Source organism: Eulemur rufifrons, chromosome 16, assembly GCF_041146395.1.
Source record: "Eulemur rufifrons isolate Redbay chromosome 16, OSU_ERuf_1, whole genome shotgun sequence".
In the NCBI taxonomy this organism is placed as follows: domain Eukaryota; kingdom Metazoa; phylum Chordata; class Mammalia; order Primates; family Lemuridae; genus Eulemur; species Eulemur rufifrons.
In genome coordinates this window covers 78,330,227-78,454,803 of record NC_090998.1, presented here as the reverse complement: position 1 = coordinate 78,454,803, position 124,577 = coordinate 78,330,227, and the positions used below count along the sequence as shown (strand labels likewise).

Sequence of the window (124,577 nt, the reverse complement as noted above, 5' to 3'; positions counted from 1 at the left end):
GCCTGGGCAACAGAGTGAGACTCTGTCTCAAAAAAAAAAAAAAAAAAAAAAAGTGCTACTTGGTGTCATGCACTGAAGATAGAGGGCCAAGTTGCTTTGAGGGCCTCTAACTGAGAGATGAGGCTACTACTCACTCACTGGGTGATCTGGGTAACTTAGCTTAGTAGCCTTGGTTTATTTCTCTGTAAAATGAGTACAGAGATGATGGCTGAGATGATCCCAGAGTTCCCCTCTAGCTTTAATATTCTGTTTCTTTGTGAAGTATTTTTTTTCTTTATTTGTGTAAGCACTTTTTTAATGGGGAAAAAGCCCTAATTTTGCAGAAACATTGGCTAGCAGATGAGGCAATGTGACTTCTTTTCATACTGCTAATTTAAAGCCAATAGTCTTAGGCAGCCTCCTTCAATGTTTTTGCTGAAACTTCGAAATATTGCTTACTAATCATCTTCAGAGGAACTTTGTGAGCCATGAGTAAGCAAGTTTCATTGAATAAGAAAGGCAGGCATGTTACATTTATTTAGCAAAGATGGCCCTCTCTGGGGTGGCATTTGAATGTACCTGCAGAAAGCCAGGAGTGGGGAAATGTCTCCCCCTCCAGCTACCCGAAATCCCATATTATTCATAACTCTTCAGAAAACTATTGAATACCAATGAAGGTGTTTACTTGGGAACAACACCACTTTTTTTTCTTTTCCTGTCTAGTACTTGCGTGTGAATGTCTTATGTTAGCTGGAGGGCACTGAGGGAAGCAAAGGAAAGAGCCCGGAAAGATCTGGAGCTTGAAGGACCAGGCCAGAGAACACAGAGTTAGGTTGGGGTCGAGACGCAGGCATGCCCTAGGCTGAGGAGACTACCCGCAATAAAGGACCAAGCAAAAATAACTTTATTCCACAATGTTGCCGAGGGCCAACAGTGAGTACCTGACATGTTCATTATCAAATAAGTTCACTACCTAATACCAATGGTGGTCTTGGGTCTTGTAGAGTCTAAAGAAAGAAGCATAAAGTATGCTTAGAGAAGAAAGGGGTGCAAGTTTTGGACAATGGCTGGAGGTCTTTGCTACCAGTTTCATAATATCCATATGACCTCGATAGGTGTCAAAGAGAAAAAGGACAGGAAAAAAATTAGCACAAACTTGAATTCATGTGACTTTGATTCCCACGTTGATGCCAGTGAAAAAGCCAATACATAACTGCAAAATAACTTAAAAAAATGACATGACTAAGCAAAACTGGTATTAATAAGTCAGTTCTTCTTTTTGTAAAGGACTTGAAACTTGCTAACATAATAGGAGGAGTTTTCTCATGCCCATAGCATCATTTTCACATCCCACATTTTGCCAGTTTGGTGTTTCCTTCCTTATTGCTTAAAAGATTGTCAGTATTTTGAAAGGAGAAAAGAAGTCAATTGAAGTGCCTGTAGACTATTCTTTTACAATTTTCATAGAACAAGGAGAATTTAAAATATCAGAAATAATTCAATATGGGGCTTTTTTTTTGAGAGAGAGCAAAGGAACTTTGGTTAATGTTTTGTATCCTTGGAGGAAAGTGTTTTATTTGTATGAGAAGTAAATATGTTTTCTGCACTCATTGAAGTGAAGTAATTTCTTTATTTTATATTATTCTTGAGTTGTCTCAAATATGATGTACACATATAGCCATAAGAAATTCTAAGACAAAAGAAAAAAATTATTCAATATAATACCTGTTATCTTGAATTGCAGAAGGGTATTTGGGGATCCAGTTGTTTTCAAATTTTTTTCTTGGCTGGGTGCAGTGGTCGCACCTGAAATCCCAGCATTTTGGGGGGCTGAGGTGGAGAGATCACTTGAGGTTAGGAGTTTGAGAACCTATCTCTAAAAAAAACTAAAAAAAAAAAAAAAAAGAAAAGAAATAGCTGGGTGTATTGGCATGCACCTGTAGTCCTAGCTACTCAGGAGGCTGAGGCAGGAGGATTGCTTGAGCCCAGAAATTTGAGGCTGCAGTGAGCTATGATCATGCCATTGAACTCTAGCCTGGGAGACCAGAGCAAGACCATCTCAAAAAAAAAAAAAAAAAAAAAAAAAAAGTCTTTTTCTTTTTTAACTAGTAGAATTTGTTTTTATAACAGACTCTCACATTCTCACATGGAATGTCAACATATATAACACATGAAAGCTGCCTTGGTGAGAGAGGGAACTGAGGATCCCAGCCCCACCTGCCCCTCTATGGGCACCAAAAATCACCCATCTATCCCAAGCTGTTAATATTGCTCAAATGAGAAAACTCAGCTGCAGAAAGCTTAACTGGCTGGCCTCAAAACACAAAGCTGGTTACAAAGAGAACTCGGGACTAGAATCATGGTTTTTGATTCTCAATCCAGTATTCATTTCAAATAAGCTTTCTTTGCTTCACTATTTTATCACCAGAGTTCAGCACAAGATCTGGCACATAGTAGGGACTTGATAAATACTCGTTGACAGAATATCTTATGCTCACTCGGTCAAGATCAAATAGAGACCATCGCTTATAATGCATATTAGAAAATTTACAAAGTAAGTCTATGGCCATACTGTCCTGAATGTGCCTGATCTCATCTGATCTCGGAAGCTAAGCAGGGTCAGGCCTGGTTAGCACTTGGATGGGAGAAAACTTAAAAAATAAACAATATAAGCTATTTTAAATATAATTCTAACTTAAATAAAATTTTAAGGTAGTATTTGGCTTTCAAATACATTTTAGCACTTAGCAAAGCATTGTGAATTTGTTTTTATTTGAGAAGTATAGTTTGAGTTCGATCTTGTGCTATGTTGAAATGAAAGGATCAAGGAGCTGCTGTCCCCTCTGCCTAGACACTCTTTCCCAGTCTTCGTATGACTGTCTCCTTCTTGTCTTGCACCTTTCAGGCTTTAGCTAAATGTCACCTTTTTTGAGACATTTCCTGGCCCTTCTATCTAAAATAGTTCCTTCTCCCCAGTCAGCTACAATTTATCACATAACCCCAACCCATTTCGTCTAAAGCATTTATTGCAATTGGTATCTTGTTTATTTACTTGTTTATATGTTGAAAATTACAGGTTCTGCCTCCTTTGGGGGCACGGGCTCAGGACCAAGCACAGTGCCAAGCCTATCACCAGGGCTCGATGAGTATTTCTGACTGAATGAATGAACAATCAAACATGCCTCGTGCCTAAGACACACAGCTGCCCATGATGAGCTTAGAATTAAATAGGAGTTTGAATACAGGCTGCGATTGGAATGGCAGACAGAGGGCTTCTCTAGCCCTGGGGAGGCAGCCTGGAGGAACAGAAGACTTTCCTATCAGTTCCCTGTGTGAATGCTCCAGCCCACTTCTTGCCAAAGGTGGTACCTAACCTCACTTTACTCAGCTGTAAATGAGAACAATAGCATTAACTTTGATGTCCATTAATAAAAGTCCCTTTTCTCCATGCATGCCATAAGGCTCACAGGTGGAGAGCTGACCCTATGGGAGAGCCTCATTTTGTGTGTGTTTGGAGCATGGGAGGTAGGAGCTGTGATGACTCCTCTTGAGCTAATGAGTATAGTTTCATTAAATGGATTGAGAACCAACTGGGAGTGTTGGGAGGTTGGTTGAAGAGGGTCCACCAGAGGCCTATCTGCATCAAAGACCCAAGAGACTCCTAGGAAAACTGTTATTCTAAGCAATTACTAAGTTACTGAAGGAGAAAGCCAATTTTGAGTGCTGCATGTTGTTTATCACCCAGCTTTAAAGAATTGATGCATCATGTCAAAACCAAGAACTGAACAAGTTGTTTCGACATAAAAGTTTTCATGAGACATGGTGGGGAAAGGATTGCCCAGCTCTCCTGTGTAGTGTGGTGATAGCATAGCTGGAAGCTCCCTGTGTGATGGCACATTGGGGGGTGCACCTGAATATCTCCCCATTACTTGGAGGCTGAGAGGACATATGTGTGGGCTTTGCAGGGGGTCTAGGAGTCTTACAGTTGCATGGAGAAGACAGAGCCTGGGAAATGCTGCTTATTATTGTTAATGAATTTCTCTATCTTTTCAGTTCACTTTTCCCCCTGTGTCTCCCCACTAGACTATTTTGCAGCTGTTGAAAAGAATGAGGTGAATCTACCTATATTGATACAAAATACTTGTCAAGATATATTATTGTTAAGTTTAAAAAGATACAGAACAATGTAAATATTGTGCTACCATTTATAGTAAAGGAAATATACATATATGTGTATATGTATAGAATACATTTGGAAGGAAACACAAGACCATTAATAGTGATTAAGTCTGAGATGACTCTGGGTGTGCAAGTCAGGGTAGAAGAGAGACTTCATTCTTTATCCTTTTGTACTGTTTGAATTTCTTTTTTAAACTATGAATTGCCAAAATAAAGTTTAAATTGACAATGACAGGTAAATTAGTCTGAAGTTTCTTACAGTATTGACTACGTACTTACCCATTCCAAATAAAAGGAAAAGAACACAGCATTTAGAAAATAATTTGTACATATTTTCAGCATTCATACATATGTGTGTGTTATTATTTTATATGGAAATTTTCTTATTTTGGTAGGCCAGTTTCTTTCCTGGAAGCAGAGCACAGCAATAGTGCTTAGGAGGCTTAGGAGGTCCAATTCTAATGTCAAACAGCTTGGAATCCAATTTTAGCTCTGTGGCTTCCTAGCTATCCACCTTGGGCAAAATGCTTAACTTATCTAAGCTTCAATTTCATTGTCTTCAAAATATGGGAGAATAATATTATTTACTTTATAGGGCTGTTTGTAGAGATTTAATGAAGTGCAGTAATTCTCCCTTATCTGTGGTTTTGCTTTCCTTGGTTTCAGTTACCCAAGGTCAACCGCGGTCGGAAAATAGGTAAACACAGTACGGTAAGATACTCTGAGAGAGAGAGAGAGAGAGAGATTACATACACTTAACTTTCATTATAGTATATTGTTATGGTCACTCTATTTGATTATTAGTCATTGTGGTTAATCTCTTACAGTGCCTAATTTATAAATTAAACTTTATCGTAAATATGTATGTATAGGAAAAAACATTATATATAGGGTTCAGGGTACAATTTGCAGTTTCAGGCATCCATTGGGGGTCTTGGAACGTATTCTCTGGGATAAGAGGAGATTACTATAATGCAGTTGAAGCAATCAGCACACTGACTGAGCCAAAGTAAGCGACTGATAAATGTTAGAAGGAGGTACACGTGATGGACATGCGGTGCACACACGGTGAGGATTTGTGGGATAAAGTAAACATTTGTTCTCCTTTCTGAAAGACGTGGCCATCCGGTGACTGATCCACATAATAAAACACATTTAGAGATGTTCTATTGGTGTGATCAACAGTCTTGTAGTTTCCAGTCACTGGTTGAAGCTCCAGTGTCTCGGGGGTGGCCGGCCCTGAGAGGAGCAAGGTGTGGGGAGGTGAGCATCAGATGGCCGGGCTTCCCACAGCTCTGGAAGAGACTTTGTCGCCTCCTTCGTCTGTAGTGCTTGTGTTTCTCGATGCTCTTACTAGTCTTAGTTTTCCTATGTCCTACTTCACAAGATGGGAAGAACCACGGACTGATGAAGATTTCAAGCATGATTCTGTATCTAATGATCAGGGTGACCGCAAGGCCACGGTATCCCCAACTGTACAACAAGAAGACTGGAACAGATGACCTCCAAGGTTATTCTGGCTCGAAGAACTCTACAAAAATGCCACGCCTGCTTCAGCCCTTCTGGGTTCTACCAATTCTATATTCTGTGTCACTCCACTCCCATGAACTCAGATTAGGAGGTGACAGAGAGCTTTGCAAAACAAGAACTAAAGATAACCTCTTCCCATAAATATTTTATCAGAAGCTAGAGAACTATATAACGTACAGATAATGAAAACTCAGTATGAATGTCTCAGTCTTCTGGGAATTTTCACTTTACTTAGTTTGTGAAGAGAAGTACCAGAGGTGTATATACTAAATTAAGAACAGAAATTCTTTAGAGTTTAAAGAAAACAAACTGTTTTAAATGACTAAAATGTACTAAGAATAAGATTCATCATGCTTTATAGCTCCTATTTAAGTGATACATTACTTTTACTAGGTGTACTCATTTAGCATATATTTTCCAGTATTTTACAGAAATGTTATATCTTTATTTATTTATTTTTTCATTTTTATCCACCACTAAGAGTCGTCAGAAATGTTATACCTTATGCACAATAATGATTAAAATGTTTTACATTTGTGGAGCTAGTGCTTTACAGTTTACCAAGAGTTTTTCCAGTAAATTTCAATTTTAATAACTTACAACTAAAACATCTAGCTCATCAAGAATTTGATAATATACAATATAGTTCTTTTCTCTTGTCAAAAATGATAAATTGATATTTGACTTAAAGTTTATTTTGTAAAACAAATGTTGCAAGTTGGTTAAAAAAATAACTGTTCAATAGAAATGCAAAGTAGGGTGGTATGGTCTGAAATCCTTCTAACTTTTTTCCCACAATAGTGAGTTAGGCAATATTCAAAAAACTTCCTTATTTTAACTTTAAAATTTAAAATGACTTCTCTATATAGATAATAAAGATTCTTTGTTTTTCATCAGGCAGGGAGTTCCCTTCATTATTTGATATGCAACATGGTATTTCGTGTAAAGCAGGTTGTTTGTCCAGGCTATTGAAATCATGATATAATATGAAATCAAACTCTATAGACCAATCTTTTATTCAGTATAATGCCAAGTTTTCATGCCTAATATATTATGCGTATTTGATTTTGAAAAGTGGGACAAAAACAGCAGTAGCAAATTTCATTGTTTCAGAAACTGAAGAGAGAAATTTGAATGTTAATATGGACGCATTTTAGATATTTTTAATGTCATTCACTTTTGAATAGATCAAATTGTTGTTTAGATTGGACTGCCTTGTTTAAGTAGACTAGGGAAATTCCACATTGGCTTTCTCCTCCATGTTCTGAAAAACAGCTTATATAGAACACTGAAACATTTGTCATCTCTCGGGAGCACTAATGCTGTAGTGAGTCATTCATTCATTCATTCATTCAACAGTGATTCGTTGAGTACTTAAAATATGTCAGGCGTTGTGCTAAGCCTCACAGGAAAGAAAAAAGCACATAAGTGGGCACTTGTATACACACAATGATAAGCGATAATGGTTGTAGATGATGAGTATAAAATTCCAGGTGCCAACAATACTATAATAGAATAAAGAAAGATGTGTGTCGGCGGGGGTTGTTTGGGGAACTAGAGTAGTCGGGGAAGTCTTTGCCCAGGAGAAAGCTTGAAAAGATGAGTTGGATTCATATAAAGGCAAATAAAGGGAGAAAGCTCCTCAGAGAAGAGAAGCAGTATACTGAACTTCATAGTGTCAGTCATGAAGAAGACAATAAATACATCATAGAGCATAGAATTTCATAATTACTCAAAGGGTTGTCTTAGTCTGTTTTCTGTTGCTTAAAGCAGAATACATGAAACTGGATAATTTATAAAGAAAAAGGAATTTCTTTCTTACAGTTAAGGAGGCTGAGAAGTCCAAGGTTGAGGGGGCACATCTGGTGAAGGCCTTCTTGCTTGCAGGGACTCTGCAGAGTCCTGGGTCAATGCAGGACTGGGGAGAAATGGAGATGGATCAGTTAAATGGTTACCGTTCAAGAGTAAAAGGTAAAGGATGCATGAATAGGTTTGGTCACTATGAGGCCAAAGAAAAGCCCTCTGCAGTAACCCAGAGATGGTAAGGAGAGGTAGAATTTAGATCATTTAGCAGAGAAACAAGGAACTTAGAAGGCCAAACCAGATTTTTGGAATTTTCTTTGTTTTACTTTTTATCAAAAAGATATGTTTGGTTTTAGACATATGGAGTTTGAGCGAATATCCATAAAGAACTGTCTAGTAAATAGTTGGAAAGTCAGAACAGGAACTTGAGAGAAAAGCAGGCTGAAGAAATGATTGATCAGGTGTTTTTTTCATAACAATCCATTTTTAATCACTGGGAAGTCAATAGGACTGATTGTGCAGCTCCAAGTTGTTGGTTGGTTACTTACTTTTTTTTTTTTTTTTTTTTTTTTCTCTTTTGCTTTTAAATAAAGCTCCAATGTCTTTGCTTTCTCAGCTACAAGTAATACAAGCTGGCTTAGTTATCTGAATCATAGCCATTATGTTCATTGTTGGGATTCAGAAAATAATATCCCAAAAAGAAGTCCTCAGAAGCAAAAGTTTTTCTCTGACTTTCTCCTGCCCCCCTGTCTGAATCTCATTCTTGTCTGAGACTAGCCACAGAAACTAGACTATCTTGTCCCCAAGGCAGGTCATAGAAATCAGAACCCCTTTTTACCATAAAACCTAAAAATATTACTCTAGCTTTCCGTCTACCTTTCTGTGTAAAACTGGCCATAAAAAATTATCTGATATACTTTGACTGTAGGTCATAAGACCCTCCTATTCCAGAGAGGGTCCTGCCTCATATCCAGAAAAAAAAAAACAAAACAAAACACAAACAAACAAACAAACAAAAAAAAACACTTAGAGAGGTCAAGAAGAATCTAGACAGACAGGCCTTGCTGGGTTTCCCCACTCAGTCTATTAGTATTAGATCATACTCCTTTTGTCCATTCATATTTATACATGGCTCTCCACACTGTTAAACCTAAGCATAAAAATGGACAATTTACTCTGTATCTTTGGGTTTTCATATTAAAGGCTCCTGTGCACACACATAAAATTAATTTGTATGCCTTTTCTCTAATGAATCTGCCTTTTGCCAGTTGATTTTTCAAGAACTTTCAGATGCCTCTACATCACAAATGTTACCTAATTTTTTTTTTTTTTTTTTTTTTTTTTTGAGACAGAGTCTCACTGTGTTGCCCGGGCTAGAGTGAGTGCCGTGGCTTCAGCCTAGCTCACAGCAACCTCAAACTCCTGGGCTCAAGCGATCCTCCTGCCTCAGCCTCCCGAGTAGCTGGGACTACAGGCATGCGCCACCATGCCCGGCTAATTTTTTGTATATATATATTTTAGTTGTCCATATAATTTCTTTCTATTTTTAGTAGAGACGGGGTCTCACTCTTGCTCAGGCTGGTCTCGAACTCCTGACCTCGAGCGATCCACCCGCCTCGGCCTCCCAGAGTGCTAGGATTACAGGCGTGAGCCACCGCGCCCGGCCAATTTCTTTTTCCTATTAGTGCAACAGTTACAGCAAATATTCCAATAACGAAGTCGGTTTTTTTTTAACTCCATTTTCAAAATCCTATTATAGTATATTTTATCACGTGAGTATTCACTTTTTAAAATGTATTAGCTAACTTCCAAAACCACAGCTGTCAGATATCTTACAAAATTTGATTAACCATATAAATGGTCATTATAGTTAATGTATAGCTGGGTAGTTAAAATTCCTCTAAAAATTACATAGCAAATAATTTAATTTTAACATCCAGATTTGGGAACTGCTATATATACCCATAATGTTCTTTCTCTTTTTCCCCCTCAATGTTGACAATGCAAACTGCCAGCTTCTGTAGTCTTCTTTACCTGGCACATACACCTGCAGCATTAGCCTATCAGCTGGTAGGAGCTGAATAAATCTTGTTGTGGTAGATCTGGTGGGAGGAGTGTCTGGGATTGATTCCTGGGCATTGATGCCATTACTAAGTGGTAGGTCTCTCCTGCATATCTGCCATGTTGGCTCAGTTCATATAACAAAACTTCCATGTTGGTGTCCAAAGAGACCCTTGTGATCTAAACGAATACCTTCAATTCACAGATGAAAAAAACAGCACAACATAAAAGAAAATTTAAGAGATATGGTTGATGGTATGGACTTCAGAGTTAGATAGACTAAGGCTCAAATCTAAGTTCTGTCACTTCTTGGGCAAGTAACTTCTAAAAAAAAAATAGACAGGACAGCAAAGGATTTTATCATGCTACTCAGAACATCATATGATTTAAAACATATGAATTATTTATTTCTGAGATTTTTTTTCTCTCTCTCTCTTTCTCTCTTTTTTTTTTTACAGATACGTTCTCACTCTGTTACCCAAGCTGGAGGGCAGTGGCATGATAATAGTTCACTGCAGCCTCAAAATCCTGGGCTTAAGTGATCTTCCTGCCTCAGCCTCCTGAGTAGCTGGGACTACAGGCATGTGCTACCATATCTGGCTAATTAAATTTGTTTTTTTAGAGACGAGGTCTTGGTATGTTGCCTAAGCTGGTCTTGAACTCCTGCCTCAAGTGATACTTACACGTCAGGCTCCTGAGTCACTGTGATTACAGGCGTGAGCCACTGCATCCAGCTGGAATTTTCCATTTAGTATTTTTGGACCACAGTTGAACTTGGGTAACTGAAACCCCGGATAGGGGAGGACTACCATACTCAATATGGTAATATTTAGAAGTGGGGCCTTTTGGGAAGGGATTAGGATATGAGGGCTCTTCCCTCATGAATTGATTAATGCTCTTATAAAAGAGATTAAGGGAGTGTTCTAGTGCCTTTTCCCCTTCCATCCTTTCCCCTTCCACCATATAAAGATGGACCAAGAGGTGCCATCTTGGAAGCAGAGATCAGTCCTAACCAGACACTGAATCTGCGGGCACCTTGATTTTGGACTTCCCAGCCTCCAGGACTGTGAGAAATAAATTTCTATTGTCTATAAATTACTCAGCCTACAGTATTTTCCTATATGTTGGCACAAAAGTAATTGCGGTTTTAGACCGTCAGTTTTAAATCATTATAACTAGGCTTGAAACACATCTTTATTAATCAAAATAGGAACCATTACAATCAACACATTTTTGCCAACGAGAAATGTTTGTTTATTCCTGTAGCGTAAAAATCCATGCTTTGAGATTCAGTGAACTCTTGGAAAGCATTTTCTGCATCCTGCTGGTTGTGGAATCATTTGCCCTGCAAAAAGTTGTCGAGATGCTTGAAGAAGTGGTAGGCAGTTGGTGAGAGGTCAGGTGAATATGGAGGTTGAGGCAAAACTTCATAGCCCAATTTGTTCAACTTTTGAAGCATTGGCTGTGTGACGTGCCATTGGGCATTGTCGTGGAGAATTGGGCCCTTTCTGTTGACTAATGCCAGCTGCAGGCATTGCAGTTTTTGGTACATCTCATCGATTTGCTGAGCATACTTCTCAGACGTTTTGCAGAGATTCAGAAAGCTGCAGTGGATCAGACCTGCAGCAGACCACCAAACAGTGACCATGACCTTTTTTTGGTGCAAATTTGGCTTTGGGAAGTGCTTTGGAGCTTCTTCTTGGTCCAATCACTGAGACAGTCATCGCCAGTTGTATAAAATCCACTTTTCATTGCATGTCACAGTCCGATGGAGAAATGGTTTGTTGTGGTTGTGTACAAGAAGAGAAGACAATACGTCAAAACATCAATTTTTTTGATTTTTGCTCAGCTCATGAGGCACCCGCTTATTGAGCTTTTTCACCTTTCTGATTTGCTTCGAATTACGAATGACTATAGAATGGTTGATGATGAGTTCTTCGTCAACTTCTTGTGTAGTTGTAAGAGGACCAGCTTCAATAATTGCTCTCAATTGGTCGTTGTCAACTTCCAATGGCTGGCCACTGTGCTCCTCATCTTCAAGGCCTTGTCACCTTTGCAAAACTTCTTGAACCACCACTGACTGCACTGTATGTTCGTTAGCAGTTCCTGGACTAAATGCATTGTTGATATTGCGAGTTGTCTCTGCTGCTTCAACTCATTTTGAATTCGGATAAGAAAATCGCTCAAATTTGCTTTTTGTCTAACATCATTTCCATAGTCTAAAGTATAAAATAAACAGTAAGTAATAAGTCGCCAGCAGAAAAACATAAAGAAATGCACATTAAAATGATGTATAACATAACCACATTTATTTAAGAATGTATTTAAATATCAAATGGCAGAGTTCAACAAAGCTAAAACCACAATTACTTTGCACCAACCTAATATGTTGACAAATTGACCTGATTCTAATAAGAATTACTCTGAAACAACACTACCGCCTAGTGGTTTCTCTTCATATATAACAACTTGAAGATGAGAGTTTCCTTTCTATCAAATTAGGACAGGTGGTTAAGTTATGACTATTTAATAATATTGCAGAATCTATGTTTAAGTTAAGAATTTATGGTATTTATGGTATTGGCCTCAAAAGCTTATTTTGTAACTTAAATATTTATTTCGTGCGCATGTGCAAAAACAAAATAGTGAACAAAACAGACAAAAATACTTGCATTCATAGATCTTACATTTTAGTGAATGTAAGACAATAAATAACCATAATAAGTAAGCAAGTTATAATATGTTTGGTGAGAAGCTGTATTAAAACGTCAGGATATATCAAGCAGAGTCCTATGGATGAAAACAAAAAAAAAGAAAAAAGAAAAAAATCAGGACAAGAGGGATGTAGGCAGGGTAGGTTGCAATTTTAAATAGAATGATGTTTGAGCAGACTTTTAACAGGTGAGATCATTTCTACATCGTTGCCTGAAGGATAATATTCCAAAGATTTACAATCTAAATATTTAGTTTTAATTCTAGCATAACTATTATTTTACTTCCTCAAACCTTTTTTTTTTTTTTGAGACAGAGTCTCACTCTGTTGCTTGGGATAGAGTGCCATGGCGTCAGCCTAGCTCACAGCAAGCTCAAACTCCTGGGCTCAAGTGATCCTCCCACCTCAGCCTCTTGGGTAGCTGGGACCACAGGCATGCACCACCATGCCCAACTAAATTTTTCTATTTTCAGTAGAGACAGGGTCTCACTGTTGCTCAGGCTGGTCTTGAACTCCTGACCTCAAACAATCCTCCTGCCTCAGCCTCCCGGAGTGCTAGGATTACAGATGTGAGCCACCTCGCCCAGTCCAAAGTTTTGAAAAATAATAAATTTTGAAGGCTGAGTGCAGTGGCTCATGCTTGTAATCCCGATACTTTGGGAGGACAAGGGGGGAGGATCGCTTGAGGCCATGAGTTTGAGACCAACCTAGGCAATAAACGGAGACCCTGATTCTACAAAAAATTAAAAAATTAGCTGGCCACGGTGGTGGAATAAATGGAATATTATTTCACCTTTAAAAAAGAAGAATCTTCTTGGGGAGATCTGGGCTGTTAAAAGAAAAAGAAGAAAATCTTGTCATTTGCAACAACATGGATGAATTTATGCTAAATGAAATTATTAGCTAGATAGCAAGGGATTCTGGGTCTCCTAGGGACAAAAGTGGGTGCTACTGCCCCCATCTTGGTCCTGTCCCACCCTAATTCTCCATACCTGGGGGAGGAAGGAATACCCTATGAATCTACTAATGAGAACTTGGCACGCCAGTTGCAAAAGAATGAAGAGGACTCTTTAGCCCACAGGCCAAGCAGCATGGGTACCATAAAGTCCGGAAAGTGACCTAGAACCCACATGCATAGTTAATGCTCAGATCATGTGACTCCCAACTGTTCAATCAAAGTGGTTCTGTGGTGACGTTTCAACCACGGGGAAGTCCGTATCTGGACACCATAAAACAAGATGCAGATCATAGCCAACCTCTCTCTTTTCCCTTCCTTTTGCTTGCCCTGCTGTGATGATGGGTCTGGTCGTCAGCTGTGGCGTATGTACCATGCTCTGTAAACCTGTATCTTGCTCTTGACCTATAATCCTATCTTTCTTTCCTCAATAAACCTCATTTTCGTGCTTGCCTGATTTTGGCGTGTCTGATCATTCTTCGGCCATGAGTGTGCCAAGAACTGACAGTTTCAGACTAAAACCTGACAAAATAAGCCAGGAACAGAAACACAAATACTTCATGATCTCACTTTTTATCTTTTTGTATTTAAAAAAATTTCTTTCTCGACCATGTCCTGCATGATATATTTAATTTTTTTTTTTTTTTAAATGATGGGGATCTCACCCCTTCAAAGCTCACTGCAGCCTCAAAGTACTGGGCTCAAGCGATCCTTTCACCTTGTCCTCCCAAAGTGTTGGGATTACAGGTGCAAGCCACCACACCAGGACCTCACTTACATGTAGAATTGAAAAAAAGTGGAACTCACAGAAGTAGATAGTAGAAGGGTGATTGTCAGGGGCTGGCGCTGTGGATGAGGGATGGGGAAATGTTGGTAAAAGGGTCCAAAGTTCCAGTTAGGCTGAATAAGTTCTGGAGATCTGTACAGCATGGTGACTGTAGTTAATATATTGTATATACTTGAAAACTGCTGAAAGTAGATTTTAAATGTTTTTACCACAAATATATATATAATATATATGACTATGTGAAGTGATGGATATGTTAATTAGCTTGAGTGTGATAATTATTTCACAACGTATACATATATCAAAACATCACGTTTTACAATGTAAAATACAAAATTTTTGTCAATTATACCTCAATCAAGTTGGAAAAATTCTCAAACACAATCAAAAACAAACCCAAAAAGGCAGTTCATAAACTTCTGTTCAATGGATGAAAATCTCCACCATAAATAATAACAAAATATACAAAGATAATATCTGGAAGGAAACCTAAGAAAGTGTCAACAGTGGTTACATCTGGGGAGCTCCAGGGCACTGGGAGATAGGGACAGAAGGTTTACTTTTCCGTACACCTTTAGGAAGTTTTAAGACACACGCTCAACCTTTAAAAAATAAAATAAAAGGTTTCCAGGGGAAACTCTTCTCGACATACTCCAGGTGTGCTTCCTTCCTCCTCTCAACACGCTTCCCTGTCAAAACCTACGTTACTTCTAACCGACGCTCCCGGAAAGAACAAGTCCCTGGTCTCCGTGATCGGGACCAGCCAGTCCACAATGACAATCCCAGAAAGGTGGTCAAGTGCTCAGTCAGCTGGAAGAAAGCGGGGAGTGCTCTAACGCTGGCCCTGCAGACCACCGCGACGGCAAAAACCTCCGGCTAGTGGCCTCAGGTGTAAGGCTGCTCCGCATTGGTGGCGCGGGGATCTTCCTATTATTATTACGCAGTCCTTTTCCTTCTGGTAGAAAGCACCTGGGGAGAGGTGGGTCGCCCCCGCAGGCGCTCGGGGACAAGAATACATCCCCAGCACTGCGGCAGCCCGAGCCAGCGTCCCGCCGGGCCGTCTCATCGACACTCGACTCGCATTCCTGGTTAGCGGATTCACCACTTTTTGGTGGCAGAATTTAAAATGAAAACCCAAATTTACCTATTTTAGAATCCCTTCCTGTCCAGGAAAACAGCATCAGGGGAGATTTCAGGTTCTTGAATTTTTTTTCTCTGCTTGTGTCCACAGTATTTACACCCAGCGCGCGAGGACCTTGGGTCGAAAGCGGCGACGCAGACGCTCAGGCCGCTGTTCCGGCGCGCAGTCGCGGCTGCCCCCTCGGGCCCGCCCCCGCCCCCGCCGGGAGTCCGACGTGGAAGTTGCTGGCGGACCAAGCTTGCGAGGAAGCAACCTCGGGGCCGCAGCCGGAGGCCAAGGAGAACGGAGGTGGCAGCGCCGGGGCTAGAACAGGAATCGCTGCTGAGGCCGGGGCCTGTCTCTGAGGATCGACGAGGGCGGAGAGGCGGTTCATCATGGGTGAGGGGTCCAAAAGGCTGCCCGGGCGCGCTTGAAGGGGCCGCGGCCGAGGGCTGGGGTGGGGAGGAGGAGAGGGTCCGTCCTGGAAAGCCCAGAGTAGCCAGGTTGTCAGGGGGCGGGTCGCTGAATACTTGACGCATCTTAGATTTTTACCTGTGGGGGTGGATCCGGCCTCACGCATTCTCTTCCGCCCTCGCTCGGTTCCTCTTCATCCCCGCGGGGTTAGGGGACCAGAACAGCGCGGGTCCACAGAGCCCGGCCCCACGTCCTTTCCCCTGATTATGAACTTCCCCCTTATCCTCAGCTCCATTTGCCGTACACAGTTGGTCTTGGGAAGCCTGGCAACGTGTCAGTCGCAGGTTCGCTGAGGTTTCTCGAGTGAAAGATGAGCTCTGGCCCCATGGTGGAAGCTTGATTCTCTCTCTCCTAGAGCGCTGGGACTGCGTCAGTGGGAAAAATCCGAGGGATGATGTTGCTTATAATGTTTTATAGCCAACTTGGCATTTGTCTGCTTATCTGCTGTAGCTTTTCATGTAGATAACAGAATAGGATGAAGAAGGAAGTGGGGAGGATATTTCTAGTCAGTGAATGACATATTATCCTCAGTTTTTGTACCGCTGATTGTAATGTCCCCACCCGGTTAGAGCCCAGATGAAGGTGCAAATTCATTAACTTGTTTACCATCCTACAAATGAAGATGCACGTTCTTCGGCTTATTTAAATTCCTCCACGGTTTTCTGGGGAATATAGTTCCTGCTCCCTATCTCAAGGGCTGTTCAGCCTTCCATAAGGCCCTTCAGTTCTGTTTTCCGCCGCCTCTTTCTACCTGTATATGGTAGAAAGGACTTTGTCAAGTCACACCCATTCTATTTAACTTACCCAGGGTTCTCTAGCCCGTGGAGTATTCATTTTTCCAGACTCGCGGTTCTTAATTGTGCCATCTCTTGCCATCTCTGTTAAATAACAGAGTGTGGCATCACTTCTTTTGTCAACTGTTTTTATATTGTTAATGCAACTTTCTTTTAATCTTTCCTAATGGCTTTTGATAGGTAAGGGACTGTGCCACAAGTGCTTTTATATTACTTTGCATACAAGAAACTTTCTGGAATATTTTGTGATATATCCGATGTAGTTTTTTTAATTTTTTTAAAATTTTCCATCAAAAATAGTTTTTGTTATTTTTGGCTTCTGTGTTTTAGTTTCTTGTGCTAGTTATATTGCTTAGTGGAGACCTCTCTGATTGAAGATAGTTGTGGTACTGGTGCTGCTGTAAAACAATTGCTTTTGATGTTTGAGGACATCATTGTCCCACTGTCCTTCTGACTGGTCCTTTGGTTTTTAGGAGTAGTGAGGAGATCATGCTAAGGTATCCTATTATTTTGATTAGAAAATGAGCTCTCCTAGGGCATGTGGCCATATTTGTCTTATTATTTAGCATATCTTATGAACCTGCATGACAGTATTTCGGACGTAGCATCACTAATGACTTGTTTGATGTTGAATAATATATTTCATTGGGAGCAAAAAATACGTACCTATGCATACAGGAAAATATAATATTATTTAATAATTTGGTATATAGCTTTCAAAGGGCAAGATTAAATGTTTTATGGACCTAGTTCACAAAATAATGTTGAATATGTTTTTCGTCTTATTTTTAGGTGGCTTTTTCTCAAGTATTTTTTCCAGTCTGTTTGGAACTCGGGAAATGAGGATTTTAATTTTGGGATTAGATGGAGCAGGAAAAACCACAATTTTGTACAGATTACAGGTTGGAGAAGTCGTTACTACTATCCCTAGTAAGTGTTGGTTTGATAAACTAATTGTTGATTATACTGGTTTCCATCTAGTATAACTATTTTTGAATAAATAATTCATATAATAAAGTGATAAGGTTTGTAAACTTCTAGTATGAACATTATATGAGTAACACTTTTTTCAAAAACTGAGAGGCAATTTGGTGTAATTTAAGGATCCCTGTCCTGGTATATGGCTGGATTCTGCTGTTTACAGCTGTTTAAAAGTTGGCTTAAGTTACTAAACCTTATTGAGAGCCAGTATATTTACTAATAAAATGAAGATAATCAGTATCCACTGGCTTTGATGGGGAAATAAATGAATTATATCAAAGTACTATGTGAATTTGTGTTGTAAAGAATTATATAGATGTTAAGTGATATCACATGTGAAGTATCTTTTTTCTGTATTTACTATTTTAATTAAGATTAGTTTCTCTTAGCTAATTATTTTTTTTTTTTTTTTTTTTTTTTTTTTTTTTTTTTTGAGACAGAGTCTCACTCTGTTGCCCAGGCTAGAGTGAGTGCCGTGGCGTCAGCCTAGCTCACAGCAACCTCAAACTCCTGAGCTCAAGCGATCCTCCTATCTCAGCCTCCCGAGTAGCTGGGACTACAGGCATGCGCCACCATGCCCGGCTAATTTTTTCTATATATATTTTTAGCTGTCCATATGATTTCTTTCTATTTTTAGTAGAGGTGGGGTCTCGCTCTTGCTCAGGCTGGTCTCGAACTCCTGAGCTCAAACGATCCGCCCACCTCGGCCTCCCAGAGTGCTAGGATTACAGGCGTGAGCCACCGTGCCCGGCCTTAGCTAATTATTGATTACTTTTAAATATCCTAGTTGTAGAGACTAAGTGTTTAAGTTACCTGTACCTCAAAAATATTAAGAGAAGAAACACCTCAACTTTAAGTCAATTGTTGCTATCTTAGAAAAATATTCTTAAATAGTCCTGTCTGATTATATAAGCATATTGTTGTTATTTATACTTTTTCATTTTTTGACCTGAATCTACTTAGAGAAGATTAATACATTTGAACTAAATTGAAGAGTTGATACAGTTTTCTCAAGATTACTTAAATTATGCTTCTAAATAATTTTGGAGGCACTTTGTCACTCAAGGTATTTCTATATTGTTACTATTTAAACTCTCAGATTAAGAAAGAACTTTTTCTGGGAGGCCGAGGTGGGTGGATCGCTCGAGCTCAGGAGTTCGAGACCAGCCTGAGCAAGAGCGAGACCCCGTCTCTACTAAAAATAGAAAGAAATGATGTGGACAGCTAAAAATCTATATAGAAAAAATTAGCCGGGCATGGTGGCTCATGCCTGTAGTCCCAGCTACTCGGGAGGCTGAGGCAGTAGGATCGCTTAAGCCCAGGAGTTTGAGGTTGCTGTGAGCTAGGCTAACGCCACGGCACTCACTCTAGCCCGGGCAATGTAGCAAGACTCTGTCTCAAAAAAAAAAAAAAAAGGAAGAAAGAACTTTTTGAACCCTACAGCATCTGTTATTTCTTTTTGCTGCAATTCTCTTGGTTTTTACTACTCAAAATTGCCCATCTCTGCTGCAGTATCTCTTGGTGGCCCCTGTAATGTGCAGGGCAGCACAGTGGATTGTGTGTCAGTGAGTGTTGCTTTACACCACACTGTTGTCCTGCGTATACAAATGATGTTCTTACTAGTGGTGAACATGGTGATTACACTCCCACCTAATTCTTTTTTTTTTTTTTGAGACAGAGTCTCACTCTGTTGCCTGGGCTAGAGTGCATGGTGTCAGCCTAACTCACAGCAACCTCAAACTCCTGGGCTAAAGCAATCCTCGTGCCTCAGCCTACTAAGCTGGGACTACAGGCATGTGCCACCATGCCTGGCTAATTTTTTTTATATATATTTTTAGTTGTCCATATAATTTCTTTCTATTTTTAGTAGAGATGGGGTCTTGCTCTTACTCAGGCTGGTCTCGAATTCCTGAGCTCAGATGATCCACCCGCCTCGGCCTCCCAGAGTGCTAGGATTATAGGCATGAGCCACCGCGCCCGGCCACTCCCACCTAATTCTAAGGGAGACTCATGAACTTGCTTTAGTTTTTCATTAAGGTTTTCCATAGTATAGTTATTTTTTAGTTGTAATAGATATCCTTGCCAAATACACATAAGCATCATTTACTAATACAAATAAATATAAAACAGAAATTAATTTTCCAGTTATAGCTGTCATTTTTTTTTTTTGAGTCAGAGTCTTGCTCTTTTGCCATGGCTAGAGTGCCATGGCGTCAGCCTAGCTCACAGCAACCTCAAACTCCTGGGTTTAAGCAATTCTTGTGCCTCAGCCTCCCGAGTAGCTGGGACTACAGGCATGTGCCACCATGCTCGGCTAATTTTTTTCTATATATATTTTTAGCTGTCCAAATCATTTCTTTCTGTATTTAGTAGAGACGGGGTCTCGCTCTTGCTCAGGCTGGTCTCAAACTTCTGACCTCAAGTGATCCTCCCACCTCGGCCTCCCAGAGTGCTAGGATTACAGGCGTGAGCCACCATGCCTGGCCTATAGCTGTCATTTTTTACTTTTTTTTTTTTAAAGTTTGTAAAATGTTAGTAATCTTCTTATATATCACTCCAAAGTTTTTTCAGCATCCATTTCACCCTCAGATTCCTTTCAGTGAAAACAGTATTTAGTCTCAGTCATGTGATACTAGAGCACCACCTAAGGATAGCAGAGAAAGGGGATAGGACACCCCCCCTTTGACCCTCCAGCTATGACCTTATTACAAGTGAGTGAGCTCTTAAGGATGTCTGCAGACAGTCTGTGATATTTCCAGCCCTAAGGCAATCTATTTTGAAGAACCCAACTTTCATAAAGCTGTGTACAGCCTTGCTGTGTCTTTACTGAAGTTGAGAATTTAGCCTTTCTTGTTTTTGATCCCTGTTTATTTGCTACCTACCAAAATCCCAGTTTTTATTTTATTTTATGTTTTTATGGAAAAAATGCTCTGTTACCCAGGATAGAGTGCAGTGGCATCATGATAGCTTACTGCAACCTCAAACTCCTAGGCTCTAGCAATCTTCCTACCTCAGCCTTCTAAGTAGCTGGGACTATAAGTAATTTTTCTATTTTTTGTAGAGACGGGGTCTTGCTCTTGCTTAGGCTGGTCTTGTTTAAACTCCTGACCTCAAATGATCCTCCTGCCCCAGCCTCCTAAAGTGCCAGGATTACAGGCGTGAGCCACCATGCCTGGCCCCCAAATCTCAGTTTTTATAATACCTCTGCTGCTGTAGAGGTATTATATTTCTAAATATAACTTTCTGACTATCTTTATATGCCAGTCCTGTATTGTGAGAATTTAATGTAATAGGATTTCCATTGAGATAAGAATTATACACTATATTTGTAGAGCTTTTGTGGGATTCTTATATAACCTAAGGTGGTACTGATTTTGCTAATTGATTGTGTGTGTGTGTGTGTGTGTGTGTGTAGTATTTAAGCATACTATCTTGGTTTAAATGGAGTAAAATCACAACCAATGTGATTCAATGATTACCATTAACTGCTAGAACTCAATTAGATTGGATACTTTGAAGGTAGAATTTATTAGTCTAAACATACTACTGATTTGATTTCTCTTCCAGCCATCGGATTTAATGTAGAGACGGTGACATACAAAAACCTTAAATTCCAAGTGTGGGACTTAGGAGGACAGACAAGTATCAGGTATGGTGCAATGACTAGGTTATTTTGTGGTAGTTAACATTTATGGGTTCTTTTAAGGGTTAACAGCAGTAAACCAAAATGTATGTTCTATTGTAATTTAAATGGAACCATCTAGTTTAAATTGAGGTTAAAAAATGTTTTTATCTTATTTTTAATATTTTTTAAATTTATTTTTTATATTTTTTATCCCACTCTACATTTGAATGGAGAAAATGAGGCAAAATTTAAAATTAGGCTGGGTGTGATGGCTCACACCTGTATTCCTAAAGCACTTTGGGAGACTGAAGTGGAAGGACTGCTTGAGGCCATGAGTTTGAGACCAGTCTGGGCAACATAGCAAGACCCCATTTCTATAGAAAATAAGAAAACTAGCCGGGCATGGTGGCACATGCCTATAGTCCCAGCTACTCAGGAGGCTGAGGCAGGAGGACTGCTTGAGTCCAGGACTTCGAGGCTATAGTAAGCTATGATCAGGCCATTGTCTTCCAGCCTGGGTGACAGAGGCAGATCCTATTTTAAAAAAAAAAAAAAAGTTGAAATTGTTTCTTCAGAGCACCCATTGAATTAAAATCTAAGGAAGCCAGTTTTTTTCACGTATCACTTACATGAAAATCTTCATGAAAATCTGAAGACCTTATTATTTCGTTAGTTCTCAACTAAAAAGGGCCCTCCATTTAGTTTTTGTCAGCTCCTCCTCTGTGAGGCAGATTGTTTTGGAATTGATTCAAATACCTTGCAGGTCCACCAGTTAGGGCCAATAATAAACATAGATGCTTTCTGCGGTTCAGGTCTCCTGCCAAGCATTTTGTGCTTGACATGGTAGCTGTGAATGTTTGGTGACTATCAGTAGTTGTTCACTATGGTACTATCATAAAAGATTAGTAGTGCATTCCTCAAACATTCTGCCTTCTTTTAATTCTTTTCATTTCCTCAATCACTTTTGAGTTTATTTGTAATTTTAGCTATTTCTGTTTCTTGATGACTTCAGTGATTAATTTAATGGCTGTTATATAAAATCACATTAAAAATTTTAGTCCATTCTCTTAAGGGGTTCCTAGTTAAAGATTTATAAGATGTAACAATGAGGTCTGTATGTAACTTTTCTATTAGTACATTAGTGATTTTATAGATTATAAACATATTTTCTCAGCCTAAAGTCTGAACTCATTTTGAAACTCCATGGTCCTGTGATTTAATGTTTACCTTTCTTTTGACTCCATCACATCTGAGGGATATGATGTATATATCCACCAGAAACAATGAATCATTAAGGCATTGATTCTAACATGAGAAGGGCAGGATTGGCATGTAATCTCTCCACCTGTACTTCAAATCATTGCCCTGAGTCCTACAATGTAAATTGACATGTCTGTTTCTTCTTCTCTCAAATAATAATAATATATTCTCCCCTTTGAATTTTCTCTAGGCCATACTGGAGATGTTATTATTCAAACACAGATGCAGTTATTTATGTAGTAGACAGTTGTGACCGAGACCGAATTGGCATTTCCAAATCAGAGTTAGTTGCCATGTTGGAGGTAAGAAAACGTTACCACTTTAAAATGTGGGGAAATCATTTACAATTGCTGGCTGTCTCCAGTACATATTTTTTTTCCCCCTCATCCCTTTAGTATCATTTTTTTTTAAATGCAGATTACATCTTATTCCAAAAGTACAGTTGGTGGGGAGAGGTTAGAGGCAAAAAATCCAACCTTGTAACTACTTTAAGCTAGATTTTTTGATATCCAAGAGGTTCAGAGCTCTCTTAAACTAAAGCAACTATTCTAAGTCATTCCTATGACATGGCTTTTTAAAAATGCCTTTTTATTTTTAGCTATTTTAGAAGCGCTAAAGTTCAGAGGAATGTGTATTTCTGGGTTGCTGGTACAATTCTGGCCCCAGCTTTATCATTCTGTACCCTTCCCCGTGTTTACAGCCCTTGAGCCATATAGACCTTCTTTCTGTTCTACAAACACAAGCTTGCACACCTGGCTTAGGGCCTTTTACACCTGCTAATCCTTCTGCTTGGAATGCTCTCCCCCAGCATCTTTGCATGGCTACCTTCTTGACATGTTTCCTCTCACATGTCTCTTGCCCAGAGATGAGGCTCAGTTATTTTCTAACCTCTTGCCCTACTTTATACCTTATACCACTTATCATGTCTTTACATTGTTTTTGAATATATTTGTTTACTTAGGTATGCCTCTCTCCTTAAAATGTAAGTTCTTTGAGTTTACCCTGATATCTCTGATACGAGGAACAGTGTATAGCACTTAATTAAGAACTCAATACATTTTATTCACTGATGTTAATAAGATCATTTATTAACTGACAATTCAGAGGATGCATTAAATAATCAGTTTCTAAAAGACTAAAAAATAATCAAATGTACTGTGATTAATAATGAATTTGCCTTTGTGCTAGAATATTAGATGGATAAGTTTCCTTTTCACACCAAAACTATGATTCTGAATTATCCAATCATTGAATATTTAAATATAAGTTCTAGGTCACTTGATAACCTAGGTAAAAGCATTCCCAGAATAGAGGACTCTGGACTTCTGATTTCTTGGACTACCAACTTCTTAATAGCATCCAAGTTATAAATTGCAGACTTAATAGTTTTAAACTTTTGCTTAATTTTTTTTCACATCATAGCATCATATTTATTATAAAAGCTTCTTAGACCAAATTCAAACAAAAGGATAAGGTTTAATTGCCTTGGGTATAATGGATTTTTAAAATAACAGCTTTATTTAGGTATAATTCATATGATACAGTACATTTTTATCATATAAAATATTGTTTAAAAGAAATGAGGGCCGGGCGCGGTGGCTCACGCCTGTAATCCTAGCACTCTGGGAGGCCGAGGTGGGTGGATCGTTTGAGCTCAGGAGTTCGAGACCAGCCTGAGCAAGAGTGAGACCCCATCTCTACTAAAAATAGAAAGAAATTATACAGACAGCTAAATATATATATAGAAAAAATTAGCCGGGCATGGTGGCTCATGCCTGTAGTCCCAGCTACTTGGGAGGCTGAGGCAGGAGGATTGCTTGAGCCCAGGAGTTTGAGGTTGCTGTGAGCTAGGCTGACGCCATGGCACTCACGCTAGCTTGGGCAACAGAGTGAGACTCTGTCTCAAAAAAAAAAAAAAAAAAAAGAAATGAGTTATTAACTTCAGTTTACAGTGCTTGAGTTTTGCAGTATTGTTGTTAGGTTAAAATTTGTAGTATTAGGATTTGACTTACAAAATCTTACGGAGAACGAACTAAAAGTTAGATTCTTTTCTTCAACTTTTTAACTGATTCAACCAATAAATATTACGTAAAGTACAGGTCAAGTACAAGTCAGGACTATTAAAACCTATAGACACAAATGCAATTTAGGTTTTGCTTTCTTTGTACACAAAAATGAATTCTAAATGGAGTAAAAAATCAAAATCATTAGCTTTAAGAATATATAAGTGAATGTGTTTAAAATTTCTGGGTAGGGAATGCCTTTCTAAATCAAAGAATTAGAAGGAATTACAAAAGAAAAGATAGATTTAATTATATTAACATAGAAAACCCCAAAAGCTCAGATAGAAATAAGAGTAAAGCAGGAAATCAGGACTAACCGAAACCATTGACTTAATCACATTGAGACCCTTTGCAAATCAATAGAAAAATGAGCAAAACATAATTTGTAGGAGAAAAACATATTTCTAATATTTGCATTTCTAGTACCCTAACATATAATGAGATATGCTGTGTTTGGAAAAATATATAATTTCCAATTCTACTAAGGCTACAAGGAAGATGGGAACTTTTTTACACTGTTGGTGGGGTAAAAATTGTTACAACCTTTCTGGAAAGCCGTTTATAATATGTATTCAGTTTAGAGCCCAAAAAACTGTTCAGACTTTGACTCCATTTTTAGAGAATTGTGTTAAGGGAAGAGAGTCAAAGATTTCTGTATAAAGACTCTGTCACTTGGGTTTCTGGTAATAGTCAAGTGAAAACAATCAAATAAGAGTCTAATACTAGAAAATAGTTAAATAGTTTATGGTGCATCCATTCATAGTGTAGAGTATATTTAGCCATTAATTTTTTTTAGAAAAAATTTTAATGGAGAAACATTTATGATTTAATGCTTATATTTTAAAGCAGGGAATAGAACTATATAGAAATGTAATCTTAAATGTGTAAATGTATTTACTAAATAAGTATCTGCAGAACAAAGTACTAGTAAAAAGTACCCCAAAAAGGCTGGGCGTGGTAGCTCACACCTGTAATCCTAGCACTTTGGGAGGCGGAAGTGGGAGGATCACTCGAGGCCAGGAGTTTGAGACCAGCCTGAGTAACATAACAAGACCCTGTCTCTGCAAAAAATAAAAAAATTAGCCAGACGTGGTGGTGCGCACCTGTAGTTCCAGCTACTCGGGAGGCTGAGGCAGGAGGATCACTTGAGCCCAGGAGTTTGAGTTTGCTGTGAGTTGTGATGATGCCACTGCGCTCTAGCCTGGACAACAGAGTGAGACTCTGTCTCAAAAAAGAAAATAATCAAAATGTTGACAGTGATCATATTTGGGAGGTAGGATTATGGGTGAAGCTTCTTTTCTTCATACTTACCTGTAATTTCATAATTTATAATGAACGTCATATGTTGTTAATAATTAGAAAATATGCTTTTAAAATAATATATTTTTTTGACATTTCTTAAACTCAAGCAAATTGATTAGAAGAAATTAAATATATTCAATTTTATTTAGGAAGAAGAGCTGAGAAAAGCCATTTTAGTGGTGTTTGCAAATAAGCAGGACATGGAACAGGCCATGACCCCCTCAGAGATGGCAAATTCACTTGGGTTACCTGCCTTGAAGGACCGAAAATGGCAAATATTCAAAACATCAGCAACCAAAGGCACTGGCCTTGATGAGGCAATGGAATGGCAAGTATCACGTTTCCAGAAGCCATCTGTGCGTTTGTGTTCATGACTGTGCACACCCACATGTCATTTTCCTGTAGCCTTAAGGATGAAATTTAGATTTACTTAAGCTTACCACATAAGTTTCTCCAGCCTTTTCTCCCACCAGTCTTCATGTTCATCTGCCTTTATTTCAGCCACACCTACCTGATTACAGTTATTTAGATAAGCCAGCTCTTTGCCAGTTTTTAGCCTTTTCCCTGCTCACCTTACCCTTGCAATTCCTTATCCTTCAGGACTTAGGTTAAGGCTCTCTTCTTCTCAAGAACCTTCCCTGATGTCTCTCCATTCCCACTGCCTTACCATACAGTTAGATGCCTTGTAATGGATCAGTGGCATAGTACTTGTTACACTGTCTTGTAATTGATTTGTGCATCTACTCATATTATCAGCTCCTTGAGGACTGAGACTAGTTTTCACCCGAGTCATCCACATGTAGCCCAGCAGGAGTAGCAGTCTATTCAAAGCACAGGCAAATTCACAGCTTAAAAGACCCTCACAGAAATTGAGTCCATAACCTCATTCTTCTATGTTAGCCTTGATCATGTTAAGTATTTTGGAATCCACCTCCAGTATATAATCTGTATTATAAATGATCATGCTTTATACCTAAAAGTTAATCTTAAGAAACTGTTCGTTTTCTTACAGGTTGGTTGAAACATTAAAAAGCAGACAATAATTCAATCCCTTCAGCTCCTCTGAAACTAAGGGTACGTCACCTATCACTTTGGAAACAGTCAAGTGTTCTGTACACTACTAAATGTTAAAACTATATGATTGTTGGCATATACTGAACTGACTGCAATGTTTGTAATAAATACGAAAAATAAGCATTTGGTTGGAGAGGTAACTCAATTGAATCACCTGAATGTTCTGTGCAATGTAAAATATTCCTTCCTTGCTTTCTTGTGTTAAGGTATATATTCTATTTGTATGGAATTCTTATTCAGATATAGTCCTATTAAAGAATGCGCTCTTGTTGGGGAAAAAACCCTTGCTATTTTTGAATTAGTAGTTACAGCTTGTTTGTATAAACACTAACAAATATCTTAACTCAGATTTTTTTCTCTTAAAATGATGAACTAAGTCTTTCCAAAGATTAGACTCAATAGAGTAGGCTAGGAACATAGTGTGCATAATATAGTCTTAATCTGCTTAACCGACCACTTCTTATTAAACTGTTTCATTTAAAAGCTTTTGGTTATAGGCATGACTATTATTTTGGTGGTTGAACTTTACTGACTTATCTGTAATTGTCATTTTATAGTACTTTATAGTTGTCAAAAAACTTTTACGTATATTGACCTTGTGTCCTGGTTGATCTATACGGGCACCCTGTGAGGTAGGTAGGACAGGTTACAGTTCTTCACTTTATGGACATGGACCCAGGGTTCTGATAGGTTGGCCTGCCCAAGGTCACCTGCTAGTGAAGTGGGAATAGGGCTCAAAGTAAGACTTTTGGGTCGGAAGCTTGACTGATAAACTACACTGTATATTCCTGAAAATACCAACATCAGCAACACAGATAACCTAACTCTCAAATGAAATTATGCTAATAAAAGTAGTCACAGTACATTCAAAATAATGTCTATAAACTTATTTATCTATACTAGAAGTGATCAAGACATAGTGAAAACAACCCTAAATGGTTATGTTTGATGGAATTTACAACACATTAGAGAGAAAAATTGACGTTAAAGGAAATAAAAAAAGATCTATTTTAAGAAGCATTATAAAAGATGTCTTTACTGTCTTTCATTCCTTTTATCTACCTGTAATTGGACATGTAAAATTAATTGGTTAAAAGTTAAAACCTTATTGATTTTACAGAGAGAAATTAAGCATTCTTTTAAAAATTAGGCTTACTTCTAGGCAGTAAGTTTAAAAAACAATTCATGTTCAGAGGAACTTTTCAAACTACCAGTCACCACAGGATCAGCTATAATGTGAGAAGTAAATATAGTCCTTAGTAATTACTAAAATTAGGGGGAATTGTTTTCATTTAAGTAAGTTGGGACAGCCAGCATTTTAAAAATTGGGTGCTGGTAAAGAGAGTGTAATACCATTGTTCCCCTCAGGCCTCAGGAACACTAGGGTTCATTTCCTGGCCCTTACCGTCCTAGATGTTGGCCTCTAGCCTCTTCCAGACAATGAATTATGTTCATTGTCTTGGCTCCAGTGAATGCAGCTTTCTCTTCACCTGTGGGACTCTTACTCTTCTTATTCATCCCTAGTACTCATTCCTAATTCTCTAATTTGGTCTTTCCTTCAGCCACAAGTGTTCCAGTGCAACTAATATTACTCCTGAGGGGCAGAGACTGTCATTTTCATATTTATGTCCCCAGTATCCAGTATAGTGCCTGGCACATTACACTTCAGAATATGTTCATAGTTGAAATAGTAGGATATATGTTTGTCAGCTAGGGAAATAGTACTTCTGCAATTTACACTTGGGTTCCCTTCTGGTCAGTGGCACACTGTTGGGAAATGCTAGATCAAGGATGCAGAAAACAAATTCACTTAAACCCTGAGATGTAAGGCTTGTACAGGTGGCTCCCAGCAGTTCAGGAGAACTGCAAAAAATAGAAGTATGGGGAAGTAAGGTCGTGGCAGGCGGACCTGGGCATATAGTCCTTGCCATCTTGAACCCTGATGGTGTGAAGCTGTCCCAAAGGTCTGCACTTGGATAATTCTGATCCCTCTGGTTCATCACAAAGAACAGGATGGGATAAAGTGGGCAGATACTTAATAGAGTATAAATTATAAGGTCGTCTCTAGCAGGAAACAGTTGTACAGGTATGCTACCAGGATTTGAATGTTGACATTTACAAAGTAAATCTGACTGAGCATTGTTTTGTGAGAAGCCTGATAATGGGAAAGCACCAAACCTGAAATCAAAACACGAGTTCTCGGTGCAAATGCCACTCCTTCAGTTTCTTTTCTGTAAAATGAGACCTGGACAAATGATACCAAAGGTTTCTTTCAGCTGTAACATTCTGTTTTATAATTGGTTGGTAGTCATGCTGTGTCTTACCACACTGAAAAAAAAAGGAGAAAGTGAGAGTGTTTGAATTACTGCTGTTATCTAAATACCTGAGATGCACTTTAAACTGCTGAAATGTAAGCTCTTTGAGGGCAGGGACCATGTCTTATTTACTGTTAGTATCCCTTGCATCTAGTGTGGTGCACTTGACACATAGTAGGCACTCAATAAATATTTATTCATTAAAAACAAAAGACGTGCTCAATATCCCTGATATATTTGTTCTTTCTGATCTTTACCTTAGTATTTTGTTTTTTGATTTTAAAATTTTTATGAAAGTAATACATTCACTTTAAATCACTTAGAATTAAAATCAGCCTACCAAGATGCCCCATGTTTATCCTTTTGACACATTACAAAACCCTTAGAAGGGTGAGAACTCCTGTTTGAGATACAAACTATATCAAAGCACAGATGCTGAAGTGAATGTTTGAACATTTGATTCCTGTGTCACATGCTGTCATATTCTAAGCCCATAATTACAAATTATAAAGCACAGACTTTAAATCCTGGGTTTGAATTATGACTCTGCCACCGACATTCTATGTCACCTTTATCATGTTACTCTGAGTCTGTTTCCTCACCTGTAAAATATGAACCAATTTTAGGAATCTCTCAGGACTGCTATGAACATTAAGCAAAATGTATGCAAAATGCTTGGCACGTAAGATGGATTCTTTCTCCCCACCCCCTTCCATATATATTGGGCACTAAAGAATGTTGCTTCCACATCAAGTGTAGAATGAGGTAAAAGATGCCATATGGGTGAACATTTACTACCATTTTGGTAATAAATATTAAACATTAAAAGTAATTACTGGCCGGGCGCGGTGGCTCACGCCTATAATCCTAGCACTCTGGGAGGCCGATGTGGGAGGATCGCTCGAGGTCAGGAGTTTGAGACCAGCCTGAGCAAGAGCAAGACCCCATCTCTATAATTAAAAAAAAAAAAAAAAAGTAATTACTAAAGTTCCAAAAAACCACTTGTTTTCTTTGTATTAATACTTTAATTTTTAATAACTTTATTAATGTGTTTTGGCCACACATTAGAAAAATATATTTTTATTATGAAATATTTGATATACACAAAGTAATGTAGCTGGAAGTAATAAAGCATAATAATATGAAAACTTGGGAGCCCAACACCAAGTCTAAAACATGTAACATTATTAGAACTGTTCAGGCCCCGCCATATGCTGTCTCAATCCTATTCCTTCTCAGAAGTACCTCTATCCTGAAAATTCTGAAATCATTCCCTTATTTTTTCTATAGGTCATGTATGTATACATATCCAGATCCCCAAGTTTTCCCAAGTTTATTACAGTGATATTCCACTCTATTTCCCTATGACTTTCTTTTTCTCCTATTCAATAGTGTTTCTAGGATTCATCTATATTGATGTATGTAACTAGCTGATTTTCAATACTGTATTTTAGAGTATTTTAGAGTATTTTAGAGTATGAACACAACACTTTACCTATCCAGTCTCTTGTGGAAGGTCATTTGGATTGCTTCTAGTTCTTGAATTTTATTGATGGTTCATGAACGTTCTTGCACCTGTCTTCTTTGGATCCATGGTTCTAAGTTTCTCTCTGAGTGGAACTGCTGGATCAGGGAGTGTACCCACCTTCAGGTTTACAAGATGATGCCAAATTGCTTTCCAAAGTGGATTATAAGAGTTTCTGTCACGCCATCATGCTTGCCAACACCTGGTATTGTCACCCTTATCAATTGATGGGTTTGAAATGGAATTCCATTCTGATGTTAATTTGCATTTTCCTAACTACTAATGAGGTTGAATAAGGGAATGATTCAAAATATTTTTAACAACTAGACATAGCTGGTGTAGGAGAACCCCTACTAGTCCAGATCTTAATCTTTTAACTTTTGGAGTGGGAAGGTACGGAGTCTAGGGACTCAGGTAGCCAGCGTAGCACTTAGGGGTCTCCAGGCAGTGCCTGCTTACCAACTGGTCCATAGTACTTTATTATTTAAGGACTGGTACAGCCATATCAGCTAAAAGTTAATGTTTACGGGCCATTTGTTTCTTCTCTTGTGCAATGCCTATTTTTGTTTTCTTAATTTTAATGAAGTAGAATTTATCACATGTTCCTTCTCTAGATAGTACTTTTTGTGTTTGTCTTTTGATATCTGACATGGCAAGCCTTTTATTCTGTTCTCCTTTTGCAAACAGTTCACACTATTCTTGGCTTGTTAACTTCCATATAAACTTTAGAATCAGCTTGTTCCGCTAACATGAAGAACTCTTTTGGGATTTTGCTCAGATACACATTTAACCAAAGGGATCAATTTGGGAATAACTAGCATCTTATGATACTGAATTTTCCTATCAATGAGTATGGTTACATTTCTTCATTTGTGCAGATCTTTCTTAATGCCTTTTGACAAAGTTTTAGAATGTTCTCCATAAAGGTATTGTAAATCTTTTGTTTGATTTATTCCTAACTTCTACATTTTTGCTTGCTATTTTAAACTGTATCTTTTTGTTAAAAAATTATGCTTTAAACTCTATCGCTAGTGTCACATGCTTTTTAGACAAGTGAGGATAAAGCAGTAGTATGAAACGTTTTAATTTTAAAAATATAGCATGATTACATTAAACTATATATATTATACAATCTATGCCAAAGTTTAATTTAAATAATAAAACCTGCTATAATTTCAGACTAGCAGAATACACCAGAAAGCTCATACTTTGGGGCAAGTTGAGAGAGTATAAACTATACTTGGGTATTAGCACAGGGAGACATTACTCCACCATTGCTAAATCTTTTAGGCTGTGGCTTTTTTGTCTCTTGGCCTTATAGCCTGGACGCAGGAACTCTATCTTCCTCTTCTTTGCTTCACTTTTATTTTTGTGTCTCTTCAGCTTTTTCTTGGCGGCAATATCAGGATTAGTTACAAACTTAAAAAACAGAATAGAAATTTTATATTACTTATACAGTAAATGTTAAACCAATAAAAATCAAATGCAGAAAATGTACCACCATTTTGTTTACCTTTAAACATCACAAATGTAATACATGCCACTGAAGAAAATCTGGATCCCCAGCTATAAAGTCCCCGCCTCTCAAACCTTTAGTCCTCCCTGGGTATAAGTGTGACACACGCATGTACACCCCTGGTTAAAAAATAGTTATTGGCCGGGCGCGGTGGCTGATGCCTGTAATCCTAGCACTCTGGGAGGCCGAGGCGGGCGGATTGTTTGAGCTCAGGAGTTTGAGACCACCCTGAGCAAGAGTAAGACCCCGTCTCTGCTAAAAATAGAAAGAAATGATATGGACAGCTAAAAATATATATATGAAAATGAGCCAGGCATTGGTGGTGCATGCCTGTAGTCCCAGCTACTTGGGAGGCTGAGGCAGAAGGATCGCTTGAGCCCAGGAGTTTGAGGTTGCTGTGAGCTAGGCTGATGCCACGGCACTCTAGCCTGGGCAACAGAGTAATACTCTGTCTCAAAAAAAAAAAAAAATATATAGTTATTAAGCCCAGTGAACATGCTGTGTTTTCAAACAGCAAACTTACCTCCATAGCCTTCCTCTTTTTCCGGAGTGCCCTTTTCTCACTAGCCTGTTTCTGTACAGAGGCAAAGGCTAATGAGAAGCTCTCAAGCCCAACCAGCTTTTTGAGTAATTCTATGATTTCCTGGGATAGATTCTTCAGTACAGGATCTAGTCACATACAAAGAGTAATGATCAGAGACATGAGGTGAGAAAGGACACATTTGAACAACAAAATTGACAATATATAACATTTAAACTCCTGCAGCATTGTCACTGTTACTTCAACACTAAATACTGATCCCAAACTGGCCCCTGTGTTTCTGAAATGGGAAAACCAGCAGAAATGCTGGACACAGCACTCCCAGCCACCACCTCATCCAGGCTGCAACAAGAGACTGGAGACCACGAGGCCTACTTCCCACTGGAAACCTGGCTCTGAAGACATTAAAGTAATTTGAGACCTCGGCAGAAACGTTTTGGGTTACCTTTACCTGCACAGTTCTGTGCAGATGGGAGGAAAGGTAAGAGAGCATCTCAAGCCCCTCTGTAATTCAGGGGGCACGGAAGCTTAGCTCTGCTCACAGTCACCTTTTTGGCTTTTTTTTTTTTTTTTTTTATTTATAAAAGACTCCTTTGAGAAGCTGACAAAAAGCCATGAACTCCCACCCTTCCCTGCCCCTTCACCCCACAAATGGAAATAACTCCAGATTATTGCATTCAATTTCAGGGGAGCTCAAGACATCTCTATAAGATCGCAAGCTTCTTGAAAAACGGGCCTTTTTCACTTTTGAACCCCCAGTGCCTGGCAAATACTAGGTGCTCATTAAATGTTGGCTGACCCAAACTGAATCAGACTTGAACCTGACTGTCAGCAGCCCCAACCTTGCGAAATTTTCCGCTAAGAGCAAGGAAACTTCTCTCAAGTTGTCTGAAAAAGCTCCTGCTTTGATATTCACTTCATTACTTTACCTCCTCTCTTTCCAACTCCTAATTCCCTCTTTTCCTATTACCAACAATTAATATCCATGAGGGAAATGTATCAAATGTACCAGGCAAGGCAAGAAAAGAAAAAGATGAAACATTAAAATGATATTTTAAAACTATTTCATATAAAAATGATAAGGTATATATTTTTGCCTTAGAAGAGAATGTAATGATATTTTATTATTCATTATTGTTCATAGCACCATGAGGTTTAGAACCACCCCAAACCATGGTTTTCTTTGAATATTTAATCTATGCTTAGGAGTAAAACATATCTTTTAGGAGAGAAACATATAGGAGAAAGCAAATAGAAGAGGATAATCAAATATAATATAAATATGCCTATTTGTTGGTTAGTAATTATCTTGATACCTCACAAGTTTTCTTTTTTAAAACAAACCCTGGTGGGGAGGGAGGAGAGAAAGGGAGAAGGAAATATTCAAGAGAGAAGTTACGAACCCTCATGTGCAAATATTCAGGAGAACAGAGGCAGCAGGGTTACCTTGCTCTGAATAGGTGCTGTTCAGTTCTCGAAACAAAGGAGCGATGATCACTGGGAGATACGGCTTTACCTTGTCTATCCCCAGGTCCATCGCTACAGCACCGAGAAACTTAAAGATGCATGTTCTCTGAAAGCACAGATCAATTTTCATTTGAAATGTTTCTGTTAGCACTGACTCATAGATTTCATACAAACACAGCATTAATTTAGAAAACGAGGCTCAGTCTATTTTGGGACAGATGTTATTACTGCAGTTTGGGGTTCAAAAGGTAAAATTTCTGGGAACTTGGGAGGATCACTAATACCATTAAAATAATTTTTTAAAAATGTAAATACTTTCAGTCATTCTGTACATTCATCATACCTTTAAGGGGTTTCTAGGTGAATAAGCAGCCTCTAGTTTTGCTATCCGGGACAACTTTTGGATCAACCACAGCAGTGTGGCTGGTTTGCTGTGTTCTTCCCTCTCCTCTTCCTTCTCTTCTCTGTCAAACTCCAACTTTTCATCTGCACAGGCTTCAGATTCTTCTATTGCTTCTCTGGCCATACCATCTCCTTGTTTTATTATGCCTTCTTTTATCTCACCTTGCTTATCCTCGGAATCAGGTTCCAGTAAATACAAGACTTTGGCCACAAACAACAAATTCTTAACAATCTTTTATAAAAAAAAAGGGCAAGGGAGAGAAATTGAACTTTGATTTTGAAACAAATAAGGCTTGTTAGAGCATAAGCTAAAATAGGTATTCCACCACTAGAAAATAAAAACAAACAACTGGGTGTTAGACTATTAATTGATGGCTCCGTTTTTTTGATAGTAAGTTCCTTCTTACAGTGTGTCCAAACCCATTTCCATGTAACTTTGATCCCTTTAAAGTCACGCAAAATAAGTAAACGATTTCGTTCTGGACCCTCCATTTACATTTTAAAAAATTTATTACTATTTTTTTTAGGGACAAGGTCTCATTCTGTTGCCCAGGCTGGAGTGCAGTGGTGCGGCCATAGCTCACTGTAACCTTGAATTCCTGGGCTCAAATGATCCTCCTGCCCTGGCCTCTAAGAGTGCTAGGATTATAGGTGTGAGTCACTGTGACTGGTCACCATTTATATTTTATTTTTTTTTAAGAGACAGGGTCTCTTGCCCAGGATGGAGTGTTGTGGTGTGATCATAGCTCACTGCTGCCTTGAACTGTGGGTCTTACGTGATCCCCCTGCCTCAGCCTCCTAAATAGCTGGGACTATAGGCGTGCGCCACCACCCCAGCTAATTAAAAAAACATTTTTTTTTTTTTTGTAGAGCTGGGGTCTCACTGTGTTGCCCAGGCTGGTCTCAAACTCTTGGGCTTGAGGGATCCTCCCACTTCAGCCTCCCAAAGTGCTGGGATTACAGATGTGAGCCACTGTGTCCTGCCTTTATTCAGAATTCTAAATGGAGCAAAGAGTAATCCAAACATAAACCTGAGAGTTGACCAGACATATGTATATAATTGTACATGTATTTAAATAGTATGTCTACATTTCATCAAATTCCCCAACCACTAAAATAGGTTCAAAACAACAAATGTATGCCTATTCCTAGACTATTGGTTGACTATCAGTCCCTTCTATTAAACTGAGAGAACTACAATTTTTACCTGTTCTCCTAGAGACTGATCCAAGAATTTGGAATGCAATTGATGCCAAGAGGCTAGAGAGATACTTTTCATCTGTGAAAAGAAAACGGACAGTGGCAGACACAACACAGGACATTTCTGGTTGTTTTAAAAACTAAACCTAATAACTGGCCATAATACAGCTGATACACAAGATTTTGCTCTGAATGACTATCTGTATAGATCTACAGAGAAAAGGTTCATAGCCAGAAATGGGATACTTTCACACACTGGGGAGATACAAGTAATAATCCCCTAGAATATTAGTAGAGCACTTTGCAACATTCTAATATTTTTTTTCTTCCTCTTCCATCCTTCACTCATTCAGTATTTATGAAGTTCCCACTATGAGCCAGGCATTGTGCTAGGCCCTAGGAAATCAGAGACAGATATATCATGGTCTCTACCCAACACGTTCATGAACATGATCTCATTTAGTCATCAACAAGGTTATGAAGGAGGCAGGACAGACAGTATTAATCACATATGCCAGTGTTGACAAAGAGCTTATACATATAATGGAAGGTGGGCATGATGAATAAGCAAATTAAAAGTCTGACTAGACTCGTGGTCTAAAAATTATCTTTGAAAAATCTTGGCCTCGAGGGTGACCCCTCTCTGGTTACTAACATTCCTATTGATTCATATGGGAAACAACTTGTAGGAAGAGCGTCTCCCAAGGGTCAGGCCCAAGATAGTTACATGAATCAGAATAAACATCTCATACAGGTCACGAAGGAAGGAAAAAGTTTTAGAGAAAACTTACCTTTTGGTCAAGATCAGTTGTTAGGAACCTGACTGCTACAGGTTCTGAGAGTTTCTTTTTAGTCCTTTTGGTATTCCATTTTTGAATAAGCTCCTCTGGCTGGCAAGAGGCAAAGAGCAATCCGAAAATCTGGGCTGCTGTGAGCCACACCCAGTTGTGCGGGTGTCTCAGGTGAGAGTGCACATGACCTAGGGGAACCAAAAGGAATTCTCAGATGTCTCAGAGCTTCGCTGACTCTTTGGTGACAAATATGACTAATTTACACATTTACTGAGTATCTATTATATTCTTGGAATAGGGAACCGAAGTTGAACAAAATATACCAGAGGCTGGGAAGAGGGGTGGGGAAATAAAGACAGGTTGATTAATGGGTATAAAAACACAGTTAGATAGAAGGAATAAGTTCTAGTGTTTGGAAGCACAGTAGGCTGAATATAGTTAACAATAGTGTATTGTATATTTCAAAATAGCTAGAAGATTTGAAATGTTCCCAACACAGATGATAAATGTTTGAGGTGATGGATATCCTAATTACCCTGATTTGGTCATTACATATTGCACGCATGTATGAAAATATCACATGTACCCCATAAATACGTAGAATTGTATGTATCAGTTTTTAAAGAAAAGATGAACAAAATAGTCCCTGCTTCCCAGAAGCTCACAAGGAGCTAGAGAGAAGTGGGGTGGAGACACTGAACAACTAGAAAACCAACTCCTACCTTGGGAAATGACACTAAAGGGGTATGAACAAGCCTAAAAACAGACTTATTCCCTAAGAACTAGTTTCAGATTCAAGGGAGATAAGGTGGCATTAACATTTACATTTTCTAAAGTGATTAATGTAAATATGTAAATAGATATACATTTGTTTCCAACGATCAGTGAAATTTGTGGTTCCAAGTAGCTGCCTGGAAAGCTATCATTTATTGAAGGCTTTTTATGTGCCAGGGACAGGCTAAGTATGTTATATATATTGTCTCATTTAGACCTCACAACAATTCTGTGAGGTTGGAATTGCCATTTTCATCTTACAGATGAGGAAACGGATGTTTCAGAGAGGCTGAGTGACGTGCCAAGTAATAACAGGCAGAGCCAGGCCTGGGCCCCAGCTTGATCTGACCCCAAAACTCCCAATTCTTCAGTGTTAGGCTATATGCTATTCTCCATAAACCACACTTGGAAAGTACAGTTAAAAGGTCTTAGAATGTGGGTATCAGGGAGCAGGAGAGATTAACTGTGTCATACCTCAGTTTTAGTCTCTGCTGCTATATTTCATGAACATGTTTTTACTTTTGTTCGCTATGAACCTTTGTAACCATCTGCCCATGTCTTGGTGGAACCAAACCAGAGTAGGTCATACAGTAACCTTACTTCTCACAAAATCCTGAGTTCTAGCTCCTAAACCAGGTGGGCACTTTAAACGCTCATTCCAATGTCTATTTTCCACTGACTAGGCAAAATTGAGCATGTTAAATTAAAAATTCTGGGGTCTTATTTTTTATTTAGAGAGTGATATACAGTTATGCATTAAATGACATTTCAGTCAACGACAGACTACGTATACGACAGTGGTCCCCCTAAGATTATAACACAGTTTAACACTACTCATAAAAAAGGATTACAGCATGTACCATATTTTTACTACACTTTTTCTATGTTTAGATACACAAATACTTAAAATTGTCTCCAGTATTCAGTACACTAACATGCTATATAGGTTTGTGGCCTGGCAGCAATAGGCTATATACCACATTGCCTGGGTGTACAGTAGTAGGCTATACCATCTAGGTTTCTAAGTACATTCTATGATGTTCATACATGACGAAATCACTTCATGTCTCAGAACATAACTGCATTGCTAAGCAATGCATGACTGTACAATAACTGTCCCACAGAAATGAAATAGTTTAATAAATTATGATATATTTACACAATAGACTATCATACAGCTATTTAAAAGGATATTTACTTAGTGTGCTATAGTACAGTGATATGCTTACTTAGGTACAAACAGAATATAAAAGTTTATATGGAACTAAGCAACATCTCAAAAAATCCTTTAATAAAAAGAAAGACTGGGTGGAAATATAGATCATGTGTATGTGTGTGCGTGTGTATACACACACACCCACCCCAAAACAACATGTTGTACACTGAAAATATAGACAATTTTTACTCGTCAAGTATGCCTTAATAAAGCTGAAGGGAAAATTAAAAAAGGGAACAAAAGAGAAATACACACCAAATTACGATTAAGTAGCAAGCAGGACTTTGGGAATTTTTCCCTTTCTTTTATTGCCCCAAAGTTAATACTTTTTACTTACGAAGTCATAAATATATTTTTTCCAGAAAGAAAATTTTCACTGTAATCAATCTGACAGGGCCTTTAAAATTTTTTTTTCATGGACTTTTCCCCTGACATGAATTATATACTCTCTGAAGTATTCACATTCTAAATTCCCAAAACTATTTTCAGTAATTCCATCACAACAAATGTGTTTCTTTTTAGATTTAAATAAAAAGGAAATACTTACTCCAGATTTTACTCAAAGTCTCAGAGGGCCTGGTAAACTGAATAATATTACATTCCTTGATGAGTTTCGTTATCAGTGTAAGAAAATTAAACAGAAGCCGATCTGCAGCTTTTTCTTCAGTCTCTTCCATGATCTAAAAATGGATGTAAGTTAATTAAAACAACAATTTGAAATTATCCGAAGGACATTTTTACTCCAGCATATAAATCTGCACCAGAGTTTCTCAACTTCAGCGCTACTGACATCCTATGCTGTGGGGCTGCCACGTGCACTGCAGGACATTCAGCAGCATCCCTGGCCTCTCGACCCACCAGATCCCAGTAGCACCCCCTCCCCCCCAACCCTCCAGCTGTACAATGGACAATGTCTCCAGAGTTTGCCAAATGTTCCATGGGGGGCAAAATTGCCCCAGCTGAGAAACTTCAATCTTTATATGCTATGGAAGGTAACTTATTTTAACCTTCATTTTTAAAAGAAGTTCTAACTGCATTGAATGTTTGCTCTTATTTTTTTTTTTTTTTTTATTTCATCTTGTTATGTGGGATACAGAATTTCAGGTTACATACGTTGCTCCTGTTCCGCCTTTCCCCCCAAGCCAGAGCTCCAGACGTGTCTGTTCCCCAGGTCGTGCGCATTGCACCCATCATGTAGGTATATATCCCTCCCTTCCCCACCCCCCCCCTTCCCGAGTCAGCACCTTCAAGTGTTACCACTCCCCAAACGGTGCACATCTGAATGTTTGCTCTTATTGATAAAGTTTTTCGAACACAAATAATATTTAATCTATTAGCTATACCACAGCAAGTAAAACTATAAAAGTTAGCAAAAGCTTTATTCCCTAGCAAATTACTTACATCTTTGAAGTTTTCTGGATCAATTTCCTTTTCGATCACAGGAAGGACAGTTTCAAGTCTTCTCCCAAAATCAACTCCTTCACTTTCCACAAACAAGCCACAGATCAAGGCAGCGAGTTGTCTATTTATGCGCTACCAAAAATAAACCACCAAAAGACAATGTCAACAGGGGTTGGCAGGCCACTTTCAAAATTATAAAATGAAGGTGGGCCTTATTTTGTCTTCAACATTCAGAAACAATAAAAAATACTTCTTTCTGATGCCAGAAATCAATAAAATATGGAGTTTTGATAGCTAATATACAAAGTGGAAAGAAGTCTTATCCTCATCCCCAAATCAGGTGGGTATGAAACAAGTTAGTCATTAACATCGGACACATGTTGTTTATATTTCACAAAGATGGGCCAGTGATGTTGGTCACAGAATCAGCAAGTGGATAGAATGATAAAAATTACATTCCAGAAACTGAATAAGCAAAATTGGAAACAAAGGTATTCATTAATAGAGGCTGCTTAAGTAAATTATAATATGTTCACATTATGGAGTACTTTGCTAACATTACTAAAGTAGTAGGAATACAGGTGGGTTTTATGTTACTTTTTATTAACTTCTTATGCTTTCCAAAACTTTAAAAATATATTATTTTTCTACCTTAATGGGTATGTAGAAAAAACAACGAATACATTATTTGCATAATCAGATAAAAATAAAGCTATTTGGGAAAAACCAATTTAACAATGTGTAATATACATTCTTATTTGAAGTATGAACACCAAAAGCTAAGGCTTGTCACTGAACTATGGCTAAAAGCAATGCTAACCTTTTTTGCTCCAAACCAGGTGGTAACCATATCAAACAGCCAGTCTTTTTTCTCGAGGTTGATTTTACAGAGTAAGGATTTGACTGTCATGGAGGCCATCTTTTTGCACGTGGCAGAGTCATCATTCACCATCATTAGACAAAGAGGAATAAAGAACATTCCGCAATTCTCATGGAGTAGTCCCTAAAAGAAAGGAGGCATCTGTGAGCACACTCAGGATGGAATTCCTACAGATGCTCTCGCAGCCGAGGCCCGAGGGCTCCCAGGGCTCATGGGGAACCACGGCTGAAGAGCCTGTCTTTGGGATCACAGTACCTGAGGGAATGTGTCAAAGAGATAGGCGATCATTTCCAAGGTGGATTCTCTCCCAGTCTCGTGTTCATAACTACGGCAAGGACATTAGGTAGATTTGTTAGTATCTTTTAAATTTACCAGTAATTACTTAAAAAGTTTAAAATATTGTATCAAGGTATTAGTCTGTTTCTTAAGAAATGGAAAACACTCCATTTCCCCAATTCTAATGTTTGTATATATATCCATGAGGCAACTGTGCAGTTTTAAATGTAATTTTGTTAGATTTTTCAACATTCTCCTAAGTGTGGACTCTTAAGACAATACAATCAATGGTCAGACTACATTGAAAAGCAACTTATGGAACTGCTATATGAAGCCATGAACAATGTTTGATAATCAAGTCAAGTCATACAATAGCATCCTCAATGAATGTGCTACCATGTTTAGGCTTTGCCCTTTTCAAGTCAGCTGCCATATTAAAGAGAAAGAAGAAACTACTCCCCTGCACCTGTATAGTTAATGGTTTAAACTTACTTCAGTTGAGCAAGCAGGAATTCCAAGTTTGGTCTCAATTTGTCACCCAGGGGATAGTCAAGAATATATTTCAGAAAAACCTAGGAACAAAAGTCACACAGATGATTATTTGGATGCTGTCTATAGGTTTCCTAAGCTGCTTTCTGGGACACACTGGTAGGTTATAAAAACCTTTCAGAAGGGCAATCAAACACGCCTTCCAATGGACTCCAGCTAAGTCTGCCTACTAAGTCAACAACGACCATGACCTTTCCTTTCTCCCACTCATTTATCCAGGTCCTGCCCTTTGTGTCTGACTGCGTCAAATCCTGGCCCACCCCTGGCCTGGTTGTTTAAGACTCCAAATCTAGGCTGCACGTTGCTGATCTTGCTGATAAGTGTGTGGTTTGGTGGACTGACTGTGGACAGTGGTTCAACCCTGTATCTCCCCTTCAACAGGAGTAACACTATGGTGATAATATTAGCACTGCTAATAACTAATGCATTAAAAACCTTCTATGTGCCAAGCACTGTGTTAAGTGTTTCTCAGTTAAATCTCATCACTCCCTTAGGAAGTAGGTGATAGTATCCCATTTTATAGCTGAAGAGAATGAAGTTGGCCCAGAGAGAATAAGAACACTGCTCATGTGACAATACCAGAATTCCATGCCTAGTCTGTGTCCAAAGGCTGCATTTTCAAAACACTATAGTGTTCAGCCTCCTTTATTAATAAACTGACAACTAAGAGACATCATTAAACTTCCAAGGTCTGCTTCTTCCTTGGCCATAAAATGGGGACGCTGTTTCTTTTGAAGGGCAGTTCTAAATACACGTGCTGTATGTAAATGCTAGGCACACAGCTAGTGCTTAACAGCAGCTGGTCATCCTTCTTCCTAACAGTAGTCAAGCATATTTTTTCAAAGGACAAGGACATGCTTCCTCCCTTCTACTCTGGCCTCCTCAGCAGCCCAAACCCACCTGCAACCCCAAGTCCGTATTTCCAATTGATAACTTGCCACCTCTTGAGCACAATATGTGCTCATATTCGGGATGGGCAAATGTATAAACACAAATCTGATCATATCACTCCTCTGCCTAAGGATATGTAAGGATATATAACTCCTCACTATTCCTACAACAAGCCCCAAATCTCTAACAAGACCACAAGGTCCCGCCTGACCTGGCTCCCCACCCCCAGCCCACTCACCTGCATTTTGCTTCCAACCAAACTAAGTTCTTACCCACCTCAAGGCTTCCCTTCCTCAAGTCTTTAGTGTCTCTTCATCTGGAATGCTAATTCTCATTCTTCCTTCAAATTTTGGCTTACCTGTCCACACTCAGGAAAGCCTTCCTTGACCTCCTACACTAGGATGCCTGAATCTCAGAATAAAGTAACAATATGACACGAAGTAGTCTTTGGAATTCAGCCAACATTGACATCTCTCTACAGATGTGGCAGGGCCCAGCCTTTGCTACGAGAATAAGCTCTTTCTACAAACCTGTCGGCACTGGACTCTGGCAGGCTCACTTTGAGCAGAAATTGCCAACTTGGATACTTTCCGCATGACATCATCAATTTCCGGGACCAACAACTTTCTTGATAAAATAGCCTGAAATACAGAAGGAACAGACATACTCATTTCGTGTGTTTTAGTGCAGATGGACGTAAGTAGACTTGATGCTAAAGTAGTTGCTGGCAGTTTTGAAATACAGTGAAAGTATCTTCAAGAGAAAAAGAACATAATCTTAAAAATGGGTAAAACAGTGAATTTTATATTATGTACATTTTACCATAAGAAAAAAAACCAATTTCCAATAAAATTTTCAATATGATAAGTAAAAACAGAGTACCTGTATTTGTACAGAATTCTCTGGAAGTGGTAATTCAGAGCTCATGTACAAATACTTTCAAAAGTAGATAAGTTAGCTTGTAACTGACCCACCAAAATCATTAACAATTTTTATAAATTACTTAATTTTAGGAGTCTACAGCTAGTCAAAACATTATGTTCCACATTATTCTAAATTTCTGATGTGAGGCTCATAAACTGTAAAAGCCAACATTCTGGTGACACTCTACCTTCAGAAGACCAAATGCCGTGGCTTGTCTTGAAGTATCATAAATGTCCTCCTCAGCATATGCCAGTAGAACTTGGAGCTGTTTTTCAGTTATCTGGTAGGACCTGACTTTCTTGACAAGTATGGTCACACACTGCAAGGTACAATAGTGAAGTCAGCAGCCAGTACATCCCACAAGTCGGGATCCCGTGAAACGATAAGGACTTAATATAACACCCAGGTGTCCTTTTCTACACAGGATGCCAACCCTCTAGCCTCAGCAAATTAGTCTAAAAAAATGTGGACCAAGACCACAAAGGGTAATGGGGAAGCTATCTTTGATGTTAACCCTGGTTCTGGCTTTCTCTAAGTGCAAGTGAAGACATCTCACCTTGAAACAATTTACCACCAGGTGGAAGTTCTGGCCCCTGGCAGCCCCGAGTTTGGCATACTCCTTCAGCAAAAGGAAAAGGTGTTTCGTCAGCTTTACCGCTTGTGCTTCTATGGAAGGCAGAGGGAACCTTAAGACCCAGATCAGGCATTGTAAAGCACCTGTGATCACCTGAAAAAACAAAACAAAACACAACTGTGAAGTGACCAAACCTAACAATACAGCACCTCAGGCTGTGCAGACTCTATAAATAACTGAGCTGAATAAATAAGATGCTGTGCCCAGCTCACTCTGGAAGAACTGTGCCCAAAGTGTAAGCACATAAGAATGTTTCCTATGCCCAGTTGTAGAACGTACTGCTTATCCACAGCAAATGAAGGTAGATCATAAGGAAATAAGAAAAGCTGCTTACTGACCATATTCCTACCCTATATGCACATTAATGATTTGGATGGGTTGGCCAATTTTAGGATTTCTTTTCTTTTTCGAAAAATACATCTTAAATGACTTTTCTGTTTTCTAGAATGGTATGTCAATGTGATCCATTCTTACTATGCTTATATTAGGTATACAAGGCACTCTACTGGGTATTATAAATACAAAGAAAAAAGGACACCATCTCTGCATTTGAGCAGGTAAGTGGCTCAGAAATTAAGCATGCAAACAATTAACTATTGCCTACTATAGTTAAGTGCTATGCAAAGGATATGGAAAAAGCGTGCTGGGATTAAGTGATCATACAGAGAATCCCTGAACCTCTGAGGCCAAACCTTAGTGAGCACCTGCATCAGCTAGTCAAGCTCTGTCTATTATAACCCATACTGCTCTGGCTGCTATGAGGGCCTCACTGGGCTGGATTAGATGAAGATGGATAAGAAAGAGCCTGGGAGTCAGAAAACCTGGGCTTACATCCCAGCTCTGCAACTGACTATGTGTTTGACTCTAGATATGTTTCTTTCTTTTTTTTTTTTTTTTGAGACAGAGTCTCACTCTGTTGCCCAGGCTAGAGTGAGTGCCGTGGCGTCAGCCTAGCTCACAGCAACCTCAAACTCCTGAGCTCAAGCGATCCTCCTGTCTCAGCCTCCCGAGTAGCTGGGACTACAGGCATGCGCCACCATGCCCGGCTAATTTTTTCTATATATATTTTTAGCTGTCCATATAATTTCTTTCTATTTTTAGTAGAGGTGGGGTCTCGCTCTTGCTCAGGCTGGTCTCGAACTCCTGAGCTCAAATGATCCGCCCACCTCAGCCTCCCAGAGTGCTAGGATTACAGGCGTGAGCCACCGCGCCCGGCCTAGATATGTTTCTTAACCTCTCAACACCTTCATCTGTAAAGCAGGCGATATGAGAAAGTGGGAGAGTGTAGGCTTTGGAGTCCGACAGCCTAGATTTGTGACTAGGCCCTAGCTCTAGTTTTCTCATCTATAAAACAGAATCATTAGGAATATATGCCTCAGGGATTGTTATGAGAATGAGAGATATCTTTAGGATTGATAACATGGAGTAGCAGTAGTGACAATGGTGACGATGATGATGGTGATGATAGGCATGAGGACACCACCATTCAATCTCATGAAGTTGTCGTGAGAATCAGATGAAATAATTAATGTACCTAGGAAAGCTTTTAAAACTATTAAGGGCTATCTAAACATATGGATTATTAAATTGGGAAGCAATTTAACATAGGGAATAGTGGTGGTTCATGTCATAAATCCCTTTAAAAACTCAATCATGTCATGAAGCATGAGCCTAGGCATAAGTTCTAGGTATTCTGCACACACAGCTCTTGTGCAGGCACGGATGCTCCAATACAGACTGCAAACCAACACTCACCTTCACGTCCCTAGAACCCAGGCAGTCTATGAGGAGAGACACAAAAGGATCCAACATTTCCAGCACACGGTCACTTGAAGACTTAATCTTGGAAGTCTTCAGGCTCAGATGCAGCAGCTAAAAGATTTAAAACATGAGTTGCCTATAAGACCAGATGAGTTGGGTAAATGCAAAATGATTTTGAGACAAAAAAGAAATATTTAGATACTTCTATTTAAAATGATAAAAATTTTTAAGAAATGAGAAACTGGGAGAATCTCAGTAAGTCAAGAAGGTGCGAGCTCACTCAGCAGCTGAGATGCTAAGTCCATTTACCAAATGGTTACTCAGTGTCCACTGTGATCCCAGGCACTGGCTCAGTACGCAGGACACAGCAATGACCAAGACAGACATGATCCCTGTCCTGATCGATCTTAGCTATGAAGACAGACTCTAAGGAAAAGATTAAGCACAAATGCAGGTTGCTTTCAGAATTTTGCAGGGAAGAGTGCGTGGTGAGGTCCCAGGATAGGAAAGGGTGTGGTGACTTTATAGACCTGAAAGGACACCAGCGTGGCTGGAATGAGTGTTGGAGTGATATGTCATGAGGCTAGGACCTTGGTGCCCAGACGAAGACTAGACTATCTCCTAGGAAAAATCGGAGTCAATGAAGGGTTTTAAAAAGGAAAATAAACTGATCAGATTTGTGTTTTTAAAAGTTCGCCATCTTTTAAAAAAATTCAAAGTAGTTTAGAGGTGCTCATTGGCAAAGCAATAGTAAAACCCTAATAAATATTAGGTCACAATCATTAATTCTGGGACAGTTATATCATCACTGTATAGGAAGTATACAGTAAGTATAGGAAGAGATATATAGTAAGTGGACCCATGCACCTTTAAAAATATCTAGAGAGTTTATTTCTAGTAAGGCACTTCCAGTGGAAGTGAGCAGCACTGGAAATTCAGCAGAGGATTAAAAGGTACGGACTCCCTGAAGGTAGTAAGTGTCATTTTAAGGTTTACTCTTACCCGAAGCCCAGACTCAATAAATATGTGCATATTGGTTTTCCTGCTCACAACAGCTTTCGGCCCTCCTCGGACTGGAGTTGGGGGGAGCAGAAGGCAGCTCTGGGGTGGCAGACGTGGATCTGGGGCAGGGGCTACTGGATTTCTGTCAATCACATGGAATGAAAACACGGGAAAGAGCAGTCAGCTGCATTCCAAAAAGTTTCTGTGGCCCTCTAAGGTTGATGAGGGCCCACCCTAAATAACGTGCCGTTTGCTCAGGTTTTTCTCCCCCTTAACCCTAAGACACAGAAGAGATTATTAGGTTGTTGATCACGGTTACTAGTACAACCCTCAGAAATAGAGGTCAGATTGATAAATATACATTTAAATTAAAATGAACAGCAGCAAGAGGACATACCCTTTGTTTGATTTCTGAAAACAAATGCCAAGGAGTCTCTCTTAGAACACAGATACAAAATCCAAAAAAAGTTTACTAATATGTAACGTATTTTAAAATCTTTGAAGGTCTAAATCTGTTTAATCAGAATAAGAGGTATATATTTAAATTCTATCCTGGCCTTGATTCAATAAATGTTTAAAACAAAATGGTAGCAGAGAATGCCAAAATAATTGGCTGCTTTCACAGCTACCTCATTCACAAGAAAAACAATCTCATGTTGAAATGTATCATATCACAATGTAGTACTATCTTATAAATCAGATGAACATATTAATAATTTTTTTCAACTGAAGCAAATTATGAAAACAACCCACTGAATTGCTTATCAGAAATAAGTACCTAAAGGATGGTTTATTTATTGTTTTCAAACTTACTTTTCTTTCTCTGTTAATAGGGGAAGATTTTCACTGACCAAACCATAACTGAGCAAGAGAATGGATTCTGCCGTCATTTCCTGATTTACAATTAATCCTGCTATGATTCGGCGTAAGGTTTCATGCACTTTCCGGGCCAGTTTTAAACTGGTGGTATTCTGTAAGATCTAAAGGCAAACATAAATGTCATGTTGAGATAACGCAGAACTGCATTTTGATACAGTTTTCAAACATAATGGTAGTTTTCTTTTATATAGTATTTGCTTTCTAATTTTTTTTGTAATTAAAAAAATTCCTAACATTTTAAACAGGCATAACATATAAAGTAAAAGTTACAGGTGACTTCAACCCCAGAGACAACCACTGGGCAGTCTGTTTGTGGATTTCTTTCACTCCCTCCCAGCTCTCTGTAGGCGAGGGCTCAGGGCACGCCGTCAGAGACAGGACGGGAGAAGTCCAAGTTAACGCCAACCCTCCAGATGCAGTTAAAGGGGGCAATTTATAGGCATGCACACACACACACACACACACACACACAATCAATAAAATGAACAGTCACTACGCATAGGAAATCACGTGAATGAAGTCTGCCATGGCCAAGCCTCAGGGTTTGATACTAGTTAACTTATTGGGAACTCAGGATCATCCACTTTGGCAAAGCACTCAGCATGTCATAGCTATTATCTCGCATAAGACATAGTATTCATAACTTCCATTTCTTTGGGGACTTTATAATACACATCACAGATACATGTGCTTTGCTGACACTTTTTCATCATCAAAACATATCTCACATTCTTAGATCAGGCTCAGATAAAACTAAATGCAGTCTAGGAACACTTATCAAGTTCATCTAGCACCAAAACATTTGGAATTAGAGTGATTCATGTCATTAGACAGTGCTTTTTGCTCTAGTTTCATAAATAAAATGAACTAATATTTATTCAATGTTCATCCCTGCAATAGGCACAGAAAAACAATAGGAAGGTGGGTAAATTATAGTCCCTGCTCTCCAGGAGGCAGACTGGCACCGTGGAAAGAATGTGAGCTTTGGATCAGAAAGATCTGGAACTAAATCCTGACTTCTCTCCTTTACCACGTCCCTTTCTACCTTCCCAAGGCTGCATTTTCTTATCTGTAAAATATAAGTACCATCAATCTCATAGGCTGGTTGTAAAGATTAGAAGAGATAACATAGCAGTGGTTACAACATAATATATGTTCAATAAATGCCAGTTCTCTTCCGCTTGGCAATATGGGAGTGGCAATCTGATTCCAAAGTCTTGCTAATGTATGTTTGTTTTTTCTAATTAAAAAATCTTAATAAAATTTCAAATATAAATATAACATATAAAGTAAAAGTTTCCCATAATTTCAACCCCAGAGGTCACCAATCACTGTGCCTCTGGATTTCTTTACATTCTTAGCTGCTGACCAGACCTAGCTGTAAAATTCACCTGCGTTCGTTCATTCTAGCTGCCTTTCCTTTTTCATCTCAGAGTTTACAGCAGGGACTATGACTCTTGGATTACAGCACTCAGGGCTACCCTTTAGTGGCCCTGTGGTACTGGTGCCCTTGGCACCAAAAGAAATGTTGGGTGATCACGTACAGTGTTATGGTTTGCCCTGCAATGCTCCTTTTAGGAACTCATGATATTGCAACATTAGGAGTTCCTGTATGATAGCCAAACCCTTACCTCTTTTAAAGGAAGGATAAGTTTTACAACCTGATCTTTTCCTACAAATTTGCCCAGGATTTCATAAGAATCGTAACTCTTGCTTCTTCGTGCCTCCATGACTTTGGAGAGAATCTGCTTTACTTCCTTCTCTTCAGCAACAGCACCAAACAACTCACGGTTAAAAACCTTTGAAAGAAAAAGAACAAATGGCAATCATGTGAACTCAGTAAGATATGCCAACATAAGAGTCTTTGGAAAAAGGCACTGGTGAGTCCAAATCAAAGGAAAGCAAATTGGACTGGACTGAAAGTAGACGGTGGGAATTTTTTTTAGAATTCACTTGTTTTCAATGCAATTTAGGGACCAATCACTAGAAAACACACACATACAGAAACACTTGAAGGCTGATACTAATGGGAAAGAAAGAAAAAACATTCACAGATGTGCGTATAAAATTGTATAACTATACAGACAGGTATGTCTTTTTTGATATTACCGAAGAGTAGCTTAATTTCCCTTTAAGAAATTCTCATGCTATTTGCAACTCAATTATTGAAATTAATGTAAATATTTAAATTGAGATAAAAAATGTTAGTGTCAATATTTTTAAATAAATGAACAAAAGGTTGTGTGGCAAATTTATTCTCTTCCTAACCATAGCTCCCAAATTAGCACATTATCCAATTTTAAAAGTTATTACTTATTTTTCACTATTATAAATAAAGCTCTGGTGAATACACTTTTATTCATTTAAAATAGATTCTTGGAAATGATTGAAAATTTTTCCTCATTTCAAAAGCTTTTGGTACACAAAGTCAACTTTCTTTCCAGAAAGATTAGACCAATTTATGACCCACTGGCAATGACAGAGTGCCCATCTCACTTGGGTCTTAGCTAATCTAAAAGATGAGACAATACATTATTTTCATTTTTTTGTAGGCTATTATTCTTTCTTATTTTGTGAACTGATTTTTTTGTATCCTTTGCCCATTTAAAAAAAATTTGAAATTCCTCTCTATAAAGCTTACCTCAATCATTATACCTAAACAAGAGTCCAAATCCCCGACTTGCAGCTTGTTGATGAGGCCTTGCAGCAACATGTAAACAGTGAAAGTCAGCACGTGGACCTAAAATGAGATGCACGGTAAGAATACGAATGGTTAGGAACACCACACTAGAAAAATGTAAGATCTAGGAAGTACTGCAAAGAGAGCACTCAGTTCACATGTCTGGTATTGCCAGGAGAAGCTTTGATAAATGACACATTTATCACTACCTAAATCCTTTGACTAAATGATCACTCTGTACAAAAGATGTTCAGCAACACATTGTCATGCTTAGGATTTACTGTGACTAAACCAGGCCAGTGATTTATGAAGAAAGGCACTAGAGTCTTGAACTTTTAAAAAAACAACCAGTGATTTAAGGAGCTTGCCAATGCTGAATATAATCAGAGCTAGTACATAAAGTGTTATGAAGGAAACAAGTAAGTTTTTGCCCCCAACAGCAACCCAGCTCACATTTACTGAGAGCTTACTGTATTAATACCTTATATGAATTAGATCAGCGACGCCTCATCCACCCAATGTATGGTGTTGGTGCTGTATCATCAGCATTTTTCAGGGGAGGACACTGAGGCACAGAGAAGTGACGGGCAGGAAGTGGTAGAGTCAGGAGTATAAACCAGAGCCCAGTTCTGCATCGCTATGCTACGCTGCCTCTCAAGCTTTTTGCATTCTTTATGCTGCTTCTAGTGCCATAAAATTATTGTGGTAAATATCAGCCAATAATCATAGGCTAATGAAACATACATTTGTCAATCCACAGCTGGATCGTAAAGGCAGAGTTTCTTATGTACCTACTTATGATCTTTATTTTTATATACAGATGGTCCTGACTGACAGTGGTTCAGTTCATGATTTTCTAACTTTATGATAGGTTTGTCAGGACATAACCCCATCGTAAGTGGAGAAGCATCTGTATTTAAAATGTTTGCTGTGAGCTTTATATAATTTTTAAAAATACTTTTTTTTTTTGGTGAGGCTCTTGAAGTGACTTATAGTATTTAAGCTGCAAATATTTGAACTCCAACCCAACTTGAATATAAAGCACATAAGGCAATTTACCTGGTATCCACGGACAAGGGTAGTCTGTAATTCTTTTAAAACATATTGTAGGAAGTGCACACCCAAATCCTCTATTATTTTTGCAAGAGTGCTGCGTGCAATGTCTCTAATTTCCTGTGCTCTGTTCTTGAGGAGAGCACACACTTTCAGCAAAATACTAGAAAATGAGAAGTTGAAAAATGACTAATCAAATAAACAAGCAAATAAACATGTTTATCCTTTTGTATCTTAATTACTCGTAACTCAAATTTCCAGTTGGGATTCTGAACTGCAGCAAATTGTGACAGTACTTCTCTTCCTGACATATTTAAAAGCCAGGAAGAAAAGAATAAACTTTTGAGTTTCACTGAACTTTTCTAATTTGCCACACAACATACCTTGGCAGATTAGCTTCCATAACTTCTGGTGGAAGGGACTGCATTAGTTTAACCATAGCAAAAGCTAAAGGAACTCGAACCACTTCCTCATAATTCACAACCTTTGACTTGACCAGCTTGTGTTCTTCTTCCCTTTTAGTCTGTAAGAAAACTTTGGGTTAAACTTAAAACCAAAATGAAAATGAATGGATCAAGGACCTACCAGCACTCCAAACTTGCATTTGAAAGACAAGCTCTTTTTATAGATTTTAAGCCCATTTCTGAGTTTGGTGTCTTTAAAAACAAACTAACCTGTGTAATTTGAGAATAAATCTCTAAAAATTATGAAAATAATGGAGATAAGAATGTCCTATTTTTCAAAGGACTCACCAGAAAAACATAAAGCCAACTTTTCACTGATGTGGGTTAAGACTGCTATGAAGTACAGAAAACTCACATAAAATATGTGTCAATTGGGACTTTCAAATGTGTAACACTGTTGGTATACAATAAATCAAGTACCTCAAATAAAGAAGGTTTATTTACAAATACACAAAATGACCAAATCAATATTTTTATACCAGGGGTTGACAAACTTTTCCCTAAAGGGTCAGATAGTATTTTTGGCTTTACGGTCTCTGTTGAAGTCACTCAACTCTACTGTCGTAATGAAAAAGCAGAATTAGACACCATGTAAATGAATGGGTATGAATGTGTTCTGATAAAACTTTACTTACAAAAATAGGCTACAGGCTAATCTAGCCCACGGGCCATAGCCTGCTGGCCCATGTTTTACACTGAGAAGGAAAGGAAAGGCTCTGGCTGCCATGAGAATGCACTGCTAAACGTTATCCTGTTACCAGGAAAAGACGAATTGTGAATAGTAAAGAAGTGGCCAAGAAGCAGAAAAGAGAAACATACTCTAATTTTTAATAAACTTTTTTGGACATAGCAGTCTCTTACCATCTACTCTGGAGACAGACGAGTACATATCTACCACATCAAAACGATATATAGAAGGAGAATTACTGCCTAGCTGCAGTAGGAGATGAGCCTAAAGTTGACGAGGTAAGAGAAGGGAGGTGAACTGTGATAAAAGGAAGTCCAAACGCTGAAGACAAATCGTTAAGAGCCTCAGTCTGACAGGTCCCTGCCAACACCTGAGTTCACACAGATCTGCTGGGCCCCAGACAGAATTCTTACCGTGGATGCAAGGCATTTGTGTAGCCTCGGCAGAATATCCCCAGTTATGGTCCCTTGGATATTTTTAATTGTCCTCTCCAATTCTTCCTTATTCCGAGGCAGGAAAGAGACAGACTTTGTGGCACACTCGGATTCCTTAGCTGATGTCCCTTCAGAATCGGCTAGATCAGGGTTTCCCAGTTCTTCATTGTCTGACAAACTCTTACATGTATTTTCCTTCTCTTCCTCACCCGTGTGCTCTAATTCCATGGCTTCATTCTCTGGTAACTCAGCCACTTCAATTGTGTCTGTGTTTAATAAACAACAAAAGTCACATCAAATAAGGAAACAATACAGTTGTGGTAATAGTCTTTCCCGCTGAAATCCAACTTTCATAAAAAATAGCTAATCACCAACTGTGGGCAGGCAAGGTAAAGGCTGAGGAAACAGTGGTAAATGAGAGGGCTATGGTTTCTGCTTTCTCACAGTTTAGGGCCTAATGAGAGACAAAGACAAACTGCCAATTATTTAATATAAAAGAATGTGGAACAGCAAGTGCAGGGTAAGGTGGGAACGCACAGGGAGGCTGGGGGTAGGAAGGTCTTAACCAAAGAAAGCTTCCAAAGTACTGTGGCTGGAGAAGGTTTCCAAAAGCAAAAACCTGCATTCATGGGCATGAAAATCATCATGGCAGCCAACAGTTCTTATGCAGAAATGTCCCTTATTGTAAGATTCGGCTTGTTAAAGAAAATTAGGCAGCACAGTATTGTGGGGCAAGTCCAGACGAGACTCAGCTAACAAACCATGTAATCATGGTCAACTCACTTAACCCTAGTGGGCTCTGGCTTCTTCATAGGTAAAATGGAGATGCATCTACCTTGCAAGGCTATTGTGAGGCCTAAATGAGATAAAGTTTATAATTGCCTAAAATATGTGCCTGACACTTCACTGACTTTCAAAAAATGGCAGCTACTAGTCTTTATTTCACTTACTGGCTTTGGGAAAGTTACTTTGAACCTGAGTTTCTCATTATCAAAAATATGAGGTAACCAACACTAAGGTCCATGTAACATTCCTTCATGAGGACAAATGAGATAAGGTCTATAAAAGCTCAGCGTATAGTAGGTGCTCAATAAATGTTCCAAACTTCATTGTTCTCCTTGTCAATGAATTTATTTTCCCTTTCCTTAAAAAGACCACTATCCTCTGTGACTCACCATTTCATTTTTGTTGACCAATTTTTACTAACATGCAGAATCAAGAACTAGAAAATGACAACTCTTAATTCAACATCATATAGAACTGCAGTTCAGTGATGTTCCCTTATCCTCATCCTAAGGGACAATGCTGCACCCTGGGTTGGTCCAGCTCTGACTCAGGTTAATTTAGGGGACTGCTGGGAACTAGCAGTAACTAGTAGGTCGGGCTCTTGTTGCATCATAATGTGATGGATGCTCTTTCATGCTGCTTTGCCAATCAATGAGTGGTACAGAAGAGGTTAACTATGGAGGAAAATGAAGGGAGAAGAGATGTTTAAGGGGCAGGAGCCATACAGTGGTAAGTTGATGATAAGTTTTGAGGTAGAAGATTTTTTTTTTTTCATCCAGCACCTCCCTGGTAGCTACCACTATTCCTCACAGCTACCTGAAACCCAAGATCAGCAATGCCTGGAGTACGTAATTTCATAGATGATATGAATCTAATGCACGGGAGGGAAGTATTCCCATTGAGTTCCCTAGTGCTTCAGACACTAAGAATCAGCCTTTGCTGGTAAGACTGCTTATCTGACACCCTGACTGGGCAGAAGATTAGACTTAATCACAACTATGCCTCATGTAAGATTTTTTTAAAAAGTAGTCTCTAAAACAACAAAAATATGTAATCCCCTTGTACCATTAATAAAATATCCCGGTGCAATCTTTCTCAGGGACAAAATAATTTGGTAGAAGTAAAAATAAAATCTAAATATTGTGAAATATCACAAGGAGTTGGCAATTGTTTTCATAAGTGACTTTAGACAGCTATTAAATGGAGATATCAAAGGCACAGGATCAATCAAACAGCCATGTAAGAGAGCAACACTCAGGTGGAACACATACATTATTTGGGACAGACAGCATACACAGATTTCAGTTACCTTTTTGAATATATCATATCATATGAATTTGGACACCACTAAACTTTGATAATTTGAGCTAGTTTAGAATAAGTAATATAACTATACTACCTTAGAAGAAATAGTTAAGGAAATTAAGTATTTTAAAACATTTATGTTCATGCAAAGTTGCAAAATATAAATTCAACTGACTAAAGAAAATAGTGCAAACTGAAGGCCAGAATATTTCTTTACCTTTAGCCAAAATAAATAGGATAAATTGGCCTATTGAGTGTTCAATATTTCCTTATTTTTCTGTGCTGACTAGAACCTCTAGTTCAATGTTCTCTATTAAGTAGCAGTACGGCTTTTAATCCTTTACCACTGACTATGATGTTGTATTAGGTTTTTTAAAGACATCTTTTAACAGGTTAAGAGAATTTGTCTACTCTTTGGTTAGATATTCATTCTTTATCATCAGTAGGCACTAAATTTAATCAGATAGTTTCCCTGCATCTACCTAGATGATCATATGTTTTTTACATGCTAATGTATGAAATGCCATTAACTAATTATCCAATGTTGAACCAACCTTACATTCCTGGAATAAACCAAAACATGGGCATGTTTTTAAATGCTTTTATTGATTGTGGGATTTGATTAGTAAATATTTGGCTTAAGATTTTTTATATCTATATTAATGAATGAGACTGGTTAGAAGAATATTTCACTCATAGTGTCTGTCAACTTTTGGTATGCAGTTATACCAATTTTATGAGGTAGTGGGAGCTTCCTCTTTTCCAATCATCTGAAATAGCTGGTAAAAAGTTGAAATCACCCATTCTTTAAATTTGGTAAAATTTGCCTATAAAATATTGTATGCCTGGTATTTTCATGAGGAGATTTTTAACTGCAGATTCAATTTCTTTAATGGTTAGAGATTCATTAGGATTTTTTATTATCTTCTAAAGTCAATTTTTATATTATATTTTCTAAGAATTTGCACATCTCACATATTCAAATTTATAAATGTAAAGATCATATTATTTTACCTTTGTCATTTAATTGTGACCCTTTTTAATTCCTAGTCTTATTTATTATGCCTTCTATTAATATTTTTATGGATCAATCTTGTCAGGCATTTGCCAGTTTGTAATCTTTTCAAAAATCTATTTTTAGCTCTGTTGATCCTTTCTATTACATCTAGTTTATATTTCATTAATTGCTGCTCTAATTTTTATTATTTCTTTTATTAAATTTTCTTTCCATTCATTGCTTAATGCTCTTTCCATACAAGACAATAAAATTGGATCTCTAGGTAAATAATCTACAGCTCAGATTTTTTTCACTAATACAATTTAGAATGGCCTTCTCTATAGTTAAATAGGTTTCACAAGAATACTTAAATCATTCATTTTAGCTTCCTTCTGACTCACTAATTAGTCACTGCTATAAGAGCAGAAAAGAGGAATAAGTTCAATTTTGCCATCATTAATTCACTATCATAAATTATCCCAGAATAAAAAGAAAATCTACTTTGAGAAACTTTTAAAAACTTACTTTCTTCATTCTGCATTTTTCCCATTTGTTCTTCGAGAGTTTTGTGGTCAAAGTGGAAGGCTTCTAACACTATCACTAGCAAACTGTTTAAAAAAAAAAAAGGTACACAGAAATGTTCATTTGGTTATCAATATCCTTTGATCATTTGACTATTACAAGGAGAGGAAATTTTCCAAGTTCATTCTTGGTTGGTATAAAAAAAGAAATAAAAAAAGGAGAGGAAATTTAAAGTCTAATAAACACTAAAATTATTTTTATCAGTATTTTTGACTTGAACACATTAATTGCCATATGAGTTGCATTTAACTCATGCTAGTTTTGAGTCCAGGGCCTCGTGAAGCATATGTAACTCATACGTCTCTTTATCTTGAGCCACGTGAACTATTTTTTAAGTTGCATATAACTCACACACAGAAAACATTTTTAAAAACCACATTTTTCGTTAAATTAGAAAGGATCGTTTGTTTTTGAAGCTTTTCTCTATTTTCATAATAAAGCACTATGGCCCCAGGGAAAAATTTTTTTTTCTAGTGTGGCAGTGTGTTAACAAGCATTAGCATAACCTCATTAGTAAAAGATAAAAGTAAATAAAATTATAGAAAGGCTCATTCAGTAAACATTTTAAAAATTACATTTTAAACACAAAATAAGGCCGGGCGCGGTGGCTCACGCCTGTAATCCTAGCCCTCTGGGAGGCCGAGGCGGGTGAATTGCTTGAGGTCAGGAGTTCGAGACCAGCCTGAGCAAGAGCGAGACCCGTCTCTACTAAAAATAGAAAGAAATGATCTGGCCAACTAAAAATATATATAGAAAAAATTAGCCGGGCATGGTGGCTCATGCCTGTAGTCCCAGCTACTCGGGAGGCTGAGGCAGGAGGGTTGCTTGAGCCCAGGAGTTTGAGGTTGCTGTGAGCTAGGCTGATGCTACGGCACTCACTCTAGCCCGGGCAACAGAGCGAGACTCTGTCTCAAAAAAAAAAAAACAAAAACAAAAACACAAAATAAGAAACACTTGAAAATTTTTTAAAAATAAAACAAAACAAAGAGAATCACAAAATTCACCATACCTGACACCCAACTTTTGATTGATCTGTCCTGTCTGTAAGACATGAATGAAGTGTTTCAAGTAATATATATATGCTGACCAAGAAAGATGTTTGCAAATGGCTCCAATAACCTCTGTGGCAGCAATGGTTATATTTTCATGCTGTAAAATAAATCAAGAGCATCAATGCCAGAACAAGTATTTGCTAATAAAATACGTGGCTAACTTGGTATATTAACATATTCTGGACTCTTTTCCACTCAGACCTCCTTGATGGGTTTAGGATTACACACAAAAGTTGACAAATGTCAAAAACTAATATATTGCACTACTTAGCAAACAAAAGTACACCGCCTCAGAGACATCTCTTTTAGGCCATGACAGAGAACAGGGACTGGATTTACCTCTATACCTTAAACTAGAAAAGCAGAGAAAATGTATGAAGTAATAGTTTTCAGACTTTGGAAATCAAACAGTGCAGGACAGTGATCTTTGAGAGAAAGGGAACAAATGAAGTGAGCCTTATAATTACCCCAATTTACTGTGTGGAGAGAATTGTTAGGTTGCAGCACAGGAAAGGAAACCCAAAGAGAGCCCAGTGGTCTCCTTGAGTTAAGGGGACAGAGTTGAGGTTATGGCTGCTGGAGTGCACAGGGCACAGCATCAGAGAGAAGAGCTACATCGGAGGAAGCTGCACAGAGAGCAGGCCCCTTGAGTCTTCAGCTGAGCACTGATCAGTATACTTGAGAAAGAAAGAGACGGGGAAAGAACCACCAAAAAGGAATTGATGAAACAATCATCAAAGACCATATAAGGATGAGACTAGTTCATGTTCCTATCAGCCGGAGTGAAAAACCTCATGGTATGTGGGGCATCAGGTACTCAGGAACTCAGAAAGGTAATGCCGCAGTCATAGGGCCATATTAGCCCTAGACTAAGAAAGCTTAAAAGTAAACCTCAAAAGGACCAGACTATTCACAAGTCACCTAACTGCATCCGAGAATAATTCTCAATACGTAAAGATATACATATATACCCAGCACCCAATAAGGTAAAATTCATAATGTCTGGCATCTAACAAAAAATTATCAGGCACACAAAGAAACAGAAAAATATCTCTAATGAGAAAAAAAAAAAATCAACCAATAAAACAGACCCAGAAATGACACAGATCATAGAGTTAGTAGACAAAGACATTAAACAATTGATATAACCATATCAAGAAGGGAGAGGACATTTATAATCTGATGACTTACTTTTGATCAAAAAATCCCCTTAAGAATGGACACGCTTGAAGCTCAAACTCGGGGGGATGGGGGGACATGGGCAATATATATAACCTGAACTTTTGTACCCCCATAATAAGCTAAAATAAAAAAAAAAAAATCCCCTTAAACTCAATATTTGTTATTTATGGTTGTACTCCATTTGGTTAAAAAATTACTAAAAAACGAAACAAAACTAACCAATACAAAAGCCTCAGTGAGTTATGGAACAACTCTGAGTGGCCTACTAAAATACACTGGAGTCTCCAAAGGCAAAAAGGGGATCCAAAAATATATTTAAAGAAATAATGGCTGAAAATTTCCAAGTTTAATAAAAACTACACCTCTATAGGTCCAAGATGCTCAATGAACCCCAAGCACAAGAATCATAAAGGAAACTACACTGAGGCACATCATAAGCAAATGGCTTAAAAAACAGTGATAAAGAGAAATTTTTAAAAGCAGTAAAAAAATATATATACATATATTATATCCAGGGGAACAAAGTTAAGAATAACTTCTCACTGGAAACAATGTGAGCCAAAAGACAGCTGAGCAACATCTTTAAAGTACTGAAAGGAAAAAAACCAAAAACCAACCTGTCAATCTAGAATCTATACCCAGTATAGATTTGTGCCAGGCACAGTTCCAGGGGCTTTAGAACTATTCTAAGTTTCTAATTATGGTGAAAACATCAATATGGATGTCACCAACTCCATCTACATTTTGGCAAAGTGTGCCATGGTATGGGTAGAAGTTTATTGGTTTCTAGATCTAATGCCTTACCTTGAGCATTTTCTCATCAAAAATTGGAGTCATGGCGTACGGCATGATGTAATTCTGAAGAGACTTAGAAGACAGAACAACTTTGCCTTCCATTAGTTGTTTTGACAGTTTCTTCAAGGCTCTTGCTCTTCTGTGGATCTATGAGTTAGATAAGATACGAATTAGTTAATGAATAATCTCACCTACAATGAGCTCCATTTCAGTATTATATTTTTTCTATGAAAAGATTAAAGGAGTGAAACAGTCCATGAGTCATACGAGCAAACACCTGTGCCCTGATTTGCTTCCAGAGACATAATCCCTAGCATTTGTTTAACAGTGGACCCAAAGCATTTAAACGTCTTAGGAAAAGGCAGGGAAAGGTGACACTATTATTAATTGTGGTTTGTGATACCACCAAAGAATTAGACTCCAGGAAATGATCACCTTATATGCGAATCTGACCGATGATCACGAAGACCAAAATGAGAAGCTTAAACCTTTTGGAACAGTTAAAATATGTCTTTCCAAATGAGGCAGAATTGTTCGAAATGCCTATTTTGTTTTTTTTTTTTTTTGTTTTTTGAGACGGAGTCTCACTCTGTTGCCCAGGCTAGAGTGAGTGCCGTGGCGTCAGCCTAGCTCACAGCAACCTCAAACTCCTGAGCTCAAGGGATCCTCTTGTCTCAGCCTCCCGAGTAGCTGGGACTACAGGCATGCGCCACTATGCCCGGCTAATTTTTTCTATATGTATTTTTAGCTGTCTATATAATTTCTTTCTATTTTTTAGTAGAGATGGGGTCTCGCTCTTGCTCAGGCTGGTCTCGAACTCCTGAACTCAAACGATCTGCCCACCTCGGCCTCCCAGAGTGCTAGGATTACAGGCGTGACCCACCGCGCCCGGCCCGAAATGCCTATTTTGTATGCAGGAAAAAGCAGAATTGTCATCTACCTGAATATGCTTCATGTTCTCAAAGAAGTCCATTTCCAGATCATGGTAATGAGTCAGCTGTACCAAGTCTTTAAATTCCAGTTGATTTGGAAAGGTCTGAATTAAACAGGAAAGTATCGTGGTATAATCTTGTTGAATACTCTGCAAACATCAAGTGGAGAAAATAAATATTTTTATTTTAAAAAGAATTTCTTTCCTAGATAATATGAGGAAACAGAAAAAAAAGACATAAAATTTTTTAAAAGTAAAACATTTCCATTGTTAAAAAATCAAAAGTGACTGCTCTCCTTTCTAGTTTGGTGACTACTTAAACAATCAAGTATTTTACCTAAATGTACTAAGCTGGGCTGCTTTTCTACACAACAACAGCAGAAGTGGGGAAATAAAACAAAACACAATCTCAGATACTAGTACTTAAAAGACAAAGTTATAATACCTCTGTCTGGCTCCTCAACCCTTTCCTCAGTTTCTCCAGGAGTGAACGATGAATGATTTCTCTATATTCTTTCTCCGTGGCATTCAAGGCAGCTAGCTTTTTAATGATACTCATCAAACACATGCTGGCATTATCACTTAAAGACATATCTCCTAACTGGAGATAGGAAAAAAACCCGAGTTATTCTAAGTAATAACTGTAGCATGGAATATTATTTCTCAATGTAAGCATCTACAGAATTTTGTCACTGCTCTGTGTGAAAATCCCTACTGAGAAAGGTCCCACAAAAAATGTAGGATTGTGAGAAATATAATACTGTAAATGATTTTGAAAAAGATCATGCTTACTGAGAAGTGTCAATTCATTTTAGGATGTACTATGAAATGTACTTGTTAATTAGTTCTATTTCCCAAAGCAAGCAGGATAAAAGTTTCACTAATGTCAGTTTTTCAATATTCAATATCAGGTCATTACTGAAAAGGACATAGTTGACTGGTGTAATTTTGGTTAGTTGCCCCAGAGTTCCTGGTTTGAGCAATATAGGTAGTGAGTGTACAGAGGATATTCCCAAACCAGCTAACCGAGCAGTGACTTGGAATTCCTTGTGTTGAAATTTGGCATAATACATGAAGAATAAGTCCCAAGTGGGGAGATTATTTTTTACATATTACATAATCCTTAATATCAGATGAGTAACTATAAGATGCCATGAAGAGATTACTGAAGCTACTACATGGTTAACAGTAACAGAGGGTTTCATCTTCCCCATTTTTGGATTTTAATTCAGTTCAGCAACATGGCACTTAATATAATCCAAACACCTTTTTTTCCTACTATATCTTCAATAAAAAAGGTTAAACTTTCAAGTAACAGTTACATATCTTTAAAAAAATTGAGATATAATTGACATACCATAAAATCCACCCATTCAAAAAGTTTATAATTCAATGGTTTTTAGTATATTCAGAAGGTTGTGCAACCCTCACTACCATCTAATTTCAGAACATTCCCATCACCTTCAAAAGAAACCTGACCCCCATCAGAAGTCACTCCCCATTCCTCCCTCCCTGCAGCCCTCAGTAACCACTAATTTACTTAATGTCTCTATGAATTTCCCTATTCGAATGTGTAATTGTTTGATTTTTCAAAGTGTTTCCAGATAATTTTTGCTATAAAACCTACCTCTAGATTATAAAAACAATTATGCATAACTGGAATCAGGTAGTTAATGTCTATGGTCTGCATTTCTTTAATGTAAGCAGTGATGGTCTGGAAGGTCTCAAAGCGAACGTCAAAGTTGATATCATCAAGATGTCTTTGATCGAAGGCGTTAAGCTATAAGAAATGCCATTGAAATGATATAACTGAACGCATATAAATCTTAAATACATAAAAATGATAGTACTTTTGAAGCCAAAGAGAAACCTTCCTTTCTTACCTTGACAACATCAGTAATATATTTTAATCCACTCTCAAAATCAGAAAGAGTCTAAAAGGAAAGAAAACAGTACATTTTTCAGTAAATAAAACCTTAACTTTTCTGCCCTCCTCCCTTCAGCACCTGGCCCCCACTCAAATCCATGTAAAAACTTCATATTGGCACAAAGAAAGTCGTTAATATGCTTTACATGTCCTAGTTATCTTTTAAAGAAAAGGGTGATTTGGAGTAAAAATAAATATTACAGACCTGGAAAACAGTGCAAAGCAATTTTCTTGACAATTTGTTCTTAATAACTGAGAAGAGTTTTGCTATAGGCTTGAGGAAGCTTGTAGGGTCCACACAATGTTTTAACAAGTTTTGTATTGTCACTAGAATATCAACCTCTGTATCCTTGAGAAGAAATATTAAGAGAAATCATATTCTGGTAATTTACAAAACTGGTCAACTTATACCTTAATATATTATAGCATAGAAAATAATTATGGATAAGAAGTAAAAGTAGTAATTGGAAAAATTATTTCATAGTCTTTTAAAAGGCATTTTAACTTAACATAAAACTCACAATAATGTGGATAACATTTTTTCCTTCCTTTAATTCTAATAAGAGAATATACAGCTTGGTTTTGAAACATAATTTCTTCTATTGCGTAGTCAAAAAAGAACCCAAAAAATGAACTTGCTGAAGAAAAGTACAGTCATCTCTTGGTAGCCAAGAGGGATTGGTTCCAGGACTCTCACATATACCAAACACCAGAGATATTCAAGTCCCTTATATAAACAGCATAGTATTTACGTATAGCCTACACACACCCTCCTGCATACTTTAAATCATCTCTCGATTACTTGTAATACCTAATACAATGTAAATGCTATGTAAATAGTTGTTATACTATATTTTTAAAAGTTTTATTTTTTTTTATTGGTTTCCCCAGATATTTTTAATCCACGGTTGGTTGAATCCATGAATGCTCAACCCGTGGATATAGACAGCCGACTGTACACACTTCCAGTTGTCTACCAATCTGTGGTTTTCTAAACTGAACTACTATGTGGTAAGAAATGTTCAGTATCACTACTGAGGCATTATAAATGAGCTTGAGCTACTGAAGGACTCTTAAGATTGAACTAGGGTTTGAAAATCATATCAGAAACTCTTAGGTACTTCTGAATATTAAAAGTTAGATTTTCATTCAGTTTTGCCACTGTGATCCATAGTTAAGATTATACAATACACTTCTTGGGCTTCAAGTTTGTTACTGATTAAAAGTGAAAGAGGGAGAAAAAAAAAATCTTGAAATGAATCAGAAGCTAAACAAAGGAGATAAAGGGGATAACACTTATATATACTGTTGTAATAGATGATGGTAGATGATGATGTCTCCACCTTCTTTCCTATTCTAGAAACTTCTGGACATTCCTATTTTGGTCCTGATTTCTCCCTCAATTTCTAGTTTTTTATTTCTGTTTAAAAGTCTTTCAAGTTTTTTCAGGTAAAACGCATCACAGAATCTAACCAGTAAAACTGCTGCTCACAAATAAACCTAGTGATAAAGTGCCAGTCCAAAGACAAAGTAAACGTCCATGGGTTTGTACCTCAGCAATATTGCCACGGTGGAGGAAAGGAAGGAGAAGTGTAATGAGTAGAGAACTCTGCTCTTTGTCTTTCATAAACTTGCTGATCCTAAAGAAGGAATAAAACGGATACGTAAGGAAGACATACAAGCTAAGAGTATTTCTCTAAGAAATTAAACCTTTTGCAGAAAAACATCAGGGACTAAAGACACAATTTCAACATTCCATCAATACACAGGAGGCTTTTAAGCATGTGTGTGTGTGTACACAAGGTTTACCTCTGCCATTTAGCAGTGCTCATCCTTATTCCTCTCCAACATCAAGCTCATAGCTACTGCTCTATTTCTTTTGCAGTATCTGATTGTGTAGGTGGGTTATAGTGAACTTTAGTGCTATAATCCCACAATTAGTAACTTTTTATTTTGCAAAGAAATGACATTTTTAAGTGCCCAGACTTAAGGTTTTATGTACGGTACTTCAATTTAATACCCACGATAGCCCTGCAATGTAGGAATCATTAGCCCCATTTTGCCCAGAGAAAAACTGAAACTCAGAGAAGCCAATGTCACACAGCTAGGAAAGTAGAGCAGGTCTTTCAAACTCTGGTCTTTCTGGTACCTAATCTCCCTTCTTCATCTTTCCACTACCACGTAGCCAGTGATGAAATTTAATGAGTGTATTTAGCATGGTTTCCCATTCTGCATAACTTAAAAACGTAATAGTATAAATAAAACATGGCAAACAAGTTTCTAGAGGATTCTACTATATAATTTTTTGATGTTGCTGAAAGTTAACAGAAAAAATAAATTTCCAACAACTAAGCCCTATAATGGTCAATTTAAAATTTAAGATAGAATCGTTTCTTACACTCAGGTTTATTAGCCTTGTCATTTACAGAAATCACAATTATATACTGTTAGGCCTATTGCCAAATCAACCCTTTAAAAAGCCTTACAAGATCTTCACTCTTAAAAAACAAATGAAACAATCCGCTCTTTTAATTATTTTTATCAATTAAACTAAAAAGCAAAAAACTATGTGATCCCACAAAACTAAAAATTTTAATTAAACAAAATACGCAAAGACTAAACAAGCAAATCTATTAGTCTACTTTAGGATTTTGAAAAATCTATTCTTTTAATATAATTTAATGAAAGCAGATGCCATAAAAGGTTTCTAATTACTCCAGCAGAGAAAGAAAATTCTGCATTAACTTAAAAGTGGAGGGCATTTAAAATAGTGAAAATCTTTTTAGCTTCTTATTACCAAGCTCAAACAACTAAAAAACAAGATAACATTTTTCAAAAAACATGAAAACCAAGGATGGTAATGTTATCTTTATCAATATGTCACTTACTTTGAAAGAATGCCAAGTTCTTTACTGACTTGTGCTCTATTCTTTTTCTTTTTCACCTTTTCTGCACTTATTGTGGTTTTGCTGAGATACTGAAGAATTGCAGGTACATGAGGTAGAATTAGTCTTCCTCCTATTGTGATAGACTCTAAAATAGATAGTGATTAATGTTTTGATGTTAATAAACTCTCTTAAAGCATAATTGTACAATATCTTCATGATGATAAGGAAAGCACTTCACTATTAATACTATGAACATTTACTTAAATTTCAACTCTGAAGAATAAGTAACTTTCTTCTTACTTTAAAGTGCTATATCACTAGCTAAATTAAAAACTTATACAAAGCCCCTGAAGCTTTATATAAAACATTTTTGGTAATACATAAAATAGGAATCGTTGGGATAATATAGTAAGCAGAATTCAGGAGACAGGACAGGAGAAATCATTTAATAATTTCCTGGAGGATAGTTGAGACTACCTGGAGAGTAAATAATCTGCATTTGTATAAATGCAAAGAAAATTCAGTTTATATAAATTAGTATTAATTCTCAGAGAAAAGAAACCTATAAGCATAAGCTATTGCTTTTTTTAGACAGAGTCTTGCTCTGTCACCCAGGCTGGATCATGGCTCATTATAACCTCGAACTCCTGGGGTCAAGCAATCCTCCTGCTTCAGCCTCCCAAGTAGCTAGGACTACAGACATGAGCCACCACACCTGGTTAATTTTTGGCGGGGGGGGGGGGGGGGGGGGGGCGTGGGAAGGGTAGAGATAGGGTCTTGCTATGTTGCCCAGGCTGGTCACAAACTCCTGGCCTCAAGTGATCCTCCTGCTTCGGCCTCCCAAAGTGAGATTATAGGTGTGAGCCACCATGCCCAGCAGCACAAGCGATTAAGAAAGTCAAATTCTATTGACCTTTTCTTTTCTGAGAAAACAATTGCTACCTCAAAAGTCATTTGTTTTGTTGGCATACATACCATCTGCATTTTCTGCTATGTCAGGGTATACGCATCCAGTTACTGGCAAGCTCAAAACTGTTTCTGTGGGCTCAAAATCTGGAAGGTTAAGAAGGTCATCGACTATATCCATTACAATACTGGCCGAGGCATCAGAGAGATTCTTTGCTGAGAGAATTGCAAAAACATTGGTCAGGATATCACATTCTGGGTGACCAGGCTTCTGTTTAGCCAGAAAAGGGAAATATCTGCAAGAAAAAACATCATAATAATCATTTTATTTCTCAATATATTTATTTCTAAAAACATGTCCATATGAATTTCCACGAGTTTAACAAATATATATGTATATGTGTGTGTTTAAGACATTAATAAGATTACTCAAAAGGGAAATTACTTTAAAATTTAAAATTTGGGCCGGGCACGGTGGCTCATGCCTGTAATCCTAGCACTCCGGGAGGCCAAAGCGGGAGGATCACTAGAGGTCAGGAGTTTGAGACCAGCCTGGGCAAGAGCGAGACCCTGTCTCCACTAAAAATAGAAAGAAATGATCTAGACAGCTAAAAATATATATAGAAAAAAATTAGCCAGGCATGGTGGCGCATGCCTGTAGTCCCAGCTACTCGGAGGCTGAGGCAGGATTGCTTGAGCCCAAGAGTTTGAGGCTGCTGTGAGCTAGGCTGATGCCACGGCAGCCCAGGCAACAGAATGAGACTGTCTCAAAAAACTAAAATAAAATAAATTTTAAAAAATTAAAAAAAAACGAAAAAAATGTTCTGCTGCCTACCTCCTCTATTGCTATGTGGTTTCTATTTCCCCCACCAAAAAACTGAGAAATTGCAGAAGAGAATGAAGTGGCATCCAACAACATAGAGCTATACTTTGAATAAGGACCCAACTAATATAAAACTGAGCACCTGCTGTAAAGTATTCCTGGATGAAAGTCTTTCATGGCTTACTTGCATTAAAATTACATGGTTATGACACATTTCTCAAATATGCCTATAAAGTGCTGCTTATAAATGTTCAGTGATTAAAAAAAAAGATATGAAATTGCTGTGTCAAATTGGGAAATAAATGAAGAGCACTTCCTATTAGCAAAATAAACAGGTTTTCCTGAGAAAGACAATGTCAAGGTTTTTGGTTTCTTTTTAAAGACTAATGACACAGGAAGTGTTCATGATATAATGATACCTGAAATAACAAAATCAAAAGCCAGTTATGGCCGGGCGCGGTGGCTCACGCCTGTAATCCTAGCACTCTGGGAGGCCGAGGTGGGCGGATCGTTTGAGCTCAGGAGTTCGAGACCAGCCTGAGCAAGAGCGAGACCCCACCTCTACTAAAAATAGAAAGAAATTATATGGACAGCTAAAACTATATATAGAAAAAATTAGCCGGGCATGGTGGCGCATGCCTGTAGTCCCAGCTACTCGGGAGGCTGAGACAGGAGGATCGCTTGAGCTCAGGAGTTTGAGGTTGCTGTGAGCTAGGCTGACGCCATGGCACTCACTCTAGCCTGGGCAACAGAGTGAGACTCTGTCTCAAAAAAAAAAAAAAAAAAAAAAAAAAAAAAAAAAAAAGCCAGTTATACAGTATGATCCCAATTTTGTAAAAACCAAGGCTAGGATTTTATCATCATTCACTCAAAAACTATTTCTGGCCGGGCGCGGTGGCTCACGCCTGTAATCCTAGCACTCTGGGAGGCCGAGGCGGGTGGATCGCTCAAGGTCAGGAGTTCGAGACCAGCCTGAGCAAGAGCGAGACCCCGTCTCTACTAAAAATAGAAAGAAATTATCTGGCCAACTAAAACATATATATAGAAAAAATTAGCCGGGCATGGTGGCGCATGCCTGTAGTCCCAGCTACTTGGGAGGCTGAGGAAGGATTGCTTGAGCCCAGGAGTTTGAGGTTGCTGTGAGCTAAGCTGACGCCACGGCACTTACTCTAGCCCGGGCAACAAAGCAAGACTCTGTCTCAAAAAAAAAAAAAAAAAAAAACCAAAAAACTATTTCTGACCTTGAGAGCTGTAGGTATATTTAGATGGAGTTTTACAAAGAATAGAAGACAATGCTCCAGAAAGACTACAAAGCCTGTGAAGTTTTTCTGATTTTCAACGAGGAACGGGGAAAAAGACATAGAATGCCAATTACAAGTCAGCTTTATCTTTAAGCAAGCACGAAGGAAATGGTAATGTTCATGTGATGATATAACTACCTGGTATGTTTCACATTCTATTTCTCCCTTTGTCAGGCCAAATCAAACTGCTGACAAATTATTACATACATTGGAAGCGCATCCCTATCAATTTTTTTTTTTTTTTTTGAGACAGAGTTTTACTCTGTTGCCCGGGCTAGAGTGCTGTGGTGTCAGCCTAGCTCACAGCAACCTCAAACTCCTGGGCTCAAGCAATTCTCCTGACTCAGCCTCCCAAGTAGCTGGGACTACAGGCATGCGCCACCATGCCCGGCTAATTTTTTTCCATATATTTTTAGTTGTCCAGCTAATTTCTTTCTATTTTTTTAGTAGATACGGGGTCTCACTCTTGCTCAGGCTGGTCTTGAACTCCTGAGCTCAAACGATCCACCCGCCTTGGCCTCCCAGAGTGCTAGGATTACAGGGGTGAGCCACTGCACCCAGCTCCTATCAATTCTAATATTTCTAATTTTCAAGTTTTAATCAAACTGTAAACATTGCAAAATGTATTAGTTTTGATGTAAAAGCATTTTTTCCTGGACCACACTATATATATTGTGTAGCAACTTGTGTTTTTCTTTAAACTATGTATGTTGAGATCTTTCCGTGCTTTTACTCAGCTGCCTCATTCTCTTTAACTGCACCTAAAGTAACTCACTTACAGAAAGATCTTAAATTACATTTTAGTTTCCCAGACTAGTTTTTACTAGCTAAGTCTAAAACATCGCTCTGTTTAAAAGAAAAGAAAAAAAGGTTACCTTGCATTTCTGCTCCAGATACTAATTAGTTTCAGCAGAGGAGTAGGAGAATACTGACTCTCAGATCCAAGCCTGTTGATCTAGAAGACAAATAAAAACAGAATACCAAATAAAAACATGTACAAGAATTATAAGAAAAACACAAACAAAAAGCAGAAAAACTGGGAGGCCGAGACAGGAGGATCTCTTGAGGTCAGGAGTTCAAGACCAGCCTAAGCAAGAACGAGACCTCGTCTCTACTAAAAGAATAGAAATAAATTGTATGGACAACTAAAAATACATATAGAAAAAAAATTAGCCAGGCATGGTGGTGCATGTCTATAGTCTCAGCTACTCGGGAGGCTGAGGCAGGAGGACTGCTTGAGCCCAGGAGTTTGAGGTTGCTGTGAGCTAGGCTGATGACACAGCACTCTAGCCTGGGCAATAGAGCGAGACTCTGTCTCAAAATAAATAAATAAATAAATAAATAAAAATAAAAAGCAGAAAAAGCACAGAAATCACAGCAGAGAATGAAAAGCCTAAGGGACAGCGATTAACATTAAAAGGACAGATTATGGAAAAAAATAAAGGGATCCAAAATAGCAGCTACCCAGGAAAAATGGCAAAGGTGACGCATAGAAATGCCAGGTGCTTGAAAGGAAGCAGGTATTTTAGGTTTCAAATGGTCAGGAATAATAGAGAGTTCAAGCAGCTAGAGATATTTTCTAAAATCGAGTCTCGACTATAGTCTTTAACCATACCAGTTTTCATCACCCATGGGTTACAACCGGAGAAATCAAACAAGGAAACAGGCAACAAAAACACCTGTGTATTTTCCCTCATGCTTGTCAAAAGCCAGGGGCAATGTTATGTGAGGTGTTACAAAAGTTACATTATATTTGCTTAAGAGACACAATCATATTGAAATTAGCCTTAAGTATAAATGCCACTGTATTGCAAAACTAACTCTTGAGCTTCCGGTGGTAGTGAAGGCAAAGAAAAGTGTCTAAAAACATCCCACATGTCTAGGTAGCAGATTATGCTACGAATTAATAATAAAGGAAGAAACAAAAGATGTCTGGGCAGAATGTAGAAATCAAGGTTTACCTGGGGCCAAACTGCACCATGAAACACAGCATCAATTTCTTCTGTTCTAAACTGATAGGATTCCCAATCCAAAAAGATATCCGTTACCATTTTGATTCCAAGACGTCTTAAATTTTTCAGCGGGTTAATAAGTCTCAGCTGTATCTGTAAGACAATGATCTTCTATTAAAAAAACCCCACATATACCATTTTTATCCCTGACTCTTTAGAGAGGCACTCTTACTCAGATGGTTAAGAATAAAACTGGAAATGCTGTTATTAAATCCTCTGACCTTGATTTACATGAGACCATCAACTGAGCAAGTTGTATTACTTTTCTCATTGAACAAGAAGGGAAAACAAGCCTGGACAACACAGCGAGACTCCGTCTCCACAAAATATTTAAAATGTAGGCAGGCATGGTGGCACCGCTTGTAGTCCTAGCTACCCTAGCTACTCGGGAGGCTGAGGCAGGAGGATCGCTTAAGCCCAGGAGTTCAGAGTTACAGTGAACTATGACTGCACCACTGCACTCCAGCCTGGGCAACAGAGTGAGACCCTGTCTCTAAAAATAAAAATAAATAAATAAAAATAAAAGAAGCAGCAAGAGAGATCCTGTCTCAAAATAAAAAAAAAAAATTAAATTAAATTAAAAAATTCAAAAAAAAAAAAAAAAAAAAAAAGGAAGGGAAAGCAGAGACTCAAAAAAATCAAATAGTAAGATGCACTCCCCTATTGCTGCCCAGTAAAATCACACTAGTTATCCTTAGGAAAAAACACAGTCACACCTGGAGTCGCTGTTTTGTATTCTACATTGTTTTACTTTTTTATTCAAGCAACTTTTTCAAATAAAATTCTGATTTCTTCCCATGAATACAACATGCTAAACAACAACAAAAAAAAACCCTGTTTTTTTTTTTTTTTTGCCATCACAATGTCTTGGATTAGGAAACAAAAAAAAATTACACCTTCATGTCAAATGAAAGTCACTTTTCTTTTTGTTTTCATATGTATATTATTAACTTTTTTAAAACTAGAAGTTTTAAATTATTCTTGTTAAAATTAGTCTAAAGGACTAGTTAAAGAACTTATAATCTTTCCATACAGTGAAATACTTTGTACAGTAAGAGAATTAGGTAACTAAATCCAGGCCTGGGAAGATCTCAACATACATAGTTCAAAGAAAAATGCGATTTGGAAAAAAATAAGATTTGTTCATTTAGAGGCATAGAGGTTACAGTGGGTCTGAATCAAAAGCAAACTTTTAAAATAACAAATACTGCTACTTCCATTGGCATCTCCTTCTCTATGAGTTATAAAATCACAAATATGCAGTCCATTTGTTCAGTTTCAGAGCAGAACAATTTATTGAGTTCCCACCAATGGGTCCAAATGGCATGCCAGCCACAGTCCTGGCCTCAACTTAACATCTTATTAAAGGCAAAGCTACTGAATTTATGTGACAGATGGAAAATGTCAAAGATATTCCAATAGGGGAGGAACTACTATAAATTTGAGAAGGGTAAAGCTTCATGAAAGATGCAGAATTTCTACCAGATATTAAAGAATGAAGAGGGTTAGGTCAGGCAGAAGAGACACAGAGGCCTCAGATTTCTCCCAAGCACAGAACATTATAAAAACCAAGCAAATGGGAGAAGATTCAACCCCTGATTCTTTTCCCACTTGATTAATATACTGTGGGCTATGGACTTATAAATGGCAACTTATTTTTACATATGGCCTTAATTGCCCACATCAAAATGTAAAAATTACCCTGAAATTTATGAAGACAACCCAAAAAGGGAAGTTATTTATCATGAAAGTATGATATACCCTGACCAACAGAGGTATATGAATCTGAAACAGCACATTTTAAATTCAAGTGAATATGAACAAGGATGATAATAATTTACTGTGCAAGCCTGAGGAATCATAGTCTCACACACCATCTACTTTTAGCTAATTATTAATATCTCATTATACAAGTTAACAAAGACAGAGGAAATGAAATGTAAGCACAAGGCGACACAGTCACAAGTCATTCTGTTCTGCTTCAGTTCTGTGGGCAAGATTTTCATTATCAGCTCTATCACGTTTGGTGGAAGATAAGAACTATCACTGATATTTGGGAAAACATGATATATCACGATCAACAGGGAACTAATGCTCACCAACGTATCAGACACCTCTCACCTGTCTCCCGTTCCCACCAACTGCCCGCCCCATGGAGAACTCTCTGCATGTTCTATTTATTTCTGTAACTACAGTGCCAGCTGCCCAGCTGACTCGATAATTGTTGAATAAACTGGAGAAAAACACTGAAAACGAGCAATTGTGGACTTTAACTCCTAGAGGAACAGTCGCTATGACTGAGTTTATGTATATTTACAAGTTACCCCATTGCTTAAATGTATAAAAAACCAACAAACACCTTCACAATATTTCTTTCAACACCTGGTCAATGCCCTGAAGGATATGAAAGACACAAAGGGTAAATACGTAACTGAGCTCAAACACATAAATGTAGGACTTTAACTTACTTAAACAAATTTACTGTGCAATAATTCATCATGGCACTTTAAGGAATTCCTCAGGTGTGTCCAAGAATTTCAAAAGAAAAAAATAAGAAAGCTGCTGTCCACAGACTTAACACCTCACTAACTACTTAACACCTCACTAACTAATGAACTGTGAAATTACATAAATGACCCTCTGAGTTACTGATTGTTGACTTGGGAGTAAGGATGCAGTACTGAGTAACTTCTTTCAGTTAACCAAAAATGCGAAGGACTCATTCTTTATAAAACCTCAAACCTTTCATGATTTAATATATCCATGCACAGATAAAGTCACATCACTTGTTATGAGGCATGAACAAAGATTCTCACCTAATTCTTCCCCTGGCCCTTATGCTCTCATGTCACACAGAGAAAGAACTTTCTAAGATTTCTTTTTGGCTGTGGATTTCTATTTTGGCTTCCTATATAGTCTCTTTTCTACAAAGCAACCAAAGTATTATTTTTAAAACACCACATAGTCCTTCCCTCTCTCCTGCTTTGAGCCTCTCCGCAGTTTCCCATTACACTTGGAAGTCTGTCCAGCTCCTTGTCACAGCCTGCAAGGTCCTACATAGCCCACCAGCCGACCTGTTGACCCTGCCCTTCCACAACTCGTCCTGCTCACTGTGTTCTAGCCACCACAGCCTCATCTATTCCTAGAACCGACCAGACTATTCCCACCCCAGGGACTTGCACTAGTTACTGTCTTTGCCTGAAATGTCCTTCCTGTGGCTAGATAGGTGTAAGCTCAGATATCACCTCCTTAGCAAGGACCCTGACCGCCCTAATAAAGGCAGCGCCTATCCACCCCTACCCTGGTCACTTTCTATCATACAGCCTCCTTTTACGTTACAGTTTTCACACCTTCTCTCTCTCTCCTTAACATGCTCACAATTTCCTCTATTTTCTTGAATATATGGAGTATATTTATAATAACTATTTTAATGTCCTTGTCTAATTCAATCACCTGTGTTAATTCTGGGTCTGCTTCTGTTGATTGCTTTTTCTCCTCATTATGGGTAGAATTATCCTCCTTCTTTGTATGCCTGATAATATTTGACTGGGTGTCAGACATTATAAATTTTATTTTCATTTAAATCATTTAAAAGTTTTTGGACTTTACTCTGGGATACAGTTTACCTGGAAAAAGTTAAACTTTTTCAAGTTTTGTAGGGTAGGGTCCAGAGTAGCCTTCATTCTAGGGCTAATTTGGCTCCACTGCTGAGGCAATCCCCTTCTGAAAACTTCCTGGTGGCCCCTGTATTATGAGGTTTCTGCTCTGGCTGTTGGGAACATACACTGTTCTCAGCCCTGTGTTAGTCCGAGGACCATTCTACATGCTCCCTTCTTCTGGTTTTCTGCTTCTAGCCAAGATTGAGTAAGAGGGAATGGATTTACTCTCCCCTCTTAGGCAACTCAGAAACTGAATAAAATATATAAACAACAATTTTCAGATACTGGACATCAGGTAGCAGAGAGCAGTGATCCCTGAGAGAAGGAAAACAAATGAAATGAGCCCTGTGATTTCCCCAGCTTACTGCCTGGAGAGTTGTCAGGCCTTAGTGCAGGGAGAGTCCAGGATCCTGAGATGAAGATACGGAGCTGAAGGCAGCTAGAGCTCACAGGGCAGAATACTGGGGAGGAGACTGCTGCAGAGAATGAGTTTCAGAGATCTGCAGAGGGTCTCCTCATTTTATGCTTATCTTAGAACTTACTATCATCTGACATTATTCAATTATTTGTGTATTTATTATTTTTCTCCCCATGATACGGAGTCCTTACATGTCTCATTGTCCAGCTAGAACAATGTCTGACACAATGTAGGTGCTCTGTAAGTATTTACCGAATAAATAAATGCACAGAAATGTTTGTTTGCTTTGTTTACTGTTCCATTCCCAGTGCTTAGAAACATACTAGAGGCTCAATGAACATTTACTGAAGGAATGAACAAAAGACTGAGGGAAACAAGATGGTGCCTACCAAAATGGAAGGAGTGTTCTAAACCTCTGGATCTTGGTAATCAGAGATTATTTCATCATTAAAGCAGATTCATATCCATGCATAGCCCAAAAAAGTTGCCTAAATTTTGGCTGTCAGTTTTTACTTATCATAACCATATGTGAAGGCAGTTCACTGGGCATATCCATAAATCAAATGAAATGAATTTTAGCCAAATTAAAAGTAACAATGCCTGTTTGTTATTAGCTGACACTCAACAGCAGAAATCTGAATCTGGACCTTTACTCAAGTCCTGCTTTCTCCAAGAAGCCTTAAGTCCATAAAGACACGGATTATTTCCCTAAACTCCAAAGAGTACATTCATGTCCACAGACCTGTTTCAACAGAACATAAATACACTGTTTTGAATACAATTCAGAAAATATTCATTGAGCATCTTTTGGCAGTTGGCCAGCTAACTTGTCTTGCCTGATCTTGCTGCTTATATTTATTTAAAACATTACACTTATTGTACCTAAGCATTTACTTTATAAAGAGTTCTTGGCAACTCTGTCTCAGAATAACAAAGATGATGATAATAATGGCCTATTCATTCTCTAACCATTCTGGAGAAATGAGAGTTGGAAGATATCTTACACCTCTAGGAAATTAAAATCTACAAAATGTTAGCTCAGGCACCCCTGCCTTGGGTTTCTAAGAACTATATAGAACTAACCCACTCACTCCTATGCCACTCCCTTTAAAAATATACACTTGATACAATCTGCATTTTCTAGTCATGCATGAGTATTTATAACAATTGAGATTCTCATATATGAAAGATTGTTTTAAAGAGGTTATGCAAGGATTTAACCTGGAAGGATGTTAATAATTCAGGCCCAACCCAATTCCCAAGTAAAACACAGACTCTTAGTAGCCCAAGAAGAAAGAAAGCATCTATAGTCTCTCACTTTTTCTCGCTGGTCAAGAATGTGTGACACAGTTGATGTCATACAGAGCAATATCTGCAAAATCTTTGGTAAGTATGCACGTATCAGATGACTAATGTTCTTCAATACTATTTCGAGGCTATTTAAGATACCATGCTGACGACCCAAAGGAAGAACTTTAGACAAATCCAAATCTTCTACTGCTTGAATGACTGCAGAATGGCACTCTCCTGGTAAAACAAAGAGAAAGAGATGTCTTGGAAAATGAAATGCTAGTTTATTATGACTTATATTTTTCTTTCAATTTCCCTCAATAATACAGTATTTTCTATTGATATAATGATTTATGGATGATGCTGTACTTTTCTCATATATTATCTCCCTTTGATTCTTCCTCACTGTTCAGTGAGCTAGGGAAGGTGAGTTTTACTATTCCCACTTACAGATGAGGAGACTGAGAGATGAAGGACGGTAAGAAATTTGTGATAGAGCTAAGTTACTAAGCCCAATTCTAACCCAATTTCTGTATACTATTCCTCGAAACCTGAGTTATTAATAGTCTTTTATTCCACCTGGCAACTTTCCATACATTTTTCTTTTTCTTTTTTTTTTGAGACAGAGTCTCACTCTGTTGCCCAGGCTAGAGCGCCGTGGCGTCAGCCTAGCTTCAACCTCAAACTCCTGGGCTCGAGCAATCCTCCTGCCTCAGCCTCCCGAGTAGCTGGGACTACAGGCATGTGCCACCATGTCCGGCTAATTTTTTCTATATATATTTTTAGTTGTCCAGATAATTTCTTTCTATTTTTAGTAGAGATGGGGTCTCGCTCTTGCTCAGGCTTGTCTCGAACTCCTGACCTCGAGTGATCCTCCCGCCTCAGCCTCCCAGAGTGCTAGGATTACAGGAGTGAGCCACCGCGCCTGGCCCCATACATTTTTCTTTTTCTCATCTTTCACTGAGCTATGCTGAGTTCGGCAGTTTCACAGAAACTGCCTTGCCGCATTATAAGCTCTTAAAGGCTGAGAATTAAATGTTTTATTTCTCTTATTACCCCTGGTTAATAGATAAAACAATAGTACCTTATAAACAGCTGCTGCTATACTGATTTCAGAATTAACAGAAAAGATTTGAATTGTTATTGCCCGAGTTTTATTTCAAACTGTCTGACATGAGATCATAAGCTTACCGATTCACACATCTCAATGGTCAAGCCCTAAGGGTATCACTTATACCCACCCTCCTACAATGGGGGCTATACACCCAATGAAAACATTTATATTCACTGGAGCCAATCTCCTTCATAGTGCAATATTGTACTGAATGGAAACAGCTGGACCTATTATCGTAGAAAAAATACAAAACAAATATAACAGACTACCTTATAAATAAATCTCCGTGTTTGGCTAAAGTAAAGCAAAGCAATTGTGAAACTAGAGTAGAGGTTTTATAATCAGGAAGGTCTGGTCTATCCTCACTTTTCTGTTTTTAACTTAGAGTGTCTGGGGAACAGGAGGTATTTAGTAAGTCATTACTCAACAGATGAAAGCCTCAGTGAATGAATGAATGCCAAAACAATCAAGATTAATTTTGCTGTATGCTTTGAATTTCTTAGAAGAAATCTATTGTTTGAACTATGTAAGTATTCACCATTTTTCAAGTGGCCTAAATGCACAACAAAAAATGACATATCTTCTAACCAGGGGCTTACTAACACAAAGGTGCTGATAATCCCCAGGGTCAATTGTGAATCTCACCTAATTCAATTAAAGTTTAAAATGAACTGAACTTCAGCAAAAAGACCCTCATTGAGGTTGGGAGGAACAATCCCATCAGAGAGATGTCCAGGAGCATGGGAAACCTAGCCTGGGATGTGAGAAGTCCACCGCAGATGACACCTATCTGGAATGAGAGGCGGTTGATAGCTACCGTTCTTAAAGTGCTTCACAGGTTCAAACAGCAGGTCTAAGAATATCTGGATCTCCTCAGGTTGGGTCCCAGCCAGGAACCGCAGAACGATGGCCATCCGGGTGCCTGAAGCAGATTTCCCCTGAGTTTTACTCCCAGTCTTATTCTTCATTCGCCCATACAAAATTCTGCAAAGTCAAAAGAATGTTATTTGTTTGCACATTAATTCTAAAACATAACACAAGTTGTTTTGTTTTCCTAAAGAGCGACTCAACAGATTTAAATGGATATATTATAAAAGATGGAAAAATGAAATCCAAAATTAGATATTTAACATAGACATTGAAATAATCAACGATTATTTAAAAAAAAAAACACACAAAAAAAAAAACGCAAAAAGAAAAAAACAAAAAAATCAGGCTAAGGGAGCAGGGTGTTATGTCGCACATGGTACAACCATGATATGGAGAAGCGTTAATGAAAAAAAAAAACAAAAAAAACTAGAAACCAATCTTGCTTATAAACACAAAACACAACATTTCTAACTACAGTAGTCAGTGTTGCACTAATATCAAATAAAGATTACCCCAGGAAATACAAGAAAGAGCCATTAGTAAAATCTATTAGATTAATATAGATCAATATTTCATGGTAAAAAGTTAATATGATCATTTTAATATATGCTCAATGGGCACTCTATAATATTCAACATCTATTCCTGATAAAATCCTAAATAATAACAAAAGCTACTTTCTTAACATGATACAACTTAATGCCTTATTCAGAATTCAAAAACAGTGGTTTTCAAACTTTTTGGTATTAGGACCGCTTTACATTATTAAAAATTATGGACGTCTTCAAAGAGCTTTTGTATATGTGAGTTTTACCTACTATTGATAGTTACTATGTTAGAAACTAAAACTGAGAAATTAAAAATACTGGCTTATTAATTCATTTAAAAATATTAACAATAAACTTATTACATGTTAAATAATATATTTTAGTGAAAAATAATTACATTTTCTAAATCTCCCCCCCATTACCCACCAAAATTAGTGAGACTAGTGGCATTGTTTTATTTATTTTTTTGTTTGGCTTAATAGAAGATAACTGGATTCTCCTATCTGCCTCTGCATTCAATCTACTGTAATAATATATCAGGGTTGAAGAAAATCTAGCCTCACACAGACATGTAGATGGAGAAATATTTTTAAAACTTCCAGATAATCATGGATATTCCACTTCAATACTGTATTACACCTCAACAAATTTAAAGGGTAACTGCCTTGTGGAATCTGAAACCCTATCAACAAACTTGATGAACACTGAGATCCATTTTTCCATTTTGCACTTTGAATAGATCTTTTACTCATACATGATTCTGTAAATTCTGTAACATGCATAAGTTACTTGGGAAACATTGTTTTACTGAGTTATGCAGAGATGTCAAATGCTGATCCATTTCATTGTAAACCAAAAAAAGAAATACGTTTATTAACATTTGTTAATATCACCACCCATCTCATTAGAAGAGTCTTTAAGCTGTCAAGTTCACAGCAGCAGACAAAATTTTTCCAAAACCCTAATTTTCACTTGAATGCTAAAATTTAGTCACTGGAAACAAATGCTATCACTTGTTTTCCTTGAAGTGGCAGGCTGACTGCATTCGTGTTCAAGAAAATTCCTGTGAAATACCCAAGTTTGAAAAGAATCAAGGTCCATCAGTTTCCAGGAAAAAATGGTGTTTTGTGAAAAAAGGGGTAGTTCAGCATGTAAATCAAATATTCACACAAGTGGTATTCCTCAAGACAACCAGTGCATAGCAAAAGTATTTTATGCATACTCCTCAATTTTTCATACAGAATAGTAAAAAAGGAATGTACTCAGGGTCAAGATTCACTAAGGGCATTAAGTAAAACTAGCTAGCTTTTTTTTTTTTTTTTTTTAAATAACTCTAAGTATGTGGCAATGAAGAATGACTAGTACAGTTTGGTACCACTGTCCTGATTCACGTGCCAAGGCACCAGGAGTTTACCCACCATTGTGTTTGCCTTGGCAGGACAAATGTCACACAGTGAAAAAAGATAATGTTTTAGTAGTAGTATAAAAAAGTATTGACCTTGTGACAGTGTCTCAGGGACCCTCCTACCAAGAATGAGTAGACCACTGAACGACTGCTCTAGAAGCACTGCTGTTAAATCCAGTCACAAGACAAAGATAATCACTACCACTACTACCAATTAATTCTAGGCTATGTAGGCAACAGGTTGATTAATAAACAGAAAAAAAGTGGCTTTATATCTTTATGATATAAAGAGAACACAAAATTAATTCGACCAATATTTATTAAGGGTCATGGGCTTTACCTTCCAGCAGGGGAGAAAAGCAATAAGAAAGAGACTATGTTGGATGAGAAGTACAGTAAGAAAAATAAAGATAAAGTGAGGTAAGGGACTAGAGAGAGTAAAAGAGGAAGGTGTGATTTTATATAGAGGTGGTCAAGGAAGGCACCTCTGATAAACAGCGTAATACTTGAGATGAGATCTCAGGAAGAAGAGGTGTTGGCTGTCGTATGTTCCAAACGGAGGGATGAGCAAGTGCAAAGAACTTAAAGTGGGTTCCGACGGAGGTGGTAAAGGGGAAGAGACAGGTTAGAGCTGTAGTCTGGAGCTACCATATTAGGTCCTGCAGGGCGCAGCAAGGATTGTCTATTTTATTCTGAGGAAAAAGGGATGTCAAAGGGTTTTTAATCAGGGGACTAACACAACCTGATGACTGTTATTTACTATGATTCTTTTCAATGTAGAAAATATAAGAAAATTTGATGAAAACTATTAAAACTAATAACAAAGTTTTGTCATATAGATGGCTAAATAATTAATGCAAAGATGAACAGCTTTTATACACTATAATTAGTTATGTAGCAAAAATAAGTTAGAAAATATAAGAGAGAAAATTCCATCTACAACAACAAAATGTAGGAGTAAAATGAAAAGCCAAGGAAATTAAAACACTTCATTGAAAGACTACAAAAAGAGGAAGATGTGACTAAATGAGGAAATATACTGATGCCATTTCTACCTAAATCAAGAAGGGGGAATGTTTTGGGAGAACCTGAGGAAATGTTCTGAAGTTCACCCAGATTCTAGAAAAACCAAAATATTTTGGAAAGAAAGGAATAATGAGATGACTTCCTCTAATATATACTAGAATGCATTTAAGCCATTAATTAATATTATTATAGTAAACAAACCAGTATGGAATTAGACCAGGACAGACTAATGTAAAAGCATCAAAATCCCATAGAAGACTCAATTACACATAAACATCAAATTTATGCATATTAAAAGTGGCTCTCAAATTAGTAAACAAAGTTTAGATTTTTATTTTTATTAAATGGCCTTGAGACAATGGGATAATTACTTAGAAAAAAAATTTGGAAAAAAAACCTATTTCATTTCATACATCAAAATAAATTCCAGATGAATAAAATAATCAAATTAAAACAAAAAGAATAAGAACAGACAGAAATACCATTCACCTGGTTTCAGGAAATAAAAGTTCGGCCGGGCGCGGTGGCTCACGCCTGTAATCCTAGCACTCTGGGAGGCCGAGGTGGGCGGATCCTTTGAGCTCAGGAGTTCGAGACCAGCCTGAGCAAGAGCGAGACCCCACCTCTACTAAAAATAGAAAGAAATTATATGGACAGCTAAAAATATATATAGAAAAAATTAGCCGGGCATGGTGGCGCATGCCTGTAGTCCCAGCTACTCGGGAGGCTGAGACAGGGGATCGCTTGAGCTCAGGAGTTTGAGGTTGCTGTGAGCTAGGCTGACGCCACGGCACTCACTCTAGCCTGGGCAACAGAGTGAGACTCTGTCTCAAAAAAAAAAAAAAAAAGAAAAAGAAAAAAAAAAAAAGAAAAAGAAAAAAAAGGAAATAAAAGTTCTCAGACACTAAAAAAAAAAAAAACAGTTCATGGGAAAATAAACACAAACGACCCACAATCTTTTCAACAGTTCATCTTAACTAGTAAACCTACAAAATGTGAAGTTATACACGATACCATTCTTCACCAACAAATTAGCAAGAATTAAAACAAATAATTACCACAACAAACAACAGCCAGTATTGTAATGATGAGGAACAGACATTCTACTGCTGCTAGGAATATAAAGTGGTTCAAACTTCTTGAAAGTAAATGGGCAATTGGCATCAGAAATCGTAAAATGTCCATATATCTCCCTTTTAGGTATCTATTCTAAGTAAATCATCAGAGATTAGGTCAAAGATTCATATAGAAAAATAAAACACTTGTCAAAAAATAAAATTGTTCTGGCCAGCAATTTGGTAATATATATCAAAAACTTTTCAAATGTTCATCAATTTTCCATTAAGAATCTATTCTAATAAATTGGTCAGAGACTCAGAGATTCAATGTAAGATTATTTATTTGGCAAAAAACAAAACAACAAAACCTAGAAACAAGCAAAATACTCAACAAAAGGAGCTTGGTTAAGTGAATTATGGCACACCTATATGATGAATAATCATATTTTGAAACATTTCATGATTCCCAAAAATTCTTGTAAATATATTGTTTTTGTTTTTTTTTTTTGAGACAGAGTCTCGCTTTGTTGCCCAGGCTAGAGTGGCGTGGCATCAGCCTAGCTCACAGTAACCTCAAATTCCTGGGCTCAAGCATCCCTCTGCCTCAGCTTCCCAAGTAGCTGGGACTACAGGCATGTGCCACCATGCCCAGCTAATTTTTTCTATATATATTTTTAGCTGTCCATATAATTTCTTTCTATTTTTAGTAGAGATAGGGTCTTGCTCTTGCTCAGGCTGGTCTCGAACTCCTGAGCTCAAACGATCCACCCGCCTCGGCTTCCCAGAGTGCTAGGATTACAGGCGTGGAGCCACTGCGCTCAGCCTGATCTTTCTTCTATTAATTATGGATCATCGTTATGCTCTATCACTTATAATATAAGGAATAGTAATATCATTAAATATTACATGATATTTAGACCCTGGGGTGAATTATTTCTACTATACCTCAACAGTAAAACTTAGGGAAATACCAGCATTTAATTTTAACATTATTAAAATAATATCATGGTAAGATCTTTCTTCATGTTAGGAACAAAATACCCTAAATTAGTCCCTATAACAATTTGACTTCTCCAAAAGGTCCAGTTAAAAAAAAAAAAAGCAATAAAAAAACACAAAATGAAATATTCTATTACAATTGTTGAAAGAATCATACTACTGTACTCATAACCATGTTTGTGGTTAACTTTTTAAAAAATCAGTTTTTAAACAGTATAAATACCTCATCAGAACAGGAAACAGATCTGCTCGGTGGGCTGTTTTCACTGCAGTATTGTCCTCTGAAATGCTAAAATGCACTATCTCTTCCTTAAAGCTTCTGTCTTCAAGCAACCTTTGTAAGTTTTCCCTTTAAAAATAGAAAACAGTACAAATCACTTTATCAACAGTACTTTTTAAAACTGCAAGAGTAGAATAATACGTATACAGGGTAATAAGGTATATACTTCATATTGTGGTTGACATCCATAAAGGAAAATCCTCACAAAAAAATTTCTTCCAAAATGACAGGTTTTCAAATTTCAAAAGGTTAAATAGATTAGAAGAGATTAGATTTTGTCCATAATTCAACTGTTTAAGGAGCAGTACATAAAAGCTTTCTTCAGTTCTTAGAGAGATTACGATTCCCTAAGTAACCACCAAGATTTTACGGCATTAGCAAGGGGAGAGAAATGATACAAGCTTCGACACATATTTTTAAATTAATATTTTCTTTTCTACTTTATCATCTATGGAAAACAACTCTTAACAAACATACTTCCAGTTTTCATTTCATGCCTAGAAATAGCAATATGATAGCCTTAGAAAAAAGGGAAACTTCCCAGGCCTTCAAAAAATTATTCTAGAAGGGGATCTTACATAGAAAGAAAAAAATCAGCCAAAGAAATAACATTTCCTTAAGCTTCAAGTAACTTACCTGTAAGGGAAGATATGAGGATGTTTATATGTCATTATGCAATCCAAGGCTATTTTTTGCACCGTTTGATCTTGGTGTAGCAACAACTAAGAATGATATTTTGCAGAATAAGTTAATGAAGTCACATATATACATGTGCCATGGGATATCAATTTACTTGTGTTAATTTGCTAAATTGGATTTTCTAAATTCTAAATATTTAGATAAGAGTTAAAGCTGATTCCTGACAACAGCCTTACATTTTCCTGAAAGTAAAGGAGGATGAATAGAATATATGCAAAGAAATAAATGGAAACAAAACTGAAATCTGCATCCCATGGCCAGCTAGACCCTGGAGTCTATCAGTTTTTTGGCTGGGCCAATTCTGTATGTGAATATGGATTCAAGCCAACTGGGTTGATCATGTAATGAGGAAAATCTCTTATCCTATGAGGGCGACAGTAGTCAATAAGATGTCAAGAAAGATGACTTGGTTGTAAGGCCTCTCCAATTAGTAAGTTTGGAATTTTGCTTCCTGGCTAGGAGTGGTGGCTCAAGCCTGTAATCCCAGCACTTTGGAAGGCTGAGGCGGGAGGATCACTTGAGGCCAGGAGTTTGAGACCAACCTAAGCAACATAGTGAAATCCCATCTCTACACAAAACAAAATTATCCAGGTGCAGTGGTGTACACCTGTAGTCCCAGTTACTTGGGAGGCTGAGACAGGAAGATACCCTGAGTCCAGGAGTTCAAGGTTACAGTGAGCTATAACTGGGCCACTGCACTTCAGCCTGGGCGACAGAGTGTGACCTGTCTCTAAAAAAGAAAAGAAAAGAAAAAATAAAAAAGAACTTTGCTTCCTATGGACAATAGACTTTTGAGCTCTGCTTTATAAACAAAGTCTATCAGAATTTATGGGCAGAAAATGGATATATTCTGCTAAAATGATAAAAGTTTCACCTACAACATTTTACATCCCCAGATAGCTTAGAATGACATTAAACGCTTACTGTGCTTCTGACATTAAATTTTTTTTGCAACCTTTTCTGAAATTGAGGGTCATATATTATGACTGCAATAGATTATTATTCCAACTATCTGTCTTCACTCAATCTAATAGATCCTGAAATCCTAGCCCTCCATGAAAAAAGACTTAACTAGAAAGAAAAAGTAGCCAAATGTTTTTGGTGTAACTCGCACCCTCTTTTAAAAGCTAATTCCCATTATATAATTTGTGCTTTGCCATTATCACTATTGATACAGCTGATCTATGTCACCCAAAATGCCTTTAAAATCAACTAAATAAGTGCTGTCAAAAACTGTTTCTCAAGATAACGGAAAATATGTCTATGAATTAAAAAAAAAAAAATTAGTGCTTAAAATGTAGACATGGGCCCCTATTGAACAAATAATTATTAAAAGACTAAAAGTTACTTTGGCAAAGAAAATGACAGAGAAAAGTTCACAAAGAATTATAGTGCCAAGAATTTATTTCACTTACCTGAAGATATAACTCATATAATTTTGATTCCAGATATAAGGCCCGTGGATTTGAAAATTTAGAGAAAACTTGCAAATGAGCAATTAACTGCCTAAACAAAAATAAAATAGTGTTACAGAATGAAAGAACAGAGATTATTTTCTTGAATTGATAGTATCCACTATCAATTTTATTCTCTCTGGTAAGTACTCTAAACACCTTGCCCACAGGTTCACTGTTAATTATACAAATAAGTTTTAATTATTTGTATTTAGGAAATTCTCCAGAAATCTCAAATCTCAGGTAGGCCTCTCCCTGAAGTCCAGGCTCCAACCCCAACCCCAGAAAATCATTCAGGAGGTATTCAGAATGGCTTAAATTAAACGAAAATTAGAAAGAAAGTAACCAAAAGAGCAATACATTCCAAAGTTGAACTCAGATGATTTTGGGAGTTACTCCTTTGTCTAGGTTCTATGCTGCAGGACAGGAAAGTAGTAGAATATATTCTTCTTTACTTTCATATAACAAAAATACTGGTGTCAGGCAACAGAGGCCCAGGTTTGGGTAACTATGGCTCTTGCTTACCAAGAAGGAAGACCTATCTTAATATTTTTGGACTGTGGCTGGCTGCAGATAACTGAAACCACATGAAGCAAAACTGCGGATTAGGGGGGACTACCGTATAGTCCTATGAAGCTTGGCCATGATCTTTCCTGTCTCTGTTTTATTCATATTTCTACTAGCAGGCAAGTTCTTCCTTGTCCTAGCTTTCTGGCAAACTTTCATCTTTCAGCATTGAAGTTGCCCTCTCCTTTGCAAAAAGTCTTCCCTGGGTCTTTGTAGTAGAATTACGTACTTCTTTCCTTGCATCTGTAACTTATTTAAAGGCACTCAATACAATTGTTGAATGTATGGATTAATAAATGTCTCATGGGAAATACTCAACAAATGGGCACATCAGATTAAGATCTAAAGTGTTAAAGTAACACAGTAGCACCAATCCAGTGGATCTCAGACACCTCAATTCAGACAATCTTCAAGTAAGCTGAAGTAACTTCTGAAAGCATGATCACTTCTTCTTTTAGGTTTGTAACAATTTAGGTAAATGAATAAGAGAACAAGAGAGTAAAACAGTAGGAGGAAAAAGTTACCAGTAGGAGGCAAGGCAAAAGGCAGGGTAAAAGTGCTGACATGCTTATTTATAAGAGAAAGGATGTTCCATTATGTGTTCTCCTAGCACACAAACACAATGTCCTCATGCAATGAAAGTGAACAAAAGTTAAAGAGTATTTAAATACTCCAGGCTCCAAAGCTCTCCTCTATAAAAAGATTAGATGACTCTAAAAGTCCCCTCAAAGTTAACATTCTATGGCTAAACAAGAAAAAAATACTAATAATAGGTCACCAACCAAAAAACTCATAAGACTGACAGTTTCTTTGGGCTGTAAAATAAAATCCCAGGAAGATGTAACACTCATATAAATAATTATTAATATCTTGTACAAGGCTACTTCACATTTAGGCTATAGGAGATCTCTTCCCCTTCCTTTTAGAACTGGGGATCTCTGAGCTTTCAGCAATGCTAAACTTACTTTGCTGCAGCTCTTCTTGTCTTTTTTTTCTGTGAGGATTCTTCTTGGGGCATCACCTCTTCCTCCCATTTCTCATCATCTCCAGCAGCAGGTTCGTCTTCTATTTCCTCTGCTGCAACCCCTTTGCCTTTTCTCCGCAGATCCTGGGTTGGAGCAACTTGCAGATCTGCTGGGTAATACTCATTGCTACAGTGGAAAGAAAGTGATATGAGACAGATAAAGTGGAAATGCCAATCTTGAAAGGTCCTAATTTTATTTACGAGAGTGATGTCCATGGTTCACAGAATCACACACCAAAGAGACATTAGAGACACCTTAGTCAAGCTGCTTCTATGACACTATTCTTATTTATTCAGTCCCTCTTAAGTACCCTATTTGACAAGTCAATCACTAACTGCACTGTACAGCCCATTTCATTGTTACACTGTTGAACATATTTGAAAAGTCCATTTTGGACTGAGCTGAAAATCAGCCTCCCTGTTTCTGGAACCACAACTGGGAAAGGGGAGTTAGGAGTGAATTATATTAAATGATTCAAGTATAGCATCAGGACCATTCTGGTCACTGTCTACCAAGTACACGCTACTTTGACAATGTTCTTTCAAAAAGATAGCGCCACATCAAAATTCAGTCCTCCAGGTATGGTCTTGTAGACAGATTGAACTATCAGCTCTGTAACTTTCGGGGAAGCCACAACACCATGTAGATTCAAACTGAACGTTCAAGTAATGAAAATCGGCAAGTCTTTATGTTTTATCTCTTCTAAGCTAAGCTTGTATAGTTGGTACAGTATTCACAGTTGTTCTTATTAAATTCTATCCCTTTAATTTTAGTTCTTTGCTGTAGTTAATGAATATTATCTTGAAGTCTCTCAGTCAATGTATTAGTTTGTCTTACTTTCATTCATTCATCCAAATGATTAATATTTTGTTGTCTGTTGAATGCAGGGCCTTGGGCTAGACATGTTAGGAAACTGATCAGATGGATTTTTGAGGCCTCACTCAAAAATATACTGATAAGATACCATGTGTGAAGATATTGTAACAAGAAACTCTATGTTAAAATTTAACCTCCAGAGTAATATACTAAACTACAACCTGAGGGCTGGGATACTATGTACTTTGTATTCTCATCTAGCAGAATCTAGCATATAATAAAAAATGGATGAATGAGCAAAGCTGCTCTATCAGTTACAAACTATACCATCATCTACTTAATAACATCCCTATTATGCAATCAACATTCAATTTAACCACATATTACATATTTTTAACCTCTATTTCCATGAACAGTATGTTCACTCATTGATTTCTTTTTTTTTTTTTTTTTTGAGACAGAGTCTCACTCTGTTGCCCGGGCTAGAGTGAGTGCCGTGGCGTTAGCCTAGCTCACAGCAACCTCAAACTTCTGAGCTCAAGGGATCCTCCTGTCTCAGCCTCCCGAGTAGTTGGGACTACAGGCATGCACCACCATGCCCGGCTAATTTTTTCTATATATATTTTTAGCTGTCCATATAATTTGTTTCTATTTTTTTAGTAGAGACGGGGTCTCACTCTTGCTCAGGCTGGTCTCGAACTCCTGAGCTCAAACGATCCGCCCACCTCGGCCTCCCAGAGTGCTAGGATTACAGGCGTGAGCCACCGCGCCTGGCCACACTCATTGATTTCTTAAGATAATTCACACAAAACATCTATAAGAGTGCCAAGCACACAGTAAGTGCTTATTAAATGTCACCTGGCATTAGGATGCTGTTCTCTGTTAGTAATTCATTCTTGCTCCTAATGTGGTTTTTCTCAGAGAATGTTTATAAGGTAGTCACAAATGAGTTCTACTATCAAATTAATTGAAACATATTTATAAATATAAATTGCTAGCCAAAAAATAAAAATAAGAAAACTCCAAAAGATATTTCAAAGTCAGAAGCAAAGGTGACATTTGGGTTTTCCATTAGTTTGGATCATCTGTAATAGTGTTATTTATAGGTAATCAGTACCACCTAGTTTTGTTTGTTTTTGTTTTTTTTTTCAGACAGAGTCTCACTCTGTCACCCTGGGTAGAGGAATAGAGTGCAATGGCGTCATCATAGCTTACTGCAACCTCAAACTCCTGGGCTCAACTGATCCTCCTGTCTCTGCCTCCCAAGTGGCTGGGACTACAGGCACATACCAGGATACCTGGTTAGTTTTTCTCTTTTTAGTAGAGACGGGGTCTCACTCTTGCTCAGGCTGGTCTCAAACTCCTGAGCTCAAGTAATCTTCTGCCTCGGCCTCCCAGAGTGCTAGGATTACAGGCCTGAGCCACTGTGCTCCGCCCCAACTAGTCTTAATTTAAATGTTTTTTAGAATTATTTATCTTAGTCTCTAAGTCTTCCTAAGCTCAGAGACCTACTTCCTGTTACAGGCCTCTCTTTCCATCCCTACTCCCACAGCTTCTTGTGCTGTTAGAGTCAGGTCTTTATCCTTAGACTACAGGGTAAACTTATCCTTTAGGGGAAAACTTAGAAAGTTAACATGGTAGGAAGTTCATATCTTACTAACACCACTAATGCCAGCTGGCATATGTAGAGCCCTACGTAATTCACAAAACAACTGATAAACATTGTTTTATATGACCTTTAAAACAAGGCCAAAAAACCCTACAATATCACCTTATTCTATAAATAAATTTATGACCAAAGAATTATGTGAAAAAGAGAAAATCATTACTCTTTCCGTATCTACTGACCTGCTGCATCTTTGCTTTGTCAGAATGAATTATTCATGTAAACCTTTTCACTTATGTACTGGGTCTTATCTCCTTATACCTATTCAGAGATATGGCTCTAGCCATTTTATGCTCTTTTTTGCATTACCAATTTTCCCCTCTCTTCTGGATCATTTGCACCAGTATCATACACACACATGCTGCTTAAATCTTAAATACAACCCCAACAACAAAAGCTCCATCTCTGCTCCCATGTTTCCCTCCACATACCACTCTATGTCTGTTTCTTTTTTACTACAAAAACTCTCCAAACTTGTTTCCATTTTTCTTCTCCATTTTGTCTTGGGCCAATTTTAATCAGGCTATCCTCCTAGCAGATTCGCCAAAACAACTCTTGTTCAGGTTACCTCCATGTGGGTCACTCAGATTAAGGTCACCTTCAAAGCCAACAGTTATTTCTTATTCTGATTCCTGATTGACTTCTCAGTTAACACATGTGAGTCAACTGATTATTCCCTCCTTGAAATAGTCTCTTCACTTGGCTTCCAGGATACCAGGGGGTCTTGGTTCTTCTAATCACTCTTTCCTGGCCTCCTTTGCTGGTTCCTTATCTATCAACCTCTAAATATTGATGTCAGTCCTTGGAAGTCTTCTCTCTTTATACTCACACCCTAGATGACTTTATTCCCTGTCTGATGCTTTAAAATACAATATATCAATAATTCTCAGTTTATTATCTCCAGATCAAACCATCCCTAGAACTTCAAACTTTTAAATTCAGTGCCTACTTGACATTTTTACTTGGCTATCTATATCAGTATCCCAAGCTTAACACATCTAAAAATGAATTATTTATTTATTTGTCCAGCTTTGCAGGGATAAAAATGAACTCTTGATTCTCCCCACAAACCTCCAATTCCTGCATTCCTCCAAATCTCATTAAATGGTAACCCTCTTCTAGTTGCTCAGACCAACACCTCAAGAAACATCCTCGATTCCACTCCCGCCCTTTTCTTTCCCTCCCTCTTTCCGGTTCCTCACTACCACCACACACACCCATCTTGCATCTGATCTATTGGCAAATCCCATGGACTAATCTAGTTGCAATCCTTCAAAAATATATCTTATCAAAGTAAAATCCTTCAAAAAATATCCATCTTCACTGCTACAATCTTGGTCAAGTCACCATTGTTTCTTGCCCAGACTTGCAATTCCTCCTGACTGGTCTCTGCTCTCACCACGGCCACCCTACAGCCTATTCTCACTCAACACGGCAGCCAAAAAATCCTTAAGGAAACAAGTCAGGTCGTGCTTCTGCTTAAACCTCCCAGTGGCTTCCCATTTCACTGAAAGTAAAAACCAAAGTCCTTCCTGTCACTTACAAGCCCTACACAGTGTGGTTTCCCGCTACCTTTCTGCCTGCATCTCTAATCACTTTCTTCCTGGATGACTCTGCTGAAGCCACTCAGACCTCCTGGCTCTTTCTGAAACAAGTTGAGTATGGTGTAGTTTATGGCCTGCTTAACCTAACCCTACAGCATTTTCCCATGTAACAGAGTATTACTAGAAGACACACTTTTTATTGATTGCTTAGTACTGTTCTGTAACACCGCACTCCTCACCTTTAGAGTTTTAATGCAATCAGACTCTCATACAGCATATCCAGTCAAAACAAAACAATGCTCTAGAAAGCTCTTATTATTCCCAGAGTACATTCCTTAGCATCACAGGAAAGATTAAGAAGCTCAAAACAGTGATTGGGCTTGGGTTACTGGAAAATACCTTCAAGCCCTGGGCAGGCAATAAAACAATGAATAACAAGGCAAGAAATAGCAAGGCCTTTTGTATATTGAGCAAACTCAACAGGGTCCTTCTTATATTATAACTTGTAATTTTTTTAAATGCCATTTGTGGGCTGGTTAAATTATGATTCACATAAAATCAAGTGGTGAACTGAACTAGTTTATTTGTTGTCTAATAGAGTCAGAGCTTTATAGATGTGCCAGTGATTTGAAAACATAACAGATGTATAAAAAAACTTAGCCAATTTGGGATGTTAATACATCTTACCTTCTCTTCCTCATACCCTATCTGGGACATATTCTTAGAAGAGAGCACTTACTTGATAAATCTCAAGAAAAGTGGGGAAAGCTCCCTGGACCGTGGCTCTACTCTCTCTGGGAATTTTGCCAGAGCTCGCCAGAGCAAAAATCGAAAGTTGGTGTGGTCTAGTCTTTCCCGGCAGTCAGTTTTCAATGCTAACTGCTTATGGTAAAGATCTCCAACGTTTCCTTCCTGGGTCTGCTCCCAACTTTCATCTCCAACGGACTTCTCCTGATCTCTTATATCATTTTGCAATTCTTTCTCTGCAAGAGAAAAAAGTCATCATAACCACTAGAGAAATGCCAGTATTTGTCCTATGTGTCTCCCCAAAAGAGGGCATTTCTTTCTCTAGTATTATAAGGAAACAATAAATCATACTCAAAGGTTATCAAAGGTAATACATTTCTCCTTTTTGTTTCCCAATTTCATGCATAATTAAGCAGAAAAATTAAACAAATAAACACCTTTCTTCCCAGCCTCCTCATGCCCCCTTACGTACCGGCATGTGTAGCTGCTTTTTCTAGATGTTCATAGTAGACTTTCCAAAACTGCTTATTTTCCATTTCCTGTGCATGAGAACTAAGAGAAAACATCAGAAAACAAAAAGTCTGTTATGATTCTTATTTTGAGATCTCTTACTGAGAAAAGAAGAGTGAAAGGATATAACCAAAATGTTAATTAGGTTATCTCTCAGTGTGGGGCTGTAAACAACTTTTGCACTTGTTTTCTATTTTTCAAAATGCCTGCATTTGAGCACAAATTATTTTTATAATCACAAAGCAATAAAGGGTATTTTAAAAAATTTAAGTAGATCCTTATAAGACTATTTTTAAAGACACACTCCTGGGACTGAGACATGGGGTGCAACCCATTAAGAAAAGAAGGAGGCCTTTGTTTGGAGTGAAAACTCTGTTCAAAACTAACTTCAAAAATAATAAGTTTCCCTCTACCAAATTCAAACATATTTATTAACACAGAGGCAAAATAAACATTCACTAACTACATGAAACACACTTTTCAGAACTTAAAGAAGAGACATTACATGGATCATGTAAAGTGTTTATATGTAGTTCAATATCCTAGCGACAATACTCTCAAATATTCTATATACTTTCTGTCATTAATTTTCTAAGAATATGCATAAACTTTATATGAGACATGAACTGTATATGCTGTGGAAATATGTGGAAAACAAACTGACAGGTTTCTTGTTGTTTCCATCTTTCCAAACAGAAAGATGTACCCAACAGCAAGGTACCCTAGTCACTATGCAGAATTGTTAAAGGCATTCAGTGATTGAAGAACCAACATTTTGATAGTGGGCTATTGGTAACGCACATATCAGATTCTTCCCACCTACTGAAAGTGCAATAAACAAAATAATGAAGCCAATTTCAGGAGGCCCTTGCTTTCAGCACACTGGTTTGATGGCTACGAAAAGGGTAGTAAAAAGTAGATAAATCGGTTCCAAACTGGAAAGGAATTTGTCTATTCTGCTTCTGTCAAATAAGAGTAAGAACTAATAGTTGGAGTTCTGAAAGGCCATATGTGACATGTTTCCAGTGTGATAAAAAACAAGAATAGACTATCTGAAGACAAATGTTTATAAAAGATTTCTAAATATGAGCCACAACATGTGCTTTGGACATGACTGTTAAGGTCCTTTTTAGAGCTAAAGATTTTCTGAATACTAAACAGCAAGGGTTTTGAAAATTCCTTATTTTTATTTATTTTATTTTTATTTTTTTCACCCGAGCATCTCATTTAAAAAAAAGCCCTTATTTTTAAATTAAAGTATAGCTCAATGACTCAATTTATATAAACAAAATCATGCAAGTATTATAATGTACCTCTCATTATAAAAATTATAACTGTAAATTTCAATAATACAGAAATATTATATAAACCAAAAAGAGAAAAGTCCTCCAAAGTTATTTTAATGCACAAAGAAACATACATGTAACATTTGAAATACTGAAGATATGGCATCAGAGAGAATAATTAATGTTTATTTTTTCTTCACCTTCTCCCAAAAAGGATTTAAGGTGATTGTAAATATTGTCTATGTCCATTCATTTAAATCACACTCAGAAGGAGTATAACCCTGGCCCCATCATTCTGCAGTAGTTAAAGCATAACAGCTTTATCCACTTAACCCACGCTTACCTTATGAGATCAATAACAGGATCCCAGAGAGCACTGAAGTTAACATACAACATGCCTAACAAATAGCGAAGCGGCACCTGCAATGACAGGAGACCAGTTTATGGGTAATAAAATACAATAGAAAGGCAGAACACAAGTACCAAAATGCAAACATCCTGAGTTGGACAACCTCAGGTTTGGAAAGAAGTTTGTACATTAAGAAAAAAAGCTGTCGGTACCAACCCAAAATTCACTGCATACTAATTTTCCTCCTCTCCCCAAAATGTCACTCACTATTTAACACAGAAGAATCACTATAGCAAACACAGTATTAAAATTCACTCCAGATGTTCATACATAAAGGGTACATTTGAATAAACATATTTGACTAATGACTAAATTCCCTTCTAAATTGCCATCACTGATAAGACAACACTTGAACTGCAGTCAGTAAAGTACAGATGCCAAAAAACTCCAGAAAGTATGCAGTGAATAGCTGAGGCTTCATGAGCACATGTCTGAGGCTATTTCAGACGCCATTTCTACTTCACTCTGCTCTGCCTGGCTATGACAGCCTTCCCATCTGAGTTCCTGGACAGATGTTTAGGGCTCAGCTTGAGAGTGATGTCCTCAGTGAAGCCTGTCCTGACTGTCCCTCACTGTACTTACTTGCTCACATGTCTCTTAGTCCCTACTAGGCTACACATCTCTTGAAGGCAGGGTTGTGTTCTCAATTTTCTTTGTATTCCTAGCACCTAATCTGATGTCGAAAACATAGCAAATTCTTACTAAATGACTGAATTCAGAATACAGAATTCTGAGCAGAAAATTCATTCCTGCTGTGACATTTGCTAAAAAGAAATCACAGGTTGCTAGGGCAGAAAAGGATAGAGAGGCCATCCTGCAAAATATGATCCCTTTACAGATAAGGACTCAGGCACAGGGGGCAAGGTTATAGCCCAAGAGTAAGGGCAAGTGAGCCTTCTGCAGCTCCCTTCACCCAATTCCCCCGGGACATGCCACGTTGTCTCTTGGCACATGAAGTCCTTCCATCTTTAATTCCTATGCAACTGGTACTAGCCACAGAATAGTGGCATTTCAAATGATGTTAAAATGACTATGAATAACATTTTTAAAGTATGATCCAACAGCATACCTGAGGCTTGGAGACTTAAGTAAATCCATACAAAGGGATATAAGGAACACCCGATCCTTACTTTATGTGCAGGGAACACTGGCTGAAGTAATTTTAACTATGATCAGTAGACAACTGATATATAAATGGATCTTCCATCTCTGGGAATAATATAAAATTACATCCAATTTCAAACACTGGACTCTGAGTCAGACAATGTGGATCGAGGTTCCAATTCTAAACATTCACTCCTACATAACCCAGAGCAAATCACTTTAACATCCTTGACCCTCAAGTTCCGTATCTATAAAATGGTGTATCATTCTGGAAGCTGCAAAGCACTGTGCAAACATAAGATATTCTCAAAGAGCAGCAAGACAACTCAGGAATTTTATATTTTAAGTTTGACATACGGTTTTAAGCAGCAAAATTAAAAGGCACTGATAAAGAGTCTGTGTTGCTTTGGACAAAAGAATTCAGTAGCCCAAACAATTACTGGTCATATTTTCAGTTTGTTCAGGATTGAGATTTATTATTTGAGCTCACTAAAGGCAGATAAACTCTTAACTATTTAATGCAATGGAAATTTTGAAATACACAAACCAAGAGTGCAGTGAGGAGGTTAAGACTTGATTTTCAAATTAATTGTGTAAGAAAATGTATTGCTTCGCTTTTAGATTATTTTGAAAAGTAAAATGAATTTTCCCAAAGCAGGGCGGCAATATGGCATGATGGAAAGAATATGAGAGCCACACTGTTTCTGCATCTCCATGCTGCCCCATACTCCCTAAACCCAGTAAAACAACGCCTTGTTTTTAAAATGTTGCGTGTTTCTCAATAGACTATCAAGAAGTAAGAGAGCATGTTCTTTCTCAGAATGGCAAGGGCAGAAATCAGGATCAAAATTAAGAACTATTTTATTCTTGTAAGCATATTTTTGTCTTGTATATTTTATAGACAAAGTAAATGGTGTTTGTTTTTATTATTATCTATTTCATATCCATCTTCTGAACCCAAAACCTCACCACTGTCAATTTTTAAAAAATGGTGGCCAGTGGGACCACCATAATTTGAAATAGACACTGGCACAGAATGACCATGTTTTCTTAACCAGCTCATTTTTGGTGGATTTAAGAGACATTTGTTTTTCTAGGGGATTGCCCAGTATCAAAAATCCTTCCTATGCATTTCTTTTTTTTGAGACACAGTCTCACTCTGTTGCCCAGGCTAGAGTGCCGTGGCATCAGCCTAGCTCACCACAACCTCAAACTCCTGGGCTCAAGCAATCCTCCTGCCTCAGCCTCCCGAGTAGCTGGGACTACAGGCATGCGCCACCATCCCCAGCTAATTTTTTCCATATATTTTTAGTTGTCCAGATAATTTCTTTCTATTTTTTTAGTAGAGACGGGGTCTTGCTCTTGCTCAGGCTGGTCTCGAACTCCTGACCTTGAGCAATCCTCCCGCCTTGGCCTCCCAGAGTGCTAGGATTATAGGCGTGAGCCACCTCGCCCGGCCCTTCCTATACATTTCTGAGTTATTTTATTATAAAAACATATATTCCATTTGTAAATTTAAAAAAATCTAATAAAGAAAATTACAAAGTATGTCACTAGGAGAATAATAGGGATCAAACACAACAATTTCTTCATCATTCACTTATCACTCTAGGAACAAATTTCCACTGAAAACCTACTATGTGGGCCAAGGCACTCTGCTCAGATGATTAATAAGTAACCCGAATCGCTCAAGGAATATGCAGTCTAGCGAATTCATTAAGGAAAAAAAAAAGACCATTACCTTCTGACAGCCAATAAGCAGATCAATCACCTTTGTAAACCGAAGACAGTAGGTATACTAACTGTTTGAAATGGGGTGGGGGAGGGAATATCTATAACATCAAACAGGACTACTGAGGTTTCCTTACCCAGGCCCAGAGACTCTCAACCTCATCAATCTACTTACGTTTCCCTAAATAAACTACGTAAACTCTCAGAGCTCGCCACCTCTACACATGCTCTTCCTCTCAAATGGAATGTTATCTCCGCAGCCAATCATCACCCCTCCCAGAAATCCTTCCCGAATACTCTCTTACGCATTTATCATAGAACATGCCCCACTGCAGAGCACCGGCGTGATTCCTAGCTCATCTTGACCCTGAGACTATGATCGCTTTGAAGGTAGGAGCTGGGTTTTTATAACACCAGCACCTAGTTATATATAGGTGGTTACATGTATGTTTCATAAAAGAGTAATTTTAATAATCACAATAGTTACCATTGAGTGCTTGGTAAGTGTCAGGTACTGTTTAGCATTTTATATTTATCTCATGTAATCCTCACAGCAATCCCGTGAGTTAAGAACTATTATTTTACCTATTTCACAAATAAGAAAACAAAGTCACAGAGCAGTTTGGGCCTACTAAGTGGTAAAGTCAGGCCTTGATCTTGGCAATCTGGACCACTCTACCTAAACCGTTGGGTGATGATGCCAGTGACTGAAGAGTCAGTTTTGCTTCCTTATTTAACACATTTCCGCACCCTACTCTCAGACCACAATCGTTTATACTCTCCCCTTTAAAGCTTTTTTTTTTTTTAATGGAATCTAAATTTTTAAACTGTTACATCAACAAAACTGGTTAAAAAAAATTTTTTTTTGATAAAGGATCATTCGCAAAATTGTCCAATTCATTAAGGGTCTAAGGCTGATGAAGTTAGCAGTGGTCCCCAACCTTTCTGGCTCCAGGGACCAGTTTCATGGAAGATAATTTTTCCACAGACCAGCGATGGGGGGTTAGGAGATGGGATGTCATGTGTAGGGGTAGGAGGTGGTATGGAGCTCAGGTGGTGATGTGAGGCCCATTTCCTAAACAGGCCACAGTCTGGTACTGGGCCGTGGCCCGGGGAGTTGGGGACCACAGAGTTAGAGAACTGCTAATAGGAAGTCTTACATTCAAAAACGTTCGTGTGCTAGATGCTACAACTGAATGATAAGAAACACCAGACAGACCCTAAGCAAAACAAACCACTAAAGCAGCCACTTCCCTATCTCACCAGAAAAACCAATAAAAAAACTGAATGAGGCCTGGTCGTAACTACTTCACACCCTCACATACTCAGAAGAAAGAATATTAAGGTATTTCTACTATTAAAAAGCTGGCAGAACTATTTAACTCAAAGCATCTAAGAGAATTGCAGATTTACCTTGTTTTTAAAAAAATTATTTTTCTTTTGGTGACTACTTGGTATGCTTCCCAAAACAGAATTTAAAGCATAAAAAAAAAAAAAAAAAAAATGCTCCTTTTACCTCTCGTAATGGGCCATCAGGGACTGCCATCTGCACCACATCATGTCTTAGTTTTCTCAAATGAAGAAGCTTCTCTCTGTAGTCATTCACGGTTGCTGGAATCAGTTCTGCCTGGCGCAGTATAGCAAAGGCAGACTGCCGTTCTGACAGCCTGTCATCCTGAGCAACCAGAGAAAACCAAGGAGGAACATCAGTATTTTGATTTTTCCAAAAAGAATATTAAATATGACAAAAGTCTAAAAATAGAAAAACTGGAATATGTTAATGTTTTAAATTAAATGAGCAACATTTTTTTTTTGGTAAATGATTCCTTTTTCCTCACACCATTTACTTTTTTAATTGATAATTTAGGTTTATTGCCTAGTGCAAAAATGACAAGTAAAAAACAGGAAAGTAATTCTCAGAATCACTCAAACTGATTGGCAACATTTATTGAAATAAAGAAAATGTATATATACTTTCACTATACAATTCTGCTTCTAGTAATGTGCATTACGGAAATATTCCTCTATACAAATATATCTGTGTAAGGATGTTCGCTGTAGTATTGTTTAAAATATTAAAAAACTACAAAAACCCACCTAACCATCCGTCAACAAGGAACTGGCTAAATAGAAGATATTTTAAACTATGGAGTACTATTCAAACTTCAAAAGAAATGAGGTAGAACTAGAGGTACGGGTATGGAAAAACCTCACGATACCATTTGTTTAAATTATGTGTGTGCATTCAAAAAGTTTGAAAGAATATTCACCAATTAATGGTAGATTTTCAGTGGTGGCCTTGTTGGTGGGTGGGAATAAAGAATTACAAAATATATCATTTTTATATTTATATAGGATGTTAATTTTATGTAAAGGTATCATTTTGAAAATAAAAAATAACATGTGTTTTTTAAAATTATATTTTTAAAAAAAACGATTCACTCTAACAGTTAAGATACCTCCATCAATTCTGGAAGCTGAACATCAAAATGGTTTAGGATCCTTATTGTCAAAAGCCGAATCTAGAGAAAGTAAAATGCATGTTTGAAACTCAAAAGTTTAACCGTAGGAAGAAAGTGATTCAGTGAGATTTAAGTTTTATAGAATTAAGAAAAATACCATCAATACATGATTGGATTAGTAAGCTGTGGTATATGTATACCATGGAATATTACTCAGCTATAAGGAATGATGAAGATACGACATCTCTATGGTTCTTCTGGAGAGAGTTGGAACCCATTATATTAAGTGAAGTATCCCAAGAATGGAAAAACAAGCATCACATGTACTCACCAGAAAATTGGTTTCCCTGATCATCACCTAAATACGAATCTGGGAACGACACCAATTGGACATCAGACTGAGGTGGGGGGTGGGGGAGGGGATGGGGGTATGCCTACACAATGAGTGCATTGCGCACCATTTGGGGAGTGGTAACACTTGAAGGTGCTGACTTGGGAAAGGGGGGGTGGGGAAAAAATATGAAACTGTTGTTTTTAACTTGCATTGTTCACTTAATAATTTATCATGAATATTTCCCATATTATTTCATATCATTGTACAAGAAATAATGTATACATTATGAGGACATACTGTATCTAACAAGATATACTGTTAGACTCTTTGATTCTGTAAAATTAAATTGTTACTAATGATAAAAAAAAAAATAAGCAAAAAAAAAAAAAAAAAGAAAAAGAAAAATACGCCATTTGACCAGAGTAATACATGCCCATTCTATCCCTTATTTTACATTCAACACCAAGCAACATCTAATGCATAGAACACAGAACAATTAACCCCCACACTGGACCGAGAAGATAAGGTTATCCATAAAACCATATTGTTTCTTTGAACTATGACACTATGTGCTGCAACTCTGTAAATTAGTGGAAAAAAGTTGATTAAGCTTACAACTTAACTAAAACTAGTGCTTTTTACTCCTAAGTAACGTACAGTATTCAGGTATTTCTACACACCTGAATGAGCAGGAGAATCACCTAGAAGACTTTTAAAAGCTATGCAGATTTTTCAGTTCCCCTGCAGCCCTAGTGAATCAGAATCTTTGGGGGTGGGGACCCACAATGTGTATTTTTATTAATCTCCCTAACCCTGTCACAATCAGTTTGCAGGCTAATGTTCAGGCATCATGACTTTAAAGAGAAATCATCCCATAGCAACGTTTTCTGAGTAAGGGGCTCTGACAACCACTGGCAGCCCATATACAAACAGAAGGAGAGAGATGGGGGACAGACCACAGACAGTATTACCTTGGATTTACCAGTTGAAATGTTTGCTTGTAACTTGGGAAATAATTCCATTAAAGCTTCCTCAGAAAGGGGCCCTTTGCAGCCACATAAGGCTAATCTCTGATAATACAGATCAGCCAACAGCAACACAGATGGCTCCAAAGGAAACGTTCTGCAACAAGATATTCATTAGACCCAAACTGTACCGTACAGCTCAGAGCATTTACACTATAGTCTAAACCACAGAAAATGATCACTGATGAAGGAAATGTAAAAGGTAACACGTAACAGTTTCACATGGACATTTAGCATCACTTCATAGATGTAGAATCTGAGGCCTAGCAACAGTCAGTGAGGCAGAGGTGGAAGTAGAATATTTTGACTACAAATTCAGTGCTGTCTCTTCAATCCACATAGTTGTAAATGATAATCACATAAAAACACACATATATAATATTTACTGAGTGTTTGCCACCTGCCAGGCACCGAGCTAACACGAGTAGCAGTGCAGAGGAGTGGCCCAGCCCATGGGTTGGGGGTAGGGCAGCCCAGGTTTGAACCCAGCCCCATTACTCATCAGCAGTATAACCTTGGGCAAGCTGTTTAATCTCTATATGCCAACCTCATTCAACAAATACTTACTGAGTGCCAACTATGTGCCAGTGACTTTTCTAGACACTGTGGATACGGCAGTAAACACAGGACAAAGTCCCTGTCTTCCTGGAGCTTATATTCTAGTGGGGGAGGTAGCCAAAAAACAAAAACAAGCAAAAAAACCACCCCAAAAAACCCTAGTGAGGATGATAGTGATGAGTGCTGTAGAGAAAAGTAAACTAGGGGAAGGAGGCTACAGAGAGGGACCAGCGTGGAGTGGGGAAGAAGGTAGAGCCCACCAAAGGAGGTGGAAAAGTGCACTGGAAGGATATCTAGAAGACAAGCATCCTAGGCAGAGGGAACAGCAATGCCAAATCCCAGGCCGAGGTGTGCTTGTCTGTAGGAACACCAAGACCAGTCCAGCTGGAAGTGAGTTAACAAGGAGAGGCTGAAGGTGTCAGAAGCAGCCAGGGGTTGGATTATACAGAGCCCTGAGGAACGTGATGAGGACGTTGGATCTCACATGGAGTGAGACGGGGTACCACAAGAGCATGGTTTCTCAACAGTAGCACTTACTGACATTTTGGCCCGGACGCCACTTTGTTGTGGAGGCCTGTGCTGTGTACTGCGGGCTGCTCATTCTGCCACATCCCCGGCCTCCACCCACTAGCTGCCAGGAGCAGGGGCCCCACCCCCTAGCTGTGACAACCAAAAACGTCTCCAGAGTTGCCTCCAGTTGAGAAGCACTGTCCTACAGGGCTGTGAACAAAGGAATGATATGATCTACATTTAAAGGAATCACTCCGGTTGCTGGGTACAGAAGAGAAAGCAGCAGGGCAAGGCTGGGAGCATGGGCCTCACTGGGAGACTAACTCGATAACCCAGAGGAGAGAAGGTGGTTCAGACCAGGGATTTATTTTGAAACTTTAGTTCCCCCATCTGTAATGATAGCAGCACCTACATCTCATGAAGCTGTTGTGAAGAATAAATAATGTACATAATGGGCCCAGAACAGTGGCTGGCACATAATAAAGACTCAATAAATGCAATTTGTTTACTATTACTGCATACATTGTACAACTTAATCTCCATGAGGTAAGGACTACCACCCCCCCATTTTTTTCTTTTTATAATACTATTCCCTTTCGAGAGATAATGAAGTCGAGGCTAACTAACTCACCCAAGGCTACAGAGCCAGTAGGTGGTGGAGATACGACTCAAACCCAGGCTGTCTTGGCTGTGAAACCGACGTGCTCAGCCAGTCACCAGCACAGCACCAAGTACAGAATCCTGTATCTGCTCTGAAGTTTACACCCCTTCCCTCAAAAGTGAATCCACTCCCGTTGGACATCTCCGAGTCTGCAAGGCCAAGAGGCACTGGCTGGGAGGCCAGCTGGCCTTTTCCAGGGGATGTACAGACCCCACTCTGTGCTATTTTGTTTCAAACTTCCACAGCACCTTCAATTGCTTACACAAGGGATGAAAGTACAAGAAGTTTAAACAGAACGGTCAAGAAAATGGGAATATGCAATATGGTCAATATGGTGATTTCAAAGAAATAATCCTCCCTAAAAGAAGTTAATTTAAACCAATTCAATTAATCATGGAAGAATTCAAACTTTGGCCAGATTCGTAATTACTGCAGTAAGTTTCCTAATTGATCTCCTTTATTTCCCTACAGTTACTTCTCAACTCAGCAGCAGGGTGATCCTATGTAGGCCTAAGTCACTCCCCTGCCCCAAATCCTCCTGTGGCTTCCCCATACACTCAGAGTAAAAGCAAGGGCTCACAGTGGCCTAAAAGCCATACACATCTGCCACTTCCACCTCTGCGTCCTGTTCTCTTACGGCCCACCCCGTCACTCTGATGGGCCACGATGGCCTTTGTGCTGCTCAAGCCAGACACCCACCCCCTGAGGGTCAGCACTCACGCTGCCCCCAGATCTGGAGCCCAGGGATTCTCACGGCTTAGTCCCTTGCTGCTTTCAGGCTTCTGCTCAGGTGGCTCCTGCTTGCTAAGGCCTCCCTATGTAAAACTGCTACTGTCCCGTTATAACCTCTGGACTCGCCCTATCCCTTGGCCCTGCTTTGGTTTTCTTTACAGCGCTTGGCACCTTCTCACAGGCTATATGTTTTACTTATTTACTCTGCCTAGTGTCTCTTCAGGCTAGCACGTTAGCTCCATGAAGGCAGGGGATTTTTGTCTGTTTCATCCACTGTTTGTTTCCATGTGCCTAGAAAAGGGCCTAGTACATGAGAAACGGACACAAGTAGTTACTGAATGAAGTGAATGAGTAAATCTGCTTTAAAAAGCCTGGGGATCTAATGCAATAGACTCTAGGAAAAGCAGCAAATGACTTCACCAGGTTTTTAACAGGCCTGGTCTTTAAAAAGGGTACAATAATGGCCCTGTGATACTATAAAAATCAGGGCCCGGCTAAACTAAACTTTAAAAAAACAAATAAACCAAACCAACAAATAAAAAAACTGGATTGCTTCCATACGTAAAAAAAAGACCCAGGAAAGTTCTCTGATTTGTGGATCGTGTCAAGCTGAGGCAGAATATGAAAGCAGTGGGAATGTGTATGTTGAAACCACTAAAGAAGTTACGAACGCTCAACACTGTGCAATGTTAGAGTCCGGAATGACAGGCATTGTAAATCCTTTAAACTTTACAATGCTAATTTACACACACAATAAAATACCCCTTTTTACAAAGATGAATCTATCATTAAAGACTATGTCAAAAAATTATTTTAATTGGAGGATCTAAATCAATATTAAATTTCACTGTATGAATACAATTCAGGTATAAAAAGATCAAAATGATTTTTCTTATGTCCAAAATTTCACAAAAACTGAGGTTTTATATTTTATCCATTACTAAGCCAAATGGAAGATAGGTTTACTTACAATACTAAATTCTTCACATGTTCCACAGGAACTAAATGAAGAAGTTCAGAAGACTCTTCCAAACTTAGCAGAGTATTTACAGCTTGACAAAGAACAAATAAGGTTCCTAAAGGCAGAAAAATAGAAGAAACCACATTACTTATTTCCCTGACATAGTAACTACCAAACATCTCATTTATCTAATACTTGCTATTTATGGGAAGTTCTTAAAGTGAATTTGTGCCTTTTAAAGTATTATCTGTCAAATACATGTCCAAATATAACAGAAAAGAGAAGTTTCTAAGTCATACGTTTTCTCTCTCAAGAAAAATATACACTCAGAAGTAGTGAATAAAAATCTGTTTCAGAGATGGGCGCAGTGAGGTATATCTATAAACCCAGCTACTTGAGAGGCTGAGGCAGGAGGATTGCTTAAGCCCAGGAGTTCAAGTCCAGTCCGGACAACAAAGCAAGCCACTTTCTCTTAAAAATAAATAAATAAATAATACTGTTTCATTAACCAAGATGAGGATGAAGTATAACAGTCCCACTCACTGGCCTTATTAAATCTAGGACTCTTGAAGAGAGTAGGCTTGGACTTTTCAATATCTAAGAAATTATCCTGGTATAAAACTCATGTTGATTTTACTTCTCCAGTTTATAATAAGTCACATTATCCAATTATGGCTATTACCCATAATATATTCAATTAATGATACTAATTAAACATTTATTTAGTCTTTAGCCAGGGGTCAGCAAACTATAGCCCACAAGTTAGATCTAATAGGCAGACTGTTTTTATATGGCCTGCAAGCTAAGAAGGTTTTTTACATTTTAAAGGGGTTGTTAAAAATATATATGCTATAAAGACTGAAGGTGGCCCACAATTCCTAAAATATTTATTATCCGGTCCTTTACAGAAAGATTTTATCAGACTCTACTCTAGGCTCGAGATCAGCGCTATACAATAGAAATTTCTACAATGGTAAAAATATTTGTGCCAATATGTAGACACAATCCAATATGGTAGCCACTAGCCACATGTGGCCACTGAGCGCTTGAGATGTGGTGAGTCTACTTTATTCTCTAATATGTCTGCTTAGTGTCTAACATAGAATGTAGCATACTAATAATATGTAAGTGAATAAATGACTACTATACACATGTGCTAGAAAAAAATGCTATGCTAGAATGAAACAAAACACCTGCTTTTAAATTACTGTTTGCAGGTTAGTAGGGGAGACATACAAGTATACAATAGGAAATGGTGTTTTGGGCAGGGCAGCCTAATTCTAACTGGAGGACTCATGGAGATCTTCCTAGAGGTGTTCTGCTTATGACAAAGACCTAGAAAGGTCTCCAGGCAGAGGAAAAACATGTACAAAGGCAGCCAGACAGTTGTAAAAGAATGTGTCTGGCTCAGGGTGAGCAAATAGAAATGCCTGGAGCACAAGGTGTATGCTAGGGGTCAGGTGGGTGTGGGAGATGGGAAACAAGACATAATCTGGGGCTTGTAAATGAATGGCCATCCACACCATGGCATTTGATACTTTACCTTCCTTATGTTCAAGCAACCATGACCCGGTCAAGCACATTATGTTGTGTAAGTGAAACATGCCCTTTGTATCCTCTTTTTTTCCCTGGATTTATCTAACAGGGGTTATGCCAGAACACAATGTTAGTATTATTCTCTAACATTTCACGTGCTTACAGTTACTTGGGTGTGCCAGAAAAGAAGAGAAGAAAACAAACGGTGATGGTAACTGACCTTTTCCAAAGCTCCCTCTGTCAATTGTCATGAAGAGTGACTCTGTGAAGCTTGTGACTAGTGGTATCAGCTTCTCTTTCTCAAGAGGTCTGTCCAAGGAGTGGGAAGAAAAAGGAAAAGTTCAGCCTGGCACTCAACGGCTTTCTCACGGAATGGCAAGGAATGGCTAACATATTTTAATCAGCATGTTAAGCAGAGTTTATTTTCTTACCTAATGTGAGGTAACACCACAAGAGCTGCCCAAGAATGTGAAAAGTAAGTAGTATCTTTCTTTGGAGGTAACTGAATTATCGATAAGAGATGGTCCAATACTGGAAACTGTTTGTTTCCTCCCTTGGATCTAGTCTTCCTCTGCCTTACATAGCATCTGAAGGATAAAAAATAAATGTTTAAAATAGGAGAGAATACAATCACTCTTGCCCTCTGCAGTTTGAAATAAAATTGGTTCTTTACCTTCGTAGAGCGCTTGGGAGAAAGGAACTGCTGCTGGTGGTTGAATATAAATAACCAAACAAATGTGGGTCACTTACTGATTTTCAGTGAAAGCCTTTTTCAACTCCATTGGCTCTACTTCCTTCTATTTCTATTTTAATTTGCTGCATAACTGAAACCAAGAAGTCTCCTCTAGTTTTAGGTATTATTTCCGGAGTATAAGATATATTCCAGGGGTCAGGTGGGCACGGGAAATGGGAGACAGGGGCATGTTTCTGAGAGGTTAGTTCATTGGAATGAACTGACTTCTTCCATCCCCCTTTCCTTTTTGACATGAATTTTACTACTTCACAAATGGAGAATGATGTTGCAAATTTAAAAACACCACTAGAATGATTATGATTTAAAAGTAATTTTCTCCTGCTGCTTTAATAGGATCTATAATTATTCAATGATACTTTCTGACATGGCACTAGGTTTTGGGTATTTGTTATTCTGGTACTATTCTTGTTTGCCTCTTTTCATTTTTGCTGGTGTACTATATACCTCAGTCCTATTTGTAAGACAGAAATCTAATCAAAAGAAAAGTCATAGAAATAACAAGCAAAATGATTTGTTTTACAATTTATCCTCCAACTCCAGTTTAGTTAGCTTGTTACGCAACAGAAGTGGAATATCAAGTGGACTATCAGGTTTTTACTCCTGTGCCCTTTTGATCATTAAAATTAACCCCAAAGCTACCTTTTCTTTTGTTTCATACTTATCAGGATATTGAGTGTTTGGAAATCATGATAGATAATTAAGTTACTTCAACTGTCAATTCCCTGATGTCACCACATCTTGAAACAGTCTTTTCAGTAATAACTATGACCAACAATCTGCAAAAATCTTACCAAATATTGAGATGCTTTAAAAAAAACTGAGTCATTAGTTGCCATGTCACTCCCTTCCCTGCTCTATCAGACCTGCCAATGAGCTCCTCCAATAAAACACAAACCCCTTACCTTGTCCTGTAAGGCCCCTCACCTACCTCTCTCAGCTCCTCTGATCACACTCTCTTCCATGCTTACCGCTCTTTCCCCACAGAGGCTTCCTTTCTGTCGCTCAGACATGCCGAGCTTACTCCTGTCCTGGATCCCCTGCAGTAACTCTTTCCTCTGCCTGGAAAGTCTTTCACCCAGATCTCTGCAAGGCTGGATCCTTCCCACCACTACAATCGGTCCAAAGGTCCTCTCTCAGGAAAGGAGTAAGTGCCCGCTCTCCACTCACTCTCCCTCTCAACGCCCCATCGTATCTTCTTTTCATTACTATCTTACCTCTTCATTTGTTAGTCTGGTTTTTAGAGACAGGGTCTCCCTCTGTTGCCCAGGCTGCAGTGCAGTGGCACAATCATAGCTCACTGCAGCCTTGACCTCCTGGGCTCAAGTGATCCTCCTGCATCAGCCTCCCAAAATGCTGGGACCACAGGCTGCTTCTTACCACTAGCTAAAATCATCTTGCTTACTGTTCTCTGCCTCACCACATCCCTCCCCAAAAGAATGTTACATCCCCAAAAGAAGGAAACTTTTTCTTACTCATTGTTGTACCCTGGTGTCTAGAACAATACCTGATGTTATAAATAATTGTCAAATGATGGAATAAATTTACTTCCCAAAGAGCCTTTTCACATTTATTATCTCTTTTTATTCTCACAACAAACCAGTCAGATGAGTAGATTGTTACTACACATATTCAAACTATCATTTAAAACTTCAGGGAAGAAATCAAGACAAAGGTGCCATTCATTGATACGGGCATACCGTGTCTCTGTGGGGGGTGGGAGAGGAATGTTTTCTCAGAGAAAGAAGAACACAGAAGTTGTGGTACTTGCTGTAAATTAATACGTCTAAATTTTTGTTTGTTTATTTTACCTTGCAACCTCCCCAGGAGGATCTGAGAGCTGAGATGACAATGTAAGGCCCGATACCCAGCCTCAGTCAGTCCCTTTGTTTGCCTCATGGAAGCTGACCAACAAAGCAGCTTCACTGCCATGGCACAGAACCCACAGTTTTGACACGTGGAAGGAATGTGTCTGTTGGAGATTGGCTTCGTGTTGCAAAATCCAGAGGAAAGTTCCAAAAGAATAATTCTACAGGAGTTGCTCATTATCCATTCCTTAGGAATCAGAGCTCCGTAAATGAAAAAACCTACAAGATTCTGCTGGCATGTTTTGATAGAGAAGCTACTTTGAAGGTAGGCAGAAGGTGTCAGGAGGTGGTAAGAAGAGGAGCTCCTCCAGAATCTCATGGTGATCAAACTCAAAGGCTAGTAACCAGCTCTGCTGTGTGACCAGGTGACAATAGCTCCCGTCTCAGCAGATGCTGGGAAGCTTCAAAGCTGAGTACTCAGGACAAACTCAAGGAATATCTATTCCTACTGCCTCAAAGCAAACCACAAACACAATGACAGTTCTAACTACTCCAACAGAAATAAGAAAATTAAGTATAACAAAAGAATGGTAAGGGAACTGATTTCCTAACCTACATAGAGGTACACCCACTTAATTATCTGGAAAACAATAAGCTGAATCCTCTCAATTATTTAAACAAACTTTGATTTTTAACTTCTAAAGAGTATATATTGTTTTGAATGAAATTAAGAAAGTAATCCATGGCCCTTTTAACAACTGAAACAATGATTATGTATGTATATAATTTTAAAATGAATAGTCACTTCTTTTCTCCCCTTAACATCTTCCTGACAAAACAAAGTTAATTGTTTTGTGTATCCTTGGAGAGATATCAATTCTCCCCAAATTGATCAATAGGTTTATTGCAATTCCTAACAAAATCCCAGCAAGGTTTTTTACAGATATAGACAAGCATATTCTAAATTGATATTGAAAGGCAAAGGACCAAAAAGAGCTAAAACAATTCTGAAAAAGAAGAATAAAGCAAGAGGGTTTTAATTTAAAGATCTCAAGATTTGTTTTATAATTTATTTGTAATCCTAGCTACTCAAGAGGCTGAGGTGAGAGGATCACTTAAGGCCAGGAGTTTGAGGCCGGCCTGGGCAACACAGTGAGACCACATCAAAGGAAAGGAAAGGAAAGGAAAAAGAAAGGAAAGGAAAAGAAAAGGAAAAGGAAAAGGAAAGGAAAGAGGGAAGGGGAGGGGAGGAAAAGAAAAGAAAAGAAGCCAATGAAACAAACAGACAGATATTTCACTATAGAAGATATACAGATGGCAAATGAGCACATGAAAATATGCTTCAACATCATTAGCCATTAGGGAAATGCAAATTAAAACTACAGTGATTGTCTGACTGATCTTGTTGGTTAAAAAAAATAAATAAAAATAAAAACTATAGTAAGATATCACTAGACTTCTATCAGACGGGCAAAAATAAACTGTTTGGCACTTCTCATAAAACTAAACATGTACTTATCATACAACCCAACAATTCCATTTTGGGGCACTATCTCAGACAGATGAAAAGAAGAATGTCATAAGAGCTTTATTCATAATAGCCAAAAACTGGAAATGGCCTAAATGCCTTTTGAAAAGTGAATGATTAAACAAACAATGCCACACTCAAACCAAGAAATACCGCAGTACTCAGCAATGAAAAGGAAGGGACGACTGATACACATGATAACTTGTATGAGTCTCAAGGGAATTATGTTGAGGAGGAAAAGCCAATCTCAAAAAGTATACTGTATAATTCCATTTACATAATATTCTCAAAATGACAAAATTATAAAAATGGACAATAGATTAGTGGGTGCCAGGGGTTAGGGAGTAGAGAGCAGAAGGGTGAGTGTGGCTATTAAAAGGTGGCATGAGGGACCCTTGTGGTGAGGGAACAGTTCTGTATCTCACTCTGGTGGTGGTTACAGATCTACACATGTGATAAACCTGCATAGAACTGTATGTCCACACACATACACATTCAGATAAAGTGCATAAAACTGATGAAATCGGAATATTCGTGGATTGTACCAATGTCAATTTTCTGGTTGTGATATTGCAGTATGCTTTGCAAGATGCATCAGTGGGGAAACTGCGTGAAGGGGAATATGAAAGCTCTCTGTACTATTCCTTACAAACAGCATATGAATCTATAATTACTTTCAAAGAAATGGTTAAAAAAATTAATAATCACCTTTCTTTCCTTTACCATCTTTCAAGTATAAACAAAGTTAACAGGTTTGTGTATCCTTTCACATGTTCTTCTACGCTTACATACATTTTTTTGTTTTAACTTTGCAAAATTAGATTATACAATATATATTATGTATGTAGTTCTACAACTTGTTTTTTTCACATAACAACTGATTGTGGACATCTTTCCAGTTGATACATACAGATCTTCATTTTTCACAGTATTCTTTTTTTTTTTTTTTTTTTTTTTTGAGACAGAGTCTCACTCTGTTGCCCAGGCTAGAGTGAGTGCCGTGGCGTCAGCCTAGCTCACAACAACCTCAAACTCCTGGGCTCAAGCGATCCTCCTGTCTCAGCCTCCCGAGTAGCTGGGACTACAGGCATGCACCACCATGCCCGCCTAATTTTTTCTGTATATATTTTTAGCTGTCCATATAATTTTTTTCTATTTTTAGTAGAGATGGGGTCTCGCTCTTGCTCAGGCTGGTCTCGAACTCCTGAGCTCAAACGATCCGCCCACCTCGGCCTCCCAGAGAGCTAGGATTACAGGCGTGAGCCACCGCGCTCGGCCTTCACAGTATTCTTGATGCATTATATTCAAATGGAACAAAAATTTAAAACTTACCCCGCCGTCTCTGGTAAGAAAACCAGAGGGTACTTTTCAATGGCCATCGAACCGGCAGTGGGAGGTGCCGCTTTGTTCAGAATGAGCTTGGCCAAAATGGCCAGAGCTTCATCTTTGACCGCAGCATCGTTCATTAAGAAGCAATTCTCAATATATGACAGAAAGCTTGGTAGAAAAAGCTAAAAATAAGGAAAAAAATCACTTTCTAACAGATACAAATTTCTGAACACCTAAAAAAGAGAAGATTCTAACACTTCAGACAAATTAGATCTTAAACAAAGAATCAGGAATCACAATGGCATTAGACCTCTCTGCAGGGCAACAGAAGCTAAAGATAGTGCAGCAATGTTTTACGAACTGAGGGAAAATTACTTAGAATTCTAGATTCTGTGCCCAGCCTACTAACAGTGTAGTGTGAAGAGAGAATAAAGACATTTTCAGATGTGCTAAGTCTCAATCACCTCTTCCCAGGAACCTCTGGAAAATGTATTCCACCAAAATTAGAGAGTAAACTATAACAAGAGAAAAACATGGGACCCAGGAAACAGAAGAGAAGCAAAGGGAAGTGCCAGTATAACATCTGTGCAGGGGCTGAGAGAGCAGTGCATTCAGACTGGAATTGCTCCAGGAGGAATGCCTCCAAGAAAGAAAGAAAAAGAAAAATTGAGCTGCTAAATGATCACACGGTTTGCAGGTAAAAGGCATTTACCACACTGTCCAAAGATAGATTCACTGACCAGTTAGTCAAAGAAAACAATTTCCTCATTTTTACAGAATGAGGCAATTAATTACAAACTCTAGGAAAAATGAGAAGGCATACAGAAAAGGCTATGTAATCATAAAATACTCCTTGTTTATAAGGATTAAGTGTGTGGTGAATATGGATGCAACCAAAGTTTATGATATAACTCTATTGGGAGGATGAGGGGTGTCAAATAATTAAAATTCATCTCCCATGGGAAGAGGTCTACAGATGAGGACTGAAACTAACAAACCAAGGAAGGGCAGTATATTCAGATGAGTTAAAAATATAAAGTAAATACCGGAAAAAAATAGCTAAAAACCATTCGATGTGGTTGCTGCTGGTAAGAGGAGAGGAGAGAACAATGGCTGCCTCTTAGGCTTGCTTGACTTTTAAACTGCTTACATACATGTAACACTCTGCTACAAATAAGATTTTTTGTTGTTGTTTTTTAAAAAGACCAAAGGGAACAGGGGAGAAGGGAAAGAAGCAGTTGCTAAGAAAACCAGAGTGAGCTAAAGAATCCTCACAGAGCAGAAAGAAACAGGGTCTAGGACACATACAAAAGGTTTCGTCAGGTTTTTTTTTTTTTTTCTTTTGATACAAATGAAACTATATATTATATGAGAATATATATGACTAAAGATTAAAAGGAAGAATGAGAGGACAGATACAGGGATAGTTTTCCATGAAGTATACTACAGGGTTACTAGCTAGGAGGAGGGGCAGACGTTTGATAGGGGTGAGGAGAAAGGGATAAAATAAACTCAGGATTTTAGGAACCATTTCTACCTCATTCAGGTATCTGTTTTGTAGCCATGAAATGAATTCACAACTTTCTCCCAATAAAAACTGTTTCAGAAACTATTTTCTATGTTTCAAATTCACATAAAAGTTCCTGAAACTGGTTTTTCCATTTACCACACGGTTCTGTAACTAGCTAAAGGATTATTAAAAAATCAAGTTGGCTACTAGGTATCATTTTAAAGGCCTCAGCATACGGAATAATTTCACTTGCAACCAAGAACTGAATGTGATTTCTTTAACAAAACATTGACAAACACATCACATCACACACTTATTCTGCTCCTCTCAAAAAACAAACAAAAATCCTAGGATTTCAAACATGATTATTTTATCAGGACAGATTAAAAAAAAAAATCCCAAACTTAATATCTTGCTTACCTGCTCAAACTGCTTCATAGAAAACATGACTTCAGAAAAACTGAAAATTGAGCATCTTTCAAATTTGCTCTCAAATATCTGTGGACCACAAGTAAAAAATATTAATGTAAGTACACAGAGAGTACTTTCCCTGTTCCCCCCAAAAAGCAGCTATAGAAAGGAATGGTGGGCACACTTCAACCAGTTTTCTGTCCAAATGTTCAGCCTTCCCCAGAGGCATTTCAGCAGATGCAAAGGGCACTATATTCCTAGCAAATACATAGGGCTCTGCCCAAAAGCTGCCTGATTCTTGCCCAGCTACAAAGAATTACGAAAGCACAAGTAGCACAATCTTACACCCTCCCCAAAGCATACTGCTGCACTCCTTGAAGCTAAGAAGAACCTCACTGATCTTTCTATTTTCCATCCTGCTTCCAAACTCAATTCCATCTTCCAAACTCACTAAAATGCAGATCTCAGCAAATCATGTCTCTGCTTAGAATTCTTCCAGGGCCCTCCACTACTTGCAGGCTAAAACCCAATCTCACTTTTGAAAGCCAAACAGAGCTTTGCTGATATCACATCCCACTTCCTCATGTGTCCATGTGCCCAAACTGTATACATTTATGAACACATGCCTTTGCTGTTCCCTCTTCTAGTGTTTTTAACCCCTTCTCTGACTGGCAGACTGCGATGAGTATCCCAATTACAAGTCCTTTGAAAAGCTTTCTGTTTCTCAACCCCAGGCAGAATTAATAGTTATAATTCAATCTATCTCCAACAGATTAGTTCATAGATTATAACTGCTCACTCCCAGGTCCCCCAAAACAATCAAAAACCTTAAGCATCACAGTGTTTACCCTGGAATACCCAGCTCACACCCAGGACATTCTGCAAGCTACACATGCTTGCAAAATACTTGCTGTATAGATTTAGCTTTCACCACACTTTACTTTGCTTAGTTCCATTACAGCATACAATTCACATCCCCTTAACAAGATTATAAATTCCTTGAGGGAAGAGGCTTTGTCACACTTCATTTGTATTTCCCAGCAGCTTATTCACTGCTAAACATATTATTAACTACTCAATTAATATTTGTTGAAATTACTTTTTCTATGGTTTCTTTGATGAGGGTCTCCGGCAAGGAAACATTTTCACCTAGGATCAAAGCAGAAATGACATCCAAGAGGGTCTCCCGGCACGATGTGGAAAGATCAGTTATTTGTAATGTTTGAAACAATACCTGTAAAAATAAAAAAAATGCATACTTGGCAATCAGCTTTTAATAACAGACTCCTAGGCATATTAATTTGGGAACCCACCTGACAAACATCAGCAGGTGTGGTTATCTTTGATCCATTTCCATGTTTCACAAGTATCAGATAAGTTTCTAACAACCTTTTAATCTGTTCAGAACTTTCACAACAGTTAGTTTTTGTTACTTTTTTACCTAGATCCAGGAGGGATTCCTGCAAACAAAAAATGTAACAGAGAGAATAACTACAAAATATCAAACTCATCTGTTAATCCAGTAATGAACAATTCAACTTTTCACATTCTTTTGCTTTGGAAGAAAAAGACACATTTACCAGGAATCACTAAAGACAGTAACAGCTAACGTTTACTGAGTGCACTGCTCTAAGTTCTTTACCAGTATTTACTCACCATCCTCTCAGCAACCCCGAGGTAGGGGATATTATTAGCCCCATTTATCAGATGAAGAGACTGAGGAATACAGACTTTAAATAACTTCCTCAAATGACACTAGCAGTAAGAGACAGAGCCAAGGCTCAAACAGAGGCAGTCTGGTTCCAGAGCCTCCCTTAACCACTGTTCTCTACTGCATCTCAGGGTACCATATCAAATAAAAATAGTACAGGGGGTGGAGGGAAGGAAAATCTTAGTATGTGTGTGGAAGTATAAAGAAAACAATTATAAAATAAAATGTCCAGGAGTGCTCTGCAAATCTAAGAGCAACAATAATAAACTCTTAGACTCCTTGTTACATGCCCCTTAAAGATTAGAACTCACTTGCAAACATTCAAAAAATGTACCAAAATGTTCCTTGTAGATATAGAGTACAGTGGATTTGACCATGTTTTTAAGTGTTTCTCCAACTAAAATCCATGGTAGTTGAGTTTCGGTTTCAGTAACTGGTCCTAGCTTTTGTAAAATTAGCTTCACTGCCTGTGGGAATGAATATAAGTCATTAAAATCAACACACAAATCTTTTAGTATCACCCTGTGATTACCACTCTGAATATATCAGCTACTTCTTGTCTGGAATAATCAAGGTTATGCCAGCTTTAATGATTAAGTTAACTATGTGTCCAAAAGGAATTTCCAAACCAGGATGGGTAATTTTATCAGACAATTACTCCCTTCCCAACTTACCCTCACACATTAATCAATTTATGTTATCTCCTAGTATCCAGGATGAAGAAGACAGTAATGATTTTATAAGTAAAAATATCTAATTGCCCAGGGCCTACATTAGACAAATGTTAAACCTCTAACACTCCTCATTTAGTGCTTTCTATTGATTGTAGGCTATTCTCTCTTCACATTATTTATCTCAATCTTTTCTATTTTCTCTTTAATCCTTCCACATAGACTCTAAGTACTCCTCACTGTTATTTACCTGGTCTGCACAGGAGTGAAACATATTTCTAACTCCTTTACACATTTCAAAGAGCAACTGTCCAACTCCTTCTACTTTTTCTGGATGTTCCTCAAGATCAAGGAACATTAAATTGAGAAGTGCATTTTTATCAGAGACCTAAAATGTAAAATAAAAATGGAAAATTACATTCACAAACATAAATATATCCACATGAAGAAATCTTATTTGCTACTCAACATATTCATATTTAAATATACTTAAGAAAAAATGCTGAAGAAACAGACATTTGAAATGATCTCAAACTACCCTAAGAGTGTACTCTCACTTGGAAAGCCACACAAAAGCATGAATTCATTGGTATGATAGGAAGGTATGTACCATGAAAACTACATAAGGCAACATTTTATCTTTTAAAGTAAATCATATATTTGTATTTTAAGAACATGAAAAACTTTAATACCAATATTTTTGTTTTATTACAAAAATCTTCTAAAATTTACTATGGAAATTTTAGACAAACACAAATAACATTATGCTACCAGTTCCTTCCAGAAAACTATTACAAAAATTCCTGTTAATCTCACTGTTCATATATTTACTGACTTGAATCAGAGGGCACTTTTAATATATATACTCTTAAAGCTTCCAAAAACCTAAATAACAATAAAAGAGTGACCCAAATTATATCACATTAATTTGTGAGCAAAGACTAAACCTTATTGTGAGATAAACTCAAAATAGTAACAGGTTTCTGCGTGTGTGTGTGTGTATGTGTGTGTAAATATATATATATATAGAGAGAGAGAGAGAGAGACAGAGAGAGAGAAAGAGAGAATTAGTCCATAATAACCACATTAAAAAGATACCCAATTCTAGCCATCAGATTATTGATGAGTAACTACCAAAAAATATATAAAATATCAGACTAACCTTTCTCATCAAAAAAGTAAAGCTTTCAGCAGCAAAATTTCTTATATGCAGTTTTTTATGAGCCAGGAGTGTACTGTACATGCTATACATGACAAAAAATAAGACATAATTAATCATATAATTTTAATAAAGACATACATGTCAATGATATGCTCCAACACTGTGCTAGGTATGCAAGGAATACACAGCAAGCATATCACAAGTTTAAAATCTCATTTGACATGGCAAGCATAAAACGAGTTTAAAATCTCATTCTATCACGGAGACACCCACAAGTTGAACAGAAGACTGAAGGCCGCAGCACTAGGAGTCCTAGGACTGGTGGTGCTGCTCTTACAGACAAGACTCCATGTAAAATGGAAACTTGCAGTGAGTTCTGAATGGCAGGAGGAATTAGGTGGGGACTGGAGTACATATTAGGATAGAAGCGAGAGCAAAGATGAGGCAGGCAGAAATAATCACGGCCGAGAGATAACAAGGAGGCTGGTCTGTCTAAAACAGGAAGGATGATGTAGTTGAGGAGAACAACAGCAGACAAAGCTGCCCAGGTAAACACGTAGCTCTGAATAGCAAGCAGAGGAATTTGGGCTCCAGCTTACATCTACAAGAGCACTTACTCTGTGTTACTACTTCATTTAATTAGCACAAAAACTCTGTGGGATGGGTACTATTATTATCTCCATTCTATGGATAATGAACGTGAGACAGAAAGCACAAGCGACCTACTCGAAGCCATATGGCCATGCAGCTATGACTAAATAATTACTTATATATAATCACATTGCTTAAATTGGTCTCCCTAATGATAGAAGAGCATGGAATACGTTTCTCCTATTTTTGCCATAACCTCAGTACCTAACAGCTCCTTGCTCACGGCAGGTATTAACACTAATAAATATTGGCTGCATGAGAAATGAATATTTTCAGAAAGATTAATCTGACAGCAATATATAGGATGAAATAAAGGAGGAAAGAAGAGGCTGGTAATCCAATTAGAAAGCTGTTCAAGTCAAGCTTACGCTAACAACAGGCATGAAAGAGACTGGTAGGAGAGAGAATGGCAAATGATGGGCCCAAGAGACATTCCAGAAGGCCCTGCAATGAAGCCAAAGACCTTCCATTGGTCGACAAAGCCCTTTATGATCTGACCCCTTTACCACCTCTCTGATACCATCTAATTACCGGCAGCCCCATACAGGCTGTTCTGCCATCTGGGATTCCTTGCTGTTCCTTGAACATGCCAGGCATGTGTCCAAGATGTTCTCTCCCTGCCAAAATGTGAATTTTTCAAGAAGAGGGATTTTTATCTGTTTTGATTGTATCTCAAATGCCTGATAGACACACAGCATCCCATAAATATTCACTGAGTGAGTGTGTAAATGACAGAATCAAGAAGATTTGGAGTCCTTGAAAACAATTTGGCATTCTAAGGTGCCAAGACTCAGTGACTGGAAAAATGTTGGTACCACTGATAGAAAATGGGCAACAAAACCAGGCCTGGCGTATGGCAGATACTCAATACATATTTACCAAACACAGCAATCAGTGAAAAGGTAAGAAGAGCTGGTTTGAACAGGAACATGTGGAGTTTGGTTTCATAATACTCAAGTGAAAATATCCAGGCTACTGAAGATGTCATACTGAAAGCAAATAAATTGAGAACTGAAAAGCCTGACTTAGAGACATAAAAGTGACAGCTCAAGTCATAAAACCAAATAAACTATATTCCCCAAAGACCTTCTTGGTTGTTTAATGAAATAATCTTGGTCTCTAACACATTTTACCAAAAGCTTCATAGAGAATTAGTAAAGCTAGAAAAATATTTTTCTCATTTTCTGTTCAAAGTCCCTAAAAGAAAAGGATTAGCAGGGTAAAGAGGGTGGCACTAAAAATCTATTCTTTTATCCCACACCTACACTTTTTATCGATGAGTAAAGGGCTGATCATTGATCTTAAATATCCCTGCCCCAATTACAGTATGTAGGAACAATCAGAAGACCAAATGGAAAATTCCATCAAATCCCAGACTTAATAAGCAATCTTTCCCTTACTTTAAACAAAAAAGCTACTACAGAATTCAACCTCTTCCCCTGTCCACATTAATTCACAAATACCAAGTGTCTCTTTTGGTTTAGTAAGTATACTTGTGGCTGGGGAAATGTAGATGTTTAATGTAGATGTAGGGTTCCTAGGACAGCACTGCATTATAAGCAAACAATTACAATACAAGTTGGGTAGCATAAGTGGTTAAAAAATGCCAAAGGAATACAGAGTACAAAGCTTTCACTTCTGCATGAGGTGCCTGGGAATACCTGTGGAGGTTATGGAACCCAAGTCAGGCTTTGAAGGGTGAGTATAATTTTAATAGCTGGAGATGAGAGACGGCCAAGTCAACACAGACTGACAGACTAGACTACAGACCACTTTGGCTGGAGAATCAAGTTTGTATAAGGAAATAATTAAGCACTAAGCTGGAAAGGTAGTTTGGAGTCCGACAGAAGCCAATGAAAAAAGGAAAGTCAACTAAAAAATATATTAGAGAGAAAAGGGTCACCTGTATATATTGGACATGTCCTTCACCATCAGTCTCCACAGGTACTTGTAAAGATATGACAGCGAGGTGAAAGCCCATTCTAACAACTCTGTGTCCTGAGTTTCCAGGATTGAAGTGATAGTTAGAAAAAAATCTTGAAAGTGTGGATAGAAATCCGTCTGCAGATCTCGTGCCAACTGTACAACCAAACTGGATTATAAAAAGAAGCAAATGATTAGGTAGTTTTTTTTTAAAAAAGGCTACAAATCAATTTAATGATAATAGATGGCCTGTGATCATAGGATTAATTAAACCAAAATACTTCTAAGTAAAGCCTCAAGTGATAAAGGTACGTTCCATCACAAGTTGTGGTCAATTGTTCCTACGGTGTTAAATAAAAATGGGGTTCTTTCAGGAGTATACAACAAAAGCAAAACATGGTAATGCACTTTTTCCTAATAGAAAAGGTAAAATCTTCTTGTTTCTAAATTATAAACATTTGATCTAGGACACACGTAGCTACAAAACATGACTCTTCTTAAAACTCTGACAAATGTAGTTAAGCTTTCTCCCAAGATGCTACTTACTCCAGAAGGGGTTGATAGGCAAAACTGTTCTTAATTTGCAGATGAGTCTTCAAACTCTGAACTATCTCGTTTTGATGATAGACCAACTGATTGAATGATTGGCATTTGTCAATAACTTCTTTGTAAAATTTCCCTGAGTGAAAAAAAAAAAAGAATATGTTGTTCTTTTCCATCACACCACTATTTAGTTGTATGGAACATATAAAGTGCAAATTACGGATGAACAAAATAGATACCAAAGTGTTCCGTGAGGTTCAATTCTCTCCATTTCAGCAGACCCTCGAAAAAGTAGGTTTCAACCTCCTGTCAAGATTTAAGCAGTCCATTAATCAAACAACTCCAAGAAAACTATGATAGAAGTAAATAGAACAATGATATATTAATATCTTAAAACAATGATAGTCAGAGTTTAAAAACTTTTAATTTTTCAAAAAAGAAGCATTAACTAACATACTTAAAAAAGCAATGAGAAGTATAGTATCAACAGATGATTTATAAAAACAACATTTTATTGACTTGGTTGCAGCAAATTATTCTCTGAAGCCTATATATAATAGTCACACTAAGGAAAAAACTTGTGTTTTTCGCAATTTTAGGCACAGAAAAATGTGTCAACTTTCTACAATTCTTTCATTCTGCTTTTGAAAATATGAATTGCTACAACCTTATGGGCAAGTAATCTGGCATTTCCATTAAAATTAAGAACAGGTATGCTCTTCGATCTAGCAATTCTACTTTTGGATATAGTTCTTACAAACTTTGCAAACATATAAGTAAAAGATGTTTATTTAGCTTTACCGTACTAAGGGGGAAACATTATTAACCAGCTTAAATATCCAACAACAGGAAAATAGTTGGAATAACTTATGGTGTATACGTACTAAGGTACATTATGTGTCAATTAAAAAGAGTTATATCTATATTGAACTAGAAGAATGTTGATGATATGCCCCCAAAATGATAAAAGCAAGTTATGCAGTGAGATATATGGTAGGATACAGTTTTTCCTTAGGAAAAAAAAAAAAACCTCCATAGATGTTTGTACACATTTACATGAGCATGGAGAAAAGTGTGGAAGAACACACATATACTGAGTTGTCAATGTTGGTTTCCTTGGCAATAAGGGGTGAGAGGCATGAGATAATAGGCTTTTTCTAAGTTTGCCACTACATTGTTTAGCTCATTAACACGGTATACATTACTTTGTACACTAAAAGGTAAAGTCAATAAATGTGTATATATGTGTATCTATGTGCATATATAAATAAATGTGTGTATGTGTGGGTGTGTGTATATATAGAAAGAGAGATAAAAATAGAGAACAAACACATAAGCATATAAACAGCATGCCAAATCTTCTATAATCTCAAAAAGAAAGAAAAAGAAATCCTTAAATTGTGCTTTGGAAATCTTTAAAAAATAAAAATAAAATAAAACCAATTGACGACAAAAAGGAAAAAAGAGACTACTATTAAATTTTGTTTTAATGTCCTTTAAGGCAGAAGAGAAATACACATCACAGTTTAAAACTTAAATGCAGAAGACATTTCTAGCCTAGCAAAGTGACTGGCACATGCCCAGCCATTTGTGATAGACTATGTCCCTGTCCTTTTACAAGGTAACTCTGCAGCTCCTCCAACCAAGAGATGGAGTCTATTTCCTTACTCCTTGAATCTGGCCTGGCCTCATGACTTGCTTTGATCAATAACATGCAATGGGAGTGACCCTGTGATGTCCAAAGCAAGGCTTTGAGGCCTTGTAGCTCCTGCTTTCACTCTCTTAGAAAGATTCTGCATCATTAAGAGAAACCTAGTCCAGTTTATGGGAAAATAAGAGACCAAGAGGAGAACCAAGATCAATAAGCCCCAGCTATGGTATGCCTACACAATGAGTGCATTGCGCACCGTTTGGGGAATGGTAACGCTTGAAGGTGCTGACTCGGGAAGGGGGGGTGGGGAAGGGAGGGATATATACCTACATGATGGGTGCAACGCGCACTACCTGGGGAACAGACACGCCTGGAGCTCTGACTTGGGGGGAAAGGCGGTACAGGAGCAATGTATGTAACCTGCAATTCTGTATCCCCCATAACAAGATGAAAAAAAAAAAAAAAAAAAATAAGCCCCAGCTAACTGCCAGACATGTGATTAAGGCCATTCTGGACCATTCGGCCTGGGACCCCATCCCAGGCTCTTCTCTGCTAACTTAACACTCTACCCCTTGATGCTTTCAACCTCTACTGTGGCTTCAACTATAAACCATATGCTGAAAGCTAAATCTGTAATTCCACCTCTGAAGTCACCTATACTCCAGATCCACATATGTAAACATCTTTTGGACACTATCATTTGGATGGCCACAGGTATCTCAAACTCAACAAACCCAAAAAGGAACTAATTATCCTCCCTCCACAACCTTACATTCCTTTTCCTATAAATCTGTCTTGATGAGTGACATCCTCAACCACCCAGTTATTGAAACCAAAAACCTTAACCCCATTCTCTTCCTCCCTGCATACCTACTAGGTCACAAGTCCTATCCTTTTCATTTCCTTAATATCACTGGATTCCTTCTCTTCTGTCCATATTGACTTCCAACATCATAATAATTTCTTACTTAGATGACTGCCAGATCCTTACAACTGGTTGCCCTGACTCCAGTCCTGCTCTTTCCTCCACACTAAAGCCAGAGAAATAAAAAACTTAAACCTGATCATGTCACTCACTCCCCTGCACACAGTCCTAGAATGATACCCCACAGCTTCAGAAAAAAATCCAAACTTAGTTTGACATATGAAGCCCTTTATGATCTTTGCCTACCTCTCCAGCTTTATCTTACTAACTGGCGCTTTCCCCTATCCGAGTCACCGCCAACACACACAAACACCCTACACAAACCTATAACCACAAACTCTGCAAGAAACTCTGCAGTTTCCTGAGCGTGATATGCATCCTCTATCTTTAAACCTTTTAATATAGGCTTTTCCCTCAGCCTGGAACAACCTTTCCTAACCTTTTTGTCATGCTAAAACCTATATAAACAATAACACTCAATTCAGGCATGACCTTGTCTAGATCACCTTTTTTGACACCCCATCCTAGATCTCCAAAGAATTTAGGTTAGGCTCCCTTCACTATGAGTTCCCAAAATATTATGTGCTTACCTAGATAACATCATTTAACATATTGAACTTACACAGTAGAGACAATGCGTTCAAAGACAAGTGAGTAGAGTTTGACTAGAGTCAAGGGAAGAATAGTAAGAAATGAGGTTGAATACCCAAGTTAAAGGCATGTTATATAAGATCTTAAAAGGTAAGCAGAAGAATAATGACTTAATACAGCAAAACGAAAAAGATTTCTGCTAGAGGAATGACAAAGTTAGGCATGATTAGAACTAGAAAAAGGTATGTAGATCTAGCCCCTTTTTTTTAATAGAGAAAGAAACTAAGCCCCAGAAAAATGACTTGCTCAAAATCACTTTAAAATTATAGCCACAAGAATGTGTATTTGCAGCATATAGAAAAGGGAGAGGCCAGAATCACAAAATCCAGCTGAGTTTCAAGTTAACTGTCTAACCCAGAATCACCCAATAGGACTTTCTGCAATGACAGAATGTTCCATATCTGCACTTGTCTAATATGGTAGCAACTAGCCACATATGGCTACTGAGTACTTGAATTTCTAATTTACTTTAAATCTAATTTGCCATGTGTGGCTATTGTATTAGACAACAGAAATCTAATGCATTTCATGTTCACAAAGCAATGGCTTGAAAAACAATTCACTTCTAACAGGAGAAACTAAAACACCAACTATGAATATTTGAAGGTGGTTAATATCACATTCTCTTACCTCATCATAGCTTGCAGTTCTATCAATCCGATGAATAATATCAATATTCACATTCCCCAATCGTTCAGCAAATGTAAGAAACTAGGAGAGAAGGCATATTTAAGATACATCATCACTTATCAGATCTTGATATCTGTTAGAGTGCTGTATAATAATTATATGTGGGCATTTTCCTTGTAAAAGTAGAAAGTTTAAAGCTTCAATAAGCTTTATGTATTATCATTACAACTAATGGTATGCTTTGCTTGTAATTTCAGATGTGTTTTCTCTATACCGTAAAATGTGTAATTGAGTTTTGAAACTAAAAGCAGACATCATTGATAAATCACAAAGGATAAGTGTAAAAACAAACTGAAAAACATAGACCCTTCAACAAATGTACTGCATTACTCTTCAAAGATAATGAACACTTCTGTGTGTTTGTGTAAGTTCTTCCAACCATGTCATTTCAAATAAAATTTCCATGCTAGCTGGTAAACTGAGGTGAAGGCTGGCGATTGGTCTCCCTGGACCTATTAGGTTTCATACCCCGCCACAAGCACAGGGAACTAGCCAAGTCGCCGCAATAAGTGTTTTTAAACATATACAGACCTACGGTTGTATAGTAAGACCTGTAAAGAAACTATCAAGGGGCAAACAGAGAAAGTGCTGTAGCAGCCATTAGCAGGAAATCACTCACCTCCTCCGGCCGGCCCGCCCCCCAACTCGGTCTTTAAAGGTAAAAGAGCAGGGAAGAATGGGACCTAAGCAATCTCCTGCGATAATGAATTTAACTCTGGACTGAAGGGAATTCTCATGACAGGCCAGACTCGGTAAATTTGCGGGCGCAATCTGCTGTCCAGACTTCTTTCCTTCCCCACCCCATGTTTACACCTGCAGGGTCTCTCTCTTTCGCCAGAGCCTCCTGGCAAGAGATTCACGTTTGGCCCAGAACTCCATAGCCCCTGGAGTCTCGCTTAGAGCCCGTCTCACGGCCAAGGCAGCAGGGACCAGCAGCTCCCGACCCAACCTTCCACACTCACCCGATAGGTGTTCTCAGTCTTGTGGGAAACGGGCCTTGTTTTCATGGCTGCAGAGGGGCAGCGGCCTGCGAGGGCCTGCAGGAGGGGCGAAGGGATGCAACCCGCAGTAGGGAGGGGAAAATGGCTCACAAGCTTGTACTCTCTTCTTCCCAGGTGCCCAGACTTTCTCACGTGCGGCGTAAGCCGCTGGGCGCCGCCATGTTGGAGACGGGGAGGAGCCTGATTGGGTCACGTGGGCGGAAACGAG

At 38.0% G+C, this 124,577-nt stretch overlaps 2 protein-coding genes across 2 annotated transcripts; one reads left to right on the top strand and one right to left on the bottom strand.

Moving 5' to 3' along the window:
* Positions 1 to 15,347: 15,347 nt before the first annotated feature.
* ARL1 (ARF like GTPase 1) lies at positions 15,348 to 29,238 on the top strand. The gene is made up of 6 exons (XM_069489541.1): positions 15,348 to 15,526; positions 17,188 to 17,325; positions 20,944 to 21,025; positions 22,452 to 22,563; positions 25,776 to 25,954; positions 26,639 to 29,238. The coding sequence occupies exons 1-6, from the start codon at positions 15,523 to 15,525 to the stop codon at positions 26,667 to 26,669; spliced, it is 546 nt and encodes a 181-aa protein (XP_069345642.1). The 5' UTR covers positions 15,348 to 15,522; the 3' UTR covers positions 26,670 to 29,238.
* A 2,477-nt stretch (positions 29,239 to 31,715) lies between these two features.
* UTP20 (UTP20 small subunit processome component) lies at positions 31,716 to 124,375 on the bottom strand. The gene is made up of 62 exons (XM_069491867.1): positions 124,331 to 124,375; positions 123,309 to 123,389; positions 119,691 to 119,757; positions 119,455 to 119,587; positions 118,889 to 119,077; positions 116,335 to 116,416; positions 115,423 to 115,560; positions 114,813 to 114,968; positions 114,104 to 114,250; positions 113,890 to 114,024; positions 112,800 to 112,877; positions 110,873 to 111,051; positions 105,885 to 106,040; positions 105,674 to 105,762; positions 103,927 to 104,032; positions 100,442 to 100,592; positions 99,134 to 99,196; positions 98,191 to 98,349; positions 93,774 to 93,850; positions 92,107 to 92,186; positions 91,627 to 91,870; positions 86,802 to 86,987; positions 85,231 to 85,321; positions 83,753 to 83,838; positions 83,060 to 83,185; positions 77,749 to 77,915; positions 75,846 to 76,054; positions 70,400 to 70,543; positions 69,314 to 69,393; positions 66,384 to 66,610; positions 65,409 to 65,553; positions 64,073 to 64,160; positions 62,726 to 62,869; positions 62,477 to 62,527; positions 62,221 to 62,373; positions 61,039 to 61,194; positions 60,603 to 60,743; positions 59,672 to 59,809; positions 57,643 to 57,782; positions 56,577 to 56,659; positions 52,943 to 53,229; positions 51,761 to 51,900; positions 51,384 to 51,540; positions 50,286 to 50,384; positions 49,276 to 49,443; positions 47,579 to 47,745; positions 46,766 to 46,907; positions 45,758 to 45,874; positions 43,925 to 44,095; positions 43,556 to 43,687; positions 42,975 to 43,085; positions 41,497 to 41,576; positions 40,984 to 41,053; positions 40,669 to 40,851; positions 39,849 to 39,980; positions 38,995 to 39,127; positions 36,458 to 36,645; positions 35,674 to 35,745; positions 34,408 to 34,698; positions 34,044 to 34,170; positions 32,580 to 32,725; positions 31,716 to 31,959 (listed from the first exon to the last, which is right to left on the bottom strand). Exons 1-62 carry the CDS (start codon positions 124,373 to 124,375, stop codon positions 31,804 to 31,806), a joined length of 8,379 nt encoding a protein of 2,792 aa, XP_069347968.1. The 3' UTR covers positions 31,716 to 31,803.
* Positions 124,376 to 124,577: the final 202 nt, after the last annotated feature.

Bases quoted from the DNA above. Each gene is read 5' to 3' on its own strand.
- UTP20 (XM_069491867.1), bottom strand. From the start codon at position 124,375: ATGAAAACAAGGCCCGTTTCCCACAAGACTGAGAACACCTATCGG. The intron at 93,851-98,190 runs GTAAAAGGAGCA...CTGTCATTGCAG, and splicing joins CTGATGGCCCATTACGAGAG to GTGCCGCTTCGCTATTTGTT. The intron at 59,810-60,602 runs GTAGATGACAAT...TCTAACTCATAG, and splicing joins AGAACATGAAGCATATTCAG to ATCCACAGAAGAGCAAGAGC.
- ARL1 (XM_069489541.1), top strand. The intron at 17,326-20,943 runs GTAAGTGTTGGT...TTTCTCTTCCAG, and splicing joins AGTCGTTACTACTATCCCTA to CCATCGGATTTAATGTAGAG. The intron at 22,564-25,775 runs GTAAGAAAACGT...AATTTTATTTAG, and splicing joins AGTTAGTTGCCATGTTGGAG to GAAGAAGAGCTGAGAAAAGC.